At 48.8% G+C, this 140,944-nt stretch overlaps 4 protein-coding genes and 2 long non-coding RNA genes across 9 annotated transcripts; 1 reads left to right on the forward strand and 5 right to left on the reverse strand.

Moving 5' to 3' along the window:
• Positions 1 to 1,003: 1,003 nt before the first annotated feature.
• Positions 1,004 to 2,825, reverse strand: LOC107180664. Its single transcript, XR_001511421.2, has 3 exons — positions 2,744 to 2,825; positions 2,412 to 2,583; positions 1,004 to 1,729 (listed from the first exon to the last, which is right to left on the reverse strand). It is a non-coding gene; the product is annotated as an uncharacterized LOC107180664 (long non-coding RNA).
• Positions 2,826 to 3,736: 911 nt separating this feature from the next.
• On the reverse strand, positions 3,737 to 13,829 carry LOC107180663. 2 transcript variants are annotated; one of them, XR_006210037.1, is made up of 3 exons: positions 13,677 to 13,829; positions 8,162 to 8,292; positions 3,737 to 3,774 (listed from the first exon to the last, which is right to left on the reverse strand). It is a non-coding gene; the product is annotated as an uncharacterized LOC107180663 (long non-coding RNA). The 2 variants fall into 2 exon arrangements; XR_001511420.2 differs by lacking the exon at positions 13,677 to 13,829 and adding an exon at positions 11,914 to 12,136.
• Positions 6,376 to 26,223, forward strand: HNF1A (HNF1 homeobox A). 2 transcript variants are annotated; one of them, XM_042962588.1, is made up of 10 exons: positions 6,376 to 6,704; positions 13,637 to 13,836; positions 19,026 to 19,212; positions 19,663 to 19,904; positions 20,741 to 20,892; positions 21,033 to 21,234; positions 22,153 to 22,344; positions 23,465 to 23,586; positions 23,654 to 23,819; positions 26,041 to 26,223. In XM_042962588.1, the coding sequence occupies exons 1-10, from the start codon at positions 6,376 to 6,378 to the stop codon at positions 26,166 to 26,168; spliced, it is 1,920 nt and encodes a 639-aa protein (XP_042818522.1). In that variant the 3' UTR covers positions 26,169 to 26,223. The 2 variants fall into 2 exon arrangements, with proteins under 2 accessions (XP_042818522.1, XP_042818523.1); XM_042962589.1 differs by having other exon boundaries at positions 23,675 to 23,819.
• A 382-nt stretch (positions 26,224 to 26,605) lies between these two features.
• CD3H12orf43 (chromosome D3 C12orf43 homolog) lies at positions 26,606 to 37,208 on the reverse strand. 2 transcript variants are annotated; one of them, XM_007093559.3, is made up of 6 exons: positions 37,052 to 37,208; positions 32,183 to 32,225; positions 31,891 to 31,989; positions 29,881 to 29,954; positions 29,268 to 29,358; positions 26,606 to 28,797 (listed from the first exon to the last, which is right to left on the reverse strand). In XM_007093559.3, the coding sequence occupies exons 1-6, from the start codon at positions 37,200 to 37,202 to the stop codon at positions 28,443 to 28,445; spliced, it is 813 nt and encodes a 270-aa protein (XP_007093621.2). In that variant the 5' UTR covers positions 37,203 to 37,208; the 3' UTR covers positions 26,606 to 28,442. The 2 variants fall into 2 exon arrangements, with proteins under 2 accessions (XP_007093621.2, XP_007093620.2); XM_007093558.3 differs by having other exon boundaries at positions 26,606 to 28,800.
• Positions 37,209 to 38,564: 1,356 nt separating this feature from the next.
• OASL (2'-5'-oligoadenylate synthetase like) lies at positions 38,565 to 56,545 on the reverse strand. The gene is made up of 6 exons (XM_007093560.2): positions 56,348 to 56,545; positions 52,325 to 52,607; positions 50,985 to 51,160; positions 43,885 to 44,126; positions 40,626 to 40,773; positions 38,565 to 39,585 (listed from the first exon to the last, which is right to left on the reverse strand). Exons 1-6 carry the CDS (start codon positions 56,543 to 56,545, stop codon positions 39,085 to 39,087), a joined length of 1,548 nt encoding a protein of 515 aa, XP_007093622.2. The 3' UTR covers positions 38,565 to 39,084.
• Positions 56,546 to 59,771: 3,226 nt separating this feature from the next.
• LOC102957928 (2'-5'-oligoadenylate synthase-like protein 2) lies at positions 59,772 to 75,049 on the reverse strand. Its single transcript, XM_007093561.3, has 6 exons — positions 74,645 to 75,049; positions 68,612 to 68,900; positions 67,206 to 67,381; positions 62,898 to 63,139; positions 62,277 to 62,418; positions 59,772 to 60,784 (listed from the first exon to the last, which is right to left on the reverse strand). The coding sequence occupies exons 1-6, from the start codon at positions 74,840 to 74,842 to the stop codon at positions 60,269 to 60,271; spliced, it is 1,563 nt and encodes a 520-aa protein (XP_007093623.1). The 5' UTR covers positions 74,843 to 75,049; the 3' UTR covers positions 59,772 to 60,268.
• Positions 75,050 to 140,944: the final 65,895 nt, after the last annotated feature.

Here is a 140,944-nt window from a genome sequence, read left to right on the forward strand (position 1 = left end):
TTTGTTTAAGGGCTTACCTATTTGGGCCACACTCCGGATCTACTAAAAATCAAACCCTTTGAATGTGCAGTCAGGAACCTGTATTTCTAACCCTCAGTCCGGGGTATCCTGGCCCTGCTCCAGGGAGGTAGGGAAGGCTGGCTAGTGAAGGCTTCTGTTGCTAATGGCAATAGGAGGGGGTCAGAAGGAGGATCTTCAGGACAGGTTAACAGGTGGGGGTGTCCAGGTAGAGGAAACAGCTTGTGCAAGAGCGTAGATGTGAGAGTTGCAGATGTGCTCCGGAAGTGGCCGATAGTGTGGCTGGAGTTGAGGTAAGGACGGCCTTGAATGCCAGAATCAGGGCTTAGCAGTCAAAGGGGATGGGTGACAGGGCCTCTTATGGGAAGAACTGCAAAAGAAGAGAAAGCCTGGCCAAGGGGAGGGGGGCACTCGTGTTCAAAACCATGTGACAACACTCTTTCGGTGGGGGGTGTGCTTACAACGTGCCCGTCACAGTGCCTCCTGTGTATTATCTCATTAATCTTCCTGCTAACTCACAGGGCAGATGGTATTTTCACCTCCACGTCAGCGAAGAGGAAACCGAGGCACAGAGATGTTAAGCAAGTGGCCCAAGGTCACACAGCTGGTAAGTGGCAGAGCCAGGCTCAAACCCAGGCAGCCACGAGTGGAGTCCGTGCTCTTGACCACTGTTTTATTCCTTGGCACCTTAGTCTCTTCATCTGCAAAACCAGCTCGAAAGTGTCAAGGCCGAGAGGCAGAATCGCCCAGAACCACCACCAAAGTAACAGTAACAGGGGTTTGGTGAGAGCAAACTGCCTCAAAAAAAAAGAGGCAGCGGGGCACCTGGGTGGCTCGGTCGGTTGAGTGTCTGACTTCGGCTCAGGTCATGATCTCAGGGTTCGTGAGTTCGAGCCCCTCATTGGGCTCACTGCTGCCAGCATGGAGCCTGCTTTGGATCTTCTGTCCCCCTCTCTCTCTGCTCCTCCCCCGGCTCATGCTCTCGTGAGTGCACATGCTCTCTTTTTCTCTCTCTCTCTCAAAAGAAAAAAAAAGGTAGCATGGAATAGTGGTTAGAGCTTGGGCTCTGGCATCCGGGGGACTTGGATTCAAATCCTGGCTCTGCTATGCACCAGCTGGACAGGTTACATATCTTCCTAGAGCCCTGGTTTCCTCAGCTGTAAAATGGGATAGACGTCCCTACCTCCTGAGGCTGTTGAGGTGTTAAAGGAGAAAGTGGACGAACATTGCATACGCCAGCCACTGTTCAATAAGGGCTAAAGGGTAGAGGGGCTGGGAGGAAGAAGAGTCTGAGTCTGAATAGAGGGGGACCCTGAGATGGGGGTGGTAACTGATTTCCAAGAGAGCGCGGAGATTGGCTGAAAGGGCACCCCTCTTGTGCTGTCTCTGATGGCCAAGGGGGAAGCCTTATGCCTTCCCTGAACTTTGGCCTTGCAAATCGCTGCTCGCCGAGTGGGGCAGAATGGCGATAAAGCTCACAGCTACTGAGCTGAGTGTACTGAGTACCTACCGCGTCCACGTCGCTCGGTTATTAGGTGGGCAGGTCTCAGCCTGCGCGCAGGTGCCCCAGGGGACCGCAGACCCTTTCAGAGGCTTTTTGAGAGGTCCACAGCGACACCTGCCGGACACCTTGAAAACTGCTAGCTCTAGGTAGTTCGCATTTTCAATGTCGGAGCTTCATTCCTTCGGATCATGTTGCAACTCGGTAGAGCTGGGTTGATGGCAGTTTCGATAAAAAACAAGTATAATGCGAAAATTACTGTGGAGCAGGAAATTAGGATGGTAATGACCAATCTAATTCCAAGGGTTGAGTTGTTGAGAGTCCAACAAGCTCTCATTCCATTAGGGTGTACTTAGGATTATTCAGGAAGGAACTAAAATATTACTCTTTCTTTCAGCTTTTGTGTATTTTGCAAGTGGCTACTAAGTTGTTAGAACATGCAGATTTAAGAGTTGTTTTGACCTTAGGGGCGCCTGGGTGGCTCGGTCAGTCAGGCGTCCTACTTGGGCTCAGGTCATGATCTCATGGTTGGTGGGTTCGAGCCCCACATCAGGCTCTGTGCTGACAGCTCAGAGCCTGGAGCCGCTTCAGATTCGGTGTCTCCCTCTTTCTCTGCCCCTCCCCTGCTTGTGCTCTGCCTCTCTCTCTCCACAATAAATAAACATTAAACAAATTTTTTTAAATAGGGTCGCTTTGACCTAATACTTACTAAACGTAACGGCTAGGTTTGATTTTGGTTTTATTGTTTTGTTTTGTTTCGCACGGGTGGGAGTAGGAGGAGCCCTGAAAAAATTTCTGAGACCCCGGGGGTGCCTCAAACCAAGAAAGTTTGGGATCTCTGCATTGCGCGCTTTACGAAAAGTCATCTTAAGCAACCCTAGGAGACCCATACCTCGTCTAGAAAGGCTAAGGTGGCCCGAGGCCAGCCAGGGGTGGGAGTCGGAGTGCGGTCAGTGACAAAGTAGGTCCTGTGTCATTCTCTAGAAGGCGAACAGCTCCTCAATTTAGCTTTATCTCCCGATTGTGGGGAAGGGCAGCCCTTTCTGCTCGTTGTTCCTTCGTCCCTGTGGAAAAGCAGGGTCAGGTTCGTGCCGTTTCCCTTCTTTTTCACACCAGGGAGCCCTACTCAGGGGACCCAGGACAGCAGCCTCTGTGGGTACTGGGACCGGAAGCTCCCTGGAGGCTCTGCCACCCCATCCCCCCCCCCCCCCCCCCCCAACCCACCTTCAGTTCAGAGTCCCAGGCTCAGCCGCCAGGCTGCGCAGCACACAGCAGTTAGAATTCAAAAGTGGTTCGAAGAATCCAGGCCCCGCCCTCCCGGTCCCTCCTGGGTGAAAGGTCGCCACGGGGAGCTGCAGGTGGCCTCCCGGCAGGGGATAGCGGCCAGGAAAACCATGAGACCATGAAGGGGCAGCACACAGCATCCTGCCCTTCAGCTTGGACTTGAGAGTCCGGCCCCGCCCCCGCAGCGAGCTGCCCGCTCCCCAGAACAACCTGCATCTGAGGAGAAGCCTTGGAGGAAAGGCGGGGTCCCACTTTCCCAAGGGGCAACTGCCAGCCTCATCCTGCGCAGGCGGGCTGTTGGCTCTGGGGGACTCTGAACCAGTCACTTAACCCCTCTGAGCCCGTTCCCCCCCTGCAGACGGGAACAGCAGCACCTACTAGGCGGAGTTGTTCTAAGAATTGAATGCATTATTAAAGCCTCTGCTTAGCGCAGAGCTAAGTATGCATGGTCCTTGCGCAGTGAAATTTAGCTAGCGATTCACTCTCAACAAATATTTATTGAGCATCTACCGTGTGTATGTACATTCTAAGCACTGGGAATACAGCAGGGCACAAGCCAGGCAAAAAACGCTTTGCCCTCAGGGTGCGTACCTCCTAGCAGAGTGAGACGACCATTAATAACAAACAGAATGGGTAAGTCAATTATAGAGCAGCTCCGTCCAATAGAAATATAGCGTGAACCATGTATGAAATCAAAATTTTTCCAGAAGTACCATTACAAACGTAAAAAAAAAAAAAACAGGTGAAATTCATTTTTCTAATGTTTAATTAAAAAAATGTTTAGGGGCGCCTGGGTGGCTCAGTCGGGTAAGCGTCCGACTCCCGCTCAGATCACAATCTCATGGTTCATGGGTTCGAGCCCCTGCGTCGGGTTCTGTGCTGACAGCTCTGAGCCTGGAGCCTGCTCCGGATTCTGTCTCCCTCTCTCGCTGTCCCTCCCCTGCTCATGCTCTCTGTCTCTCAAAAATAAACTAAAAGAAAAATTAAGAAAAAGAAATAAAAAAAATATTTAAATTGTGTTTAAAAAAAATTGAAATCTCACCCAATATATCCAAAATAGTATCATTTCCACCAGAGGCATTAGCCACATTTCCAGGACTCAGTAGCCACGGTTACGAAGGGTGTTAAAAGATGACTGGAAAGATGAAGACATAGTTCAGGGCAAGGGGGACAGGAGCCCCAGGCAAGGGGGCAGATGACGGACAGAGAAGGTGAATTCCCGCGGACAGAGAGCTCTGTTTCAGCGGTCAACCAGCTCCCGTTCCTCTGTGCTGGCCTGGCCTGGCCCGCAGGAGGGTTTTCTGGCCAATGACTTGTCCTCCCCTCCTCTGCCCCCAAGCATGATCCTAGTTCTGCAGAGCCCTGAAAGATGCACCACCCTGCTCATTCCAGGAAATGGCGTGCACCCCTTTTTCTGGGAGCTTGGGGCCACCCCAGGGGGACAAACTGCAGGAATTTTGTCAAGGATCTTGACCTGAACTGGGAAGAGGCTGGGGGTGGTGTGATGTGTGAGGGACGAGTTCTTGCCCAGGGCTGGGATTAGGGGGAGGCCAGTGAGGACTGCAGCCCGTCTTTATTTAAGATTGTGATATTTTAGGGGAGGCCGAGTGGCTAAGTCAGTTAAGCCTCGGACTCCTGATTTCGGTCAGGTCACGAATCTTGCCTGTTTGCGAGTTCGAGCCCTGCGTTGGGCTCTGCGCTGACAGTGCGGAGCCTGCTTGGAATTCTCTCTCTCCCTCTCTCTGCCCCTCTCCTGCGCTCTCTCTTTCTCTCTCTCTCTCTGTCTCTCAAAATAAATAAATAAACTTAAAAAAACCAAACAAACCAGGGCTCAATTCAGGGGCACCTGGCTGGCTCACTTGGTAGAGCGAGTGACTCTTGATCTCCGAGTTGTGAGCTCGAGCCCCACGTTGGGTGTAGAGATTACTTAAATGAATAAATTTAAAACACTTAAAAAATAAAGTGCGGGGCGCCTGGGTGGCACAGTCGGTTGAGCGTCCGACTTCAGCCAGGTCACGATCTCACGGTCCGTGAGTTCGAGCCCCGCGTCAGGCTCTGGGCTGATGGCTCGGAGCCTGGAGCCTGTTTCCGATTCTGTGTCTCCCTCTCTCTCTGCCCCTCCCCCGTTCATGCTCTGTCTCTCTCTGTCTCAAAAATAAATAAAAAACGTGCTCCATTCCGTGGTTTTTAGTATTTTCACCGTTGTGTGACACTGCCTAATCAATTTTAGAACATTTTCATCATCCCCCAAGAAACCCCGGCACCCATTAAGCAGTCACTCTCCCCCCCCATCCCCCCCCTCCCCTACCCAGGCCCCCATCCCCAACCCCTGGCAACCACTAATCTACTTTCCGCGGGCATGGATTTGCCTGTGCTGGACGTTTCCGATCAGTGGAATCCTATGCGACCTCTTGTGACCGGCTTTTTTCATTTAGCGTAATACCTTCAAGTCTCAGCATGTCACTCACTCCTTTTTATGGCCGAATAATATACCATCGCATGGATACACCACATTTTACCTGTCCATTTGTCCATCAATCGATGTTTATGTTTCTTCCCCTTTTTGGTTATTGTGGACCATGAACTATGAACATTCACAGGCAAGTTTTTGTGTGGACACGTTTTGAATTCTTTGGGGCCTGCATTACTTTTGATTTTTAATACATTGCATATTTTTATGTACTTTAGTACACCGAATATTTTTACATATGATTACTGGAGTTTTTGAAGACCCCTTAAAATTTATACTTGAGTCAAGTGCCTGACTGGCCTCCCCTTGCTCCCACCTTGCAAGTCCTGTCCCTTGCTAGCTGTGTGACTTTGGGCAAGTTGTTTAACCTCTCGGTGCCTTGGTTTCCTCGTCTGTAAAATGGGGATGATCCCTGTACCTACTGACAACGATTAGGGGGATACAATGAGGCAATATACACAGGGGGCCTGGTGTTGGGCCTGCACAGGTGGGTCTCAAAACGGATGTGACCTAGCCTTGACCTTCAGGAGAGCCGGCCCGCCTGCCTAGAACCCCTTGCTGCTTCAGTTCCCAAGGGAAACCCGCTATTTTTCCCTCTCTTGTCTCGGCCTGAACCCCCTACAAAGTCCTCGGGGCGGGACCGAAGCTGTTCGCCAGAAGGCCTCGGTGGCCCCCAGCCCCTTCCGTCCCAGCTGCCCTGCCCCCTGCCACGGCCTCCCCCACCCTCCCCGCTGCCCATTCCCGTTGAAGGCCTCGGCTCCCCCGTCCCTCTGCGCTGCCGTGAGGCCTGCACTTTGCAGGGCTGAAGTCCAAAGTTCAGTCCCTTCGCTAAGCACACGGATAAATATGAACCTTGGAGAATTTCCCCAGCTCCAATGTAAACAGAGCGGGCAGGGGCCCTGATTCACTGGCCGCTGGGGCCAGAGTTGGGGGTTGGGGGTGCCCACAGGGCTTGGTTAGTGGGGTTTGGGGGGGCAGTAGGCGCAAAGAGCCTGGTTCGTGACTGCCTGCCGATCGGCCAGCCAGTAGACAGCCCACTCGGTGGGGGAGGCGGCCGGTGTGGTGGCCCCAGGCCGCGTGGCCCGGTGGTGGTGGTGGAGCCATGGTGTCTAAACTGAGCCAGCTGCAGACGGAGCTTCTGGCGGCCCTGCTCGAGTCAGGCCTGAGCAAAGAGGCGCTGATCCAGGCCTTGGGGGAGCCGGGGCCCTACCTGCTGGCCGGAGATGGCCCCCCGGACAAGGGGGAGTCCCGCGGCGGTGGCGGTCGGGCGGAGCTGGCCGAGCTGCCCAATGGGCTGGGGGAGGCAAGGGGCTCCGAGGACGAGACGGACGACGATGGGGAAGACTTCACGCCGCCCATCCTCAAAGAGCTGGAGAACCTCAGCCCCGAGGAGGCGGCCCACCAGAAGGCCGTGGTGGAGACCCTGCTGCAGTAAGGACCCCTTGCCCGTCCCCGGCGTTCAAAGAGCCCAGGGAGGCCCACCCTCGGCTCTCAACTAGCCCTTCGTCTGGGAGCTATGGCTCTTAGCCTGGCTGTGAGGAAGGGGGACAGGGCCCCCGAGAGCTCAGGGCGTCCTTGCTCAGAGGCTGGAGCCTCCCAGCCCCTGAGCTGGCCCTCGGCAAGGTCCCCAGTTCCCGTGAGCCAGGGCTTTCCACCCAGTGCTTGAGAAGGAAGGGCATGCTCCAGGGGAGCTCTGAGCCGGGGGGGGGGGGGGGGGGTGGAAAGCAGGAAAGCCCATAATTCAAGTGCCTGGAGAACCAGAGGGTGGTGGGAATTTTTAGCCACCAGGGCCATTTCTACTTCCCAAACCCTAACTTCCTGCTACGCACTCAGATCGCAGGCTCCAGGGTCAGGAAGCACAGTTAGCGAGAGGGGGTGCCGAGGTTAGAGGCTCCCTTAGCCACCCAGGGACTCAAGCATTAAGTCAGGAAAGCCCAGGTCTTACCTGAGCGAGATGGAACCTCGGAGCAGGACCTGGTTCCCCTTTCCTGCACAGTGTTAGTTAGGCCCCCACAACTCACCAGCAGGCACCATTAGAGGTCTCCCTGTGTACCCCCATCCACTGGCTGGCTCCCCATCTCCCAGAGAACTGGGTGGGTCTGAGCCCGATGCCTCCCCTCTCCTCAGCAGTGCTGACCTGGTTACTAATTACCCACGAGCTTTATTATTTCTCTTTTGTTTTATAAATTTATAAACGGTAAAAGGCTCTGATAAGGCCTGTGATCATTAACTTGTAAAGATGGCCTGGGGAGACCTGGGCCAACCAACCTCCCACCAAGCAGGGGTGGGGGGAGGGGGCCCAGGGGCTACAGGGACTGCCTCCCCAAAGGCTCCTACGCTCTAATCCTAACAGCCAGGCACTGTGCTGCAGTTTTACACGCAGATGTTCAGATAATGTTGAGATGAACCCTGGAAGGAAGCTAGGCATAACTCTGCTTCACAGATAAGGAAACCGAGGCCCAGAGAGGGAAGGTAGCTTGACTAAGGCCACCCAGCTGAGACTCCACAGCCACTCTGTTTGGTGCTTTCAATTGCCAGGACGAGGCAGCCAGAGGGAGAGTCCCAAAGACGCTCTCTAGGGGACCATCTCTTTTTCTGTCCAAGGTCCTGATCCCAGCTTGGGGTGGGGGAGCCCTCAGGGTCTGCCTGGCCTTGTGAGGGCCTGGGCAGGGGGCAGGGAGCAGCTTGGGCCCCCTGACTTGGCAGGAAGAAGAGGGCAAAGGGCCCTGCTGAGCTGCAGGGGAGGGGCAAAGAGTCAGGCATTGCCAGACCCAGGTCGAGGGCCACCGGGACAGGGTGGGGCTGGGCCAGACCTGCTCGGGGCCCCAGATGGGACTGGGGGCTTTGGGGTGGGAGTGGGGGCAGGAGGTGCCAAGGGCCTTTCTTACCTGGCTGGGTGGGGCCTGTTGATCAGCAGCCCCTTTAGTGGAATGGTGGGTGGGGGGGAGGCTCGATCCACAGCACTTGAGGGGGGAGCAGAGGTCAAAGTGCTCCCTGGGACCAGCAGAGATCCTGGAAGCTGTGAGAGAGAGAGAAGAGCCACTGAGGAAGAGAGAGGGCATGGGGGGGGGGGGGCGGGGGTGAGATGCAGAGGCCTGGAGAAGCACAGGATAGCAGAGGAGCCAGGAGGGCAGAGGGGCTCACACCCAGCTGGGAGAAGGGGCTGGGGAGAGAGCGAGATGCCCCAAGCTGAGAGGAGGCTGGAGTGCTTCCCCGCCTGCCCCGATTGGGTTTTCTTTAATGCTAACAGCATGCTATTTACTTTCCATTTAAATTTGAGATGTTGCTATAAATTATCAACCAGCTCCTTGTTCCTGCGGAGTTTATAACTAACTACCTGGGTTACTTATTGTTCAGGTAACAAAAGGGATCTGAAAACACCCCGAGGGGAAAAAGTGGGGCCTCTACCCTCAGGGCACAGGAGGGAGTGGGGTGGGCACCCGTGAGGAAGGCCTGGACAGTGGGGGTGGGGGAGGTTGAGGCTGGAAGGGATGGTGCACAGGCCAGGTTTCCAGGGGAAGCCATGTCTTTGGAGAAGACAGTGTGTGGAAAGAGGCAGGGTGGGTCCTAGGTGAGCAAGTGGTGATCGGGAACCTGAGCTCTTCCCTCAGACTTCCACCCTTAGTTCACCGTGTGACCTTGGGCAAGTCTCTTCTCCTGCCTCAGTTTCCCTAGCTGGCCAATGAATAAAATTCAAATTCTCTGTCCTGGTTCCCTGACCTCTTCTTGAGGGACCTTCTCTCCCTCCCTCCCTTTCCTCCAGTTATGTTGAATGTGCTGATTCCTACCTCAGGGCCTTTGCATGTACAGTTCCTTCTGCGGACACTTCTTTCTAGATCTTCCCATGACCGATTCCCTCTTCTCCTTTTGTTCAAATGTCACCTCCTCAGGGAGGCCCTCCTTGACTCCCTATCTAAAGGCAGGACCCACTACAATCATGCTGTCTTCCACCACCTTCTGTTACTAGCCTTTGTCCCTTAACTTCATTTATGATGATCTATTTTTGTGTGTTCTCTATCTCCTGTCATGAAAATAGAAACTTTTCAAAGCTTCTGTGTGGCCTGGTTTACCACCCTGATATCTAGCCCAGTGGCTAACACAGAGCAAGAATGAATGGGTGGCTAGGGTTCCCTGAAGCCCTGGGGACATCTGTTAAGGTCAAGGGAGGAACCTGTACCCAGGGCTCCTTCCCGGGTCTCCTCCTGGCTCCTCCCTGTTCCTGAGCAGCTCAAACCACAACCTGAGGGTCTCTGATCCTCTCCATCAGGCAGCACCAGGGCATTGAGACCCAGGAAGACAGTGGTTAGGGTGGGACAGTCTGACATCTCTGACTGAGGCCAACCTGCGTGGGTTCAAATCCCAAATCAACCCCACCCTAACCTGGGCAGGTGATTTCATGCCTCTGAGCCCTAGTTTCGTCCGCAAGGCAGAGATGACAATAACACTTACCCACGGGGCCGTAAACGGTTACTATGAGTAATAGTCCCATTTTACAGATGAGCAAACTTAAGGCTCAGAGTGGCAAAACGACTTGCCCAAGGTAATTTACAAAGTACTAAGGCTGGGACTGGGACCCCAGGTCCTCCTAATCCCTGTGCTCTGCACAGCACCCTTGAGGTTGTATGCCCTTCCTTGATAAGCTTATTTCCTTTTTATCCTCCCGAGTTCTTCTTGCTCTCAACCTCCCGTCCACTCACTTCCATGCAGGGCTCTAGAGGTCACGGTGGCTTACAAATCGTGGAACTCATTTTCTCCTCCTGGCAACCTATGAAATACTATTAACCCAGTATCACAGCTGGGGAAATTGAGGCACACTGAGGTTAAGCCATTTCCTAAGGCCACCTGGATAGCGAGTGGCAGAGCTGAGATTCAACCTGAGATGGGAACACTCCCCCCTCCACCAGCCACACGCACTGAGAACTCAGCTCTGCTTCCAGCTGGTCTCCAAGCTCCACAGCCTTGGACCCTCTGAAACCCCCGGGGCCAGCGAGCCAAAGGCCCAAAGTCTTGAACCTCTGATTGAGCCCATAATGTGTAGCAGGTGGGAGGAGGAGACGTGCGCGGATCTTCACCTCTCCTGGGTCCTCTGCCCTCTGCTCTGGGGCTGGGGGTCCCAGGGCCACATCATCATGATGACGATGATGATGATGATGATGGTGACAAATTGTACTTACTGAGCATCACGTGCCAGGCCCCGCTCTACGCGGTTCACTCCTGTTTGAAACTCACTCATTTGTCCCAAGGGCACTGGGAGGCAGACGTGGGCTTCCTGCCATGGTACAGATGAGGCGTGGGGCACGCGCACATCGTGCTAGGACGCCGCGGTGGGATGTGAGCCCGGGTTGGCTTGACCCTTAAACCCATTAGAATAAGAGCAGGAGATATCTGGAGATGTGGCCTCTTCGTGCTGGGTTGGGAGAACTGCCCTGAAAAGGGTCGGGTCCTCTGAGACTGATGTGAGCAAGAGACAGAGCAAACAACAGAGACACAGACAGGAGAGACAGAGAGAAAGAGAGAGAGGCAGGGAGAAGCTAAGACAGATACAGAGAGAGACACGGTGAATCAAATGGACAGTGACAGATAGTAAATCTTTAGTGTGAGCCAGGGAGGCCCCCCCTGAGAGAAAGACTTAGCTCATTCTCTCCTGAGAAGAGAGAAGGGAGGGAGGGAGGGTTGCTCAGGAGGGTGATGCCTACAGCGGGGGGGAGGAGGGAGGCCAACAGGCAGCCTGGCTCCAGAATCAGATAAACATGTTTGCCTCGAAGCACAACACCGGACTTTGTACCTCGTTTCCCTCCTGGCTCTGACTGGCATCCAGGGAGCCGGGGAAGGGTTGACAAGGAGGATCCTAAATGCAGGGAGGAGGAAAAGCTCCAGGAGAGCTCTGGTTGGGGTGGGGGGAGGTGTCTGGAAAAAAGAGAAATATTCTGGAGTCCCAGCTAGGTCGCTTTGCACAAGCACTCCCTTTCCGAGGTTCTGTTTTCCCACCTGTGAAATGGGCACATAAGTAGCACCTGGTTCCCAGGGTTACGTGGTAAAATGTAAATGACCGGCCTTTAGCGCAGTGCCTGGTTCACGGCAAGTACGAAACACGAATTCTCACGTCGGTCATTCTTGTACAACTGGGACTTTGCCGTACCGACTGCCGGCCAACTTAAATCGAATGGCCCCGGCCTCCCTTCCCTCCCTACGCGTACGGGGACTGCTGATAAAAAGGAGAAAGTCACGGGACCCAAGCTGCTGAAAGGCTCTGTGCCTATCACACCTGAGAAGGGCATCATCAAGGGGGCAAGGCCAGGCTGGTTCTTTGGGAAGGAGGGAAGGGGAGAGGGCAGTATGAGGTGGGCCTCAAAGTGCTGGGGGGTTTATTTGCTTTTTGTTCTTTTACAATTTAGTTTTAAGTGTTATACATGCATGTATAACATATTGTACAACGATATATTACATTATTTTTAAAGTGCGGAAAAGCAACAGAGGACACCGTCCTCTCCCCCTGTCCCCGGCACTCCATTTCTATCTCAAGACCACTGGTGTCAAAAGTGTCTTCTGTGTTCTTCCGGTATCTCATGCAAACACAAGCAAATATGTGGAAATCTGTCACGCCATTTCACATTTTACACAAATCGCACAGCAGACCTACCAGAGGGGCTCTGTTCCATCAGGGCGCAGGGAGAGCTTTCTCACTGGGTTTTTACGGCCGCATCTGCTGGAGGTAGTGGTTTCCCGTATTTTGCTGTGCCAGACATGGCGAGGAACTGCCCCCCACACCTGCTATTTGTCCCACGTGCGAATACCGGGAGGCTCAAATTCTAGAAGCCAACGGCTCAGCTGAGGAGGCGAGAGCCTCAGGCTCTGGAGCCACACAGAGCTGGGTTCAAACCCCGCCCCCCGCCCTTGCTCTCCTGTGTCAGCACTGTTGTGTGACAAGGCAAAGAGAGGAGGGTTGAGACAGAACAGGAGAGGGAGAGAGGGCATCTGTGTAGTACAGGCAGTCAGAGCTCCCCATTCTCCACAGTGAGCGGGGGATAAGAACATGAATCGTGGATGGCTGTCTCTCCAGTGAGAGAGTCTCAGCCCACAGAGTGGGATTCAGGTGCACACACACACACACACACACACACACACACACACACACTTTTGTATGGGGCCTCTGCACACCAGCTGGCAACCTTTTCACCTGGACCTGTCTGCCCCTGTGCTCTGGGAAACCGGCCAGGCCACAGCCTAGGGGTTAGTACAGATTTTCAGGGGGTGTTTCGACCCTATGTGATTTGTACCTGATAGGTTGACTTAGAACTGAACCCCTTCATATGGGATGGGACTCTGCTGGGCTGTCCCTGTGACCTTGGCCAAAAGATGTTATGCCAGCACTCTTAGCATCAGTGACCCTGACCGTAAAATGAGAGAATTGCTTTTCTCTCCTTGTTTTCAGAACCACCCCCCGCCAAGTAGGTCTCCCTCATCCATCCATCCATCCATCTGCTCACACCCCTATTCACTTACCCATCTCTCCTCCTATCCATTCATCAAACTACCCATCCATCCATCCATCCACCATTCACCATCCCATTTACCCAGCCATCTACCTGTCCACCCATCTACATATTCCCCTATCTACCTATCCATCTACCTTCCTATCCATTCATCCAACCATCCAGTCACTATCTATCATATATTTATCATCCATCCATCCATCCTCCACTCATCCATCCATCCATCCATCCATCCATCCACTCACCCATTTCTCCGTCCCTCTACCCACCTACCCTCCCATCCATTCATTCATCCACCCATCCACCATCCCATCCATCCACCCACTCACCCATCCATTCATTCATTCATGCATTCACCATGGGCATGCAGGCCTATTCTGGGTGCTGAGAACCAGAGAGTTCCTGCCCCTCCAAGTGTTTACGGTCTCTCACAGTGGATAAGACACAGCCACAAACAACATTTTGAGGCAGGATGAGGTGGGGGGGGGGGTCTTCAAAGGAGGCACAAAGGTGAGGATCTCCCCCAAGTGGCTTGTATAGCTTCTGGTGGGAGTCAGTTCATGTCTTCATGTCAGTCCATATGTCTGTGCATTCATGTTTCTAAACTTTTAACTGTGCCCACGTCTGTGTGGCACTGTTTGAGGCCCGTGTCCACACGTGTGTGTCTATAAGTCTCTGTTCCCATGTTCGTGTGTCTGCGTTCCTGTGTCCTGGCACGAGTGCCCCTCCCTTGCTGTCCCTGAGTCTAAGTGTAGGTCCCAGGCTCCACGCCTGCCTTCACCCCCAACCCCCATTCTCAGGGCTGACGGGACCCCCGACCCTGCCTGCACCCCCACGCCCAGCAGGCTCTGTCCTGGCCCCTCCTCCTAGGGAGGACCCGTGGCGCGTGGCCAAGATGGTCAAGTCCTACCTGCAGCAGCACAACATCCCACAGAGGGAGGTAGTCGACACCACCGGCCTCAACCAGTCGCACCTGTCCCAGCACCTCAACAAGGGCACCCCCATGAAGACACAGAAGCGAGCGGCCCTGTACACCTGGTACGTCCGCAAGCAGCGAGAGGTGGCCCAGCGTAAGTAAAGACCACAGCCCGTCCTCCCTGGCAGCTCTGGGGTGGGGGCCGGAAGCTCCTCCACCGCACGACGGGGATGGGCCGTCTGAGCGGAAGTCCATGCGAGTCAATGGGCGCTTAGTACCTGTTCCGCGCAAGGCACTCTGGGGGAGGGGAGTAGGTTGGTCCTGGGCATCCGCGGATGGGTGAATGGAGTCCTTGCCTTCTAAGTGTCCTGTGTAGATGGGAAGCAGAAAAGATCAGCATGATACAGCGAGACATGTATTATAATGTGATAAAAACGACAGTAACGGCTAGTGTTTATGGAGCATTCACCGCGTGCCAGGCCCAGGGCAGAGTAGGACTGCGTGAAGTATTTCAAAATGTTGAGCTGGCAGAGGACCAGAGAGTAATCTATTGTCAGCGGGGAGGCAGGGGCATCAGGAGGGACCACACCAGAGGCAGGACTTTTCAGACTAGGTCTTAAAGTCAGAACGGAATTTTGGCCCATGGAGGCGGCAGGGAATGGTGTTTGGGCCAAAGGAGCAGCCTGAGTAAAGGCTCAGAGGCAAGGTGTAGGCTCAGGGAATCCTCCACTGCAAACTCCAGGAGGTGTGGCCACGCTCCCTTCAGAGAATTGTGGGTTTCCTTACTCAGACCTCACACCCCACAAAATCCCAAGTGCACTTTCAGACTACTGAGCCTATGTGTAGACATTAAAAAAAAAACCGTTTCTTTTATGATTTATCCAAGTTTTTTTAAAAAGGCAATACATACTTAATTTAAAAAAAATAGGAGGGGGCACCCGGGTGGCTCAGTCGGTTAAGAGGCCGACTTCAGCACCGGTCATGGATCTCAGTCTGTGGGTTCGAGCCCCGCTTCGGGCTCTGTGCTGACAGCTCAGAGCTTGGAGCCTGCTTCTGACTCTGTGTCTCCCTCTCTCCGCCCCCCCCCCCCAACTCACGCTCTGTCTCTCTCTCAGAAATAAACATTAAAAATTTTTTTTAATTAAAAAAATAGGAGAAAATAGAGTTTACAATAAAAATTAGGTGTTTTTCTCCTAAAGGACACCCTCAGTTTGATGTATACTTCCAGAGATATTTAATGCATATACTAGCAATATATATGTATTTTCCTCTGCTTTTTTCTTTTTAATTTTAAGCGAGATTTTTTAATTTTAAGTGCACATGGGTGGGGGAGGGACAGAGACAGAGAGGGTGAGAGAAAGAATCCCAAGCAGACTCTGTGCTGTCAGCACAGTACCCAGTGAGGGGCTCGAACCCGCAAACCGTGAGATCATGACCTGAGCTGAAATCAAGAGTCAGATGCTTAGCTGACTGAGCCACCCAGATGCCCCTCCTCTGCTTTGCTGCCAGCTATTCTGTTATTTGGATGTACCGTTATTTGTTTAATTGGCTCCCTACCAAAGGACTTTTATTAGGGTTTTTCCAGTGTGCTGTTAGAACCAATTGCTTCAAAGAACATCCTTTTTTGTATCTATTTGTGCTTACACAAGAGTGTCTATAGAATAATTTCTAGAAATGAAATTCTAGGTCAGAGTGTAGGTACTTGAAAATTTTTGATAGATACTCCCGTAGTTCCTTATGAAGACATAGCGACAATCTGCATGTTTGGTAATTAAAAAAATAAACTTTCCTCGCCATGCTTCCTAAACGTTTATTAAAACGTTAAAGTCCTAAATTTCACATATCGATTTGCTGTTTATTTACTTATACAAGCTGGAAATTTTTTAGAATGTTTATTTATTTAAAAAATTTTTTAATGTTTATTTATTTTTGAAGGAGAGAGACAGAACATGAGCAGGGGAGGGGCAGAGAGAGAGGGAGACACAGAAGCAGAAGCAGGCTCCAGGCTCTGAGCTGTCAGCACAGAACCTGACATGGGGCTCGAACTCACAATTTGTGAGATCATGACCTGAGTGAAGTTGCTCGCCCAACCGACTGAGCCACCCAGGCGCCCCTGTTTACATATGAGAGAGAGAGAGAGAGAGAGAGGGAGAGAGAATGTGAGCGGGGGAGAGGCAGAGAGAAAGGGAGACAGAGAACCCCAAGCAGGCTCTGAACTGTCAGCACAGAGCCCGATGCGGGGCTTGATTCACAAACTGTGAGATCATGACCTGAGCTGAAATCGAGAGTTAGACGCTTCACCGACTGAGCCACCCAGGTGCCCTTAAAAAAACAACTTTTAAAAGCTGCGAAAAACTATGATATTGGCATTATCAACAGGCTGATTAAAACATTAAGTGAACTAACATTTACCGAGCAAGCACTATGGGAAAGCATTAATATTTTCTTACAAAGATGATCACTGATTGCTTATTCGTGCAGAAATAGCAACACCTCCTGATGCCCGAGGGGCCGGTGAGTGTCTCCACCACGTGTATCTGCCAGGAGCATACTCTTGGGTCTCAAGGGGCTGGGACTGTAGATGATGTACTTTGAAGGCACCAAGTGCTTTTAGAAAATTAGCATGGCTTTAATTTACGCCTCCTTAGCAGATAAAACTGAAATAACACATAATAGACTCTTAATTTTAGAATAAGTGTTGATTTTCAGAACTTCTGGGCAGATGGTAGAAAAACTTCCAATTTACCCCAGACCCAGCTTTCCCTATTATTAACACTAGTATGGGACTTTTTTTTAAAAGATTTATCTATCTATCTATCTATCTATCTATCTATCTATCTATCTATCTATTTATAGAGAACACAAGCTGGGGAGGGGCAGAGAGAGAGAGAGAGAGAGAGAGAGGAAGAGAGAATCTCAAGCAGGCTCAGCACTGTCAGCGCAGAGCCTGATGCGGGGGCTCCAAACCACGAACCATGAGATCATGACCTGAGCCTCAATCAAGAGTTGACGTTTAACTGCTCAACCGACCGAGCCACCCAGCCACCCCTAGTATGGGACATTTGTCGTGATTAACAAACCAACACTGACACAGGATTATTAAGTCCATACTTCATTATTCAGATTTCTTCGGTTTTTCCCTAACATTAATGTCCCTTTTCTGGTCCAGGATTGTATCCGGTTGTGGAGACGCTGTATATAGTTGCCATGTTGCCTTAGGTTTCTCTGGCTTGTGACGGTTTCTCAGATTTTCCTTGTTTTTGATGGACTTGCCAGGATAGTTTTTAATGTTTATTTATTTTGAGAGAGAGACACAGTGTGAGCAGGGGAGGGGCAGAGAGAGAGCAGACACAGAATCAGAAGCAGGCTCTAGGCTCTGAGCTGTCAACACAGAGCCCAACGTGGGGCTCGAACTCATGAACTGCTAGATCATGAGCTGAAATGAAATCAGATGTTTAACAGATTGAGCTACCCAGGCGCCCCGACAGAATAGGTTTTTTTAAAGCTGAAATATCTTAGTTTTCTGGGTCAAGTCATGTCTGGTACTCCAGATCTTGGTCCAGCCCGCTGCCAGGAGAGATGGCCAGCGAAGTCAGTTGGAATCTGAGTCAAGCGGGCTTCTGGTGGCTTCTAGGTGGGTCTGATCCCACCTGTCCCCAGAGCACTGGTGCTGGCTTCTGCCTCTTGAAACTCAGATGATGAAGGCACTCCTGCGCTATCCCCGACTCAATCTTCCTGCCTCCCCTCTCATAAAAATGGCTTGACATTTATCTGTTCTATTCTCTTGGAGGCTTGCTCAGGGATAATCCAACAGTTTCTATTAATGTAGAACCAGCTGACAAGGGCTGGCTGGGTCTCTCCTCTCTTGGCCAACACTTGCATTTTAAGTGTGCTTTACAGGTCTGAAAAGTTTGAAATAGCTCTGAACCTACTCAAGAAATGTGGTTCAAGTTTCTGTTCTACTGTGCATCCCTGGAAAGATATTTAGCCTCTCTGAGCCTCAGCTTCTTCATCTGTAAAATGAGATAGCAAATGTGTTAGTTAGATCTGAACAAATGCCAATGCTTACCTGGAGCCCTGTATTGGGAAAGATTGCGAGCTTATGTCTTGGCTCAGTAGAAAACTGTGCAGGTTTTTTTTAAAAATTTTTTTCTTAGGAAATTTAAGATTTATTTTTTATGGGTTTTTTAATGTGTTTTATTGTCAAGTTGGCTAACATACAGTGTATACAGTGTGCTCTTGGTTTCGGGGGTAGCCTCCCATGATTGTTTACATACGACACCCAGTGCTCATCCCAACAAGTGCCCCCTCAATGCCCATACCCATTTTCTCCTCTCTCCCTGCCCCATCAATCCTCAGTTTTTTCTCTGTATTTAAGAGTCCCTTATGAGGTTGCCTCCCTGCCTCTTGGTTTGAAACTATTTTTCCCCTTCCCTTCCCCCACGGTCTTCTGTTAAGTTTCTCAAGTTCCACATGTGAGTGAAAACATGGTATCTGTCTTTCTCCGACTGACTTATTTCACTTAGCATAACATGCTACAGTTCCATCCATGTTGTTGCAAATGGCAGGACTTCATTCTTTCTCATTGCCAAGTAGTATTCCATTGTATGTATAAACCACATGTTCTTCATCCATTCATCAGTGGATGGACATTTGGGTGCAGGGGTTGATTAGTAATGTCTGCCTTGGACACAGGTTAAGACAATGGTGGTATGTGTGCTGTGTGACTGTCATCACTGGATTAGATGATTTCTAAAAACATTTTTTTCTAATGTTTATTTATTTTTGAGAGAGAGAGAGAGAGAGAGAGAGAAAGAGAGAGCACGAGTGGGGGAGGGGCAGAGAAAGAGGGAGACACAGAATCCAAAGCAGGCTCCAGGCTCCGAGCTTGTCAGCACAGAGCCCGACGCGGGGCTCTAACCCACAAACCATGAGATCATGACCTAAGCTGAAGTTAGACATCTAAATGACTGAGCCACCCAGGCACCCCTAAAAAAATTTTTTTTAATGTTTATTTTTGAGAGACTGAAAGAGACAGAGCATGAGCAGGGGGGACAGAGAGAGAAGGAGACACAGAATCCAAAGCAGGCTCCAGGCTCTGAGCTGTCAGCACAGAGCCCGACGTGGGGCTCGAACCCATGAACCGCGAGATCGTGACCTGAGCTGAAGTGGGATGCTTAAGCGACTGAGCCACCTGGGCGTCCCCGGGTTAGATGATTTCTAAGTTCTAGCTGTAAACTCATTTGGCTCAGCACCCTGGGAATGAGAAAGAACCGGGAGCGTGGTCAGGAGCGGGAAGGCGGGAGTGGCCAGGGCCCTGCTGATGGCTCTCTGTGCCTACAGAGTTCACCCACGCAGGGCAGGGTGGGCTGATTGAAGAGCCCACAGGGGATGAGTTGCCGACCAAGAAGGGGCGGAGGAACCGTTTCAAGTGGGGCCCAGCCTCCCAGCAGATCCTGTTCCAGGCCTACGAGAGGCAGAAGAACCCCAGCAAGGAGGAGCGAGAGGCACTGGTGGAGGAGTGCAATAGGTAGAATGGCTGCTGGGTTAGCGGGGCTGGTTTGGTCTGGGCTGGGGCAAGGTTGGGAGAGGGTGGCTCTGGGTTCTGAGGGAGGCTCGCCAGTCCTTGAGAGCTCCTCCTGCTGGCCCTGGGGCACTCAACTTCCGCTCAGTGTCTGCACACTAGCTCCACTCCTAGCACCCACTCCCCACCCACCCGAGCAACCCTTGCGTGGCTGCTCATCTCATTCACCCTCATCTAGCCTCATGGCTATTTTGCTCACTTTATAAATGGAGAGACTAAGAGAGGCTAAGTCACTTGCTCAAGGCCACACAGCAGAACTGGGATTAGAACCCAGATCTGCCAGTTTTAAACACTAAGGTAGAACCCTACCGCTCAGAACTCTCTTCGCCACCTCCAGCCCCAGGAGAGGGTTCCTCTGAGCCTGGCCTGGAGGCTCATGAGTGGCCATTTCTGCAGGGCGGAGTGCATCCAGAGGGGGGTGTCACCATCGCAGGCACAGGGGCTGGGCTCCAACCTCGTCACGGAGGTGCGCGTCTACAATTGGTTTGCCAATCGGCGCAAGGAAGAAGCTTTTCGGCACAAGCTGGCCATGGACACATACAGCGGGCCGCCACCGGGGCCAGGCCCGGGCCCTGCGCTGCCAGCCCACGGCTCCCCGGGATTGCCCCCGCCCGCCCTCTCCCCCAGTAAAGTCCACGGTGAGTGATATGTGGGCAGGGGGGTTGAAATGTAGAGGGTAGAGGGGACACGAGTGTCGGCTGGGGAGCTGGGGAGCACCACCTCAGTGGCGGTAGCCACCCAAACCGCTCAGCACTTCAGCTTGGATCCTTATCACTCCACTCCACTCATTACAGTCTCTATCCAGTCCTCTCCTGTCCATCCCACTGACCACGCCCCTCCATTCTCCAGTCCAGCCTAACCTGACTTGGGTTACTTGCATTCAGTTCATTCATTCAAGATCAATTGAATTCAGTTCAATTCAATTCACTTCAATTCAATTCTGTTCAACTCCATATGGTCCAATTTACTTCCTTTAAATTACACTCCGTCTAATTAAATATAATTGGAGGAAATGAAATTAATTCTGTACAGCTCAGTTCAATTCAATCCAATTCTCTTTGATCCGATTCAGTTCAACTCCACGCGCTCAATCTAGCTCAGTTCATTTCAGGCTCAATTCAGCTGGATTCCATTTCATTGAGCTAATTCCAGTTCCTTCTATTCAACTCGGCTCACTGCAATTTCATCAGCATCAGCTCATGTTGATTCAAATGCCTTTCACTGCACACCTACTGCCTATCACATGTAGTGCGAGGCAGTGGGGGCCATGGGGCTAATAAAACTCAGGTCTTGCCTTCAAGGAGTTGGAGGCAGCCAGCCCAGGAGCTGGCGGGAGGATGTTCAGGTGAAGTTTGCCGCTGGCACACAGAAACACGGGGCAAGTGGCCTAAGCACGCCAGTGCGGTTTGGGGTGATGAGGGCCAAGGAGGGCAGGGAAGTGAGGTGCTGAGGCTGGACGCTGCTCCCACTCCAGGCGTGCGCTATGGACAGCCGACAACCAGCGAGGGGGCAGAAGTGCCCTCAAGCAGCGGTGGTCCCTTGGTGACGGTGTCTGCACCCCTACACCAAGTGTCCCCCACGGGCCTGGAGCCCAGTCACAGCCTGCTGAGCACCGAAGCCAAGCTGGTGAGTGTCCTCATACCCCCCGGGTGGAGGAGCGCCTTCCAACCCCATCTTCCATCCTCCCTTGGCCGGGAGATTCTAGAGTCATCCCCAGGGAGAGAGTGTGGGGCTCTACCCTCACTCAGCTTGGTTTCCCCTCCAAGGTCTCAGCAACCGGAGGCCCTCTCCCCCCTGTCAGCACCCTGACAGCTCTGCACAGCTTGGAGCAGACATCCCCAGGCCTCAACCAACAGCCCCAGAATCTCATCATGGCCTCACTTCCTGGGGTCATGGCCATTGGGCCCGGTGAGCCTGCCTCCCTGGGGCCCACCTTCACCAACACAGGTGCCTCCACCCTGGTCATTGGTAAGTAGGTGGGCATGGTGGGGGGGCACCCGGGTGGGAGGGTTCGTGGGGCTGCCACAGGATCCAGAACCTGGAAGAGCCACTGGGACTCATTCATTCATTCATTCATTCATTCACATACTTATTCAGAGCCTGCGCTGTGCCAGGTACTATGCTACATCAGTGATACACAGGTGAACCAAACAGACTGAAATCTCAATGACTCCGGTGGGGAGGCAGACAGCAAACATAATGCAGACGTCACACAGTGTCTTGGAAGGCAAAATGTCTATGGGAAAAGTAAGCGGGGAAAGGGGGATCAAAGTTTTGTAGGTTTTGGGTTGCGTGTGTTTTTTTTTAAGATGTCTTATTTATTTTTGAGAGAGAGAGAGAGAGAGAGAGAGAGAGAGCAAGGGAGGCGCAGAGAGAGGGAGGCAGAGGATCCAAAGCGGGCTCTGTGCTGATAGCACAGAGCCTGATGTAGGGCTCAAACTTAGGAACCGTGAGATCGTGACCTGAGCTGAAGTCGGACACTTAACCAACTGAGCCACCCGGCGCCCCTGTTTTTTTTTAAGCCCAGAAAGACTTTATTTGTAGGAACCAGGATGCAGAGGCTCAATATAGAAGACAGAGAGACAGCTGCCGGGAGAGGGGAACAGAGCTAAGCTGTAGGGCCTTTGCACTGCTGTGGAACCAACCTAGTTGGACAAAGCCCCTGCCCCTATAATGAATTAAAGGCTCAGAGAGGGGGAGCGCCTTGCCTAGATCAAGTAAGTTAGTGACAGCTCCTAGGGCAAAGGTGTTTCCTGGTCGCCTCTTCCCTTCCCCCACCCTTTGGCTCTGGGAGGGAGGGACAGTGCCCCCAGGGGTCGGTGCGGGGCCAGGGGAGGCAGTGAAGGGGGTAGGAAGCCTGGCTGACTCCCGTTCCTCCCGCTCCAGGCCTGGCCTCCACTCAGGCACAGAGCGTGCCGGTCATCAACAGCATGGGCAGCAGCCTGACCACCCTGCAGCCAGTCCAGTTCTCCCAGCCACTGCACCCTTCCTACCAGCAGCCACTCATGCCCCCCATGCAGAGCCACGTGGCCCAGAGTCCCTTCATGGCCACCATGGCCCAGCTGCAGAGCCCCCACGGTGAGTACCCCTAGCCCCACGCTGTCCACGAGCACGGGGGGCGCGGGTGGAGGTATAGGGTGGCTTAGCAGCTGTTGTGGTGTGTGTGTGTGAGCGCTTCTGTGATGAGGAGGTCTGCAGGCCAGAATATGATTCAGTGTGTAAATGTGCATGGTGTTTCTGTGCGTGGAAAGGCACGTGGGCGTTCACGGGTGTTTGCAGGGGCACACCCACGTGAGAGGACACCACACGTCCTTTCTCTGCAACCCACGGGGCCACGTGTATTTCAGAATTCGCTACTTCTCAGACTTCACATATGGTGGATCCGCCGTATGTTTTATCACACTCCCAGCAGGGCTCGGGCGGTATCTCGTCGTCAAAGCCCTGGGATGTCTGCAGCAGGAGGTGGAAGGCCACGAAGGAGGTTAATAGAGACGGGGCACAACCTCACATCGGGCTCGGGTGGGAGTTTGCCACCAAAAGCGCTCTAGTGCCGACCTTATGAAAATCCGTGGGTTTTTCAGACCTTTTTGGAGTTCGGAACCGGGCCTGAGGGACTGTGCACCTGTGTATCTGTGTGGATTTGGTTCAGTGCACGTATTTATGTGCGTGTATGGTTTCATCTGCGTCGATGTGAGAATGTGTGCTTGTGTGCTTTTCTGCTGGTGTCCGTGTGCGTTCTTGTGGGGCCGGGCTGTAGGTGAAACTTTGGGTGACATTTTGGAGAGGTGTCCTGGAGGCGGAGCTACACGGCCCTCTGTCCCGCTCAACCCCCTAACGGGAGCTGCCAGCCTTTCCCTCCGTGGCCCGTACTTAGCACAGTAGCACCTGTGCCTCCCACTGCCGGTCACACCTGTCGTCCTCAGGCGGTGGGTGTGGGCTCCTGTCCTCCCCCAGCCTTCCCCCCATGGAGCCAGCCCGAGCAGGGTCCTGTAGTTGGGGAGAGGGTCTAACCCCTCTATCTGGAGCTCCCAGCTTGGGATATCTGTCCTGAGTCCCCAACCACCGCTCCATCGGGCCACTTACCAGGCCCCGTGCCTCACCTCCCCCACAGCGCCCAGCTTTGAGGCCCTCTTGGGAGGGGCCCAGCCTGGCCCAGGGTGTCTGGTCTTGACCCCCCTCTCTCCTCCCTCCCGGCCAGCCCTCTACAGCCACAAGCCTGAGGTGGCCCAGTACACCCACACGGGCCTGCTTCCGCAGACCATGCTCATCACCGACACCACCAACCTGAGTGCTCTGGCCAGCCTCACGCCCACCAAGCAGGTAAGGCCCAGGCCTGCCTGGCCCCTCGCTCGGGCCCCACCCCACAGCACACCCATGGGGGGCTCAGGAGGCCGCTCTGTTCCCCCAGGTCTTCGCCTCAGACACGGAGGCCTCCAGTGAATCCGGGCTGCATACGCCGGCATCTCAGACCACCACCATCCACATCCCCAGCCAGGACCCCGCCGGCATCCAGCCCCTGCAGCCCACCCACCGGCTCAGCGCCAGCCCCACCGGTGAGCCGCCTTTCCCTGCTCCCTCAGGCGGGGAGGAAGGTGTGTGCGGCAAACGGGAGGGTGCCCTGTGCTCCCCCGACGGGAGCCAAGAGGGGCGTGAAACCACAGGGAAGTGGGCCTGTCTTACAGGAATATCTCACTGACTAGGACGAGGAAAAGATTAATTGCGAGAGACAGGGGAGGGTGACGGTGAGGAGCGATCTGATCTGGCCTTGCTTTGGGCCAGAGGTGGCTCGCAGGCGTGTTGGGTGGCTCAGGGTTTAGCATGGAGTTCGTTGTCCACGTTTAAAGATGAGCTTTCACAAAGAAATCGTGATTTCTGGCTTTTCCTGGAGAATCGGAGACCCGTGTTCCCACGCAGCAACAACAGCGTGCGGGCTCTCTAGGTCAGCTATATCGCACTTGACCCATTCATTTCCATCCCCCGGTGCCCCGAGCCCGCAATCTACGATGTCGATGAAGGGCGGGCACCGGGGAGTCAGGCTGCTGGGCTCTGGGGCCGGGGGTGGCCACTCCTAAGTGCGGGACTCGGGCAGCCACTTCATCCCGTGAGCCTCAGGTTTCTCCGTCCAGCCCTGGTGGCTGCAGCGACAGGAACTGAGGGCTCCCTGCTCTACCCACGGGGCATGCATCATCATTTTTTACATCCCGTTTTACAAATGGGAAAGCAGACGCCAAGGAGGCGAGGGACTTGGTCTTGCCTCCGACAGCTACTAGCAGGTGGCAGGGCCAGGACTTGAACCCAGGTCCAAACTCAAAGCCCATTCTCTTAGCTGTCGGAATCAGTCAGGGTTCTCGTAAGACACAGAACCAACACGAATACAGTAGATCCCTGAACAACATGGTGTTTGAACTGCACGGGTCCACTTACATGTGGATTTATTTCATTGTTTTTTTAAGTTACTTTTTTTTTAAGTTGATTTATTTTGAGAGAGAGAGAGAGAGAGAGGGAGAGAGAGAGAACGAGGGGATTGGGGCAGAGATTGGGGGACAGAGGATCCAAAGTAGGCTCCTCGCAGACAGCAGAAAGCCCGATGTGGGGCTTGAACTCACAAATTGTGAGATCGTGACCTGAGCAAAAGTTGGAAGCTTAACCGACTGAGCTACCCAGGCGCGCCCACGTGGATTTTTTCCAACACAGCACAGGACTCAGGACTGTAAATGTATTTTCTTTTCCTTAGGATGTTCTTCTTTTTTTAATATTTATTTATTTTTGAGAGAGGGACGGGGGAGAGAGAGAGAGAGAGAGAGAGAGAAAGGAGGGAGAGAGACAGGGAAAGAGAGAGAGAGAGAGAGAGAGACGGGTTACGAGAGAAGAAGAGGGAGAGAATCCCAAGCAGGTTCCCAGCTGTGTGCGCAGAGCCCGACACGTGGCTTGAACTCACGAACCACAAGATCGTGACCTGAGCTGAAATCAAGAGTCGGATACTTAACCGACTGAGCCACCCAGGCTCCCCTTCCTATGACATTCATGATACTTTTCTCCCTCTAGTTTACCTTTTGTAAGAATACAGTGCCTAATACCTCTAACATACAACATATGTGTCAATTGACTTGTTTATATTATTGGGCGACAGCAGCTATTAGTAGCTAAGTTTTGGGGGAGTCAAAAGTTACCTGCAGATTTGTGACTACGCAGGGGGTCAGCGCCCCTGACCCTCGCACTGTTTAAGGGTCAACGGTATAGATATATATTCAAGGAACTGGCTCACACGCCTGTGGGGCCGACCAGTCTGGCAGCAAAGGCAGGATGTGATCCTGAAATCTTGAGGTAGGATTCCTTCTTCTCTAGGAAGCCTCAGCTTTTGCTCTTAAGGCCTTTGACTGATTAGATGAGACCCACCCGTGTCAGCCAGAGAAATCTCCTTTACTTGAAGTCAACTCAACACCCCCACTGCAACACTTCAGTGTTTGGTTTCATGACTGGGCCGCAGCCTAGCAACGCCGAAGCCTGAAAGTAACCACACCGCCCCACCAGGGCTTCTCCGACGTTCCTACTAAAACGTCCTGAGGTGGCCACCCCCTGGGTGGCCCCGGAGCCTGGCTGGGGGTTAATAAGACACAAGGGTAGAGGCGTGGCTTTGGGGGGCTGGTGATCTGCTGTAATTCAGGAGGTGGCGAGGCCCCGTGTGACCTGTCCCAAGTGCCCCCAGGGATGGGTGGGCGAGGTGGGGTTGGGAAGGGCTTGGCAGACAGCCAGCTGTCTCACTTGCCCCTGCAGTGTCCTCCAGCAGCCTGGTGTTGTACCAGAGCTCCGACTCCAACGACGGCCACAGCCACCTGCTGCCATCCAACCACAGTGTCATCGAGACCTTCATTTCCACACAGATGGCTTCATCTTCCCAGTAACCACGGCAACCGCCCCCCAGGGGCCGGGCCCTGCCTGGAGCGCGCCTGGCGTACTTGGGGGGTGACTGGGACATGTGAGCCTGGGAAACTTCCACTGCCACAAGAGAGCGGCCTTCCCTGGAAAACTGCCACCCTGCTCTGTCAGCAACGGAAAGGAGGGTTTCAAGGCGCCCCGACCTCAGGAGGGCTGTTTCAGTGCACGAGAGGGGACTGTGGAGAGCTGGGAAGCAGAGCAAGACGCGGACGAGAGGGACTGTCCCTGCTGCTCAGGGTGAATCTTGCCACTTGGAACAGAAGGGGACAGCCTTTGGACTTTGTACCTCCAGCCTGTGCCTGTGGAGACCCCCGGGAACCCCCAAGGGAACCCTTGTAGCCGCACTCCTCGGGACACAAGCCTGCGTAGCTGTGACTCACGGAGCTCAGTGAGAGGCCCAAGATCAACATGGCCCCGTCCTGTCACCTGTGCCCTGACCAGGCCCCTCCGCCCTGCCCCAGTTCCAGCTATTGACCCCTGCGCCCCACTCACATTAGCATTCTCCGAGTGGCTACCCAGTGCCCGGGCTGGGGCTCAGATGCCCACGCCCCAGGAGGGCTCAGGCTAGCAGCCAAGGCATGCAGGGCTCTCCAGCTTCTCTCGTCCTCAGCCACCCCTCCCCTGGCTTCCAAGATGGCTGGTCCTCTCGGCCATTCATCCCCCCCACCCCACACAGAAGGTGTGGTAAGAAGGGCACCACACCTTCTCACGCCAGCCCGGCATCTCGCTTCAATGGGAAAGCCCCCCTCAGGACTAGGAAGTCCGTCTTGCCCCACGGGAGCCTCGTGACTCTGCGCCCGGTGCCGCTGTTGAGATTCTGATAACAGCTCCTCTGGCCCGTGGGGCCCTGCAGCCCCTCCCTGGTCTGGGGGACAAGCTGCTGGGGTCAGAAGGCAGCAAGGCCTGAGCAGATGACAGAGCTGAGGTGCCCAGAGGGTGAGGGGAGAGACGAGACCGGCGGAGAGGAGCTCCCCATGGGGACGGGGCTGATGCCTGGAAGCTTGGGAGCTCGGCCGGCTGAGGGATGTGGAGGCCAGGGGGTCACAGCCACACCCAGGAGCCTGAGGTCCTGAGTGCCACCAGGAGGAACACTGTCAGCCCGGGGCTCTATGACCTCCTCTCCAGGAAGGGGCTGCTGCAGATAACTTGGCCTTGAGGGCTGCTCCCACCCTGGACGGAGGAAAGGGCCGGGGCAGAACCAGCACCCCCGAGGCTTGCAGCCAGCCAACAGCCAACCTGTACATTTATTTAACTTGTAGTAAAGGAAATGAGGAACGGAGTAGTGGAAATGCATACTGGAAACTTCTTGCTTGTCCACACGTTGCCCAGATGGGGCTGGGCAGGCAGAGGGAGGTGGTGGTGGGTCACACTCTCACATCCCGCCTCTGTCTTTCTCGCTCTGCCAAACCTCAGAGTCAAGGCCACAAAGCCAGAATTCCACTTTAACCTTGAGCTTCTGCTCTTCCCCTGCAAAATGCTGCAGGTGTCTGAAAACCGGTCCACAAGTGCTGTGGTGCTTCTCGAAGTCTTGAGGCTGGGGTGCAGGAACACAGCTTGGGGTGTAGACAGGACTCCACCTACGTGAGGTTTATTTAGCATGTCTCATCAAGATTCGGCACGGACAGGGAAGGAGCACCCAGATCACTTTGTTATGTCTGGGGTCATTTATTTTCAACAATCTGGTTGGCTCAGAGACACGATCATGTGTGGCACATTCACAAATGTGGAGAAAGAAAATTCTGGCAGCCTAGGGGGGAAAAAAATCTCTCTCCTTCTTTTTATCAAGTCTGTGCAACCTGGAGGGAGAAGTACAAAACTCTTTCTTGGCCTTGTCATCTCAGGGCCCCTTCCCTCGTTAAGGTGGTCTCCCACACCAGGTTGGGAAGGTGGAGGGGAAGGAAAAACTCTCCTGTCACTTACTCTCCTCAGACAGTGCTGGGAAGATGGAAGCTTTACCATATGGCCTTCGGTCTTGAGTAACTGGAAGGCTCCTTTTTCCTGAGGCCATGGAATGTTCTGGCATCACAGGTCTGCCCCAGTTCCCAACGGCAGCACAGATGGGCAGGCCTTGATTAGGCTTCTCACCCTACAACCGTGTCTCTGTCCCAACCCTTGGGCGAGCCCCAATCATGGGCAGAGTCTGGACCTCTGTCCAGCCAAGTCCTTGAACTTGGAGGGAGGTGGGGCTTGGAAATGCCTCGTCCTCGGGCTAGTTGGGCCCCGTGCCTGTGGGGCTCCGATCAGTTGGCAGGCACGGCCACTGCCCTCTTTATCGGCGGGGATGGGGAAGCCTCGCCGGCCTTTGCTTTTTTCCTCCTTCTCTTCTTTTTGGTCCCAAGTGATGTCTGGTCTCCATTGAGCCTGGGTGAATGCTTTTCCTGCTTCCCTACGGTGGCCCCGCTTGTGGTGGTGGTGGCGGCCGGGGCGACCGAGTCGGCACCGGCCTCCTTCTTGGCTTTCTTTTTCAACTTCTTTTTCTTCTTCTTTGCCTCTTTCTCCACTTTGACAGGGCCGTGGATGGCAGATTCCTGGAGGATGTCGGAGGCTGACACGGCCGCCTCCCGGCACCGCTGCCACTCCTCGTCGCTGTCCTCGCTGCTACAAGGGGAGGGCACAGAGTGGAGACAGGGCCCCAGAGCCAGCAGGAAGAGGTCACGGCGGGGGCGGGGGGAGGGCGGTGCTAGAAAGCTCCAGCTTGGGAATGAGGCCGGCCTGGGTTCCAACATTGGCTTCTCCGCTTCCCAGCTGTGTGATCTCATTAAGTGACTTAACCTCTCTGACCCTCAGTGTCTCCATCTATGAAATGGGTGCGTGGGTCTCACAGGGATGCCCCAGGAGTGAGGTGTCTGGCACAAGATGATGCTCAAAAAGCAGTAAAGATCCAAAGCCAACTCCCAACAGAACCCTCTTCCCTCTCCCACTGAGGGTACTACTTCTCGAGCTCCCTGACACGGCTCCTTCTTGGCCTAGATCTGACCAGATTCTGCATGGCTATTCTGGGGGGCTGGCAAACGCAGACGACGGGCAAAAAGGAGGGAACGTGAGGAGGGGGTGTGATACCTCACCTGGAGCCGGAAGGGAAGCGCTTTCGGCTGGGCCGGGGAGCAGCTTTCTTGCCGGAGTCTCCGGGGATGGATGTGAAGAAAAGGCGGAAGCCTAAAATCCAAAGGGGTCGATCGAGTCAGCACTGCCAGGGGCCAGCCCCTCCTCCCAGGTGCCAAGGCTGCCCCGCCTCTGCCCTCGAGGAGATCCCACAGATGTATGTTGAGAGGCACCGCGTGCCTCCTGGAGCCAGGGCCCGAGGTGCCAGAGGGGACGCGAGCTGCGCATTCAGAGCAGCAAGCCCTCAGAGGCTTCTGGAAGCCAGCGGTTGAGCCTTCTGCCTAAGGCAGCTTCCAAAGTGGCAGGTGGGTTGGGCGCGGGACAGACACTCAGCAGGGAGAGGCTGTGAAGTGCCGTGGTTAAGATGCCCCTGCTTGGGGTTAGACAGACAAAGGTGCTTCCGACAAGTGACTTCGCTTCTCAGAGCCCCAGCTCCCATGACACCCTGCCCTGCAAATAGGGGTATCAGCATCATACCCGCCTCAGAGATCCCAGAACGTACCAAAATGTATTTCCCGGCTCCAGATACACATGAGGTGGGAGACAAGAGCTGGCCTTAAGAGTATAACCACTCACCATCATCCTCCGGGGGGACTTTCTGTATTTCAGTCTTTTTCGGCTCCTTCACTACTTCTGAGATGGTAATTGAGCTTCGGAAGGAGGAAATGGTTGATTAAGGATGAGATTTTGGGTAACAAAAAAATTTTTTTAAGTGGAGGGGACGGGGGGCATGCGATGTTAAATGCAATGGCAGCAAGCACGCCGGCCTGATGAGAACGGTTAACGCCTACATGCTGACCAGCCCCCGACAGCTGAAACTGCAGCGCCTCATTTGTTTGAACCCCACTTTATTCCAGGAAGTACTGAAGAAGTTTTAAAGATACTCACAGTACCACAGAATGAATGCAATTTTGAATAGAGCAAAGAAAATAGGCCAGGAGGGACAGAAAGTGCTGGAGAGCAGGCACATGTTTTGCTTTGAGCATCCCGGCAGCAAGCATGAAAAGGGAAATAGGACCGACCGATCTAGAGAACTGGTTCAAGGTCAGCTGTCACCTGGGACACAGTGTTTTTTTTGTTTTGTTTTGTTTTTTTTTAAGACAGATTTATTTTTTAATTTTTTTCACGTTTATTTATTTTTGAGAGAGAGACAAAGCACGAACAGGAGAGGGGCAGAGAGAGAGGGAGACACAGAATCTGAAGCAGGCTCCAGGCTCCTAGCTGTCAGCACAGAGCCCGACACGGGGCTTGAACCCATGAACCATGAGATCATGACCTGAGCCGAAGTCAGACACTCAACCGACTGAGCCACCCAGGCGCCCCTCTAACACAGTGGTTTAATGTAGGTCTGCAGGGCATATTAAGCAATGTCTGGACACATTTTTGGTCGTCACAACTGGTGGTGGTGGCGGGGGGTGGGGGTGGGGAATGCTATTAGGATCTGGTAGGTAGAGGCCAGGGATGCTGCTCCCCGTTCTATAGTGAAACAGGAAGAACCAGTCTAAAAGGTTAGTGGTGCCAAGGCCAAGAAGCCCTGATCTAACACAAGAGACCAACTAGAGCACCATTTAAGTCTCCTTGCAGAGAAACACAAAAACGCCGCAGGGAATGTGCTGACTGCGGTTGACACGCATCCGGCTGGATTTCCACCTGCGGAAAAGTCTGATGTGGATCATCGCAGTGCTGGGTGGGCCTTGTTCACCCTGAAGCCGAAGAGTCATGAAGAAAAACTGCACCCGTGTGTTGAAATGCCAACAGACCCTCCTACATGTTTACCACATTCTCGAGCTGGGGCACTGGTACTGAGACCGCGGTGGTTCAGGCTGCTAAGGTCTGGCCCACCACTCTATCTCAGAGCAGCTGGTTTACACTGTGATGGGACACGTTTGTCTTTCTCATGTTTCGGGACTGAGGCCTGAACATCCTCATTTCCCTTGCAAAATCTGGTAGGGCTCAGTCAATCAGGGATGGATCTAGGCCAGTGTCTCTTGAAATGTGTTCCATGCCTACGCCGATCGGCCTTCCATGGAGCAAAGCCACTGTGGCCAGATGAGTTTGGAAACTGCTGGGCCAAGCAAAGTCACGCATGTCCCTTTACCGCAGATTCTCAGAGCCTTGACTACACTATTAGGAATCTAAATCTCCGGGGGGCACCTGGGTGGCTCAGCTGGTTAAGTGTCTGACACTTGATCTCGGCTCAGGTCATGATCTCACGGTTTGTGAGTTCGAGCCCTGCGGAGGGCTCTGTGCTAACAGAGTGGAGCCTGCCTGGGATTCTCTCTCTCCCCTTCTTTCTGCCCCTCCCCAACTTGTGCTCTCTCTCAAAATAAATAAATAAAGGTAAAAAAATATCAGCTCTGCTCCCTCCTCCCTATGGCTTCGAGCAAACGCTCCTTCTTCCAGAGAGCCTGTTTCCTCACCGGCAGACGAGGACAACGACAGGACCTACGTGGCAGATCGTGCGTGAGGTGACACAGCACGTGCTCCCCACAGCGCCTGCTTGCACACCCCAAGCTCCCCACCGACGTGGGCCGCTACTGATCGTATTAATGGAAGCAGGGGAAGAGAAGGAACATTTTTGGTTACCTGTCCAACAGGGCTCCCAGTTTCTTGGCTACGTGGGCTCGGAATTCAGGGGTGGTCTGAAGCTCATTGCCATCTTGTTCATGTTCGTCCGCTTTCCGCCTGCAACGCACACGAAAGGACCTCACTTCCCGCCAGCTCAGAGGCTGCTCCCCACCCCCCACCCACGAGGGCAGGGACGACATGTGTCTCATTCACCCCGATAGGCCAGGGTCTATCCTTGCATCTGGCACACAGTAGGGGATAAATATTTGTTTAGAGAATGGATTAAACTTGGACCCAAAGCACACAGTACCTGAGGCTTGGCTGGCTGGCTGGCAACTGATTATTTGCGGCATCTGTGGAAATAACGAAAATTGAGGCATTTATAGAGGAAATGACAGGAACAGTATCTGCTGTGCGTCAGAGGTGATTTTAAGTGATTTACACGTATAACTCATTGAATGTTGCCAACAACCCTGTTAAGGGAGTTATTATTCCCATTTTGCAGAAGAGGAAACTGAGACGAGGAGATAAGATAACTCGGCCAGAGTCACACGGCTAATAACAGAGAGGGTTGGGGCCAGACCCAAGTCATCTGGCTCCAGAGCCCCCTCTTAACCACCATGCTGAACAAGAAAGTGTATTTGATTCCGGTATTTATTGAGCATCTACTATGTGCCTGGCTCTGTGCTAAGTGCTGTGGGGGACAGAGAATCCATTATGTAGATCACATTTTTTCAAGCCGAGACTGGAAATGGCTGGCCTGGTGATCATTCACTCAACTGAATACTGAAGCTCTAACATTACCCAGGTGGTGTTCTAGGTGCTGAACAATTTAGACATAGACGCCAGTCCTCACGGAGCTTACATGCTGGTTGGTGGATACGGAGGACTAAAACACACAATTAAAATATAAAATTAGATCATGATAAATACAGAGGGGAAATAAACACAGCAGGAGAGAGAAGTGGTGAGGGTAGGCGGGGGATCATTTTATAAAGGCAGGTAGGGAGGACTTCACGTATAGGTGACAGGTGAATGGATTTCAGAGAGGCAAGGGAGTGAGTCAAGCGGGGAAGTCATCTGGGGAAGAGTCTTCCAGGAAGAGGGAAGAGCACCTACAGAGGCCCCAAGGCAGAAGCCTGCCTGGTGCATCTGAGAACCAGCAAGGAAGCCGGGGTGGCTGCGGCCCAGTGAGTTAGGGGAGCAGCAGAAATGGGGACCTTATGGGGGGCCAGATCATGAAGGGACTGGTGGGCCAGTGTGACGACCTGGGCCCTGAGGGAGGTGAGGAGCCACCGGAGTCTGCACAGAAGAGGGACACGAATGGACTTGGGATTTTACAGCACATCTCTGGCTGCAGTGTGGACGTAGACCCTGGTGGGGCAAGGGCAGAAGGAGGGGGACCATGGCAATCGTGGAGGCGATGAGAAGGGGCAGGACTCTGGATGTATTCTGAAGGAATCAACAGGGTTTTGCTGGCAGATTCGATGGATGGTGCGAGAGACGTATGAAAGACGGTTCTGAGGTTCTTGACTTGAGTAATGGGACAAAATGTTCTCGTGAGTTTAAGGAGCCAACTGGTCAAAATGATCGCTTGGCAACTCTGGGCCCACAACAGGGCCATGTGGTGTTAAAACAAGTGCGGGGCACACAGTCCACATTGTGGTCTATGTCAAAAGCGCTGTGGAGCATAACACGGAATGCAAAGTGCCCGATGCCCCTGGAGTCGGAGAATGCAGGTGGCCGGGATAGACCCAGAGTCCCTCCTTCTGAGCATGCCATCACAAGGAGGAGAAGCATTTCCTCCGTCGTGACTACGGAGCGAGGGCTGTGATACAATGTCACGGAACAGAAACAGGCCTCAGAAGACAGGTTTCAGTTCAGTTCTGGTTCTTCCACTGTGACTCCGGACCAGTCCCTTTACCTCCCCGAGCCTTTGTTTTGGGATCTAGAAAGTGGGGATAAGACCTGCAACTTCCCAGAGTCACTGTGAGGATACAGCGAAATTTTACATGGGTGTGGACACTTTGTTTGCACGTCTGTCTCCCCCTGGATTTGAAAGCTGCTGGAGCACATGGTCTGCGTCTTGCTTTCTGTACGGCTCCAGCTCTTGGCATAGTGCCTTGGTGTGAAAGAAACATTGCATAAAGTAATCACAGTGTACGTTGCCTTAAAATGTAAGTGGTTTGAGGTGTGGGTGACCAGCGCTTCATTACTGGATTAAAGGCTGTATCAGGGGTTACAGTAATAATATAGTAACCTACAGGGGCGCCTCGGTGGCTCAGTCAGCTAAGAGTCTGACTCTTGATTTCGGCTCACGGCATGATCCCAGGGTCGCTGGAATTGAGCCTCAAGTGGGGCTCTGTGCTGGGCATGGAGCCTGCTTAGGATTCTCTCTCTGCCCCACCTCCACGCTTGCGTTCTCATGCTCTCTCTCTCAAAAAAAAAAAAAAAATATATATATATATATATAGTGACCTACATTTCCACATGGTTATGGACCAAAGGGTCAGAGTTTTGCCCACAATGGGCAACTGTCCGTGGCAGGGAGGGGCAGAGGGCAGTTAATAGCATGGGCTTGGAGGCATAAAGACCTAGATGGATGCCTGGCTCTACTACTTACAAGCTGGAGGACCTTTCTGAGCATCAGCTCTCGCATCTGTATAATGGGGCTAATAGTTGCTGGATTGGTATTGTTGGAAAAATTAAACCAGACACCAAATGCGAAGTGTTTAGAGCAGGGCACACAGTAACAGCTCCACCCGTGGCGGCAATTTTTATTATCCCACGGCCCAAGAATGCGTGTCACGTGTTCAGGATCTTGCCTGGCACACAGTAGGTGCTCAATAGGTAACAAGACTTATCATCGGCAGTCACATCTACTTTGATCGGCAGAAGCTTCATGAATGCACCAAAGGGTAGGCTGTAAAAGTGGTATCTTGGATGCCACTCCTCACATGTGCATTGCTTCACATGTTGGCCAAAGCTGTTCACGTATGAGACTCACCACAACCCTAAGACCCAGGCGTTTTACGGATGAGAAAACTGTGGCTTTCAGAAATGATTTTCCTTGTCTAGGACCAGCTTCAGAGCTGGCACTTCCTATCAAGTGCTCCCTCCGCTGCCACAGAGAAATCCATCCTGCCAAGGCGGAAGTGACTGGCCCGGAAATCTAGTTGGAGTCTTGGCCTGCCCCCCCGCCTCATCAGAGAAGTGCCTTTCTGGCCAGGTCATTCATTCAAGAACTATTTTCCTGAACGTTGATCATGACCTGTGCCAGGCCCCGGGGGAGGGGATACCACGGTGAAGGGACAGGCCAGATCCCAGCCTTCATTAAGTTCCCGTCACATAACCTCTCCCTTGCCATAGTTGTGGAGCAAGTCAGGCCAGGTGCGGCTCAGGTCATGATTTCGCGGTTCTTGAGTTCGAGCCCCAAGTCGGTCTCTGTGCTGACAGCTCGGAGCCTGGAGCCTGGAGCCTGCTTCGGATTCTGCGTCTCCCTCTCTCTCTCTGCGCCTCTCCTGCTCGTGCTCTGTTTCTGTCTCTCAGAAGTAAATAAACCTTAAAAATTTTTTAATATGTGCCAAGCATTGCAGATGTATCATCTGGGTTACTTCTCAACCTTGGGGGCAGGGGTACCCACCATTATCCCTACTTGACGGATACCTTGCCCCAATTCTCATTGCTAGTGAGCGATGGAGATGGAGAGGCAGATCTGTAGACAGAGCTTGAATGAGAAAACTCCCGAGTTTTGGTGTCCAGAGATGGGAGGATATAATACTGTTTGGCGTCTACCTATGGGACATACAATGTGGCAGGACAGCAAGAAGGGAGAGGCAGGGGGGGAATGAATTACCAAAAGACTTGTAAGTCCTTTTATTTATTTTCTTTTTGTTTATTATTATTTTTTAACATTTATTTATTTTTGAGAGACAGAGAGAGACAGAGCATGAACAGGGGAGGGGCAGAGAGAGAGGGAGACACAGAATCCAAAGCAGTCCAGGCTATCAGCACAGAGCCTGATGTGGGGCTCGAACCCACAAACCTTGAGATCATGACCTGAGCCTAAGTAGGACACTTAACCGACTGAGCCACCCAGGCGCCCCGACTTGTAAGTCCTTTTAAACAAAAGCAGGGGTTCTTAACCTTGCTTTGCTATGGCCTGTTCCGGCAACGTGGGAAAGCTTGGATCCTTTTTCAGAATAATGTTTTAAATGCATAAAACACAACACATTACAAAGAAAGCCAATGATACAGAAATTCAGTTATCATTAATAGTTAAAAACAAACAAACAAACCCAAATTTGGCACATTAATAATATATGTGCTTCTTTATTAATGCATTAAATCTTTATGAATGCATTACGATCTACTAGTGGGCCCAAAAATGCCTGTAATTTTTTAAATGGATTAATTAATTGATTTTTGAGAGAGAGAGAGGGAGAGAGGGCACAAGCAGGGGAGGGACAGAGAGAGAGGGGGACAGAGGATCCGAAGCGGGCTCTGCGCTGACAGCAGCAAGCCCGATGTGGGGCTCGAACTCAGGAACTCGAGATCATGACCTGGGTGGAAGTCCCATACTCAACGGACCGAGCCACCCGAGCGCCCCCCAAAACGACTGTACTTTTAGAGCAGGGATGAGTGTCAATTATTTTTTCCCAACATTTTACCGTGACTAAAATGATATTTTGATACACATGCAGACGGTAACGGGATATGGAAATCTGTGATTTTGTTAGGACCAAGTGACAGGTACTGCCCAAACTGCTGTAGCACTAGATTGTCACCGTCAGACACGTGGAGGACCCAGCTCGCTGACAGCCCCAGGGTCTGAGAAGGTGCTGGAGGCGGGGAAAGGCTGGATGCCAGCATCCGGGAAGGGGGGCTGTCCCAGCTATCTCGGAGAGGTGGCGGGCTGCCAGCGTATGGCAGTGAGGAAGGACCGAAGGAAGCAGAGTCAAGAGGCATTCAGGTGCCTCAGTTTCCCCGACCGGGGTAATGGAAGTACCCTCCCTGTTGCACCGGCCCGCTCTCTTGAATCTGAGTCCCACGCAGTCCCCGGAGCTTTCTCAGGGCAAGAAGTCGCGTGCCGGTCACCCCCTCCTCACCACCCATCCTCTCAGACCCCAGGGGAAGACCCCACGCCTTTCGGCCAGACTCCCTGCACATGGCCTCCTACCGGCTCTTGGCTTCTCCGGCCCCCTCGAGGGATGCTCCAAGCCCCAGGCCGGCATCGCTGCCTCGCGGCACCGTGCCAGCTCCTCCTCATCGCTGCTACTGCTGCTGCTGCTGCTCTCCAAAGCGCTCAGGGGGCCACTGGGCGCGGCCATCTTGGGCCACCGCGAAGGATTGTGGGGAGCGTTCCACTAGCAACCCTTCTCCACCACGGCACTGAGGGCGGAGACGCGCAGGGCGTTGTGGGGATTGTAGTTCTCAGGCTCAGTCCGCTCTCGGTTCCCCCGGACTGCCCTGAGGGTTTCCTCAAATATGAGAGCTGGAAGGGCCTAAGAGGTGAACTCCATCCTTTTCTTGATGAGGAAAATGAGACCTACAGAGGAAAAGGAATTGCCTAGGTCATACCAGAACCTTGACTCCAGCCCAGACCTACTGAATCGGAACTTGCATTTAACTGTGATTGCCTGGTGATTGGTGTGCACATTAAAATTCAAGAGGCACAGTCCCGGGTGATTCTGATGCACAGTTTGGTTTTGAAAACATTCTCCAATTTTTTACCTCAGGACTTCTCCACTCAGCCTGCACATTGGAAACACTTGGGGAGCTTTTACATCCTGACTCCTAGGACCCACCCAGGACCGACACATTAGAATCTCTGCAGTTAAGATACTCTGCTATGTAGGATGAACAAAGTGACTTTTGTCTTTGGGATGCTTCTCTTCATGTTTTACCTTTGAGGCTGCGTGTCAGAAATTGTATTAAAATAAACTCTCGGGGTGGTGGGGGGGCCTGGCTGGTTCAGTCGGTAGAGCCATGTGACTTGATCTCAGGATTCTAAGTTCAAGCCCCACCCTGGGGCAGAAATTACTTAAAGGAAAAATAAAATCTTAAAAACAAAAACAAAACCTCTTTGGCCTTGGGCTTTTCTATTATGAAAGAGAGGAAGGTGACTTATTCATTCCTTTTTTCTTTTTTAAACAAGAATTTTCCCGTTACAACGTGGGTACTGGGGGCACTATCAAGAGTAAAAGCCGGGGGTGGACTAGCCTGTCTACCCTATGGAAAGGAGGCAGTTGTTCTGTCCCTTAAGGCAAAAGAAGGCAGGGAATAGGTTACTATTGGTAAATTGCCCAGAGGCTGCTGAGAACCAATTATAAAGTACATTTTATATTCTATAGTAAGGGAGTAGTTCATCAGAAACCAGGGCAAAGGGGAGGAGTAAAAAGGAAACTTTTTACTGGTTGATGGGAGTAAACCTGATCACATGATCTCCTCTGATGATAAAGATACTGTTCTTTTCCTCAAGTCCTTGGACCATCATGTACTGTTTGTGTGTGTGCATCAGGAGTTGAAGGGATCGTTTTACACTTCATCGTCCTCGCTGTCCTGGGCTTTGTCTCTGTCTGTCTCAGTTTCCCTGCAGTCCTCGCCTCCCAGAGTTAGGAGGCTCAAATGAGTAAGCAAGAACCACCAGGACGGCATCAGCACCCGTAGAAAGAGATGACGACCACCCAAAGGAGAATAAACAAAGGTGATTTATTTCCAACTTGCTATTGCAAGGGAGTCAGCCACCATCCCTCGTAAACTGGCAGAGATTCCAAGACAGGGAAAACTTTATAGTGGAAAAAAAGGGAAGGCTTCAGGTATACTCTGATTGAAGCTGTTGGCATGGGGAAGCAGTAGGCAGCTAATTAGAAGCAGGGCCTCCTCTGTGATTGGTTAGGGAGCCTATCTGGATTTTTCTGGTTGGTTCTAAGTTGGAAGTGAGGTCGAATTAGGGAAGCTGGCAGTGATCAAGTCCTGATGATTTGGGGGTGCTTGCTGCAGAGGTGATAGTTTGGCTTCCTGGGCTAGGGGACTGCAGAGGCTGTGGGTCAGAATTCTATTGTCATGTGTGGTCTGGCCATTGTCCATCATATAGCAAGTGTCCCACATCCCTCCTGGCGGGGCTACGCTCACTATTTACAAAGCTGGTGAAGACATGGGACCTCCCCCAGGCGAGAGCTGGAGGAAGTGGTTGATATGCTGAGTCCCAGATTAGTTGGGCAGAAAAGGAAACTTTCCAGCTTTCTTCTTGGAGAGGATGAGGGTATCACTATCCCGGATACCATAGCTCCACAAAGACACCCAATCCTGCAGGACTTGGCCTTGGAACTCCAGCTGCTGCTGACTTGTGGGCAGCCCCTGCTTGTCTTCAATCTGCTGCTTCAGGCCCAGGATGAAGCTTTTGGGGTCAATGGCGTAGGCGTGGCTCCCACCATTGGGATGATTCACAAAGACCTGGATCTCGGGGGAGATGGTCTCCACCAGACAGATGCGGATGTTGGAGAAGACTCCGTAATAGGCCAAGGAGCACTGGCTATTGAGGGGCTGTCGCTTGCCACCAGGCTCCTGGAAGGACAGATGCTGTAGGCCCACACAGCCCCGGCTCTGCCAGATCTTCTCTTTAACCTTCTTTATGGGTTCATAAGGGTTCACCCTGAGGATCAGATCTGAGTAACCCCACTGTTCCACGGTCACTTGGATGTCTCGTGCCCGCTGGAAGGGAGAGAAGAGGGAGGGAGAGGGGTTAATTCCACCCTCCTCTGACATGCAAAATTTCCCTTTACCCATCCTCGTGTTTCCAACAGCAGTAAACATTTGGGTTGTGCCAACCACCTTCCAGGCCCTGGGCTGGGCACCTGTCACACTCTTCTGAATGCATTTTATTGTCACAGCAGCCCTACGACCTTGGTTCCTATTATCCCATTGTACAGATGAGGAAATTGTGGTCGAACGTGGTTAAATAACTTACTGACCATCACAAAGGTGGTGAGGAGCACCGTGGGTATTTGACCTAAGGTCGGTCAGATTTCAAAGTCTGTTCTGAACCACCATCAGCGGCCACGCTCGAGGGCCTGGGAGTCCCTGGTGGCTGAAGAACACCACCTGGAAGGTGCCGGGGGGGGGTTGGACACCAGCGGATTTTTCAAGAAGGAACATAAGCTCGGAATCCCCAAGTCTTCTGATTTTACAAGATAAAAGTCTTTGCACAATGGTTTTTAGATTCAGGAAAAACCCAGAGGCACATACTTTTCAGTCTATCTGTGGGCCTCAGTTGGCTGGTAGGCCTCACAAAGACCTGGGTGCAAATTCTGGCTCTGCTGCCCCTTTGCAGTGTGATCTTGGTTAATTAACTGAACCTGCCTGAGCCTCAGTTTCTTCATCCCTTGAGGGTAGGGGTTAAGTCTTATTTCTGCACTACTGTTGTTCCATTGCCCCTCCCCACAGCAACCCCAAATGCTGGCACAAGAGAGCTGTTGAATTGACTCGCCTGCGCTCAGCTCATGCAAAGAATGCTCGCGAGCATGACTGATTCTCCAGGGGGTTGTGGGAAAGAGAAAGACAAGGAGAACACGAGTTTGTAAGAAAGGCTGAGGCTCAGAGGGTTGAAAAAATGTCCCCGAGTTCGCAGAGCTGCTGGGTGCCCCAGCCAGGCTTCCAACTTCCTGACTCCATTGACACAGAAGTAAGTATATGCTATGCAGTTACCCGCTTCCGAGCTTCAAGCCCTTGACAACCCCGAGAGGAGCCTTTACCTTCACGGTCCAGCTGGGGACTGGATTCTCCTTGTCGTCATAGCAACAGTTCTGTTTCAGGCACTGGGAGGCCCTCTGAGCCACAATGTCCCATCTGTACCCTTCTGCCACATTGTGGGTGGGGTCAGCTGGATCCAGGATGACAGGCCTGCAACACAGGGAGAGGGTTCCCAGACTCTCTCCCGTCTGGAGGCCAGCAAGCCAGAAAGAATCCTGCTCAAGCGATCATCTGTTCCAACCACTGAGCACGTGCTGTGTCTGGAGCCCTGGGCGGGCTGTCAGGCCGAGAGGACCCAAGAACATTGGTGGAGAAGAAGCGAGAGGGGATGATTATATTTCCAAGAATTCCTTTTGGGGAAAGGTGCGTGCAAGGTGTTTGGGGGGGGTGTGGAGTGTTGAGATGCCCCAAGGGCATGGGTAGCGATAACAGGTACCCGCTTAGGCAGGTGGGCAGAGCTTTTGTTTTGCTGAGGCTCCATAAGTAAGTTGAAGGCTAGGGCTGCTGAAGTGCTTTGGATGATAGAAACACCACCACCACCACCAACGACTGATATTTATTGAGGCGCTGGGCCACACCCTGTGTGAATTCACCTATTTTAATCCTTCTAACAATTCTGAAAGGCAGCGACTATTGTTGCTGTTGTTGCTGTTGTCCCCATTTCACAGATGAGGGAACTGAGGCACAGACTTCTTTCTATGAGTTCTCACAGCCAGCAAATGGGTGTTCTCACCCATGGGCTCTGCCTCAGTAGAGCAGGGGTTAGGCTGCCACCAAATGTCTCTCTTCTGTATAAATGGTGAATGAATTTTTAAAGAATATTGGCTTGAAGGAGGTCTAATCGCTTCCTTAAGTGGTATGGCGTGGCCATATGTGTTGGATGCCAAGCCCATGATTAAGACCTGGCCCTTATACTCCAGGAGCTTTGGGCATAGGAGGGAGCTGTGACTTTATCCGTGACAGAATGCAACATCCCTGCATCCCTGAAATAATCCTGCCTGAAAAAGGGGGAGGTGCCAGGCTGTCCTAGAGGGTGAGATCACCTGACCCAAAGTGACCCACCAGGTGACATGACACATAGCGCCTGTGCCCAATGGGTAGACTAGTTCCCTCTGGGGATTGGACCAGGGATGATGCAGGTTCTTCATCAAACGGAAGTAAGAGAGGAACAGGGCAGGTGTAGGGAGAGCAGCAGAGGTCATGGGAAGAAAGAGGGCGTGGGGACCACGAGAGAGACAGAGAAAGAGGGTGTCTGCAGGTTTGCCTCGGGTCCCAGTGGTTTTCTAACCTCACATTCCTGGGCATCCTTATAATAAAAATCCCCTTCTCATCAGGAGACTGGGGTTTTCTTCCTTGGAAAGAAATAAAAAGACCCAATACTCATATAAGGGAACAATAAATATTGCTTGCAGCTACCCAGAGCTAATGTAAAGACTTGTTTCAGCTGGATGTCCCCAGAAGTAGGTGCCAAGAGCAGGATCTGAGTGCTAGGGGTTTATTTGGAAGGATATGTGGGGAAGCACCACATGTGGGGAAGCATATGTGGGCCACTGGCGGTCAGTTCCACTGCAGGGCCTCTGGGAAACAGTGTAGCACACGTGATCCAGATCCATCTGAGACAGGAGGGAGCTGGGGTATTTATCCCCCAGCTTCCACCTGTCATTAGGGGAGGCTGAAAACCCTCAGGCAAAGGGACCCAAGTGCTGACGGTTCAGGTTGAGCCAGCCTTCTCTGAAATGGTTGATGGCCCAGGGCTTGGGGGCGGGCGCTGGTGCTTTTCCTAGAGCTACATGTGCTCCAACGGCGTGAGCTACAATAATGAACATTTCCCCGGCATCTACCATAGACTGCACCCCGTAGGCCCTTCACGTAGTTGTGCTCTGACCCTTACAACAGCCTGCACAGTGGGTGCCAGTTTCTCCTGTTTTCCAGATGAGGAGCTGAGGCTCACAGAGGTGAGACAAAAAGGCAGGACTGGGATGACACCTGGCTCTCCGTGATTCTTTCCATTTTTCCATGCTGTCGCTAAAACGCACCGAAATGGGCTTTTGGAAGCCAGAGAGGAAAGCAGGGCGAGGTTCCTTGAGGCACAGGGAAACGCCCCTCAACCCCTCCGGGCCCCTGCGAGTTTGAAAGGTGGCCAAATTTTTTTTTTTTTTTTTTAGTTTGGATACCATTAATTTATTATAAAAGAGAGACATGAAAATTATTTACATGATGAAAGATTTCGCAACTTCACTGGAACAGGCCGCTTCACTTCACGCCATTTCAATAATGATTTGTTTCAGTCTACATACTTTCCGTCTCTAAATAAGAGATAATCCATCTCTAAATAAGAGATAATCCTTGACGAGGCACCTGGGTGGCTCAGTGGGTTGAGCATCCCACTTTGGCTCAGGTCATGATCTCATGGTTCATGAGTTCAAGCCCCACATCCGGCTCTGTGCAGACAGCTCAGAGCCTGGAGCCAGCTTCGGATTCTGTGTCTCCCTCCCTCTCTGCCCCTCTCTCGCTCATGCTCTGTCTCTCTCTCGCTCTCTCCAAAATAAATGAACATTAAAAAATTTTTTTAGGGGCACCTGGGTGGCTCAGTTGGTTAAGCATCCGACTTCGCTCAGGTCATGATCTCACAGTTTGTGAGTTCGAGCCCCATGTCGGGCTCTGTGCTGACAGCTTGGAGCCTGGAGCCTGCTTCAGATTCTGTGTCTCCCTCTCTCTGCCCCTCACCCGCTCACACTCTGTCTCTCTCTGTCTCTCAAACATAAATAAACATTAAAAATTTTTTTTAATGTTTTTTTTTTTTTTTAAAAAGAAAGAATCCTTGTCATCTAAAACTACTTTGGTGCCTCCATATTCTGGAAGAAGAACTTTATCTCCAACTTTCACATTGACTGGTTGAATCTCTCCATCCTTTCCTTTAGATCCCCATCCACAGTTCACCACTGTTGCTTGCAATCCTTCTCCTTGAGATTTTTCTGGAAGCACAATGCCTCCGTGGATTACAATTTCGGCGGGACCCCTTTCAACTAAAACTCGGTCAAAGAGGGGAAGAAACTTTCTAAATGCCTGTTCTGCCATCACTCCAGCCGCCCCAGTTGGTAGTCCGAAAGACGGCCACCTGGAGGTGTGCCCCGAGTCACTGTGAAATTCTGGTTCAGTTTTACTACTTGATAAAGCCCAGCCATTCAGTGCGACACCGCTTTTGCCTCCCTTCTCTCTCCGGTCTCCGTGGGATGTGGCGAGCAAGCAGGGGCCCAGTACCTGTCTCTTTTGAACTGTTTTCTGACAAAGCCCTTGATGAGTGGGTTCTGGAATGTGTAGTACTTGGTCCAGTAGATGCAGAGGAACTTATACTCCTGGAGCAGCTCCATCACAGTGGCAAAGCCCTCGTCCAGCCTGAAGCTCTCGTCCTCCTGGGCACCTACTTCCCAGGCGTAGATAGTCAGCAGCTCAAGGGCATAGACAGGGGGCAGCGCCGCCCTTGGGCACTTGGCTTTCACGTACTGTAGAAAGAGACCCGGGAGAGAGAGACCCCAAGATTGTGTGTCAGGATCCGCTCTGGACGGACCACAAACTGGAAAACCCAACTTCCTGTGTCAGCTCTGCCACCTACTGGCTATGTGATCCTGGCCAGTCACTTTCCCTTTCAGGCCCTACATGATTTTCCTGGTTTTAGACTTAAGGGGCTCGCTCAGTTGGCCCAGTGGGTTTCAAAGTATGCTTTTTTTTTAAGGTTTTATTTAAAGAATTTTTAAAATATTTATTTTCAAAGACAGAGACAGAGAGAGCAGGGGGAGGGGCAGAGAGAGAGAGAAAGAGAAAGACACACACACACACACACACACACACACACACAGAATCCCAAGCAGGCTTTGTGCTGTCAGCCCTGAGCCTGATGTGGGGCTCGCGAACCCTGAGATCATGACCTGAGACTAAATCAAGTCACTTTAACGAACTGAGCCACCCAGGCACCCCTTAAAAGATTTTATTTTTAAGCAATCTCTACACCCTACACGTGGGGCTTGAACCCATAACCCCGAGATCAAGAGTTGCATCCCTCAAACTAGGCTTGACATAACCCCTGGTGTGGACTTACAGAGAGATGTCCCATGGAGTGAGGGGTGGGACTCTGCTACTAGATCCCAGCCTAAGCAGCTCCATTTCTATCTCTCTTAGTGTACTGGGCTTCTGAAAGTTTTCCTTCAAAGAAAAGTCTTCTTAGCTGATAGAAAAAAAAAAGGGAGGGGTGGGAGGTATCTATAGAATTTGTCAATAGCTGAGATTTTGCGGGGAACGCAGAATGCTCTAGCAGGCATCTCTTTCTTCTCCATTGTATAGTGGCAATGCTGGTTGGAGGATGGGATTAGCATCCCCCTCAACTCCAGGGTGGATCCTGACTGGACAGGGTCATCAGCATAAACCTATTCCCCTTGCTGAGTGATTGGTTCAAGAGAAGCTTGTGATGTGAGCTGGCAATGTGAGTGAAGCCCAGGGGGGCTGAAAGGACAGAAATCTTCTCCCATGTGTGGATATGAGGGCAGAAATAGCTGTGGCCATTTTGCCATCCTGAGGTTAAATCAGCCTGAAATCTGAGTTGGGAGAGAGAGACAGAGACAGAGACAGAAAGAGAGAACTTGAGGCAATTCTAGAGAAAACAGACCTGGAGATCCCCCCCCCCTCCTCAAAACAGTGCCTGAAACCCCATCCCCACTGTTACAGGTTTTCACACATGAGCTGATAATTCTCCTTGGTGTTTAAGTCAGTCTGAGTTGGTTTTTCTCTTACTTGCAAAAGAAAGCATCTTAACTTAAGCATCTTAAAGAAAAGCATCTTTTCTTAAAAAGAAAGCATACCAGTCACTTCTTGTCTAAACAATTTTTCTAGTATTCAGTTAGAAAATGAAAATTTCTGTCAAACATCCAGCTATTTGGTTCGTGGATGTGACATTGACATCTTGCCCTGTGGCCACTAACACCCCATAGTCAAAGGGGGAAAAAAAACCCTACTTCGACTTTGAAACAAACAAAAACAGGTCATCTAAAGAATAACAACTTTATTCTCAACTTTTAGAAGCATTTTTCATTGAATTAAAATTTATTTACAAATTAATGAATTTGTTTTCATAACATTTTTTGAATTGACACTTAAAACTCAAGACTAATGTAATTTTGTTAAGAATTCAAACTCATAGCAGTACAATTTATTTTCTCCAGTATTAGGGAGATTTTACTAGTGGGATTCTTTTTTTAAAAGTTTATTTATTTATTTATTTTGAGAGAGAGAGAGCTGGGGAGGGGCAGAGAAAGAGGGAGAGGGAGAATCCCAAGCAGGCTCCACATTGACAGAGCAGAGCCGGACGTGGGGCTCAAGCCCATGGACCGAGAGATCATGACCTGAGCTGAAGTCTGACGCTTAATCACCTGATCCATCCAGGTGCCCCTACTAGTGGGATTCTTAAAATTTAGATGATAAATATAATGCAGAATGCCTGTAATCGTAAGATGTAAGCCTTAGGGAACATGAGCCCTTTCATTCTCTTAGGAGCTTCAACAGACTATTTAATGGTACAAAGAAAAACAAAAAAACAAAACAAAACAAAACAAAAAAACCCAGAAGAAAACATCTGTGTTCCCTTCCAGGGCTGATCTTCAGAGATACTTTGCTTTCTCCATGTTCAGAATGTTTCTGACTCTTGCAATGGCGCCGTCTGAGATATGTCATGACCTTTCTAGATATGATAAATGTGAGAAAATTGCCATTTTTCCATGACCAGACAAACTCTAAACCTAGTCTTGATAATTGTTGTTTCTTTAAACACCTATTATATTTTCCACTGGCTTAAGCCTTTTCTTCTGCAGTCTGATTCCCTGGCAAACTAGCCTGCAGGTTCTTATTTAATAAGTGACTTTTGTCTGTTAGTTTCTTTTTGCAGCAGGAGGTCTGTCTCACTGAGATTGTCCAGGAGGATTTATTTCCCAAACGACCTGAACTGTGTTGCCTGAGAAATGTACCCCATGGGCTTTGACATTTGGACACGCCCCTTTTCCAGCTCCCAGGGCGGACCTTGTGTGGCAACAGCTTTACCCTTGCTGATGTTTCTTTCCACCTTCCCCAACCTGACTGTTTGTACGTCTGATCCTAATTAAGTCTGATTCTTGGCCAAATCCGATTCTGGTTCGTGTTCTTACTTATTTGTACAGGGCCGTTTATGTCCCTTTTGGTGACAATGACCTGTGCATCTGGTTTTATGGTTTGACCATTTGGTCTCTATGGGGAGACAGATGATAGGACTTTATTCTCTGCTGGGTGGCAGTTGATGGGACTTTGCTTGTATTTTGCATCTTTCTCTGTTTCTCTTTTGGTCTGTTTTTTTTTTTTCTTGAGGATTCTGGTATCTCCCAGGAGGCTCACTGTTGTTGTCTTACGAGTTTTTACATTACTCAAAAAGTTGTCTGCATGTGTGAATATGTGTGCATGTGTGTGCACATGTATATGTGACTCGTGGAAAACAGCCCTAGGAGATGAGGAGCTGACTGATGGCTGGATTTATTTTTGACCATAATTAAAGTAGTAAAACCAAAAGTTGTAGTTCTTTTTATTTTTGTATATAAAAGAAGAAAACATTTTACAAAAGAATGATCTGATTACAATATAATCTATTGGTAGGTAGATTTCTTTCTTCCCACTCAGAGATTGGAAATTTATGGAGCATAATTGGGAATAAATTCATATTCCCAAAAGGGGACTGAGACAGAAGTTCACCAGATTCTTTTATTCCAGAAGCAGATGACTTCATAAAAGCAGATTGCTTAACCAAAGATCAACAAAATGAGAATTAATTACCCAGATTAATGTTCTATTTTTGATGGATATGTGACAAAAAAAAAAAGACCCATTCTTTCTTCTTAATCTAATTTCTGTCCTCAATCTATGGCTATACTTGGGCAAAGTTTAAACGTTCTTTAAATGACATATTATTCCAACACCTCAGGATAAAAAATGCCTATAAAAATTCCTACCATCGATTATAATCTAACAAACCCTCAGAAAAACAAAGATAATGATGCTGTAAAAGCATAGCATATATAAATTGGCCCTGTTTACAAAACTATTCAGAACGATGGTTAAACATTTACAGAGTGATTTTATTAACTTCTTTTTCATGAATACGTAGCATTTACATAAGTTCAATACAAATTTATCCTTCTTCCTACGGGGATAGGTTTAGATAAGGCAATGTGTCAATTAACCGATAACCAATAATAAATCAAGTTTATAAATAAAATTGTTTTCATGCGAGAAATCTCATTTCATTAGGTGTGAAAATTCCACTATTAAGAATCAAAGACAGGGGTGCCTGGGTGGCTCAGGTAGTTGAGCGCCCAACTCTTGATTTTGGCTCAGGTCATGATCCCAGGGTCATGGGATCGAGCCCCACATCAGGCTCTGTGCTGGGCATGGAGCCTGCTTAAGATTCTCTCCTCTCTCTTTCTCTCTCTCTCTCTCAGCCCCCTCCCCAGCTCTCTCTCTCTCACACAAATAAATAAAATTAAATTAAAATTAAGAAAAAGAATCAAGGACAGGGGCACCTGGGTGGCTTGGTCAGTTAAGTGTTTGACTCTTGATTTTCAGCTCAGGTCATGATCTCATGGTGGTGAGATCCAGCCCACGTTGGGCTGTGTGCTGGGCATGCAGCCTGCTTAAGATGCTCTCTCTCTCCCCTGTCTCTCTCTGCCCCCTCTCCCTCAAAAGAATCAAGGACAAAATAAAACAGACCAGAAAGACAGATGATGTATAATTCCATTTAAATGAGGGACCCAGAGAAGAGGCCAATTCACAGAGACAGAAAGTCAAATGATGGTTGCCAATGCCTGGGGAGGGGGAGGATGGGGAGTTACTGTTTACTGGGTGCAGAGTTTCTGCCTGTGAGGATGAAAATGATCTGGGAACAGACAGTGGTGAGGTTTACACAGCACTGTCAATGTAATTAATGCTGCTGAACTGTATACTTAAAATGGCAAAAAAAACAAAAACAAAAAAACCCAAAAAAACCCCAAATGAACAAAAAACCTTGTGTGAAAAGCACAACTAAAACACTGGGAAAAGTCCCATCTTGTTCCCAGAACTGTACTGAATTAAATACTTCCAAATATAAGAAACAAACATCATTTTGTCCGTAAAAGAAAAACAAACAAACAAAAAACAACAACAACAACAAAAAAAAGCAAGAATAACCCCCTCCTCTTCACACATGGAAATGATGCTTATAAAATCCCTGCCAGAAACTGATCTGATACTGTTGCAAGGCTGATAGAAGCCCAGCATTATATAGATGGCAAAAATAACACTTTGGGGACAGGCTACGAGCATGAACACACTTAGACGTCTCTAAGATCGGTGATAACCTTACAGTCAATTTGAAAGATGAAACCCCCGAGGAGGTGCTCCCTGGTCTCCGACCCCCTAGTTGATGGACTGAAAAGAAGAATGAAATACTTCTGAGCCATGAAAGCACATGACAACTCCTGGGACTTTACAAAGCCTCCAAACAAACAAACAAACAAACAAACTTCAATCTTTTAACCACAATGAGACTCTAGTTGTGTTTACCAAATAGCATGAGCTCTTTATGTCCTTCTATATTGACCAACACATCTTGCAACACTCAGCTAAACAAAACTAGTTGAACCAAAGATATCATCAAATCAGTAACACTGAACCAAAAAACTGTTTTAAGAAACCACACGTGATCAAATCCCTGTTTTAAGGGAGAAGGCTTGAATAAAAACAGAAGGGAGGATTGTAGAAGTAAAGCTGATATGTTGTCCCGTGGATATTACAAAAAAAAATGTGTATATCATATGCAGGAAGAAAACATTCAGCACTCAAGCAAACAGACAAAGCAAGCAAATGAATCATTCTTTTGGGTTCAAATTCTTCAAGTCCACAAAACCTTGCATCATTTCCTGTAAGTAATTGACTCACCAACAAAACCAATTTTATTCTTGGCTTTGGCGATGCTGGTGTGTGAAGATACATCACAACCTTGGTTGACGTGATAATCATGTAAGAAAATGGCTATTTTTCCACCAAGTAACTGCAAACTTACTAACCTTGGAAAGTTTTTTTTTTTTTTTTTTAATTTTTTTTTTCAACGTTTTTTATTTATTTTTGGGACAGAGAGAGACAGAGCATGAACGGGGGAGGGGCAGAGAGAGAGGGAGACACAGAATCGGAAACAGGCTCCAGGCTCCGAGCCATCAGCCCAGAGCCTGACGCGGGGCTCGAACTCACGGACCGGACCGCGAGATCGTGACCTGGCTGAAGTCGGACGCTTAACCGACTGCGCCACCCAGGCGCCCCTCTTGGAAAGTTTTTAAGTTCTTAATGTTTATTTATTTTTGAGAGAGACAGACAGACACACACACACACACACACACACACACACACACACAGTGTGAGCGGGCGAGAGACAGAGAGAGAGAGGGAGATACAGAATTTGAAACAGGCTCCAGACTCTGAGCTGTCAGTACAGAGCCCAACCCGGGCCTCGAACCCACAAACTGTGAGATCGTGTCCTGAGCCAAACTCGGATGCTCAACCAACTGAGCCACCCAGGAGCCCCTTGATTTTTTTTAAAAAAATACTTTTTTCTTAAAAAAAAAAAAAACTTCCTTTTTAAAAATGAACAAATCTTTCTAAAATATGACTTTCTGAACATTTATTTATTAAAATTTTTTTCCTTACCATTTTTTTTAAATAAGAAAGCAGCTCCCCCCCACCCTGCCCTTTTTCATTTTTGAGTTTGTTTCTGAATTTTCCTTTTGTAATTTTAGAAGACTTGTTCATGTGGATATTTTGGAATATCCTTGGTACCTTGCAAACTATCACGTGTGAAATCTAAAAAGTAGCTATTAGTGGATATATTTAGTCAATAGTGGTTGTGATAGGAACCCAACCATTTGTGGGGGGAAATTGTGTGGGTGCAATTAAACAAAACTTTCCTCTGGTTAGTCCTTAACCAGCTGAGATTAATTAATGTCTAGAGAACTCAGTGAAGTTGACATTAGCCAACATAGACCATAACTGGGGTGTTACAAACATTTGTTTACTGAAATACTGTGTGTTCCTTATTTTCCTCCTTCCTTCTCTGTTCCTCTTTCTCCTCCTCCTTTCCCACCTTTCTCCACTGTTTCACTTTACAGTTTAAAAGATTAGCAGTTTCTTCCCCCTCCCCCAGTTTCCTGGAATGACAAATCAGTCCCCCCCCCCCCGCCCTCTCCCCTCCCCCTCCCCCCCCCCCCCCCCCCCGCTGCTTCTGCCAGCGACCCCTTCTGCCCCCATCCTGGCAGCCCCCTCACCTGCAGGTACCAGTGTTTTACCAGCCGCAGGAGGCTTTTCAGCTTGGTTGGCCGATGTTTCACAAAGTTCCTCTGCAGCTCGCTGAAGGATGGGGAGAAATTTCCAGGGTAACCGTGGGCCTCAATCAGACTCACATAGACCTCAGGATGTGGCTGAGAGTTGGAAACAGAAGGCCCTGAGTGGGAGGAGGCAGAGGTAGAGAGTGGGGATTTAGGAAGCCCCAGGTTGATAAGAGGTCTATGGAGCTAGCCTGCTCATGCATTGGAGTGTCTCTCCAGGGAAACCTGAGACCTCACAGTCTAAGGGAATCAAGGTTTGCCTTGCTTGATTGTACTTCTGGAGAACCAAAAGTGGGCTTTCCATTCCTCGGGTCTCAGAAGACTGTGGTCTTCTCTCCACGTCCCAATACCCCAGGTTTCCTTAATGTCTGCTTTGAATTTCTTTCTCGGGGATTTATTCCAAACTCCTGACCCCAGAAGCAGAGAACCAGTTCCAGATAAGAAATCTGGGCTCCTCAAGCAGTGTGCTGCTGAACGCTGTGCTTTCGTGGCATGCATCACTAATGCATCTGGGCACTCTCTTTCTTGCTCATGTAGGATCCCACTTCTGACACCTTCTCTACAAAGCAACTCCTGGCAACCACTCTAGTTAACAGGAGCTGGCACAAGAGGAAACATGATCATCTGAGGTTGTAGCTGATACTGTTTACTTCAAACATCGAGGACTCTTTGCCTGAGGACAAACCAGAAGTGCTGGGGAGTTAATGGTCCTGGGAAGCAGCCGTCAGCCAAGGGTGACTGCGAAGTTGGGGCATAAACTCCAACATCCCACTTGGGATTCAGTTGAGGGGTACTGTACACAGTGACTTAGAGTTCTCCAGGAGCACAAAGCCCTGTGGTTCATAATGGTGACCTTACGATGCTTCTTTCCTCCCCTGTCCCTCTCCCGTACTTCCCTATCAGCATCTCCTGGGACTGCTTGTCCTCAAACCCTTGTCTCAGGGTCTGCTTCTGGAAAAGCACAAACACTACACCTGTGATAAATGCTACAGAAGCACCCCAGATTATGCTTCTAACACATTCCCCTCTGTGGGTCTCGTCTCCTCTTGCAATCATATATTTATCCACATGATTATTTGGTAAACGTTTCCCGAGTTGGGTGACACAGTGGCCCAAGTTGGGCCAGTCCTGGGCCCTGTGGTCGCTGAGCCCCCAGCTCAGAACATGGGTTGAATGGATGAATGCAGGTGTCTGCATGTGGTCATGAACGGGAGGTGAGGGAATTCGGGTCTCCCGGGGAGGGCAAGTGTGTGAATCAGATCGGCTTCCCCTCCCCTTACCCAGGGCCCTGTAGGCAGGCACGACGGTGACAGTGACGAGCTCTGCGGTCTTCCTGGTCTGGATGGTGAAGACGAGGGCATCGGGGACTCCTTGGACTATTTCCACGTTCTCGAGCCCAAGGGCCAGTAGGTCCCGGCAACACCACAGCTTTTTCCACATCAGACTCAGAACGGCTTGGTGGTACCTGGCCTCCTCCCGGAAGCTGTGGAAACAGCTCAGGAACACCACCAGTTCCACCTCCGAGGTTCTCCTGAGCACCGTGCCGTTCCCAAAGGAGCCTACCTGCGGAACACGGAGCCCCGTCACCCTGGGCCACTGCCCCTGCCAGGCAGTCCCTGAGGCTCTTTATAGGAATTATCCCACGTAATGTCCACCGCAGCCCAGAGGTACGGGTGGGGGTACCGCCATCCCTCTCTTTCCGGGTGGGAAAACTGGACTTTCAAGAGACTAAGTCACTCACCCAGGGTCACACAGTGCACAGAAGGGTCTGGGTCTGAACCCAGGCAGCCGGACCCCAGAGCCCACACTTCTTATTAATGACAACGCATTGCTTCTGAGACAGGGTATTCTCAACCTGTGGAGTGACGCCTCCTCCAAGAAACCTAGTGGCGCCTTCTGTACAGCGCATTCTGAGCTTTCTGGGTGTCTGAGTAATTTCATGACAGTAAAAAGCGGGGCGCAGGATTGCCTGGTGGATAAGAACCATAGGGCAGCCTGCGGGATGGGGCAGCCTGACTTCGACCCCGATTCTTGCCCTTGTTTCTCAGCTGTGTGATCATCGTGAACCCTCATTTCTCATCTGTGAAATGAGAAGAGTAATGGCACTTGAGTCACTGGGAGGAGTGGATGACACATAAGGCATGGCAGGGGCTTACCGCGTGCCCGGAATGCAGGAGGTCAGCAATATATTTCTCATGCTCTTCTTTGTCTAGTGGACTGAGATCATCCCTTCTCTGCCTGGGATTCTGTTTCCCCATCTGGATGGAAGGGGCCTGAGCTGGACAAGTTGGAAGTGGTCTATTTGATGTTCTGAGAGTCTAGACCTGCTCTCCCGCCCCTCCTGCCTCTGTTCTACAAAGCCCCACAACTCTCCAGCCTCAGGTTGGGCGGTAGAATTGCTAGTGATGCCCCAGACCTCAAGTTGGCTACCGCTTCTGGGGGGTGGAGTCACCAAGGGTTGATTATAATCCAGCTGTCACGGGGGGTGGAGTCACCAAGGGTTGATTATAATCCAGCTGTCACGGGGTGAACACTCACTATATCACTGAAGGCCCTTTGCACATACAGTATCTTTTAATCCTAACACCCGCCGATTGAGGTGGGTACAGGTATGATTGTCCCCAGTGCACAGATAAGAAAACTGAGGCCTTGAGGATTAATCAACTTGCCTTGGACTCAGAGCCAGGAGTCATAGTCAGTCAGATAAAGGGGCAGAAGACAAGGGTGGTTCTTCTCCCTTTCTTTCCTGTGACCCAAGTCTCTGAGGCAGGCCCTGGTTCTGAGGAGAAGACTGCCATCTTTTCTTCCCCCGCCCTTTTGCATTCTCTTCCTTCACTGAGACCCAGCATTTCTGCCCCATTTGGCAGGGCTGGGGATGGAACCCTTTGTGTGAATGAAGGGCTCATCCCCCTGAAAGCTATAGGCTTCCTGCCGTTTTCAGTGGTAAGACCCAGGCAGAGAAGAAAGAACATTCTAGAATAATCTTCATGACTTGCTTCAGCCTGAATCTGTTTAAACCCAACTCGTTCAAGGACAAGCCCAGTAAATCAGGTTTTTGGGGGCGGGTGAGGGGGGGGGGAGAGGGTTTAGGGTCTGAATAAAGCAATATTTCTCATTGACCATTGCTTTTGGGCTATCTCTTTTATTTTGTGGTTTCAGGGAGGAGGCAAGGGCTATAGTCTTCAGGCAGAGTTTGAGGGCTGGGTAAATACCACTTCCTGCCATCAAAACTCGTCCTCTTTGTAGCATCCTATAGTCTCTGGACCTGCCCCATTTCATCTACCCCATTCTCTGGATTGTTAGGGGTGGGGTAGGCTGGGAGGCTCTGCCTGATTCAGAGCAAGAATTTATAACAACGCTTTTGTTTTTGAGCATGTACCAGGTGCTAATTTTTTTTTAATGTTTGTTTATTTTTGAGAGACAGGGCATGAGTGGGGGAGGGGCAGAGAGAGGGGGAGACACAGAATCCGAAGCAGGCTCCAGGCTCTGAGCTGTCAGCACGGAACCCAACGCGGGGCTCGAACCCACGAACCGTAAGATCATGGCCTGAGCTGAAGTCGGATGCTTAACCGACTGAGCCACCCAGGTGCCCCCAGGTGCTAATCTTTTAGCTTTTAGCTTTTGCTGGACAAGGAGGAAATGGTGATGAGGAGACAGAAGCTTGAGAGAGAAGAGGAGTTAAGATCACGCAGCTGGTAAAGAAAACATGCCAAGAGTCAAACCCTTGTCTGTGGAAATCATACGGCCTCAGGCTCTAGGCGCTAGGGGTGGGTGTAAGGAAGGGCTAGGGACCTGAGATTTCCAAATCCTTCCCTGGGGTGGCTGCCCCTGGAGACAGGACTAGAGCACTGGGCTGGAAGTCAGGTGCCCTAATTCTAGTCTTGCTTTTGCCACTAGCTCTCTGTGTGAACTTGGGACACCTATCACCCTCTCTGTGCTTCAGTTTCCTTCATTTTTAAACAAAGGTGTGGCTGAGACTGTCTGATTCTCCAGGGCCTTTCTCGCTTTGACCTTCTTGAATTTTGACTCTAGCCAGGTCAAGAAGCAGCTGAAGGAAGGGCTTGGGGGGACATCTCAGTGAGGGCAGCCTGGAGCCCCGGCTGTGGAATCAGATAGATCCTGGTTCAAATCCCGGCCCCACCCACTAGCTGTGTGACCTTGGGTAAGTCACCTCGCCTCTCTGAGCTTCCGTTAAAGAAAACTTCTTTTTTTTTTTTTAAGGTTATTTTCTTTCTTTTGAAGGCTTCATTTAAATTTTTTTTTAATTTACATCCAAATTAGTTAGCATATAGTGCAACAATGATTTTAGGAGTAGATTCCTTAGTGCCCTTTACCCATTTAGCCCATCCCCCCCTCCCACAACCCCCCCGTAACCCTCAGTTTGTTCTCCATATTTATGAGTCTTTTCTGTTTTGTCCCCCTCACTGGTTTTACATTATTTTTGTTTCCCTTCCCTTATGTTCATCTAAGAAAACTTTTTTCATCTAAAACTTAAAACGTAGAAAAATAGAAAGAGAACACAACGAGCACTCATAGATCCAGCCAGTGAGATTCAACAGGTTTACACTTCTCGCCACATTTGCATCATCAAAAACACTTTAAAGCAGAGAGCCAAAGCATAAGAGACTCTTAAAAACTGAGAACAAACTGAGGGCACCTTTTGGGATGAGCACTGGGTGTTGTATGGAAACCAATTTGACAATAAATTTCATATATTGAAAAAAAATGAAAACAAAACAAAACAACAACAACAACAAAAAAACACTTTAAAGCAGATTACAGATACTTTTTCCCTGAATACTTTAGGGAGCACATTTCCCCCCATAACCGCCAAACTGTTACACCTAATAAAGTCAACGATGGCTGTCTTAGATGACCTAATCTCCAGGCTGTATTAAAATGTCCTTAATTGTCCCCACACTGTTATTTTCCAGATGGTCTATTTCACACCTGGATCCAATCGGAGACCTCGCATTGCATTTGGTCACTAGGAACCTTAAGCCTCCGTTGTGCTCATCTGTAAAATGGGCAAAGGACAGTGCATACCTCACAGGGTGCGTGGATTAGAGACAGGGTATGTTAAGGGTTTGGGCTATCACTAGTTTCCTTATCAGGCTTGTTCGGCTCAAGGCAGACAGTACGTACGTACTACAGGGTGCACGCGGCTAGCTGGGGTGTCCTGACGTGTCAGCAGCGCGGGCTGAGGATAACGAGGCGAGACGTCCCCAAGCATCCTCTGACGCGAGGACCCCCATGCTGCCTTTGCCGGGCCCTGGCCTGTGGATGGGAGGGACTAATCTCACCTTGACCACCTTCAGCACCCGCGCTTCCTGGTCCAGACCATGCTCCCCCTCAAAGTGCTCTTCCCTCAGGAATTTTTGCACCGTCCGCACGGCCTCCAGGACCTCTTCTTTCCAGTCCCGGCTGGGCTGCAGCCACTGAGTCACGAAGGAGTCCAGCCGGGAGGCAGGGGTGTCATAGAGCTCTGGGGTCAGCGCCATCTCTGAATGAGGAGAGTACCACTGGGGCACAGATTTATAGCCAGGCACCTACCCAGCTCCCTGCACACACCCACTTCTTTAAGGGGGCTCCCCCTCGGCTGACTGCCAGCGTCCTGTGGGATAAAGGGACCAGAGAGGAGACGGAACCAGGGGTGTCTGGGCTGACCTGGGTTCCTCTTCTTGGAGACCCCTTGCCGCGGCGAGGACACTGAGGGACAGCGAGCCAAGCTGGGAGATCTGGGGCCACCTTAAAATGCTTGGCTTCCAGTCCACCTTTTTGCTGTTGGTTTCGATTCTCAGCTTTTAGAGTTTCTAGAGTTTCCCTTTCATGACGTTTGGAAACTGAAATTGGCTTGGGTTTGGCCCCAGAGGAGGCAACTCTCCCAGTAGGTCAGAGGGATGGCATCCATCGGCCCGGCCACCCCCTCTTGTCACACAAAAATGAGGCTCAGAAAGACAAGGGACTTGCTCACGGTCGGTTGGTGGTCGGTCAGGGTGAGCCAGGGGAACCCCAGAGTCCGGCAGAATAGACTGCCCGCCACACTCTTAACTTCTGTGACCCTCGCATAATTCATCTGTAAAAAATAATGCTAACCCACCCCCTAGGAGGTTGTGCAGATGAAGCACTGAGCATTGAGCACAGAAAGCGCCCGGTAAATGCAAATATTATGATTCAGTCACTAAACACCTATTGAATGCCTGCTAGGTGCCAGATGCTGTGTTAAAAAGACAATGAGATGTAGTTCCTGTCCCAGGGGCTCCCAGAGCAGTAGGGGAGCCGGACAAGAGACTCTGAGAGTCCAGTGTGAGCCTTCAAAGACCGGGGATGCGGCCAGAAGGGAGAGGGCGTTCCAAGAACAAAGTAAAAGTCCGGACGATCCCGGTGTGTGCCAGGGACTCAGCTGTCAACTATGTGTTGGCACAGAAGGTAAAGTGGGGGGAGAGGAGAGGGATGGGCCTGGACAGTTGGGCAGGAGTCGAATCTTGGCCATTCATTCATTTATTCAACAAATATTGATTAGCTACTACGTGCCAGGCAGGTGCTGGGGATACAGCAGCGAAGAGACAAAAATCCCTGCCTGCAGAGGGCTTGCATTCTGATGGTGGAGACAGACAATAAACAGGATAACTATGTCAAATTTTATAGTAAATAAGATGGTGAGAAATGCTAAGGAGAAAAACAGAGCAAAGCAAGAGGTTAAGAGGTACCCGGTATGTGTGTGTGTATGACTGTTTAGATGTTTGGTCTTAAATGACGTGGTTGGAAAGGCCTGAAAAGGAGATATTTGAGCAAAGACATGAAGGAGGCGAAGAGTGAGCCACATATATGCTAGAGGGAAGAGGCTCATTCGTGGCAGGAGCAGCAGGTGCAAAGGTCCTGTGGTATCAGTGTGCCTGGTGGGTTTGAGGAATAACAGCATGACTGGAAGGGAATGACCAAAGGGGAGGAGTGGGAGGGGATGAGGTTTAAGTGGCAAAGGGTGGGGAGTAAATGCTATGGGATCTTCAAGACCAGTGAGCCTGACTTTTACTCTGAATGAAATGGGGAGCCACTGGAGAGTTTCAAGCAGAGGAGTGACATGGTCTGACTTTTTTTTTTTTTTTTTAAGTTTATTTATTCTGAGAGAGGCAGAGACAGCGCGAATGGGGTTGGGACACAGAGAGAGGGAGAGAGAGAGAATCCCATGCAGGCTCCACGCTGTGGTCACAGAGTCGGATGCGGGGCTCCAACTCACGAAACCGCGAGATTCTGACCTGAGCCAAAGTCGGACGCTTAACTGTCTGAGCTGCCCAGGTGCCCCTCTCCTGTGTTATTTAAATGTGAATCCTAGACATGACATCATTTCCCTGCGTATATTTTGAATATAAACAAGTCTTGCTAATGGATAGAATATGATGTGAGACAAAGACTAGACTCAAGGACCACTTGGAAGCTTTGGGTTTAACAACTGGAAGGATGGAATTGTCCTTAACTGAGTCGGGAAAGGCTGGGAAGGGCGTGTTGTGGAATGCCTCTAACCCTCAGGATTCTCACCTGTAAAACAGGAGAGAAGGTGTTAATCCTACTCCTCCATCTAACTTCCGGGGTTGGAGGGGGGGAGGGATAGGGATCCAATGACATCATGGTGGTAGAGAATCTTGATGTCAATGCCATGTCGACGCATGGAACTATGAATTTAGTGAAGAACAGAGAAAAAGAATTTTACTGAGCTGCAGAAGCAGACCTTAGTCAAGGTTTTGGGGCACACCTGATCCGCTGTGATCTGTTCAATTTAGACTGATGAAAGGTTGGGGGGGGGATTCGATTTTTTTTTGTAATGTTTATTTATTTTTGAGACAGAGAGAGACAGAGTGCAAGTGGGGGAGGGGCAGAGAGAGAGGGAGACACAGAATCTGAAACAGGCTCCAGGCTCTGAGCTGTCAGCACAGAGCCCGACGCGGGGCTCGAACCCACGAACTGTGAGATCATGACCTGAGCCGAAGTCAGACGCTCAACCGACTGAGCCACCCAGGCGCCCGATTTTTTTAAAAGGGCAGGTCTAACAGCCCCCCCGCAGTGTCTCTCCCTGGGCCTGTGTAAGGGCTTTGGATTCTCTCTTGCTATGCGTGGCTCCAGTGCTCCATTGTCTGCGTGGAGGGGTGTCTTTTTACTCACCTGTAGACTTGAGCTGAGGCTGATCTGTTCTGACTGCATTTCTGCTTAGATGTTCACCCTTATTTAACTATACTGGGAACTGGTCCCACCCACCAGGACTCAAAATCTGATAGGCGAAGTAGAGCCAATAGATGGATTCTATGCTGGGTCAGCTGATTCCTTTGGGTGGTTGGGTTTGGACAGATGAGTGAAGCTATTGGGTAGGAGCATGGAATGGTCTACGACTCCAGCACCGGGCTTGTATGGGGGAGAATGGGCAATCTCAAAGAATGAGACGTAGCTGGGGGACGGGTGGGGGAGCATTCCAAACCACGTGGTCTCCAAAACAGAACTGGCTTGAGACCGTCAGGAAGATAATAGGGAAGAATTCAAAGTCATTCTTTGGTTCGTTTGTTTGTTCAGCAAGTACGTGCTGAACACGTACATCAGGCCAGCAGCATTCTAGACCACGGGGACACAGGAATAAAGCTCTTGTCAAGTCTCTTTAAATCAGGGAGACTTATGATCCCCACATGGGAACACAATGAGGGTCCCAAGTGCTTTCACGGAAGGTCTGACCTGGGTGTAGGGGCAGAAAATGACTTGGAAGGCTTGTTAAGACACAGGTGGCTGAGTCCCACCACCAAGAACTGGCTCGGGTGAATCCGACATAGTTGTTGAGAAATCTCATTTCTAAGATGTTCCCAGGGGATATGCCAATTCTGCTGGTCTGGGGTCCACACTTGGAGATTGACTTAGAGATGTGCGTGTTGAAAGACGAAAGCATGGGGAAAGGAATAGTTGATTCACAGTCATGGAGGTATGATCCGGCATTCAGTGCTCTGGAGATGCAAGGGTTTGGGCACATCTGGTGTGTTTTGAGAGTGGTGAGGCGAGATTAAGAGGTGAGCAAGGGCTAAATTGTCAAGGACCTTGAATGCCAAGCAAAAGAACTTGAACTTTATTACATAGGTAATAGGGCCATTGGAGGACTTCATGCAGGGGAAGGGTCTATTCATATTTATGCTTCAGAAAATCACAGTGGCCTGGGTAGAAGGGGGTGGGTGGGGGAAGAGGGCCATAGAAGTCTAAATCATGTACAACCCGACCGTGGGCACTCCTAGGGGCCTGTGGCTTCTCCTAATGAGCATGATGGTGTCACAGTCTTTGATCTGCAGGTCTGAGAGGCTGCAGTGATTCCTCAGTTTCCGATTCTGGAACTTTAGTATCTGATCCTCCACGTAAGGTCCTTCAGCCTCCTCAATCTTCTCTTTCAAGGCATAGATAGAGTCGTCAGGGTGGATGGCATAAGGCTTGCTCTGGCCGCTAGAGTTCTTCACGAAGACCTGGATCTCGGGAGGGAAGGTCTCCAGCACCCGGATGCTAACCTTAGAGAAGATCCCGTAATGGGCTAACGTCCGCTGGCTACTGAGCAGCTGCCGTTCCCCTCCCGGCTCCTGGAAGGAGAGACGCTGTTGCCCTCTGAGGCCAAACGTCCTCTTGATCTCCGTTTTCATCTTCCAGATGGGACTGTAGGGGTCCACCGACAATATCCAGGCCTCCTCTCCTGTCTTTTTCACCATCACCTGGACCTCTCTTGCTGGCTGGAAGGGAAGGAGGAGCAGACAAGGATATGTGATGGTCGTGGCTGTTGCCTCCAAATCCTCCTCTTCTTGTCTACCGATGATATGATGTATCGCCTACCAAGACACTTGGAGTAGAAAAAGGGGCTATCGATGATTATCGCAGCCAACGGGTATACACCAGGACTGTCCCAGGCAAAACAGAACATTCGGTCGCCCTCTGTCCTGTGACTCACCCTGATCAGAGTAACAAGTGGCAACCGTTCTCCAAAGAGCCACTCTTCCTGTGTGGCATCATTGAGAGTCCCCACCTGTCACACGGGGATAACATTTGCGCCTACCCCACAGGTGCATCATAGGGTTGTTCTAGGTTAAATAACCTAACAGATGTCAGGCACTGGGCCATATGTTCAAGGATATTCACTGTTATGGCAAAAGTCTGGGAGCGGCCTAAAGAATCTTTCAGTAGGGTGGGTAGTGGTCATAAAAACTACGATACTTTCATTCACTGCATCATGCATGACACAGCTGTTAATCCAGGGTGACCCGATGTTCCTGTTGGTCTAGGGCAGTCCAGGTGTATGCGCCTTGTCCTGGCATAATTAGCCTCACCCCATCTCATGCTCAAAAATATCCTGGTTTGGAGTTTATGTTAGATGGTTACGCAGATCTGCCTTTGAGGCCAGCCTCAGAATTTTCCCGCGAGATGTGACATGTGGGAGGGGCAACAAGATTTCTCTGGGAGTGGCAGGTTGGGGAGATTAGCTCTCAGATGAGCTAATAGTCCGGGTCTTTGAAGCCTGGATTCCTATGTAGTGTTCAGACCCAAGACTGCTATGATGGTGCAGGAAAAGCTGTGCCCAGGGGCCTTCACCACTGGTATCGTCGTCTGTGGTCAAATCCTATGTTCCTCACTGACTGTTTTGGTTGCATCTATTAAGTCTCTTTCTCTTTCTTTTTTTTTTTTTTTACATTTTTTTCTTTTTTATTAATGTTAAAAAAAGTTTTAAACGTATTAACTTATTTGGAGAGAGCTAGAGACAGTGAGTGGGGGAGGGACAGAGAGAGGGAGAGAGAGAATCCTTAGCAGGCTCTGCACTGTCAGCACGGAGCCCGATGTGGGGCTTGAACTCATGAACGGTGACATCGTGACTTGAGCTGAAACCAAGAGTTGGACGCTTAACCGACTAAGCCACCCAGGTGCCCTGATCCCTCTCTCTCTCTCTCTCTCTCTCTCTTTTAAATGCTTATTTGTTTTTGAGAGAGAGAGAGAGAGAGAGAGAGAGAGAGAGACAGAGACAGAGTGCAAGCAGGGGAGGGGCAGACGGAGAAGGAGACACAGAATCAGAAGCAGGCTCCAGGCTCTGTGCTGACAGCTCAGAGGGGCTCAAACTCATGAACCGCAAGATCATGCATGACCTGAGCCACCCAGGTGCCCCTTGAGGGGATTCTTGGGGAGTTGACATGCGGTCATCATTGAATCATGACTGGGGGTTGGGGACAGGGACTGTACCTGTACATGCCAGCCCTGGCTGGGGTCTTCATTCCTACAGCAGGCCTGCCTCAGGCAGTGAGCAGCCTCTCTGGCCACCAGGTCCCATCTCTTTTCCTTTCCCAGGTTGTTGGTAGGGTCAGCTGGGTCCAGGATCACTGGCCTGGGAGAGAGAAAGGGAGTGGATCTCCATCACACTTAGGATCCTGGCCTCTGTCACTCAAGTCTATGGGATCGTACATGCTTGTGTGAAGGGAAGCCTTCCTGCAAGCTCAAGTTCTCGGTTCCTGATTGGATTAGGTTACAAACTGTAACCCAATCAGAGTGAGCCTCGGGGGTTTTGCTTAGAATCCTAGGACAAAGGCGTACTCCCTCTTGCAGTGGAAGGAAGGAGTTCAGATGAGAAGACTAGAAAAGATGGAAGTCATGAAGAGATGAGCCTGAATTCCAAGGTAAACCTCCCCGGGAAGGGCAGATTTCACAGGATGGGACCCTGAGGACATAGTGAACATCTGGATCACATCACACCTGAAGCTCCATTCATCTCTGGACTTCTCAGTTACAAAAGCCAGTAAGTTCCCCTTATTTTGAAACTCGCGTGAGTTGGGCTTTCTATTCCTTGCAGCCGAAAGTAATACTCACCTGCATTCCTTCAACTGTTGTTTGATGTAGATTCTGACAGTCTCATTTTGGAAATCATAGTACTTGGTCCAATAGACGCAGATGTCTTCATAATCTATGAGGAGTTCCATCACGGCTCTAAACCCTTCATCCAGGTTGAAGTTCTCACTTTCATCTGTACCTATTTCCCAGGCGTAGATGGTCAGTAGCTCCAGCGCGTACTTTGCGGGCAATGCTTTGTTTCGATATTTAGGTTTCAAGTACTGCAGGGTTGAGGGGTGGGGAGAGGGAAAGAGAGAGGGAAGGAGGGAGAGAGACAGAGAGAATGGATATGAGATTGCGACCCTGGCAACTGGGAGTTTCCAGTTCTGCTTCCAGGTCCCAGTAACATTCTGTCAACTTCAGGGGTGCCTGGCTGGGTCAGCCAGTGGAGCACTGACTCTTGATCTTAGGGTTGTGAGTTCAAGCCCCATGTTGGGTATAGAGCTTGCATAAAAATAAAGAAATGAAATAACTATTTTGTCAACTCCATTTTACCTCTGGATTATGTAGCACATCCATGAAACCTGAAATGAGCCCAGCAGCTTGGGCTCTAGATGGATTATGTCCTGGGGCCATCAAAATTTCAACGAAAGAGGAAACCGAGGCCTCTCATGGACCTTCTGGGCCAGTGAGTCGGAATGGGGGAGGCCATATAATATAGTGTATATGGGAGCCAAATAAAAACAAAAACACATCGACACACTGAAAACATACAACAAAATCGGAACAAACTGAAAGATAGAGAAGGTGTAATCATGGGAAATTTTCAGTTCCTCAAAAATTAATTTAGAAATTTATTGTAATTACAATTAGCATCCCACTGGTGTTTTTTAGTGGGAGAAAAATGATCTTAAGATTCAAACACAGGAATAAATGCTTAGGAGACCCAAGAAAATTATGAAAAAGAAAAACAGAGAGGTTGGTATTTGTTTTCTCAGATATGACTTAGAAAGCAGTTGTCCCCCAAATGGTGTGTTTTTGGTGTCAGTATAAACCGTAGCCAAGTGTAACAGAACAGAGTGCCCAGTGGATACAGAAATTTAACAACCGGTAAGGGTGATGAACAATGGGAAAAAAACGCATAATCCAACAAATGATGCTGGCGTAACTTGTCAGCCAATTTGGAGGAAAATAAAGATGGTCCCACTGTCACACCAAATACCAAAATAGATTGCAAATGGAGTAAAAAATATATATGAGACATATGAGAAGAAAATTAAAAGACCACCTACACACTGCCAGCAAGATAGAAAAACGACAACCCAGAAAAGTCAGCCCTGTTTGTGTAGTGTAAAAATTAGAAATAATTGTATTGCCAAAGATACGATAACTAAGGTCCACAGAGGAGCGGTCGATTGGTAAAAATATTTGCAACACATGAGAAATAATGGTAAATATTTACAAAAAGGTCTTTCAATTGATAAGAAAATGTCCCAGTGGGAGAAGATGCAAAATACATGAACAGGTTAAGTCCCCAAAGTTCAACTCCAAAGGTCCGTAAGCAAATGCGTTTTTGTAAAGAGTGTACCATAGAAAGAGTACACGTGATAGGATTCCACTTAAGTAAGCTCCAGGCATGAGCTGTGTGAACACAGATACAAAGAGGGGCGTAAGGCATAGTCTCCAAAAATGTTATTAGTATCATCTCACACATCTCATGTAAATTTAACAGATTTTTTTTTAATGTTTATATATTTTTGAGAGAGAGACAGAGCATGAGTGGGGGAGGGGCAAAGAGAAACACACAGAATCTGAAGCAGGCTCAAGGCTTTGAGCTGACAGCACAGAGCCCGATGTGGGGCTCGAACCCAGGAACTGTGAGACCATGACCTGAGCCGAGGTCGGACACTCAACCATCTGAGCCACCCAAGCACCCCGCGTTTCATGTAAATTTTGCCTTCTCTCTTATGCTTTTTTTTTCATCACTTGAATTTTTCATGAGCCCAATGTAACATACAAATAATCAGAAAAAATAATTGTTATTATGAAAATTATGATTATGAAAAAAATTATTATTATTATTTTAAATGTTTTTAATTTATTTTGAAAGAGAGAGAGAGTGAGAGAGCGGGGGAAGAGCAGAGAGAGAGGGAGAGAGAATCCTAAGCACCCCCTACACTGCCAGTGCAGAGCCTGATGCGAGGCTCAAACCCATGAACCATGAGATCATGACCTGAGCAGAGATCAAGAGTTGGACACTTAACCGACTGAGCCACCCAGGAGCCCCATGAAATAAATTATTATTGTAAAAAGCCAGGTGGCATTGTTGATTAAGAGCACACAGGCAGGCACCTTTGTGTTCAAATCTCAGCCCAACTTTAGCCCTTGAGCCTTGGCTTTTTCATCCCCGAAATGGGGCTAATGAAAAATATATACATCACAGTGCTGTTGGAAAGACTGAGAAAAAAATATGCAGAGCACTCAGCATAGACCACGGCAGACAATTAATGGTTGATACATAGCGGGGCGCCTGGGTGGCTCAGTCGGTGAAGCGTCTGACTTTGGCTCAGGTCATGATCTCACGGTTTGTGGGTTTGAGCCCCGCGTCGGACTCTGTGCTGACAGCTCAGAGCCTGGAGCCTGCTTCGGATTCTGTGTCTCCCTCTCTCTCCGCCCCTCCCCTGCGCACACTCTGTCTCTCTCTCTCAAAAAATGAATAAACGTTAAAAAAATTAAAAAAAAAAAAAGGTTGATACATGGTAGCTTTCTTCTTACTGTTGTATGAAATGCCTGAGGTCTGAAGCCTGTGGAAAATCACATGTGTGCATGTCAGGAACCATTTAATTGTCCTTTAGAAACCAAGAGGCTGTGACCAAGGCACGGTGCGTTAGAAGTTAAGAGAATATCTGCACAGAGAAGGCAACAATCAGCAAAACTAAAAGGCAACTGACGGAATGGGAGAAGATAATTGCAAACGACATATCAGATAAAGGGTTAGTATCCAAAATCTATAAAGAACTTATCAAACTCAAAACCCAAAAAACAAATAACCCAGGGAAGAAATGGGCAAAAGACATGAATAGACACTTCTCCAAAGAAGACATCCAGATGGCCAACAGACACATGAAAAGATGCTCAACGTCACTCATCATCAGGCAAATACAAATCAAAACCACAATGAGACACCACCTCACACCTGTCAGAACGGCTAACATTACCAACTCTGGCAACAACAGATGTTGGCGGGGATGCAGAGAAAGAGGATCTCTTTTGCATTGTTGGTGGGAATGCAAACTGGTGCAGCCACTCTGGAAAACAGTATGGAGGTTCTTCAAAAAATGAAAAATAGAACTACTCTACGACCCAGCAATTGCACTACTAGGTACCTATCCAAGGGATATAGGTGTGCTGTTTCGAAGGGACACATGCACCCCAATGTTTATAGCAGCACTATCAACAATAGCCAAAGTATGGAAAGAGCCCAAATGTCCATCGATGGATGAATGGATAAAGAAGATGTGGTATATATGTACAATGGGGTATTAGTCGGCAAAAAGAATGAAATCTTGCCATTTGCAACTACGTGGATGGAACTGGAGGGTATTATGCTAAGTGAAATTGGTCAGAGAAAGACTAAAATCATATGACTTCACTCATAGGAGGACTTCAAGAGACAAAACGGATGAACATAAGGGAAGGGAAACAAAAATAATATAAAAACAGTGAAGGGGACAAAACAGAAGAGACTCTTAAATATGGAGAACAAACAGAGAGTTATGGGAGGGATTGTGGGAGGGGGGATGGGCTAAATGGGTAAGGGGCATTAAGGAATCTACTCCTGGACTCATTGTTGCACTATATGCTAACTAACTCGGATGTAAAAAAAAAAAAAAAAAAAAGTTAACAGAATAGAGCAACACCAAAGAACAGCCACAATAATGCAAAATGCTGTCCAACTCCCTACAATTCAGTTTCCAATTACATCACCTGCCTACACTATTTAGCTCTATTCTTTTTTTTTAATTTTTTAAAAGTATTTATTTGTTTTTTGCGAGACAGAGGCAGGGAGGGGCAGAGAGAGAGGGAGACGCAGAATTCAAAGCAGGCTCCAGGCTCTGAGCTGCGGGCACAGAGCCCAATGTGGGGCTCGAACTCACGAACTACAAGATGGTGACCTGAGCCGAAGTCGGACGCTTAATCGACTGAGTCACCCAGGTGTCCCTATTTAGCTCTATTCTGAGATGGCTTGTTTCCATCTTTTTCTCTTAAAAAAAAAAAAAAATGTTAGCATGTACCTGCCCTCCTTGTTGTCCCTGCACCTCCCAGCCCGGCAGCCCAGCCCCACACCTGCAGGTACCAATGTTTCATCAGTCGCAGAAGGTTCTTCAGCTTGACAGGGCGACTTTTCACAAAGTGCCTCTGCAACTCTGTGAAGCTTGGCGAGAACTCCCCAGGGTGGCCGCCACTGGTTATCAAATCTTCATAGATTTCCGGAGGTGGTTTCGAGTCCGGGCAAAAATTTCCTGGGAGACAAAAGAACCTGTGTGAGAAAATCCACTCTTTGAGGAGAGGAAGATGGGAAATAAAACCACGAGGTAGCCAGTGGACACGAATTGTCTCCTGCACGAACAGCATTATGTTTCCCATTTTCCAACGGAAGCTTAGAGGGTTTGGTGGCCCCCTCAAAAGTCACATAGATTTTAAAGAGCTCCCATTGACCAAAGACTTAGCATGAGTCAGACACTGGGTGAAGCTCACGGAATCCTTAGAACAGCTCCATGCAGCAGGTAAAATTAAGTGGAACCATAGGGAGTGCCCTTTTTGAGGCTCAAGCGTGGTCAAATGTTGTCAATTTCCTATGGTTCAACCTGACATTATGCCATTTGGCAGGTTGGTATATTGAGTCTTGGAGGTGTTAGATAGCTTGCTCAAGGTCGTATAGTTAGTAAGTCTTAGTGCCAAAATTTGAAGACATTAAGAGCCCTGGTTTGTTTGTTTTTTTAAGTTTATTTATTTATTTCGAGAGAGGGAGAGCACACACTTGCGAGTGTGTGGGCAGAGAGAGAGGTAGAGAGAGAATCCCAAGCAGGCTCCACACTGTCAGCACACAGTCTGCCTTGGGGGTTGATCTCACAAACCGTGAGATCATGACCTGAGCCAAAATCAAGAGTTGGCCGCTTAACCCACTGAGCCACCCAGATGCCCCAAGAGCCCTGTCTTTAAGAATGATTCCGACCTAGGGGCGCCTGGGTGGCTCGGTTGGTTGAGAGACCGGCTTTGGCTCAGGTCATGATCTCATGGTTGGTGAGTTCGAACCCCGTGTCGGGCTTGCTACTATCATTGCAGAGCCCTCTTGGGATCTTCTGTCCCCCCCTCTCTCTCTGCCCCTCCCCTGCTCATGTTCTCTCTGTCAAAAATAAAGAAACATGAAAAAAAAGATTCCAATCTAACTCCAAAGACCCTGAAGTGCCTACTTGCCCTGGTGTTTCCCGGAAGGTCAGAGAAGAGTCTCCTCTCTGGGTTGGGTGGGAATCCAGAAGTTCCCTAGCTCCCCGGCAGCGGGACGTGGAAACACATGAGTTTATGGAAGGAATTAATCTTCAAGGTATAGCTCCAGTCCCAGCCCTTCAGGGAAAAAAAGGCAAACTCCACTCTCCCCGCTCTGGCTTCCACTTTCCCAAACCTCCCCCAAGGCCAGGTTGGTGGAGGGCCCCTGCCTAGTTTCTCTGGCCCCGCCCCATTGTTGTCTTTACTTAGAGCGTCATAGGCTGGGAGCACATCCACTCCAATGGCTTCACTGTTCTTCCTGGCCTGGACGTGGAAGGACAGGGAGCGGGGGACCCTGTTCGTCTCTCTCTGCGGGACCATGGTGATGCTGTAGGCCAGGCTCCTGCCATACTGAGTCAGTCTCTTCTCGATGAAACTGATGACAGATGCACGGTGTTCTGCCTGGTCTTGGAAGCTGGGGAAGCAGCTCAGGAACAAGACCAGGTCCACATCGGAGCTGTAGTTCAGCGTCGTTCCCTTCCCGGAGGATCCACCCTGGGGAGGACAGTAATGTTGGAGCTTCACCTCCCCTGGGGACTGAAGCTTTGAGGCTGGGGTGAAGCCAGGGGCCTCATGTTAGGCTGTCTACACAGGTACCAAAAGGAGCTCCTGGTTTCCTCCGTACATGGTGGCCTTTGCCGACCACGTCTTTTCATGCATTTAGAAAAATTAAGTACATGATAAACAGTTCAAAGAATATAAACGAAACGTAAAACCCTCCTGTACCTCAGGCCCTAAGCTCCTTCTGCAGAGGCCCCCACAGTTACCAGCTTCTTCTAGCTCATTCCAGAGATGTTCGATGCCTAACTGCGTGCCGTCCAACATGGTAGCCAAGAGCCACATGTGGCTGCTTAAATTTAATGTATGTTTATTTTTGAGAGACAGAGTATGAGTGGGGGAGGGGCAGAGAGAGAGAGAGAGAGGGAGACACAGAATCCGAAGCAGGCTCCAGGCTCTGAGCTGTCAGCACAGAGCCCGATGATGTGGGGCTCAAACCCACCAACTGTGAGATCATGACCTGAGCCGAAGTCAGACGCTCAACCAACTGAGCCACCCGGGTGCCCCTGTGGCTACTTAAATTTAAATGAAATGAAATTTATAAATTCAGTTTCATAGTCACACCAGCCTCACTTCAAGTGCTCAACAGCCGCCCACAGAGAGTGATGATTACATTGGGGGGCACATGTGTAGAACATTTCCATCACCGGGAAAGTTCTATTGGACAGCTCTGGCCTAGACAACCATACTCTTACGTATGTATTTTGTACATATGTTTTGTGTGCGTATGCACAAATACATTTTTTGGACTTTGTGTGTGCGGATGTGTGGGTATGCAGGGATGCTGGAAATTCCAGTGTGTAGGTAACATATGTGTTCATAGAACAAGGCACAGCGGTAGCCTTGAAAGATGCATCACAAATCTCTCCTTCTGGGGGAGCCTCATGATGTCGCCGTTTGTTAGTTCGAGCCCCACGTCAGACTCTGTACTGACAGCTCAGAGCCTGAAGCCCGCTTCAGATTCTGCGTCTCCCCCCACCTCTCTCTCTGCCTCTCCCCCACTCACGCTCTGTTTGTCAGTCTGTCTCTCTCAAAATTAAATAAACATTAAAAAAATTTTTTTTAAATAAATCTTTCCTGGAAAAGAAAGAAGCAGGGAAAAGGAATTCGGATGTCATGGACAAGCATCAAAATCCTGGTACAAAGTGAGGATGGGGTCCCCCTACTGGAGGGGGACTGAGGACGGAAAGTCCTGCCTGCCCTTAGCTCACCTGCAAATGATCTTCCTCTGGCCTTGTCCTTTCCCCCTACTTAGTGCCGATGCAGTTGCAGGGAATGAACTAGAAAACTACATGTTCTTAATATTTGGTCAAAAGAAACCTCAACAAGAGAAGGAGAAAATGTGTTCTCTTCCGCCAAAGTGTGGAAAGGCAGCCACTGTCCTATGGAATGTTATATATATTGTTAAGTTTATATATATATATATATATATATATATATATATATACACACACATATATATGTATACACTTATGTATAAATATGTATATATATACTTATGTATGTATATATATATACACACACACACACTTATGTATAAATATATATATATTTAAATAAAGTTTATTTATTTGTTCCCCTGTCCTGGGGAATGTTATTTTTAAAGACTCAGTTTTCGGGGAGCTTGGGTGGCTCAGTTGGTTTAGCATCTGACTCTTGGTTTCGGCTCAGGTCATGATCTCACGGTTTGTGGGTTTGAGCCACACGTCGAGCTCTGTCCTGACCGCGTGGAGCCTGCTTGGGATTCTGTGGCCTCTCTGCTCCTCCTCTACTCACTCTCTATCGCTCTCTCAAAAATAAATACATAAACGTTAAAAGAAAAATAAAGACTCCCAAATTCCAGGGGTTGTTGCTACGTCTGAGGGGCTGTCTCTGCTCCTTGGCTGAGTAATCAGCGCTGAAATGAACATGTGCTCTGAGGAAGGGGGATCTGGGGGTCTCCTTCAGTAGGCAGGGAAGGGGGCTGGCCCTTCTCCCCCGCACAATAAATTGATTTTTATTTTGAAATAACTACAGGTATGCAGGAAAATAGTTTAGACAGGTCTGCAGTTTCCTCCCAACGATCACACCTTATCTAAATATAGCCAGGAAATCAACATCGATGCAAGGCACATAGTTCTAAGACATTTTACGCATGTGTAGATTCCTACAATCACCACTGAAATCAGGATACAGAACTATCTCATTGTATTTCCTCCTTCTGCTCTTTTAGAGACCTAACCACCTGCCCCCCCCCCATCTCTAAACCCTAGAAACCACTAATTTGTTTTCCATTTCCATAATGCTGTCATTTCAAGAAGGACACAAAGGCAATTGTACTGTATGGGACTTTTTAGAAGCCGGCTTTTTTTGTTTTCACTGAGCACAGTGCTTTTGACATCCATCCCTGTTGTTCCATGTACTGCTAGTTTGCTCCACTATAACCACCTTTGTTACAGGTTGTTATTTGAGTTTTGACTTCGGTCCCAAATCGGCCTAATGTTGTTTACTTTTCAGAGTTCTTAAACACTTGTTTTTTGATGTCTGTCCAGAGTTTTAGCTATAATTTGTGTGAGAGTTTGTAAGAGCCTTACTTCATCTAGGTTGGTGCCAGAAATTACTTGTATAATTTTTAAAAATCATGGGGCGCCTGGGTGGCTCAGTCGGTTAAGCGTCCGACCTCAGCTCAGGTCATGATCTCGCGGTTCGTGGGTTCGAGCCCCACATCAGGCTCTGTGCTGACAGCTTGGAGCCTGCTTCAGATTCTGTGTCTCCCTCTCTCACTCTCTGCCCTTCTGCTCGCGCTCTGTCTCTCTCTCCTTCTCTCAAAAATAAACGTTAAAAAAAATCATGAGGGGCGCCTGGGTGGCTCAGTCGGTTAAGCATCTGACTTAGGCTCAGGTCATGATCTCGTGGTTTGTGAGTTTGAGCCCGTGAGTTCAAGCCCCTTGTCAGGCTCTGTGTTGACAGCTCCGGGCCTGGAGGCTGCTTCTGATTCCATGCCTCCTTCTCTCTCTGCCCCTCCCCCACTTGTGCTCTGTCTCTCTCTACCAAAAATAAATAAATCTACAAAAAAAAAATTTTTTTTTTTAAATCACATGAGGCTGGGGCGCCTGGGTGGCTCAGCTGGTTAAGTGGCCGACTTCAGCTCAGGTCATGATCTTGAGGTTCACAGGTTCGAGCCCCGCATTGGGCTCTGTGCTGACAGTTCAGAGCCTGGAGCCTGCTTCAGATTCTGTGTCTCCCTTTCTCTGCCCCTCCCCTGTTCAAGCTCTGTCTGTTCAATAATAAATAAATGTGAAAAAAAATTTAAAAAAGTTACGAGGTAATTTTGATCTCAGGTTCCCATGTAGCCTTGATTTTGGCATCGGGTTCCTTGACCTGAGGAAACAGAAGAGTACAAGGAAGAATATAGATGTCAAAGGATGGCCGTGATCAAGCACTGCAGGGGATATCTTTGCAAAAGTTACTGCTGGTCCCAGAAGACTCTCTAGGTCACTCATGGTAGGAAATCCAATGGTATCGGTACATGTAACTCAAGAAAGTCACATTACTCTCACCACCATATAGATAGACGGAATCAGGAAAACTAGATGCAACTTAGAAAATCTAGTGCTTACCAAGGTCCAGAAAGGCAGAAAGAAGGAAGTGTTGAATTAGTGCAATGTAACCTCTTCCTTCCTCCTCACATAGAAACAGAAACATTCATTACCAACGTGTGTCCTTTTTGCAGTTGCTGGTTTACCAGTGTTTATCCAAACAGGGCGTTTAACTCCATAAACATTCCTTCTAGGCATTTCTGATACAGCTCAAAATACTTGGGACATAGTTATTCCAGGAGTATTGAAACTTCTGGAAATAAAGATCATTGAGAGAACAAGAGGGAAAGGGAAAGTGATTGTTTCCTTCTTCTTCTTCAAATAGTCTCCACTTGACACATACCCCTAAAAGTGAGAATGGGAACTTCAGGGCAGGGGTATTCGAAGTAACATAAATGACATGTAGAAAATGCAACGTGCATCTCCAATGGAAACACAGCACTTTCAAATTCATGAAAGAGCTCTTTTTGCGACATGTGTTAAAATACTTGAACACTTTCAAACCCACCCTTCAGAGAATATTGTCCCATTTCTGGTTTTCTTTTTTTTTTTTTTTTTTTTGGTTTTCGGTCCTGAAAGCATACATTACAGTCCCTCCAGGAAGTTCAGCTATGTGGAACAGGCAGAGCCCCGCGGTGCAAAGTTTGTATCTTTTTAAGTAGAGAGTTTGTAATTCTTGATTTCCATTTTGGAAGCTCCTGCTATGCTGGTGACACCCCTGACTCTTTGGTTTCCACCCTTTATTTAAAGATTCTTAAAAAAAAAAAAAAATTCCTTAAAGCCGCGGGTCCTTCCTTTGGCAGCCATACCACCCCCAAGGCAAAGCCTGATTTACTTAAGTAAATTTTAGATATATGAAAATTAAGGGAAACCTCACAAAATGGGGTCTGAGGCCAGAGGGGGAGGCCAGCAGGAGGAGCGGTACCACTCAATATCAATTGCAGGAATTGTCAATTACAGACCCCAACAGAATTGTAAACAGACACATCAATTGCAGTGCCCCGCCCCCCCAAAAGATGCACGTTTGCATTTTCTGCAAGGAACCGACTACCCCTGCAACTCAGCCAATGCGAAAGTCTCATTACTCTGACCAGCTTTTCCTTCAGAACAATCCCTCCCACCTTCCTCTTCCTTCCGGTAAGTTCCTCCTCTACTTTGCGGTGGGACTTGCTTATTATGGTTTTGCCAAAGCTGGCCTGTGTTGAGTTGCCATTCTTTGTTTTTCCTGAATAAACTTATTTTGCTGGTAAGGTAATTGGCTACTTTATTATTTTTTTTTAGGTTCATAGATATCTTCCATCTAGCGAAATTAGCAAAACCTAGCCTGATTGATGGTCAAGGCACTTTTGACTTAGGGTGGTATGTTAAAAGTTGTATTACAATTTAGTACTTTCCAGGAAAAACCATGATATAAGTGAGTGTTGAATTACATGGTCAGTCCGTTTAATCCATTAAGTACTCCTAATTGCTAGGTAGATTTTTTTTTTTTAATATTTATTTATTTTGAGAGAGACAGCAAGCTTAGCCATATTTTTCCTGCCACCCTGGCAACCAGCTTGATCTCAAATAATCATCATCATCCCTTACCATCCCTCAGATTTATAGGATGATTTACTGTTTAAAAGCACTTGTCCACGCGGTAGGGTCCCCTCCCTAAGGGGGAAAAAACACCTCAAGGTAACCTGGCTATAGGCATATATGACAACATCCCTCACAACCTTGTAACATGAAACCACTCAACCAGACTACATATTTGTGTGTTACCATATATGGGAGACAAAAAAGTAAAAAATATATGAAAAACTACGTCACGTGGCATTGGGGGCTCACTTCTTCCCGTAGGAACCCAAGTGATCAGTGCCAGCACGAATAAAGTTGCTTCCTGTAAAGAAAAGCCTGGGTGTCGCGACTCTCTCTGCGAGAATCCTGCTACACCCACGCTTTAACTCATTTATTCCTTGTAACAAATCTAGGTTAAAGACGGGGTGGGGGGTGGGGGTAATGAGGCTTCCAGAGATGAAATGACCTCTCCCGCAAGGTCACATGGTTTCCAAGCGCAGGGCTTGGGATTCAAGTCCCCCACTCAAGTTTCCCCTGGCTCACCTTCACCACCTTTAACACCCTGACTTCCTGGTCTAGAACCAGCTCATCATGGAAGCATCGATCCCTGAAGAAACGTTCGATCCTCTGCCAGGCATCCTTCACTTCCTCCTTCCAGTCCCCCTCGGGCTGAAGGCTCCGCTCCACAAAGGCGGACAGCATGTCTGCGGGGGTCTCATACAGGTTCTGGAAGAGCTCCATCTCTACAGGACCAGGCTGCCCCTTGGGGTGAATTCTCTGGGCTTCTGCCTTGCCCTGTAAGGGGTCTAGCCTTTCTCCGGAAGGCTAAAGGACGGGGGGAACACATTCCATTCCTCCTCGGGCGGCCTCAGGCCCAGAGGCGGTTCTTTCCCGGGCCTCGCTCACTGGGTTTGGAAACCGAAAGTGAATTTGCTCAGCTGTAATTTTCTTTCTGTTTTTACGTGATCAGGAAAAAAAGGGCTGAGTGTGGGGCCGAGCGCCCTCTGGAGATCACTCACTGACTCTCAGTTTGAGCGTTTCCCAGGGTGCTGGCCTTCCCTGCCCCCCCCAGGAGCTGGGGCCTTCTTGAGGGTCCTTTTTCTCTGCCTGCCTCTGTTAACCCTTTCCCTACTCAGGGCCAGGCCCAGGATGAACTGAGCTCTTTCTTTTCTAAGAGCCAAGGTAAACACACCCTTCATTTGCCGTTTTGTTCCTCACATCCAGGCCAACGTCTCCCTTATCCCCAGGGTGTGCAAAAACTTGCCGGGGTCGGTGTTATGAAGTCAAAGCCGCCCTCATCCAAACTCCTTCCACAAAATGCCAACAAAATGCCAGGAGGATTTTTCTTCTCTTTTTTTTGTTAACGGCAAGGATAAGATTTGGCCATTCATTGAGATCGTAGGTATGGGGCACGTCTGGGGAAGCCATGGCTAGGAGGAGGAGACTGGGTTTTGGAAATACGGATGCTAAGGTGTGGTGAGGGACCAGGAGAAGCTGACTTCTGGCTGCACGGGCCACTCCAGGTTTTGTGGGAGGGAGAAAAGCATGCAAAGTGCCAAGCCCAGAGTCAGCAACACGGGGTCTGATGTGTCCACGGTACTGTGGATCTTTTTTCTTTTCTTTCTTTCTTTCTTTCTTTCTTTCTTTCTTTCCTTCTTTCTTTCCTTCTTTCTTTCTTTCTTCCTTTCCTTCTTTCCTTCTTTCTTTCCTTCTTTCTCTCTTTCTTTCTTTCTTTCTTTCTTTCTTTCTTTCTTTCTTCCTTTCGAGACAGAGCATGAGTGGGAGAGGGGCAGAGAGAGAAGGAAACACAGAATCCGAAGCAGGCTCCAGGCTCTGAGCTGCCAGCACAGAACCCGATGCGGGGCTCGAACTCACAAACCGCGGGATCATGACCTGACCTGAAGTCACAGGCTTAACCAACTGGGCCACCCCTCTTTAATCCTTTTCAACGAAGCTAGTGACACTCTTTGTGGAAAGGGTTCAGGGTTCCTGCCAAGGAACAGCCTTCCTCTCGCAACACCTGCATCCCTCCTCGAGACCAGAGGGAGCGCGGGAGGAGCGGGTCAGCATCCCTCCGGGAGGCGGGCGGCTCCGGTTGGACGCCCTGCTGAAGGTGAGCACGTTTTGGATATGCATTTTCATTTCTCTTGAGTGTATACTGGGTCACACCGTAACACTGTTTCACTATTTGAACGCCCACCTGCCAGACTGTTTTCCAAAGCGGCTGCACCATTTCCTGGACGATCGATCGCTGTGGGCTGTGATTGCTCGCCTTCCTCTCCAACACTTGACGCTCATCTGTTCTTTCGATGACAAGTCACCCTCTGGTGGTTGTGAGGTGATACCTCACTGTGGTTCTGATTTGTCTTTTTCTGATGGCTAACGATGTTGGACATCTTTTCATATGCTTGATGTCTATTTCTGTATCTTCTTTGAGGAGATTGTTCAGTTCATTTGTCTTTTTTTTTTCTTTTACAAAGATGCCTTTTCTAGTATAGGGTTCCTGCCACTTCCTTCTTTCTCCTCCTAAATCCACTTATTCATTCCTTTATATTCCATGTTGTATCATCCTGGGTCTGAACGTGAAATTCCTTTTTTCTTTACAGGTCACTTTGTTACCATAATCCTTTACTAGCTTGGATTGCGATTTAAAAAAAATTGAAGTCTTTTTATAATTGAATCATAGTTGTTCTTTATTCTAGATACAGGTTTCTTATCAGATTCATGATTTTCAAATTTTTCTCTATATTGTGGCTTTTTTCACTTTTTAAATCATGTCCTTTAAATCGCAAGAGTATTAAATTTTGCTAATGTCCAATTTATGCATAATGGAGTCTTACTAGTTAGAAATTATATAGACCTTAAGTCACATCCTCATCAATATTTTGGTTCTGTAAATTAAAAGCCAACTGTGAAAGGATCAGGGAAAGATTTAGATTAATTCTAGATCAGAAAAAGTTCATTGGGGGTGCCTGGCTGGCTCAGTCAGTAGAGCACAGGACTCTTGATCTCAGGGTTGTGAGTTTGAGACCCATGTTGGGTGTAGAGCTTAGTTGGAAATGAAGTCTTAAAAAAAAAAAAAAAAAAGTTCATCAGGAACATGTCGTTCCCCTGCGGAAATCCTCCGGTGGCTTCCTACCTCCTCGTCTGTGGTTAAAGTTCAGGCTTCTTCGTGGGGTTGTGGCTCAAGGTGTCTCCGATTTCAGCCTGCCTCGTCTCTCATTACTCTCCTACCTGTGTTTTCATCGTTGCTGCCACTTCCCCAAACATCCCGGCCTTCGGATCTTCTCGTGATGAGCTCATTACTGCGCACCCCGCATTCCTTCCATCTGCTGAGTCCCGGTTGTCCTTTGGGAGCCTCCTTCCTCATCCCTGCAGGCAGACGTCGTCCTTGTCTTCGTGCCTCCTCCATCCATCACTACTGTCTGCTGCTACAAGGAGCTGGGCCTGAACTCGAGCTTCCTGTCTGGGAGGCGCCTTCCATAGAAGGCAGGATGTGAGAGAGAAGTTCGCTTGCAAGGCGGACCGGGTTCCCTTGCTCACCGCTTGGTCTCGAGCGCCTGTTGGGTTGTTTGCTGAATGAAGGGTGATTGAAGTTAATCGGAAAGATCTTGAGGTCAGTGCACGTCTCGGATTATTATACACGTCTTTGTGGCCTGGGCTGAAGTAACGCCGAGTGATTCCCCTCTGCCTTTCTGGCACCCAAGTCCAGCCGTTGCCAAAAAATCGCTCAGACGTAAAACCAAGCGTTTGAAGCATTTGTCCAAGGGCGGAACATCCTCGCGGGTTCTCTCCCCTTGATGACCAGCGGCGACCGGTGCACAGCCTTCTCAGTAGGACAGATGGCCAGGGAACATTTTTAGTTTGGTAGGATTTACCACGCCAAATGGAGGCCAGCCCTGCTGGTGTGGAGTCGGTCAGTACTGGAACCACCTCTGTGTATACCTGATAACGGGTGTAAACTGGGTTTTCAGGGCACACGCTTTCTTGCTTTTCATTCTTTTTTCCCCTGCTTTCTTGCTTCCCCTAAGCACCTGAGTATTCCTTATTTTTTTCCTATGTTCATTTTTTTTCTTGTTTTCATGGTATATCTTTTTCTCATCCTTGCATTTTTTAAATTAATAGACTTAAAAACATTTTTTAAATGTTTATTTATTTTTGAGAGAGAGATAGACAGGGTCGAGGGGCAGAGGGGCAGAGAGAGAGGGAGACACAGAACCCAAAGCAGGCTCCAGGCTCCGAGCCCGATGTGGGGCTCGAACCCACAGACCCCAAGATCATGACCTGAGCTGAAGTCGGACACTTAACTGACTGAGCCACCCAGGTGCCCCCATAGACTGTTTTTAAGAGCAGTATAAGCCTATGGAAAAATTGTTAAATAAACAGAGTTCCCATTTACCTTCTCTTTCTCAACCCCTCCCCCCCTGCCCCAGTTACACCTCTAATTAATATCTTCCATTCGTGTGGTGCATTTGTTATAATTGATGAATCAGTATTGATACATTATTATTACCTAAAGTATGTAGTTTACATTAGGGTTTATCTATGGGTTTTGAGGAATGCAGCTTGACACATATCCACCATTAACGCTATTATACAGGAAAGTGTCTCTGCCTTAAAAATCTCTGGGGCCCCTCGTGGCTCAGTCAGTGAAGCGTCTGAGTCTTGGCTTTGGCTCAGGTTATGATCTCACGGTTTGTGAGTTCAAGCCCCGTGTTGGGCTCTGTGCTGACGGTGTGGAGCCTGCTTGGGATTCTCTCTTACCCTCTCTCTCCACCCCTCCCATGTGTGATTCTCTCTCAAAATAAATAAATAAACTTACACTTTAAAAAAAAAAAGCCAACAAAGTGTACAATTTTTAGTTCCCACCAGGATACGATGTTGAGCCTCTTTTCATAAGCTTATTTGCCATCTGTATATTTTCTTTGGGATTGTCTTTAGGTCTTTCTTCTCCTCCTTTTCCTTCCTCTTCTTCCTCTCCTTTGCCTCCTCCTCCTTCTTCTCCTCCTTCTCTTCTCCCTCCTACTCCTCCCCCTCCTTCTCCTTCTCCTCTTCCTTCTTTCTCTTCTTCTTCTCCTCCTTCTCCTCCTTCTGGCTTTATTAAAGTATGACTGACATATAACAGTGCCTAAGTTTAAGGTGTATGAAGCAATGATTTGATATACCTATTTATTTTGAAATGATTACCATAGTAAGGTTAGTTAATGCATCCATAGTAGGGTTAGTTAACATATCTATCATCTCATGGTTATATTTTCTCGAGTATGGTGAGAGCTTGTAAGATCCACTCTTTCAGCAACTTTCAAGTATACAATACAGTAGACCTTGAACAATGCAGAGGTTGGGGCGCTGACCTACCCACACAGTTGAAAATCTGGATATACCTTTTTTCTTTAAAAAAAGTTATTTATTTTGAGAGGGAGGGAGGAAGAGAGAGAGAGAGAGAGAGAGAGAGAGACAGCGAGCATGTGCATGAGGGGGGCGGGTGGGCAGAGAAAGAGGGAGAGAGAGAATCCTAAGCAGGCTCTGTGCTACCCGTGTGGGGCTGGACATGGAGTTCGAACTCATGAACCATGAGATCATGACCTGAGCCGAAACCAAAAGTCAGATGCTTAACTGACTGAGCCACCCAGGCGCTCCTGTGTATAACTTTTGACCGTCTGAAAACCACCAATAACCTCCTTTGACCGGAAGCCTTACCGATAACAAACTGCCAACCACATACATATCTTGTATGTTATATGCATTACATATTGTATTCTTACAATAAAGCTATCTAGAGAAAAGAAAATGTTATTAAGAAAATCATAAGAGAAAATACACTTTATGGTAATGTACTTTATTTGTCAAAAAAAAAAAAAAAAATCTGCATGTAAGTGGACCCTCGCAGGCCAGGCCCATGTTGTTCGAGGGTCAGCTGAATTGTTAACTGTAGTCACCATGCTGTAGATGAGATTCCCAGGATTCATTCCTCTTACAACGATGAAGTTTGTACTCTTTGACTACCTTCGCGCATTCCCCCTCACCCCACTCCCACTGCCCCAATCGACTCTCTGTTTCTGTGAGTTCTTTTGTTTGTTTGTTTCATTTATTTATGATTCCACATATAAATGAAATCATACAGAATTTATCTTTCTCGGACTTATTTCATGTAGGATAATGCCTTTGAACTTTATCTGTGTTGTCGCAAATGGATTTCCTTTTTTAATGTGGCTGAATAATATTCCATTTTAGTTTATTATGTTTTTTTTTTAAGTTTATTTTTGAGACAGAGAGAGACAGAGCATGAACGGGGGAGGGGAAGAGGGAGAGGGAGACACAGAATCGGAAGCAGGCTCCAGGCTCTGAGCCATCAGCCCAGAGCCTGAGGCGGGGCTCGAACTCACGGACTGCGAGATCGTGACCTGAGCTGAAGTCGGACGCTTAACCGACTGAGCCGCCCAGGCGCCCCTAGTTTATTATGTTTTAATGTTTATTTATTTTGAAAGAGAGAGAGAGGCAGAAAGAGAGAGAGAGAGAATCCCAAACAAGTTCCGCACTGTCAGCGCAGAGCCTGACGTGGGGCTCGATCTCACGACCGCAAGATCATAACCTGAACCGAAATCAAGAGTCGGACGCTTAACAGACTGAGCCACCCAGGCACCCCAATATTTCATTTAACATATCACATTTTCTTTATCTGTTCCCGGATCCCCACTCATTGTAGATTCCAGATTGAGGGACCACATCTGTCTCACGGCTGGGTCCCCAGTCCCAACACCGTCATGGCCATAAACAGATGCTCTCAAGAAAGATTCTTTACTTTTATTTTTTTTCAAATGAACTGTTTTGAAATAGTTTTAAAATTGCAGGGAAGTTGCAGAGGCAGTACAGATAGCTCCTGTATCCCCCCTACCTGGGTTCTTCCATTGTTATCACCTCCCGTTACCATGGTACATTTGTCACAATGAAGACAATGCTGTTGTTTATTTCCATTAGATAAACTCCATACTTGATTTTGCCAATTTCTGCCTTAATGTCCGTTCCCTGTGCAGGATCCAACCCAGGGCACCACGCTGCATTTAGTTGTCATGCTTACCCAGTGTCCTCTGGTCTGGGATAGTTTCTCCGTCTTGTTTTTCACGACCTTGACAGTTTTGAAGGGTACTGGTCAGCTCTTTTGGAGTATGAGCCTTCATTTGGGTTTGTCTGATCTTCTTGTCATGAGTTGGCTGGGGGTATGGGTTTTTGGAAAGAATACCACAGAGGTGAAGTGCCTCTGTGCCTTCTCGTCCCTTAACAGCAGGGTGTGGGGGGGGGGGTGCCTGAGATTCACAGGACACTGCTGCTGACTTCTGTCATTCAGTTAAGGTTGTGTGTGCCAGGCTGCTCCGCTAAATCACTGTTTCCCTGTCTATACTCTGTTATTTGGAAGCATGTTCTAAATCCAGCCCTCCTTTGCTCGAGGTGGGAGATGGGGAGGATTCGACTTCATCTCCTGAAGTGAGGAGTCTATTATTTGGAATTCTTTTAAAGGAAAATTTGCCTCTTCTCCCCCATTTGTTTGTTTGTTCATTTGTTTATATCAATATGAACTCATGCGCATTTATTTCATGCTTTGGATATAATCCAATGCTGTGTTACTAAGAAGTATTTTTGAATGACAAAAAAAAAAAAGAATGAATTTAAGCATCTCAGCAACTCTCTGAGATTGGTACCATTATTATGCCCACTTTATGGATGAGGAAACCGAGTCCTAATGTCAAAATGGCAGAGGCAAGATTTGAATCCATCTGGGTCAAGCAAAAATTGTCCCACCTCCTTGGGGGAATGGCTCTCTGTTGGATGACAGACAAACACTTTCCTCTCTCCAGAGTTCAGAAGATTCCAGAGCATCCAGGCCTCCCTTTCTCAATTATCTTCTTTCCTATCCCTTACCCCAATTATGTTCTGTTAATTCATTTGGTCTTTTATAAAGCCTCTCTCACCAGAATGTAGAACAAAAATCACATCTACCAGTCCCCCACAGCAGTTACTTCTATCTTATAAGTTCCCTCCCTGTCTTAACCCCTTGACACTCATTGTTTTATACTCTGTTAGCTCATGTGGGTACAAGATTTTACAGTTTATAAAGCGTTTTCACACGTCATCTGAGCCTCATGATGACCTTGTGAGGTAAGTGTTACAACCAATGTGTTTCCCATTCTATACATGAGATAGTTGAGGTCAATGAGCCCGAGAAACTTGCACAGGACCTACTGCTGGGAAGTGGCAGACCCTATAAGGCAGAAGGAACAACACGTGAAATGACTCAAAGGCGACAACCAGTATGGGACATTTGGGCCAGTGTCTGCTGTTCATTGTAGAGTATTGATGTGTAGCACGTTGTGGCTATTCATATTTTCTACTCCTTTTGATTCATTCTCGGTTGGTTGTATGCTTCTAGAAATGTATCCATTTCCTGTAGGTTATCCCATCTGTTGGCATATAGTTGTTTATCGCTGTCTCTTCCAACCCCGTGCATTTCTATAGTGTCAGTTGTGATGTCTCATCTTTCGTTTCTTTTTAAGAACTATTTGATGCCTCCAGTGCTTTGATTCATGACTGAAGGAGCTCCATGAGGAAGGTTTGCTGTGCCCATTCTATCTGTGGTCACTCAGAAGGAAAAGATCAAGACAAATGGTCAGCTGGGAAAGCTGGCATCCAAGATCGAGAACCTGGAGCCACCGTTGAGAACTACTCAACAGCTTAACTCAAGGATGCTGAAGGTCCAAGGTGAGGCACCTGTTCTGTCTCGGGTCCTGTGACTCACATCCGGGGACAGGAGGTAGGAATTGGCCCCGGCTAAGTAAGATGTTGAAACACAAGGTCCAATCAAATGTAGGTGACCCTTATAGACCAGACACTTTCTGGTGGGCAAGGAACGCTTTACCACTGTCCCAGGGGAAGGCAGGTGAGCTCCTCTCTATGCAAAGCTCCAGTTGGGGAACCTAATGTAAGGAATTACAGGAGGAAAAGGCCAAGGCCCACCTGTGAGGAGGAGGTGTGCTAATGACACAATGTGAGAGTGGTGACCCTGCCCACCACCCCAATAGGCAATACAGCCCGTCATGACACCTGTACAGTCACAATGTACAGAGACCTGAAACTCCCCCCTCCTTTCCCTCACTTATAATCCTTCTTAACACCCCGCCAAACTTTGCATACGGCTTTCAATGAAAAACAATCATTACGCTTCATATTAAAATCATTAATTGTATGGCTTTAGTGTATTCTGGCAAGGTAAGGTCACAGAAGACACTGCTTTTTAAAATATAATGCAAGTAATATTTATTTACAAAATTGGAAAGAGGAATGTAAGTAACTTGTAACCCTAACTCCTTAACCTATCCCAAGTTTCCCCTGCATTGAGATTCCTTCAAATTTTTCTGTTCTGTTTGGTTTTTACATATATGTGCAAAATCTATAGAATCCCAGCCTCAGAAATGGTGCCATGAGGTGACCAGGTCGTCCACAGGGCTCCTCAGAGGCTGAGGGGCCCCCAGGGCTTGGGTAACTCCCAGCCCGGACTGGAGGCTGTGGTGTCCCCTCCTTGATGCTGGGCTGCTATGTGCCCACGGGGTTGCAGAGCTGGGCCAGGGGAGCCTCCCTCCACCATGGCAGGGAGCTCCGGGGACTCTGTCCTCCTCACCCCTTCCCCAGGAGCCTGAACTGGGAGACTTTGAGCCCACCTCTGCACTATCTCACCATATTGATTGGCTGAAGTGCTCCCTGTTTACCTTGAGAGGGTTGGGCGGGATAGGGTCCTGCAGAACTGGGTTCTTGAACCCTCCAGGGACACTTTTCACAAAGAACACGATGTGACCTGCTCCTCCTGCAGTCCGGCACATGGTGGCCCAGCAGGTGCCTCCAGCCCTGTCTCCCAAATTCAGCAGCCAGTGGAGGCCTCGGTCCAGCAAATGTAGGGTGTCCACTCCCTGGGAAATGTTGTCAGTACATTCACTTGTGGCAGTGGCCATGACCTTCATGTCCTCCCGAGAGGTCATGCGCATTTACAGCCACCCCAGCGTGCTCCTGGAGGTTGAGTTTCCCTGAAGGGCACTTGCTTGCCTTCTGCCCTTCCTCCTGCCTCTCTGCACTCCATTTCCTCCTCCTGTTCCACTCCATGCCCCTTCTTTCTTGATTCATTTTCTTGAGTCCAGGACAGGAGGATTTCTGGAACCAGATTCCTGATGGAATAATTTTTTTTTAAAATTGTGTGACCTTGGTAGCTGTAAGGCAGAAGACAGTCATGTGATTCCAGAGGCCCCCACCCCCTCTCTGGGGCAGGAGAGCACCAAGAGGGGGTCTGCCAGGGCAGACCCAGGCTTCCAGGGGGGCCCTCCAGCGGTGTGGGCTCAGCCCTCCTCATTCCAGCCCTGCTCTTGGCCCACCACTCAAGGCTGCTCAGCAGGATTCAGTCATGCAGAGCTCAGGTCTGGAGCCAGGGTGCTGCTGGGAAAGTGGGTGAGGGGGTGGCGGGGAGATTGTATAGACACTGGAGATGCGAGGACCTCCCGTGCCTGGATGGGACCAGGTCCTTCAGGATGAGAATCGTCCAAAGAGAGAGCAGGGAAGAGTCACACAGGAGATTTATGGGCAGGAAATAAATAGAAAAGAGCCGGAAGTGGGAAGTAAATTATATGCAGATGGCTGGTGTCTGCATCCTAGTCCTCAGGATCTGTAAAGCAGACTTCTGCGCACACAAGGGCAGCGACAGTGATGGGGTGGCCTTGGGGAAGGGAGGGTGAGGTCAGGGTGAGGTGAGAACTCAGGCCGCTGCCCCCGGGATTTGCCCCAACCCCAGATGGCAATTCTGTCCTCAGGGCTGCAGTCCCCCTGGAGCCCTGATCCGATCCTTTCTCCAATGTGATGAGGAGCAGGTCCAGGGTCTCTAGGTCCTTCCCAGCCCTCAGATTCCATACCTGGGACCAGGAAGCAGCGCCTGAGCCACCCCATCCCTCCGAGTGGCAGTCACTGTCCCCAGGACTTTGTGTGCAAGACACTGCCCGCCTCCCAATTTCCCTCCCCCGGTGACCACCTGGCCTCCTTCCTGCCTCCTGATTCCTGTCCATTTCCCGTCTCCTGGTCAGCCTCCACCTTAGTAGTTTTCTCCAATATGGGGACAGTGGAACCACAACCATGGGTATACTGCGACCTTCCCTAACCAGTCAATCCATCAACTAATCGATCCAGCCAAATCCAGGGGCACCTTCATGGTTGTGCTGGGCCCGTGGAGAGTGACCACCAATTCCCCATATCATGTGACCTGTGCCTGCTCCGACCTTAGGTACTTGGGAGACACTGGACGTTCACACAACCTTGTCCTCCACATGGGTCCCTGAGCCCCTTAGGGAGGGTGACCATGACACTAGAGGTAATGTAATTCATCCAAAGTGGCCCAGTCTATAGGCGAAGCAAGGGGAAAACACCCACGGGTGCAGCCACAGAAACACCTGTGCCTGCCAGCCTTTGCCCTGAGCACTGGGAGGAGTAGGAGCACTGGGAGGGCCCGGGCAGGCACAAGAAAGATCACAGTGTGGGCTATAAGCGTGGTGTGGGGAGCAGGCCCATTGCCTGCTGGCAATCCCATTGGAGCAGTGGGATGTGACAGGGGCAGGAACCCCAGCCCCACTGCCAAGAGCCTCTGTCCTGGGCCTGTTCAGTCCTAGGAGACAGCTCAGCGGGGCTGTGAGAGCCAGTGTGTGCGGCCGGCCCGGAAGCCTTCACACAGGCCTCTAGAACTCCTGCCAACGAGGGAGGGCCTCGGGACAGCCGCACAGAGGTCTCTCTCACAGGGAGGCAAGTACGGGATTTATTCTGGCCCAGGGACCCAGGATTTGGATGAGGAGAGGAGGAGAGAAATGTGCTCCAGGGAGCACCTCTCACCTCGCTTCTGCAGAAGGTCCCGGGAGCACGCGCAGGAAGGAGGCCGAGAGGGAACATTCTCTGTGATGCCCACCCCGGGAGCGCCCTTTCACCCACGGGCAAAGCTGCGGGTGGCCCATGGAGGTGCTGCTCCGTGACCTGAAGGTGCAGAGGGAGAGGGTCCCCGGGTCCCCAGCGCCCGGCTCACACGGAAGCGCTTTGTCTCCAGTTCAAGTGTGCGTGACAGAGTGCCTCATCGGACCGCCTCTGTCACAGGTCGCACCAAACCCGACCCAGTAACTGCCCCTGCTCGATTCCCAAGACGTGCGAGCCTAACATCGCCGAGGCTTTGATGCTTGGCAGAGGCAGAGCAGAAAAGAGCCGGTCTTGGGGGAAAGAGAAACTTTAAATAACAAAGCAAGAAAAGATGATTCAAAACAGTACACCCTAAGCCAACAGACACGACAGCTCTTATTCCTACATCATTAAAATACGAGAAGGACACACATTTCCTTTTCTCTCTGATTTCACACCCCCCCTTCCTCAGTCTCCAAAGCTGCAGGTATAACCTGACTGCTCCCGGGAACCGTTTCCTGATGCACCTGAGGGCTGTTCCCTCCCTGCGGGTTCTTCGTCCTCGCTGCTCGAATCATGTCTTCTGTGGACGATCCAATCGGTAGTGACACAAGCATGAGCAAGCAGGTTATTAGAGAGAGGGGCTCCCCCGTTCCTGCTGCTCCCACTGAGGCCACGCTGGCTCACCCGGCCTCACCTGCCCTTTCTCCGGGTCCTCAGACCTTCCCTGGGCTCGGGGGAGTCAGAGCCCTTCAACAAGACATTGGCCGCAGTTGTAAACCTTTAATGAGAGAGCATCCCCCTTCACCTGGCACTTCCCCAGCCGCACGGGATCATGGCTGTCACCTGCGACGGACCAGATTGACCTTCCTGTGATGGACACACGTTGGGTTAGGTGGGTTCCACGAGCAGACCCTGGGCCAGGCTCAGAGCAGCTGCCCAGGAGAGACGTCTGTGAGGATGGAAATGTTCTCTGTTGTAAACATGCACCTGCTGGGCACCTGAACTGTGGCTAGTGTGATGAGGGATGGAATGTTTAACTTCCTTTAAGTAATTTAAACGTGAGCCGGCACGTCTGGCTAGTAGCTGCCCCCCCCCCCCGTCACCCCCGGCCCAATAGCGCAGCTCTAGCTTCTAAACATGAGGAAGACGGGACCTTCCTGCCCTCAGGGTTCCTGCAGAGGAATTTGCTGGCCTGATCTGATCTTTCATTCGTAGGTTCTTCCAGGGCTCACGCACACGTGCCAGGCACTACGTGAGGCCCTGGGGACACTCAGGATGGTCACCACCAAGTCCTAGAGGAATCCCAGCAGGGGCCCACTTGTCAGAGTGAAGAGTATACCCGCCCCCCCCCCCCCCGCTTGTAAGGGATGTGATCAGAGCAGTGGGGAGGGGTGGGGGGGACACCTCACCGTCCTCAGGAACCTACCCTTCTCTCTCTGATCCAGACTAGAGCCGGGACAGACACCTGGCTTAGTGTGAGGCCCAACAGGCCTCACTGTAGAGGGAGCACTGTGGGGGGCAGGAATGAGGGAGAGGCTGTCGGTGTCCTTGTAGTGACCACCCAGGGCTAGGGCTCCTGTGCCCATGAGTGGAAGGAAGGACACAGATAGGGTTTGGAGCTGAGAATTCCAATACCTTTCAGACAAACTCTCCAACTGATGTCCTCGGGGCCAGGAAAAGGTACAGCAAGGACCACCTTAACCCTGGGATCACCCCCACCACTTTGCTGAGCTCCCTGTGCACCGGAGCCTGAGCCCCTCTCACCTCCTCTGCAACTAGAATGTTCTACAGCTGCCCCGGTCACGTGGGGTGAGATCCCTTTCGTATGGATGTGTTTCCAGCCAAACAACCCTTGGCCAACGGTGTGTAGACAAGGACTGGTTGTCAGGTGACCCCCAGAAGCAGGTGAAAAGTACAAACTGGTCCCTCCTGGCCCAGGTGGATCAGGCCTGGGAACCTCCTTGTGTCTGGCCTGGCTCTGGTTCCATCTTTGCTGATGTGTCCCGGGTGGGAGAAAGGAGACCTGACTCCATTGTCTGCCCCTCCCCAGTGTCGATGAAGGAAAGAGTCGGATAGACGGAGAAGAGGCTGGGACGGGAAGGACGCCCCTCTCCCCAGGCTTTTAGGAAGATGTCGATGCCACCAGATGTGAGATGTGCTCTCACCAGCCATGCAGGCTCGTCCTGCCCCATCCCTGCTCATAAGTGGTTCCCAGGCAGTGGAGGCGTGAGAGACAGTACGTGGGGCTTAGGGCCAAGGGCCTCGTCTCAGTGCCTGGCTCCCCATCCACACAGGCTGTGCTATTCCCCTGTAATCCATCACCCTCTCTGGTCTCCCTTTTCCCAGGGACCAATTAGATACCATTAGGGCTTCTTCTCTTTAATCAGAACTGATCCACCTGCCCTGGGGATAAGGGAACAGCGTGCTCAGAGGCGAGGTCTATCATTAAATGAAGTGGTTCTTGACCCATTAAGGGTGATTCTCAAACAGCTTTGTCTGCTTAGAATGCTGTGAACCCTTCCTAGCTGGCCACGGGATTTCCCCCCAAGTGCTAATAAGCATACACTCAAAGTGCAGAATTTGATCAAGTTTGAAATACATATAATTGCATGAAATAATGGTGATGGGAATTTTCACTTAGAAGCTGATGTTGTCAACTGTGTTTTTGGAGGGGACACCAGTCGAGGGAGACACACACACACACACACACACACACACACACACACACACTCAGAGCCACACCACCTAGATTCACACAGGGAAGAGCCCACCGCCATGCACGCAAACCCTCACCACCCAAAGGGAACAAAAGCGCTTGTGAAGAAATGGCCACGGTTCTTTCCCTGTAGGGTCAGCCTCGTTCCCCACATCCCCAGCCCCCGTTCCCAGCAGGCACCCAGAATCGGGGTGGCGTTCCCGATGAAAGCCAGCAGGAAAGCCCCGCGTCTCTTACCACCTCGATCTTTCCCCAGCAAGTGCGGGACTCCGCAGAACTTACTATTTTCACTTTCTCCCGAGACCACCTGCAATGACAGAAAAGCATGAGGATCAGATCGCTCCCATGTGTCCTCTGGGGGACTTTAGAGACCTAGCTGAGAGACCTTCCCGTCGAAGCCCCCAAGGCCAGCATAGAGGACGCTGCTGAAAATTCCTGGATCACGTCCTCTCAAGTTCATGTCGGTTGCCAATCGTGAAATTCTTGATCTGATGGGGGGGGGGGGGTTCTGCTAAGGAAAGTCCTGCCCCCACACAGTCTACATGTCGGTTGCCAATCGTGAAATTCTTGATCCGATGGGGGTGGTTTCTGCTAAGGAAAGTCCTGCCCCCACACAGTCTACGAGCTGCTGTGGCCCTTTGCAAACAGCCACGTGAACCAGGTGTCACTGGCGGGACTCGACACCCATCCCCAACAAGGAACTGATAAATATCGTCTCTGATGAGCATGCCCACATTTTCACACATGAATTCAACCGAAAGAAAGAAACCTAGAAAGCAGGGTTTGTGTCTCAAAGGCAGGTCAGCTCACCTTGGCACTGGATGAGGCCTTTCCCTCGGCCTTGTCCCCAGGATGCTCCTCCACCAGGCCCTTGGGGGGCAGCTAGGAGGACACAGGGTAACCATCAGTCACTGGCGGTGCTGCTGGGCTCACGCCGGGGGGTTCTGCTTGACGTGACACGGGCCCAGCCTGCCTGGCAGCAACGGGTTAACAAGCAAGAACTGAGCTGTTCCGGGCCACCCGTCTTGGCGAAGGAAGGAGGCAAAGGAGAGGGGCGGGAAGGGAGAGAGAGGCAGAGTCCGGGCTGATAACGAAGCACATATTGAGTTCCTGTTTGTCACTGTCCCCGGCCACTAGGCTCACACAACCCAACGCTTCCAGGGCTTGTGGTGATCCTATTATTAAATGCCCTAAAGTATCTCCCCGAGTCTTACCTGCTTTGGGCCAGAGGCTGAGGAGTGACCCCAGCACTGACAGGTGTTGACCTACATTGTCCGAGGTGGCCTCACACTTCTCAGAAACTGTGGGCCGACCGGGAGCACAGGGCTTCCTCCGTGCATTTCGCGCTAATGACCGTGCCGAAGTCGGCTGAAGGCACTTGTGGCTGCGGGGGGGCTGCGTGACCGATGAGGCCACCTTGTAAGGCTGGCAGGATCGGGGACCTGGGTAGACTCTGGCGCTCCAGGCATGTTCCCAGATGCCGTAACGCCCTCGCCCCACGTCGAGTGCGAGTGAGGAGTGCAGGTCAGAGTTCAGAGCTGCGGCCACGGGCCTGGGCGCCGCATGGTAGCTCCTGAGCTTGGGCCCTTCATCTCTGCACCTCAGCTCCTCTCTCCGAGGGGCGGGGAGAGAAAGCCAACGCCAGCACAGCTGTGGCGAGGGGTGAACAAGACAATGTATGCAAAGCGTGCGGGGTGATGGGGTTCTCTCTGAGAAAAGGGACCCGGCGCTGTGACGTGTACGTGGGGCCTGTCTCCTAGGGAAACACGTGCTCCTACCCACAGGCACTGCCCACACCACACGTTCACGCCACACAGACGCACACAGAGACCCCCGCCCCTAAAGCCCATACACACAGACCCACACCGCATAAGGGAGCGTGGCTGTTCCCAGGGACTGTAGGACTGGCCATGGTTCTTTATCTGGAAAATCGGTCCTTACAGAGACGTCCCCTTTCCTCATTCCCAACAGGAAGCTGGAAATGGGATAACCTTCCAGACTAAAACCAGCCAGAAAGCCCCACCTTTCCTTTCTTAAGGATTTTTCCTCCATAGGTAAATGATTCTAAAACACATACCATTTTCACGGGCCCTTGAGTCCCCCTGCGATCATAGAAATGAAAACACAGTGAGAGTCAGGTCATACTGTATTCTGCTTGCACGAGGGTTTTGTTCTCTTGGTGACTCTAGAAAACCAGATGGGAAAAAGCAGTTGACTCAAGGGAACCCAAAGGCAAGAGTACGGCAAATGTACTTATGCCGAAAGGCACCGACTTTTCCTGGAGAATAGGTCTCAGGTCCATTTTGATTGGCAATTATAAAATTCTTTTCCAAGGAAGAGAAATTCCAAGATGCTCACTACTGTCCAGTTTGGAATGGATGCTGTCATTTTTGAGTGCCTTCTTGACTCAGGTATCTGTGGTTGAGAGACTCCCAACTGACACTCTCCCCACCATGGAAGTTGCATATGCCATCTATAATATACGTTGTCAGATCGTCCCGTGTGAAATCAATCAAACGTGAAATAAACCGCCAAAGCAACATATCAATCTCAGACATAGACAGGAGACCTTACCTTGGCATTAGATGGAGCCTCTTCGTCTGCCGTGTCCTGAGGAATTTCCTCGATAGGCCCTCCGGGGGATCTAGAAAGATACACCAGTCATGAGTGGTGCTAGTCGAGACTTAGGCAGGTTTGGTTGACTGGGCAAGGAAGGGGGGGCTTACAGAGCCGGTTAGTTAATAATCATGACCAGGGTTTTCCTTGGTGGAAAAGGAAGGCAATGGGGAGAAGCAGAAGAGAAATGAGAAACAGAGCCTTTTGGCTTTCCAGTAAGGCCCATCTAAGTCACCGTGAAGTGTTCATGATTGCAACTGTATGACATTTTGGAAAGGGCAGATCTGGAGGGACACTAAAAAGACCAGGGGTTTCAAGGAAAGAGGGAGGGGTGAACAGGTGAAACCAGGGGATTATTAGAGCAGTGAGACTATTCTGGTTGGTTGATAGCAGGTATTATATATTTAAAAAAAAAACATAGAAATGGGGGCATCTGTGTGGCTTCGTTGATTAATAAGCATCCGACTCTTGATTTCGGCTCAGGTCATGATCTCACAGTTCGTGGGTTCGAGCCCCGTGTCAGGCTCTGTGCCGACAGCTCAGAGCCTGGAGCCTGCTTCAGATTCTGTGTCTCTCTCTCTTTCTCTGCCCTCCCTGCTTGCACTCTGTCTCTTTCTGTCTCTCTCTCTCTCTCAAAAATAAGTAAACATAAAAAAAAAAAAAAAAAACAAAACCCATGCAGCAGACAGGCTGTGAGAAATACCTTTCCTTAAATGAGGCACTATAGAAAGTCAGCAGCGCATCGTGACTGGGAGCATGGGGTCGGTGCCCGATGGCATCTAGTGGTTCAAGTCCCACTAGAGACCACATGAAGCCGGGAAGGTTGGGCCATCCCTGTGTGCCTCAGTTTCTCTGCACTGTCCTATGAAGACTTCAGTGTAACCTACTGTTTCATATTACGGTACGAAGCTAAAAAAAAAAAAAAAAAAAGATTAAATACAGGTAAAGCCTTCAGACGATGACTGTTACTTCCCTACACGCTCTGTAAGTGTTCAAGGGGTGGCTGCCTCCAGAGAGGGGAGTTGCATGGCTCCAGAGCCGGGGGGTGGAGGTTTCCTTTCCATCCTTTGCATGGGAAGGATCTTTACAGCTCCTAAAGGATATCTGTAGTCATCTCCTGCGATCTCCACGTCAGCCCTGTGGGGTGGGCCGAGCAGGGCCTGGGGACCCCTATCTTATAGTTCCCGGCATGGAACTTTAGAGACCTTCAGAGATTCACAACACCGATGAGTGATGGATCTGGGACAGGAATGCAACGGGTTCCCGGGGACAGAGATCCCTGAACCCCCAAGCAAGTCCTTTGGGTCATGCCCTCGACTCCTGAACCAAGGGCTTCCCTCCCTTCAATCCTCAACTCCTCCTGCCCCAACGTTCCTCCTGGAGGAGGCGTCTGAGCCAAAAGAGCGGCCTGAATCACAGCTCGGCCTCTTCTCTGTGTCTACCAATCCCTGACCCAAGCCCCACTGAAGGAGCAGGGGAAGCCCAGCCGTGCACATCCTGCCCCCACACCTTCACACCATCAGCCGCCTCGTGTGGAGCCTTCCCCAGTGGCCGGCTGAGCACCGTCAGTGGCCGGGCGTCTGCTCGGCTCCCAAGCTGACTCAGAAGCCAGGACGTCCCAAACCAACCGTCACACGGCGGCTCTACCAAGAATTAGGTTCCCTTCAACTGGCCAACCCTGGCTGAGCAGCTAATGTGAACCAACTGGGAACGTGTCCCGTTGAGCTGGTGCTTTGGTGGTTTATTGAATGAAGTCTGGGACTCTCAGTGTTTCACTGACTGTTGGTCTGGGTAACCGTCCAAGCAGTCTGGGCTAAGGCCCGCCTGACAGCAGGGAGGGGTTGTACTGGCTCTGAGGGCACCTTCCCTGCACCTTCCTTCCTCCCCCAAATCTAGGACTCCTCATCCATTCCTAGACCCTGCAGTGGCAGGGGACAGAGTCCCATCTCCTCTTAGATGGTCCACTCACTCCTTACCCGCAGTGTGACCGGCCCCAAGATTTTCCTGAGGATCCCCAGACCCTCACGACCTCTGCTACCAAATGTTTATTTCGCCACCCTGATAGCACTGTCCCTTCTCACCACTCTCCCAGGCAAAACACAGGGGAGAACACTGGTTTGTTCTGGATGCTTTTGGCAGAAGGAGGAGGGGGGAGGGCTGTGGGCAGGGGTGCAAGGGGGGCAGGGGGGTGGGGGAAGGGGAAAGGACAGCATGGTGACCATCCCTGCAGAGACCAGCAGAGACAGAAACCCAAGGAAAGACCTGGTGTCAGGGGGACGCAGGCCCAGCTGCTGACCAGGGGCCCAAGCCGTGGAGATGACTCAGCTGCGCCCTGCACAGACCCCTCTCCTGCCCGGGCATCCTGAGCCCTGGGGACTTGGGGGCAGCGGAGGCAGCACCCTTAGCTGGACACAGTACAGATGGAGCAGAACAGGGAAGATGGGCCTCTGAGCCCACAGACCTGGAGACCGGCACCTGGGGGGGCCAGGAGGGAGGGAGGCAGGGAGAAGGCTGCTCCCGCACTGGCCCTGAGTCCTGGGTCCTGTTAAGGGGACCTTGTCTGACCTCCTGTGCTGAGGCTGCCAGCTTATGCGGGTCACATTCCTGGCTTCTGCGCCAACCTCTGTCCCAGCCTCTGAAACTTTCTCTTCCAAATGTCCTTCCTTTCCACTAGATGCTGCTCTACTGTCCCTTACAACACCCCCATTTCTGATTTCTAGGTCCTTGTGTGGACGAGGCACGGAGGTGATCTGGGGAGTCCTCCCCATTCCCCAGAAGGCGAGTGGAGATCCGAGCGTTTACCTGGGCTCTTGACATTATGGTGACAATATTCACTCTGAGAGCTAGAGCTGGACAGGCACTCAGCATGTTTTTTTTTTTTCTTTAATGTTTATTTATTTTTGACACAGAGAGAGAGAGACAGACAGAGCACGAGTGGGGGAGGGCCAGAGAGAGGGAGACACAGAATCCGAGGCAGGCTCCAGGCTCTGAGCTGTCGGCACAGAGCCCGACACGGGGCTTGAACCCACAAACCACGAGATCATGACCTGAGTCGAAGTCAGATGCTTAACCGACTGAGCCACGCAGGCGGCCCCCAAATGGCTACTTTAAAAGGAAGAACATCTTCTCATCTATAGACACCATAAAATGATAAACCACAGAGTGGAAATGCTTTCTGCATACATATGTCCAATAAAGAACTTGTGTCTACAGAGGGAGAGAGACAGAGAAAATAGACAAAGATGTGAATACACATTTCACAAAAGAGAATATCCATTGATAAAACTCAAATGAAAATATGCTCAATCTCATCAGTTTCCAGTGAAATGCAATTTGACCCCTCCATGTGAGGCTGGCACACAGGCACCAGGAAGTCTAAGTGAAAATTGTCAATATCTAGGGCTGCTGGGGATTTGCAGGATCTGGAACTCCCTTCGGTGCCGACGGCTGCGTAAGTTGATTCGACATTCTGAAAGACTATGTGTCAGTATATCCTAAAACTACATTCATGCCCTGCGTGCCACGATTGCCCTCTGTATAGTCCCAACACAGACGTGTACTTATGCTCACAAATGCAGACAAACTGGAAGGTTCTGTGAGCACCACTATTCGTAAGTGCCCCGGACATGCACCTATCCAAATGCCCACCTACACCGCAGGATAAAGCACGGTAGTCACACAGCGGGGATGCCATACGGCATGGAGAATGAAAAAAGGCCCAGTGCAGGCAACAATGTGGATGAGTCTCACAACCACAGAGCCGAGGAAATCAGACCCCAGAGTATCTACTGTTTGCCAGGTAACGGGGTAGGCAAGTGACGCACATTGTCTCATTCAGCCCTAATCACGAGACTTTGACCTGCTGCAATTATCCCATTGTGCAAACAAGGAGACCGCGGATCTGAGCGTTTAGGTGTCTTGTCTGCATTCAGAGCTCGTATGTAACAGACCTTACAGTGCCCATCACACCAAGAGCTGGAAACAGTGCCCGGCCCCTTCCCACGGATGTCCTAGGACAAGGCGGGTACAGGCTGGTCAGACCCTCGCAAATGGGAGAGCGCTTACCCGCCAGCTCCCCTGACACTGCACGCTAAGAACTGATTCTTTTCCGTTCCGGGTGATGTTCCTGTTGTTCAGGACCCTGAATAATTCGACTCTTGGTTCAAATGGTTCCAGTCCATGTGACTGGTGGCCACCATCCAGTGGGCTCCTCATCTGTCTCCCCCCACCCACCGCAGCCCCTCTGGCCTCTTACCCGCACTACAGCCACAGGGGGACCTTTAAAATGCAAATATGGGGGCGCCTGGGTGGCTTGGTCGGTTGAGCATCCGACTTAGGCTCAGGTCATGATCTCACGGTCCGTGAGTTCGAGCCCCGCGTCGGGCTCTGGGCTGATGACTCAGAGCCTGGAGCCTGCTTCCGATTCTGTGTCTCCCTCTCTCTCTGCCCCTCCCCCGTTCATGCTCTGTCTCTCTCTGTCTCAAAAATAAATAAACGTTAAAAAAAAATTTTTTTTTTAAATAAAATGCAAATATGACGTCAAGACCCTCTCCTCCAGTGCCAGGGGCTGAAGAAAATCCTTCACCGATTCCCCTGGGTTCCATTTATGGGCCCACTGGGAAGGGCTATGATTAGTATTATTTTTTTCACGTTATGTCCTTCTGTTCTTCATGTGTTAAGATGGTCTTCCTTTTTTGAAATGATACAGATACGTACCTGTTGTTGCTTTTCTAGTCCCAAATAACCAAAATAGAATATATATATATATATATATATATATATATATATATATATATATATATATATATAATTTGCTGTCGGGGGGACACAGTTGGTCTTTTCTGCCATTGGTTTATGGCTTGGAGTCTTGTCTCCATTACCTCTTGGCTGTGTGACCTTGGGTAAGCAATCCGGCTTCTCTGCGCCTCGCTGCCTCCTCCCCGGGGCCTTTGGGAGGGTTAAGCGATCGAACCTGTGGAAAGCCCTCCTCCTTCAGCCCGCTGCTTGAGCCACAACGGGTGGCGGGGATCATCGTCCTTATTCCCAGGGCAACGGTGCCACCTAGTGGCTCTTTATCCCTGCCGCACCCGGTGCCGCTTCTGCCTGGCAATAATGAGCGGGATCCTTGTACATCCGCCAAGGCTGAGGGAGAAGCAGGGAGAAAAGCCATAAATATTCATGGCCTCGTATAAAGCACAGGCCTGTCCATCTCCCTGAGAATAAAGTTTGTGCTCTGTCCAAGCTGTCAGCTCTAGAAGAGGAAAGAAAATGAAATCTCTCTCCCTGGCCCCGGGGGTGGGGGTGGGGGGCGTGGGTTGCTCTCTGGGGAGGGGGGAAAGCTGTGTCTTCACCCTGGCTGACAGGGCAGTGGGGCCTCGGTCTTGTCACCCACTGGGGCCCGGGCTGGGTGTCAGGTCGCGGCCAGCCACAGGCTCTCCTTGCCTCTTGCTTTCCTGCGAGGTCTGAAGAATGCAAAAGAACAGTCAGCTGAAGCGGGAGCCCTTTTTGGGACAGTCACCAAAGAGGGACAAATGTAAGCTCCGTGCTCCCTCCGGGAAGGGTCTTGTGGCCGACAGAGCCACTAGCCATTGGAAACAGCCCTCGGTCCTCAGAAAAGTTGCTGCAGGAGAGTCTGTGAGACCCAGAAGCCACAAGAGCACCCTCTCGTTTTACATTCCTGCCTGCGTGTGAGAGACTGACATTGACTTTCCTGTCTGTGCTCAGAGGCTTTGGTTTAGCCTGTGAGCCTGGGAAGGAGGCTCAGCAGGGGGCCAAGAAGGGTGGCCTCTGGGAAGAAGCAGGCTTGCAATCAAATCCCCGTTCTGACACTTGCTGACTGTGTGGCCTTGGGCAAGTCGCTGTCTCCTTGACCTTGTTTCTGCATCGGTAAACTGGGGGTGACCATAGTATACCCCTCAGGGATTCGATGTGGGATTTGAGTGTGCTAATCTATCTCGCCACCTCAGGTGTCTGCAGAGGCCAGGTAGGCCTTGGAAATGAGGCAGATGAGCCAGGAGCAGGGCAGCAGGGACTGGGGACAGACAACTCAAAATCCCAAGATTTGGGTGTCGTATGTTTGGTTTTGCACAAGAGTCCGTGGGTCGCCTTTGGCACCGTGGGGCTTCGCTGACCTGATGGGATAGATTTGGTTAGCAGGGGAGTGTGGTAGAAAGAAATATGGCCCCAGTGCTGCCAGTTTTTCTCAAACGTTCGAGAGAAACAGGAAATCAGCTGCATTTTTCAATGCTGGCCATTAAACGACATTTTGTAAACAAGGCACCGGGACGCAGACAAAATCCTGCGTCGGCTGTGTGACCTCGAGAAAGTCTCTTAACGACTCTGAGCTTCTGTGTCTTCCGTGAATAATGATGGTAAGAATACACCCAGTTCCTGATCTTAGCCATTTACAGAGATTACTCTGTTCAAACGTTCCCTCCGTGTGATGAGCCACGGATTGCTTTTAACCCTCAGTTTACGGGTGAGGAAACGGGGGCACAGGGAAGCCAAGGAGCTCGCCCAGAATCCCACAACCAGACAGGACTATTGTGAGGCTTCAGAATGAAATAGTGCATGTAAACAGTTAGTGGCTATTAGCTGCGGTTATTTGCATTGTCAGTATCACTACTGTTATTGAGAACAGAAATGGCTCACGGTCAGGTCTCACGTTTAATTGGATGACCGAAGCAAGCCGCTAGACTTCAACCTGCCAGGCAAAGACAGAGGCCAGCTCTAAATGATGCTTTATATATATTTGCAGGTTGCTCTTGACCATCTTAACGTGTTTTTTTTTGTTTTGTTTTTTGTTTTTTTGGGTTTTTTGTTTGTTTTTTTACACACAGGCACCAGGCTACCCTGCCAATGGGTTTCCTGGGACGATAATTAGATTTAGACCCCTGGTGCAGTGGATAGATTTTCATCTCAGGGTGACCAAGCCAATCCTGACCTGTAATTTACAGCTTGAGTTGTTCTGAAATCAATATGGATTTGCTCTTCACCGAGTGGGCTGTAAAACATGGGTGATGGGCGGCCCCGAAAAGCAGTTGACAAGGGAGCAGAGAGCTTGCTGGGGCCTGGAGAGAGAGGCCAGGCTACTTGAAAGGCAAGGCGGAGGGGGCGAGACACTGACCTCGGTCCCAACGGGCTGGGGTCAGAGCCGCCCAGCCTTCCCGCTGGGGTCCGCACGGGACCCGGTCTTGCTGAGAGAGTAGATCGGATTGGCAGCGAGGTGTGGTAGGAGGAGAACCAGTTTTGGAGTTGGGTAGAACCGGGTTTGTGAGCCAACCGTGCAGTTTTTCTGCCTGTGGTACGCCGGGGGGATTGGGCTCCATTCCCCAATGCTCAGCTTTCTCATCTGTAAAATGGGCAACTACGTGAGCCTATTGCAGAGATAAAGACGAGATGAGCCAGAGTTAGCAAGGCCCGTGCTTTACTGCCCCGTGAGTCTATCAAGCTCAAGAGTCTGTGGAGTCAGGAGGACCTGGGGGTGGAATCCTGCCCTTTTCCCCTTTACGCCCAGCAGCCTCAGGTAAGTCCCTCCACCACCCTGAGCCTCATTTTCCCTATTCGGGGCTAATCATCAAAGCCCCTACCTACGGTGGCTGTGATCGTTACATGAGCTAACGCACACGAGATGAATTAGCCCCGTGCACAGAACACAGCGAGGGCTTAGCGAGAGGAAGGCGCTATCTTCTGCCAGGCTGGTTCTTTGCTACCTCACGCCGGGCACAGACGAGGCTCTCCGTGAACACTGGCTCCGTGGCAGGGTGGATTCGTGTCTTCTCCAGGAAATAGAGAGCATCCTCCAACTGGTCACGTGAGGAGAGTTTAACGTAAAAAATCAATGACACCGAAAACATTCAAAGAACAAAAGAGTCATTAGAACGACACACACATGCACTCTTTGCAAACGTGTGGATGAGGCATCAGACAGGCATCGTGGCGAGAGCCGGGCGGCACGGCTATGCCAGTAGAATACCACCCTCTCCACCCGTTTAGCAAGCGTTTAATAATTATCCATTAAAAAAATTTTTTTGACGTGTACTTATTTTTGAGAGACAGAAATAGAGTATGAGTAGGGGAGGGGCAGAGAGAGAGAGGGAGACACAGATCTGAAGCAGGCTCCAGGCTCTGAGCCATCAGCACAGAGCCCGACGCGGGGCTCGAACCCACGAACCACGAGATCATGACCTGAGCCGAAGTAGGACGCTTCACTGACTGAGCCACCCAGGCGTCCCCAGAATTACCCATTATATGCCAGGGCTTGTGATGGGGGCCTGGGACACATGTGACTAAGACATGGTTCCTCTTCCTACGAATGTCTAGATGCGGGGCGCCTGGGTGGCTCGGTCGGTTAAGCGTCCGACTTCGGCTCAGGTCATGATCTCGCGGTCTGTGAGTTCGAGCCCCGCATCGGGCTCTGTGCTGTCAGTTCAGAGCCTGGAGCCTGTTTCAGATTCTGTGTCTCCCTCTCTCTCTGCCCCTCCCCTGTTCACGCTCTGTCTCCCTCTGTCTCAAAAATAAATAAACGTTAAAAAAAAAAAAAAAAGAATGTCTAGATCCAGTGGGCAAGATATAGACTCTTAAATTTAAAAAGATACAATAAACCTCAACCCGTTTTTTTTTAGAGATAACCAATTTATTTATTTTTTTTTCAACGTTTTTTTTTTTTTTTTTTTTTTTTTTTTTGGGACAGAGAGAGACAGAGCATGAACGGGGGAGGGGCACAGAGAGAGGGAGACACAGAATCGGAAACAGGCTCCAGGCTCCGAGCCATCAGCCCAGAGCCTGACGCGGGGCTCGAACTCACGGTCCGCGAGATCGTGACCTGGCTGAAGTCGGACGCTTAACCGACTGCGCCACCCAGGCGCCCCAATTTATTTATTTTTTAAGTTTATTTATTTATTTTGAGAGAGAGAGAGAGAGCGTGCACAAGTTGCAGGGGTGGGGGGGGCAGAAAGAAGGGGAGACAGAATCCCAAGCAGGCCCCAAGCCATCAACACAGATCCCGATGCGGGGCTCGAACTCGTGAACTGTGAGATCATGGCCTGAAGCAAGATCAAGAGGTGGACGCCTTGGGGCGCCTGGGTGGCTCAGTCGGTTGAGCGTTCGACTTCGGCTCAGGTCATGATCTCACAATCCGTGAGTTCGAGCCCTGCGTCGGGCTCTGTGCTGACAGCTCAGAGCCTGGAGCCTGTTTCAGATTCTGTGTCTCCCTCTTGCTCTCTGACCCTCCCCCGTTCATGCTCTGTCTCTCTCTGTCTCAAAAATAAATAAACGTTAAAAAAAATTAAAAAAAAAAAGAGGTGGACGCCTAACGGACGGTTCCATCGGACGCCCCAAAACTCAACCAGTTTTTAATAAGATATGACAAACAGGAGGTAACATCTTGTGCTGGTTATGCACGTGGGCTTTGAAGCCATCTCAACGTGACCTTGATGGGGGCCCTTGCCCGTGCTAGGCGAAGGTCCCTGTGCCAATCACAGCACCATGCCAAACCTCAGTTTCCACATCTGCTAAGTGGGAATGATGGTTGCATGTATTTCAGGGGATCACGGTGAACACTCAACACGGTAATGTAAGTAAGTCAACGTGCTGTGAGGGGGCCGCGTGGCAAGGAACTCGGATGCCCTCCAGGAACTGAGAGTGGCCCCAGCTGACAACCAGCAAGACAACGGGAACAAAGAACTGATCCCGCCGACGGCCGACCGTGTGGACTTGCAAGGGGACCCTGAACGTCAGCAAGGGGCTCACTGACACCTTAGATGCAGCGGCTGGGGCTCTGAAGCTGTGCCTGGACCGGCGACTCATGGAAACCACAAGATGTTAATCGTGTGTTATTTTAAGCTGCTAAATTTGAAGTCGTTCGTTTTGATCACGAAGACATCGCGTAACACCAAGACGCTAAGACGTGATGGTCGCTAAGACATTAGGTAACTTGCCCAGGTCTACACAGCTCCTCAGGGATAAGAGCCGAGATTCAGAACAAGAGGGAACCACCACACCGATTGAAACCCCACCAGCCAGAGGGGTTAAAATGCAAAAGATTTTCTGATTAGCACTCGGCTGACTGGAAAATTCAATTCATCAGAATCTCTAATTCCTGGGCCTTGTGATGAGTCAGGGATTTTCTGGATTAGAAATCGAGTTTTCTGGGACGCCTGCGTGGCTCATTCGGTTGAGCGGCAGTCTCTTGATTCCTGGTCAGGTCATGATCTCAGGGTGGTGAGATCGAGCCCCGCACTGGGCTCTGTGCTCAGCACAGAGCTTGCTTGGGAGTCTCTCTCCCTCTCTCTCTGCCCCTTCCCCACTCACGCTCTCTCTCTCAAAATAAATAAATAAACTTAAAAAAAAAAAGAAATCAAATTTTCCATGGCGATCGGGACCAATACCGCGGATGCCCAGCGGAAGGGCAGCGACCCCAGAGCCGGGAGAAGGAGGTTCCACGTCACGCGTTACACAGAGGTCTCATTCAGAATAGCCACCTGTTTCCATTTTGAAAATGCAGTGGGGTTGCTAACCTAGCCGCAGTCACCTGACCCTGTGCCTCTTCTGTGCCCCTCCCCACTGGGCCCCAGGGGCTGAAAAAGTGATGTCTTGGGACGTAGGACTTATTCCTTTTGCAGACAGAGCGCGACTCCAACGAGAGGAGATGAACGTCCGCCAACCAAACAGCCACCCCCACTCCCACTGTGACACTAGCGGCTCCCAGTCATCCAGCCCAGAGCCCGACGCGGGGCTGGAACCCACGGACCGCGAGATCATGACCTGAGCCGAAGTCGGACGCCTAACCGACCGAGCCCCCCCGCCAGGTGCCCCACGAGACAAACAGATTGACCTAGGCTCAGCCAGCCATTCAATGGCAGAGCTCGGACATAAATGTGATGCAGACCGTCCCCGAAGCCTGTGCTTTGGCTCATTCTGTTGGACGCTCTGAAGTAGGATCCGGCACACCGTGGGTGCACATGTGCTGTTGTTGAGGGCTGACTGTACCCAGGCTGAGCCCCCGCCGCAGGTGACAGACTCGCCGTGAGTCTGAGGAACCTCGGCTTCAGCACCCCTCCGGTGTGGTCCAGACTCCATCCATTCCTTAGTTGAGATTCACTGAGAACCCACAGTGACAAACACCCAGTGGGGAAGCAGGCAAAGTCCCTGCTCTCGGGGAACTTGAATTCTAACATAAAGGTAATCCTGATAAACAAGAAAAGCCGGAAATCAAGTAGTTTTTAAAGATACGTGTCAGGGTGCCTGGGTGGCTCAGTCGGTTAAGCGTCCGACTTCAGCGCAGGTCATGATCTCACGGTCCGTGAGTTCGAGCCCCGCGTCGGGCTCTGTGCTGACGGCTCGGAGCCTGGAGCCTGCTTCAGATTCTGTGTCTCCCTCTCTCTGTTCTTCCCCCGCTTGCACTCTGTCTCTCTCTCTCTCTCTCTCTCAAAAATAAATAAAGATTAAAAAAAAATTAAAGAAAAGAAAAGATACGGAGATATGAAGGAGCCACAGGGGGATCTTCATAGGGAAACCAGAGAAGACCTATCTCAGGAGCAGAACTGGGACGAGAATGGAGACAGGGAGGGAGCCAGGCTGGGACTTGGAGGAAGAGTGCTCCAGGCCCATGGAAGAGCAGGTGCAAAGGCCCTGGGGTGGGAATGAGCGAGGCCCACACAAGGAAGAGAACGGATGCAGTTAGGAGGCTGACACACAGTACACACGGTGAAACACAGGGGGCGCTGGTGTGGCATGAGGTCAGAGAAGGTCATCAGGGGTTTTAGGATAAAAGGAACTTGGACTTCGTCCTGCGGCCACAGACGGCCAGGAAGAGGAGAAGCAGGATCCAAGTTGCACAGACATTCCAATGTCCCTGACTGCCATGGGGAGATTGGAAGAGACAGCTCTAAGAATGGGGGCAGGGAGAACAGGTTGGAGGCCCAGCAGTGGTCCTAGCCCGGCCACCCTGAGGGACTTCTTGCTTTATCCCACTCCAGAGGCCCTGGGATCCTGACCTTCAATTCACTAAGCTCTTTCTTGCCTCCAGGTTTCTCACAAGGCGTTCCTTCATCTCACTCAACGATGAAAGAGACAATCCCCGAAAGCTCCTTTCTCTAACCACCTCTCCAGCTCCTTCTTTACACCGGCTTCCCTCCCTTCACGTCTGTTCACCTGGGAAGCGTTCTCTGACCCCACGTCCAAGTAAACGCCCGTGGCATCTAGCTCTTTCCGTTGGAGCTACAGCTTGCTCAGAGCTAGTGAAGGCTACTCACCCCTTCCCCTCCAAGGAGCCTATGAAGGCAGGAAATACATCATTGTGCCCCCCACAGGAAGCACATAGAAGGCCTTCAGCAAAGTTGGGGCGCCCGGGTGGCTCAGCAGGTTGAGCGACCGACTCTTGGTTTCGCCTCAGGTCATGATCTCACAGTTTTGTGAGTTCAAGCTCCGTGTTGGGCTCTATGCTGACAGGGCGGAGCCTGCTTGGGATTCTCTCTCTCCCTCTCTCTCTCTGCCCCTCCCCCACTTGCGCGCGCTCTCTCTCTCTCTCTCTCTCTCTCAAAATAAATAAGCTTAAAAAAATCTCAGCAAAAATTTAGTTGATGGAGTCATATTTTGTTGAAGCTAGTGGCAATTTGAGATTTATGCTGCTGACCCCAAATGCTTTTTAAACAATGAAGTAGGGTCAGTCTTTCAAACGAATGTGTTTGTCGAGCAATAACCGTGATTGGTAGCATGCCTCGTGTGTGCTGGGGACAGCGCTAAGCGCGTGAACTCCACTCACTCACCTAATTATCTCCATAACCATAGGAAGTGGGAGCACTCACCCCCACTTCTCAGATGGGAAACTGAGGATGGAAATGGTTAAGAAACTAGCCCAAGAACACCTCGTGACTGGGTAATGGAGTCCAGTGGCTATGCGATTTGAGTCCACGTCCGTTTGGGTACAGAGCTCATCATCTTTTGACCGCTGATTCCTGAAAATAGGTACACTCATTCCTTCAGCAAGTATTTACCAAGTAGCAGCTTTGCAGGTGGAGGAGGGTGTGCTGTGTATTAGCCAGGGCTCCTGCCTTCTAGGAGAGCAGCATCTAGTAGGAGAGATGAGACCCGGAGGGACGGGTCAGGGCAGCGCTGATAACCTGGGATCCACATGAACCAGTTCCGAGAAGCACTGAGATCAAAAGAACAATTTAACAACCCCAGGAATACCAGCAAAATCACTCACATTCACTTATTATAATTCTCCAACGCTGTGAACTCATAGTGCACCGCAAAATGCCTTAAAACTCCTTTTCCAGCCCAGCATCACCCCAAACTACCTTCTACACTCTTGACTGATACACTTTTTTCCCTTCTGCCTTAAGATTCCTTATCACCAAAGCTACAAACAGCAGACAAAACCTGAACCAGCGCCTTTGACAGGCTGCGAAGGCCGTGTTCTCCCAGAGACACGTTTCAGTGCAGACACACGCACCCACACGCACACACACACTGATTTCACTGGTTTGCCTATCATTTCACAGGGTCCGCAGACCTCCGGAATCTTACCCGCTGTTTCCGAATGAGGATCCCCACCGCCGGTCACCTGAAAAGGCTTCAGTGCCTTAGCATTCACCAAAGGAAAAGAGCCTCTGCTCCTTCCGAGTGCATGAGAAAACTTCAGAAATGTGTGTAAAAACAGGTGCACTCCCAACCAAATAACCCGCCCCTTGCTGCTTCAGAAGCTTGTCTTTCTCCACAGTCTCCAGCCTGAAGTGGCTTTTGTTCCCGGGGAGCAGGAAACTCTGTGATTAGGAGAGGAGATGACAATGGCCTTAGCTGCCCTCCAGAGCTGGAGCTAACTCTCTCCTTTTTGGTCTGAGTTTGGGTTCTCCATACCCAGGGTGGTTTTAATGCAACTGCATCTTATGGTTCCGGAGACCAGCAATTCTCAGCCGCTGCACCTCCTCGCCGCTGGATGGCCATCATCGCCAGGGATGTTGGAAAACAACCTGAACTCTTGGTGAAATATCACAGTTGGGAAATGATTGGCTTCGAAAATAAATTGGAGAACACTCAAGTTTCTCTCTAGCATGATGTTGCTTTCAATGCCCTCTTTTCGGATGTGCTTTCCTGAAAACACATGGTGGGGGATGGGTGGGAATGGGCAGTGGGTACCGTCTGGGGGAATTCTGAATAACCCTAGGATACCCGCACAACCCTTCATGATTCCTGATTTTTTTTTTTTATGTTCAGAAAGGCCTTCGTTAACCCCAAGGGGGTTTTTTTGGTCACTATTTTCACTCCTTCCAGAATAATGCTTCCAAACCCCAGTTATTTGAATGTCACTTTCAAGATTTTTGTCCTATCCCTTATTATTTTTTATCTAATATTTATTCCAATAGGCACCCTTCTGTAGTCTTACAATAATAATCATGAAATCATGGGGTTAATGTGTTTGTTATTTCCCCTCAAGACGCATTAAAATGAGGGCTCAACTTTAAAAATAAAAATCACTTGGGGAGCCTGAGTGTCTCAGTCAGTTAAGCGGCTGACTTCAGCTCAGGTCACGATATCACCGTTGGGGAGTTTGAGGCCCGCATGGGGCTTTGTGCTGACAGCTCAGAGCCGGGAGCCTGCTTCGGATTCTGTGTCTCCCTCTCTCTCTGCTTCTCCCCTTCTCGTTCTCTGTCTTTCCCTCTCTCTCAAAATAAATAAACATTAAAAAAATTTTTTAAATAAAAATAAAAATCACTATCCAGGTACAATGAAAAATCATTCCCTATATTCCCCTCACCCAGTGGTACGGTTACCACATTTTTTAATGTTTATTTTACTTTTGAGAGAGAGAGAGAGAGAGATACCATGCGCGGGGGAGGGGCAGGGAGCGAGGGAGACAGAGGATCTGAAGCAGGCTGTGCACGGACAGCACAGAGCCCGATGTGGGGCTCGAACCCACGAACCATGAGATCAGGACCTGAGCTGCAGTCGGATGCTTAGCCAGCTGAGCCCTCCAGGTGCCCCTGTTTGCCACATTTTGAGGACACACTGTTGTAATAAGTAAGTGCCTTCAGGAGTTGAAAGAAATTACCTTTGATCCATTTATTCGTTTGTGAATTGCATTTCATCTTTTAAAATCATCTGTTACAAAAAAATCTGTCAGTTTCTCACTACGTAGCAGGCACTGACCTGAGCACGTGCACACTCACGATGGTTGCCATTGCTGTTCCCATTTCACAGATGGAGAAAAAGAGGCTCAGAGAGGTCTGAGGGTCTTGCCCAAAGTCACACAGCCTATGCCTTCCAGGGTGGACAGAACCAGGTTCCTGTCTTCCTGTCTAACAGTCCCCCTCTAAACAGCCAAACCACAGCACGGACATTTGTTTGTGAAATATGTCGCTGTGTTCCGGCAGTCTAGAATATTTCCAAGAGTTTCTCAAAATCCAGCAGAATAAATATCAGATTTTTTATTGCCTACCACATAATAGGAATAGGACTTATTACTGTCGGAGCGCCAGACTTTCGGAAGCCTCCATAAATCTGGCGCTCCAATTGACTCCATATGCATTTCAGCAAAACCCGGCCCGCGCAGGGGAGCAGTGGATGTAATTATAATATGGAGTGGGGCTTTTGGATTAATCACATTCTGAATATTAACTGTGCATTATGCTGATTTCCTTGTAAATATATTCAGAAGCCCCAGCGTGTGTACCTGACTCAGGCTTACACAATCAGAATAGCAAATGTCCTGAATGTGGGGCTGGAAACAGTCCCATCTGCAGTGCGTGAAGCTGAGTTTCATTTCCCCCGAGAGAAAGAATATTTCCGCCCTCTCCAGGAGGCCTCAAAACACAATGTATGGTTTTCCGACACCAGGGAAGGAGCCGTGTTTGTTTTCAACTGCCTGGTTCAGAATGGATTTTGTCAAAAACGAGAACACATTTTTTTTCCCCCCAGCGAATTCTTGGAGGATATTTCTGGCCCTAGAACTTCTTTACGAATAAGCCCTTCCGTATGAGTGTCTTTACTAGGTGGGTGGTGGGGGCAGAAGGTGGCGGAGGAGAGAACAGGATGGGGAACAGTGTGACGAAGGACTGAGGTTTAGAAGGAAAGTCCTGGGGGCACCTGGGTGGCTCAGTCGGTTAAGCCTCTGACCTCGGATCAGGTCAGGTTCTCATGGTTTGTGAGTTCGAGTACCGCATGGGGCTCTGTGCTGACGGTGCGGAGCCTGGAGCCTGCTTTGGATTCTGTGTCTCCGGCTCTTTCTGCCCCTGCCCCACTCACATTCTATCTGTCTCTCTCTCAAAAGTAAAAAAAAAAGTATTAAAAAAAATTAAAAAGAAAAAAGGAAAATCCTGGATCACAGTTCTGCTAAGGACACCGCTGGGGTAAACTTGAGGCATGAGAACAGACAACACCCCCTGGAAGTCACACAATTCATCATTCACAAAGAAAGGCGTGTACTTGTACAATTTCATCCCGCACTCACGGCAATTGTGAGAGGTAGGTGTTATGATTCCCACTTTGCAGATGTAAAAACTGAGATCTGAACAGTCTTGCTTTGAGGAAATGTGAGTAAACCAGGTGTGGGCGAGGGGCCTGGAGATGGGCACAAAGCTAAAGGGGCACCGAAAAAGTCAGCAATCAAGAACAATAATATTTTAATGCCGTAACTTATAATTACTGCAAAAAAGCTGTGATGAGCAAAATAGCAACATTTTAAATAAAGACAGGATTAGTAACAGTGCTTTGCTGAGCCTTCTGGAGCCTGAGACAAAAGGATATATCAGTAATACTGACTCACCTTTAGCTCGATTAACTGAGTTGGGTTTTTTTTTTTGTGTGTTTTTTTTTGGTGTGTGTGTGTGTTTTCTTTTTGTTTGTTTGTTTGTTTGTTTGTTTGTTTGTTTTTGGCCTCTCCTTGAATTTTGTGGCTCACTGGCCTCAACCTAGTTCCAGCCCATCATGGGAGCCAGAATTATCTCCCTAAATCACACATGTGCCCATGTCAGGCCTCTGATCCCATCCTTAGGAGGAGGAGGGTTCCATATTACCTACTGAAAAGAATCCAGATGGCCAAGCCTGCCTTGGAGAAGCTTCTGGAAGAGAGGGAGCACTGTGGCTCTGGGATTTACATGCATCAAATGATTAATAAACTTTGGGATAACAACACAGTCTCTGGACTTCGGTGGCCTGTGTTGGGAACCTCTTCTATCATTTACTGGCAATGTGACCTTAGATGATGAAGTAAAAGTCCCAGGATCGTGGTTTTCTCTCCTAAAAATAGGGAGGGCGGCCATGCCTGTCTCACAGAGTTGTTAAGAAAATTCAAAAGTAAGAAACAACGAGAATCATTAAAAAATAGCATCATTTATCGAGTACCAATTTCCCCAGCATCTGGCAAATATGGTTAGTGCTCCATCAATTCATTCAACTAATATTTAGTAAGCATCTACTACGTGCCAGGTACATAGTGCTAGATCTTTCGAGCCTCAGTAAGGGCTAGTTATTGCTCTTGCTGTTCTAGCAACAGCCCACGAGGCAGGTACCACTGTTTTCATGCTCCTTCTATAGGCAAGGAAACTGAGGCTCAGAGAGATGAAATTATACCCCCGAGATGAGCCACCGGTTAAATTGAAGAGCCAGGATTGGACCCCATTTAGGTCTGGCTCCAAAGCCCGCTGAGTTCTCAGTGAAGTCCGTCAGACGCGTTCCTGAGTGTGTTTGTTTCTGCCTTGGGACTGGGAGCTTCCAGAAGGTCTGCCCTGTGGGCAAAGGCCCAGCCTCTTGTGTCTGCAAAGGCCCAGCAAAGGGCTTTGTTTACAGCCAGTGCTCAACGGAATGGCCCACAAAGTAAACTGAGTCTTGTCTTGCAGCCTTCTCGAGTATGCTTTGAGGTTTGTGCCCTAGGATTTACCCCCATGATGGAGACTGTATGTGCTTCTTCTCTGAACTCCTGGTTCTTTGCAAGAAAAGAGAAGCCGGCTGGGATGGTGGCGGTGGTGGTGTCCACAGTGAAACTTGTCTTTTGCCCCCACGTGCCTGCTCCTTCTCGAGGCTCCTGTCTCAGTGGACGTAGCACAGTCCTTGGTTCACACGAGACAGCGGGCATCGCTCTTTCCTTCCTCCTCCTCTCTTGTCCCCTGGCGGTCACTCAGCTGCCACGTGCTGGGGATCCCACCCCTTATGTCTTTTCCCATCGGCCGCTTCTCTCCTTTCCTCCACCACCTCAGGCCAAGCTGCCTCCAGGTTTTGCTTGGATGCCTGAAACCACCTCATCCCTGCTCTGTACCTGCTTCCAGCCTGGCCCCCCTTCCATTCCACTCTCCACTGGGCAATCAGAACCGCTTTTTCAATCACAGATCTGACCCAGTCTCTCCTCCGCCTCAAACCCTGCAAAGGCTCAGTTTCCCATAAGCTGGTCTCTGAAGCGAGGCATCTGCAAACTGGGGGCGATGGATGCTGACCCTCCCGGCCAAGGGAAGAAGGTATAAGAACCACTTTTGTTTTGCATAAGAAGGTATAAGGACTCCTACTGTTTATTTTCTACTGTATCTGTTTGGAAGCTCTATTTTGAGTCACATTTCATGATGTAACAATTTCTTAGTTCAATTTCCCTGGAAGCAGAGCTTGAGGCAAGGATTTGGATGCATGGGACTTCTTCAGGGAGTGCACTTAGGAGGAACCTATGAGAGAGTAAGGGAAGCAAGATGGAGTCGAAGGAAAACGCTACCCAAAGGTGTGGTCTCAGCTCTGGAGTCGAGTTTCAGCTTGATCCAACTGGGAGCTCTAGAAGGTGAATTGCACCACAGGGTGTTGACCTTCTGTATACCTCTATCAGCCGCCTGACCCTACGGTGATGGGCAATGTCCACTTCCAAACGAGGCAGCTGCTGTTGGCCAAGGACAATCTTTTAGAGGGGAGAGCAGCTCTTCTGTGATGGGCATTCCACATGGAAAAGGGAGGGGATCAGGCACCGAGAGTGTTGACTGTATGCACAGGGTGTGGTAAGAAGGTATTAGACTCTCTGTTAGTATCTACCTTCCACCTCTTTCTTTTACATTTTCTCCATATTTTATAATAGACACCTCACCACCGTATATGTAACGTATTATTAGTACAAGACCATGGATGCAGTTTAACAACAACTAGGTCAGTGATTAGGATAAAAGCTCATCTGGTTTTTTTGACTCCCTAGGGTTTATAGATGAACTTGAATCTATGTCTGATTCCCGAGCCACATGGGTAGAATCAAGTCATACAGAGAAGCCAGGGCTCAGATAGGCAAGAATGCACCTCAAGCAGGGGGAATGTGGACATTAGAGGGCTCCAGGCTTGTTTATTTTGGAATCCAGCATTTGAACGCTTTGGCCCAGTCTCTTCTGGTCATTTCATCACTCACTGGGAACGTGGGAAGGGAATGATTGCACCGAGGGGAGCCCTTGCAGTGGTTTTCAGAGGCTCTAATAATTCTGACATCTTTTTACCTTTTCTTGTGCCTCAACTCTTAATGGACCCTTCAGATGCTGTGAAATCCACAATCTATCTCATCCTTGGCCAAGAACAGCAGCCAGAGTGGAAAGTCTCATGGGAACCAACCGTGTGAAGGCAATCCGCTTTGAAACCACAGGGATTCCTGCCTTATGCCCACCTGGGCCCTGCATGCAAATTACTCTGATCTGAGCTTCTGGTGCTGGGCTGGGAGGTCTAAATTCAGCTCCCACCTGGAATAGAGTCCAGTGAAGAAGGAAGGACTCGGAAGTCAGATACAGTGGGGACCCAACCTCACCTTGGCCAACTACCAAACCTTACAGCTCTGTGCCCCTGGGCAGCTTACATAATTTGTCTGAAGTCAAGGTGTTTTTTTTTTTTTTTAAGTTTATTTGTTTATTTTTAGAGAGACAGAGACAGCATGAGTGGGGGAGGGGGTGGACAGAGAGAGTGGGAGAGCGAAAAGTGGGAGAGCAAAGCTTGGGCTTTGTGCTTCTGGCACAGAACCTGATGCAGGGCTTGAACTCAAGAAACCGTGAGATCAGGACCTGAGCTGAAACCAAGAGTCAGACACTTAACCGACTGAGCCACCCAGGCATCCCTGAAGTCAAGGTCTTTACAACATCTAGGTCAGTTTCCCAGAGCCAAACCCAGGACAGACAAACCACAGGACTGTGCTCAATAAGACGTGTATATCTATATGTATATGTGCATATATAAAATGTGGGTGTACACATACATGTATATCTGCTAATTTAATAATCTCAAAAACCCTGTTAGCTGGGCACATTGTCTTAATTTTATAGATGAGGGACCCGAAGCTCAGAGAGGTTGAGTCACTTACTATAGCCACTACGCGATGGAGCTGGGATTCGAACCAGGCAACTTACCTCTCGCCCTTCATTGCCTCCCAGATCCTCCCTTACTTAAGTTATTAGCACCCAGCTGCAGACTCCGAACACTTCCGAGACGGTGATGGCTTCGTTCGCAGGCGCTTGGAACTCATAATCAGAAAGCAGACGTCATCTTTATTAAATCCCACGTGGTAGCCAGTTGGGTGTAGAAACAGCACGAATCTCATGGTTTGAATGTCTTCTTTATCCCGGTTGGTGCCTACCCTAAATTAAAATCCCCCGAAGGTACCGCTGTCTTAATTAACAGTTTGCCTGGTTAACACGGTAAACATTTTCCTTGTTGTGGAGCGGATCGTGCCAATTAAAGGCACAGATGATGCTGAGCAGGAGGGCAGGGTGTGTGCGCCTGCTGAGAAGCCCAGCCTTTTCTGGCCAGCTGCGGTCCCCACATCCCTGCTGGGGGTTCACTGAGACCCAGGGCTCTGGAACGACAGCCATTTCTGCCCAGGATGCAGCTGCCATGCGCCATCGGCTACCCGTGCCGGTCGGGGGCGTGGGTTTGGAGCCATTGAGACATGCCTGTGTGTCTGGCCCCCTCCCTGTGTCCGTTTCCTCAGCAGTACTTGCCTCCTGGGGTGCTACAGAACTTGCTTCATGAGCAGAGGTGAAGCCTGAATGAAGAGACGCGTACACAGGTACTCAGCACGGGGCTTGGCGCTCAGGAGTGGAAGCCCTTCTCCCCTCCCCCTCCATCTGCGCTAGTGGATATTTTTTGACACCCTTTTGGCCAGTGAGCATCATTACAATGTTCTTCCTCAGTGGGGGCATTTTCCCTTAAGAGTCCTGCTTACTCAAAGAAAGACTGAAAAATTCACTTGCGAGCCTGAGACTCAACCCCAGGACTCAGTCTTGGAAGACTGGGATTGTTTTTGTCCTTGTAAATTTCCTATGCAAGAATCACATGGAGGGGGGGCACCTGGGTGGCTCAGTCAGTTGAGTGTCAAACTCTTGGTTTCAGCTCAGATCATGATCTCACAGTGGAGTTCATGACCTCAAGCCCCGCCTCCAGCTGCAGGCTGAGAGCACAGAGCCCGCTTGGGATTCTCTCTCTCCCCTCTCTCTGCCCCTTCCCTGCTGATGCTCTCTCTCTCTCTCTCTTTCTCTCTTTCAAAATAAATAAACTTTAAAAAAAGAACAACATACGTATAGAAAATCACACACAGCTTAATTATGCCCTTTATTAAATATTTACAAACCAACTATTTTCCTGTATCCAGGCATAAAACACAAAATAGAATGTTGCCAGCTCCCCTGGAGACCCTGCTGAGCCCCCTTCCCCTTATTATTCCCCAGGGGTATCTGCTGTCCACACCTCTAAAAGCACAGGCTAGTTTTGCTCATGTTTGAACTTCGGATAAATGGAATCAGGCAAAGTTGTATCTAGAGAGACATTCATGGAGTTTCTATGAAAGGGATTAATGGAAATATAAGTGGGGGTGGAATATAGATAGAATCGAATGAAATTATATAAAGAATACATAAACTGTGTCTGTCTTCTTTCATTCAACACTTTGTGGGCTTCATCCGTGTTGTCGCATGTAGCTGTAAGTCATTCAATATTATTTCAGTGTAGTGCTTCACTGTGTGACAATTCATTCACTCAACTGTTTAGGGACATTTGGATTGTTTCTGGTTTTCAGCTACTACAAGTAGGGCTTCTATGAACATGCTTACACATCTTTGTTGGTGACCAGACGTGTGCATTTCCTTTGAGTAGAATTGCTGAGTCGTGGCGTATGTGTGCGATTGGCCTTGCTAGATACGGTGAAATCAACTTACGAAGGTTTATATCAAGTTACACTGCCACCAATAATATATGAGAGTTTTCGATTGCTCAGATGCTTGGTGTTGTCTGTCTTTTTAATTTAATTATTCTTATTTTTTGTTTTTAATTTTATTTTTTATTTTTTAAAATTTGCATCCAAATTAGTTAGCATATAGTGCCACAATGATTTCAGGAGTAGATTCCTTAGTGCCCCTTACCCATTTAGCCCATTCCCCCTCCTACAACCCCTCCAGCAACCCTCAGTTTGTTTTCCATATTTCTGAGTCTTTTCTGTTTTGTCCCCCTCCCCGTTTTTATATTATTTTTGTTTCCCTTCCCTTATGTTCCTCTGTTTTGTCTCTTAAAGTCCTCAAATGAGTAAAGTCATATGATCTTTGTCTTTCTCTGACTAATTTCGCTTAGCATAATACCCTCCAGTTCCATCCACGTAGTTGCAAATGGCAAGATTTCATTCTTTTTGACTGCCAAGTAATACTCCATTGTACATATATACCACATCTTCTTTATCCATTCATCCACCGATGGACATTTGGGCTCTTTCTATACTTTGGCTATTGTCAATAGAGCTGCTATAAACATGGGGGTGCATGTGTCCCTTTGAAACAGCACACCTGTATCCTGTGGATAAATACCTAGTAGTGCAATTGCTGGGTCGTAGGGTAGTTCTATTTTTCGTTTTTTGAGGAACCTCCATACTGTTTTCCAGAGTGGCTGCACCAGTTTGCATTCCCACCAGTTCGCAGTGCAAAAGAGATCCTCTTTCTCTGCATCCCCACCAACATCTGTTGTTGCCTGAGTTGGTAATGTTAGCCATTCTGAGAGGTGTGAGGTGGTATCTCATTGTGGTTTTGATTTGTATTTCCCTGATGATGAGTGACGTTGAGCATTTTTTCATGTGTCAGTTGGGCCATCTGGATGTCTTCTTTGGAGAAGTGTCTATTTACGTCTTTGGCCCATTTCTTCACTGCATTATTTGTTTTTTGGGTGTTGAGTTTGATAAGTTCTTTACAGATTTTGGATACTAACCCTTTATCTGATATGTCGTTTGCAAATATCTTCTCCCATTCTGTCGGTTGCCTTTTAGTTTTGCTGATTGCTTCCTTCAATGTGCAGAAGCTTTTTGTTTTGATGAGGTCCCAGTAGTTCATTTTTGCTTTTGTTTCCCTTGCCTCCGGAGATGTGTTGAGTAAGAAGTTGCCATGGCCAAGGTCAAAGAGGTTTTTGCCTGCTTTCTCCTTGAGGATTTTTTTAAAAAAAATTTTTTTTTCAACGTTTTTAATTTATTTTTGGGACAGAGAGAGACAGAGCATGAACGGGGGAGGGGCAGAGAGAGAGGGAGACACAGAATCGGAAACAGGCTCCAGGCTCCGAGCCATCAGCCCAGAGCCTGACGCGGGGCTCGAACTCACGGACCGCGAGATCGTGACCTGGCTGAAGTCGGACGCTTAACCGACTGCGCCACCCAGGCGCCCCTCTCCTTGAGGATTTTGATGGCTTCCTGTCTTACATTGAGGTCTTTCACCCATTTTGAGTTTGTTTTTGTGTATGGTGTAAGAAAGTGGTCCATGTTCATTCTTCTGCATGTCGCTGTCCAGTTTTCCCAGCACCACTTGCTGAAGTGACTGTCTTGATTCCATTGGATATTCTTTCCTGCTTTGTCAAAGATTAGCTGGCCATACGTTTGTGGGTCCATTTCTGGATTCTCTATTCTGTTCCATTGATCGGAGTGTCTGTTCTTGTGCCAGTACCATACTGTCTTGATGATTACAGCTTTGTAGTATAGTTTGAAGTCTGGGATTGTGATGCCTCCTGTTTTGGTTTTCTTTTTCAAGATTGCTTTGGCTATTTGGGGTCTTTTCTGGTTCTGTACAAGTTTTAGGATTATTTGTTCTAGCTCTGTGAAGAATGCTGGTGTTATTTTGATAGGGATTGCATTGAATATGTAGATTGCTTTGTGTTGTATTGACATTTTAACAATATTTGTTCTTCCTATCCAGGAGCATGAAATCTTTTTCCATTTTTTTGTGTCTTCTTCAATTTCTTTCATAAGCTTACTATAGTTTTCAGTGTATAGATTTTTCACCTCTTTGGTTAGATTTATTCCTAGGCATTTTATGGGTTTTGGTGGAACTGTAAATGGGATCGATTCCTTGATTTCTCTTTCTGTTGCTTCATTGTTGGTGTATAGGAATGCAACCGATTTCTGTGCATTGATTTTATATCCTGCAACTTGGCTGAATTCGTGAATCAATTCTAGCAGTTTTTTGGTGGACTCTTTTGGGTTTTCCATATAGAGTATCATGTCATCTGTGAAGAGTGAAAGTTTGACCTCCTACCGGCCAATTTGGATGCCTTTTATTTCTTTGTGTTGTCTGATTGAAGAGGCTAAGGTTTCCAATACTGTGTTGAATAACAGTGGTGAGAGTGGACATCCCTGTCTTGTTCCTGACCTTAGGGGGAAAGCTCTCAGTTTTTCCCCATTGAGGATGATACTAACATTGGGTCATTCATATATGGCTTTTATGATCTCGCGGTATGCTCCTTCTATCCCTACTTTCTTGAGAGTTTTTATCAAGAAAGGATTCTGTATCTTGTCAAATGCTTTCTCTGCATGTATTGAGAAGATCATATGGTTCTTGTCCTTTCTTTTATTGATGTGATGAATCATGTTAATTGTTTTGTGGATATTGAACCAGCCCTGCATCTCAGGTATAAATCCCACTTGGTTATGGTGAATAATTTTTTTTAATGTATTGTTGGATCCGATTGGCTAGTATCTTGTTGAGGATTTTTGCATCTATGTTCATCGGGGAAATTGGTCTATGGCTCTCCTTTTCAGTGGGGTGTCTGGTTTTGGAATCAAGGTAATGCTTCATAGGCTTCATAGAAAGAGTTTGGAAGTTTTCCTTCCATGCTTCAAGAGAATAGGTGTTAACTCTTCCTTAAATGTTTGGTAGAATTCCCCTGGAAAGCCATCTGGCCCTGGACTCTTGTTTTTTGGCAGGTTTTTGATTACTAATTCGATTTCCTTACTGGTTATGGGTCTGTTCAAATTTTCTATTTCTTCCTGTTTCAGTTTTGGTAGTGTATATATTTCTAGGAATTTGTCCATTTCTTCCAGATTGCCCATTTTATTGGCATATAATTGCTCATAATATTCTCTTATTATTGTTTTTATTTCTGCGGTGTTGGTTGTGATCTCTCCTCTGTCATTCTTGATTTTATTTATTTGGGTCCTTTCCTTTTTCTTTTTGACCAAACTGTCTAGGGGTTTATCAATTTTGTTAATTCTTTCAAAGAACCAGCTCCTAGTTTCATTGATGTGTTCTACTGTTTTTTTAATTCAATAGAATTAATTTCTGCTCTAATCTTTATTATTTCCTGTCTTCTGCTGGTTTTGGGTTTTATTTGCTGTTCGTTTTCCAGCTCCGTAAGGTGTAAGGTTAGGTTGTGTATCTGAGATCTTTCTTCCTTTAGGAAGGCCTGGATTGCTATATACTTTCCTCTTATGACCGCCTTTGCTGTGTCCCAGAGATTTTGGGTTGTGGTGTTATCATTTTCATTGGCTTCCATATACTTTTTAATTTCCTCTTTAACTTCTTGGTTAGCCCATTCATTCTTTAGTCTCCAAGTATTTGTTACCTTTCCAAATTTTTTCTTGTGGTTGATTTCGAGTTTCATAGCATTGTGGTCTGAAAATATGCACGGTGTGATCTCGATCTTTTTGTACTTACTTAGGGATGATTTGTGTCCCAGTATATGGTCTATTCTGGAGAACGTTCCATGTGCACTTGAGAAGAATGTATATTCTGCTGCTTTAGGATGAAATGTTCTGAATATATCTGTTAAGTCCATCTGGTCCAGTGTGTCAATCAGAGCCATTGATTCCTTGTTGATTTTTTGATTAGATGTCTATTGTTGTGAGTGGGGTCTTGAAGTCTCCTACTATTATGGTATTACTATTGATGAGTTTCTTTATGTTTGTGATTAATTGACTTATATATTTGGGTGCTCTCACATTTGGTGCATAAATGTTTACAATTGTTAGGTCTTCTTGGTGGATAGAGCCCTTGATTATGATATAATGCCCTTCTGCATCTCTTGATACAGTCTTTATTTTAAAGTCTAGATTGTCTGATATAAGTATGGCTACTCCGGCTTTCATTTGTTGACCATTAGCATGATAGATGGTTCTCCATCCCCTTATTTTCAATCGGTCTCTTGTAAACAGCATATAGATGGATCTTGTTTTCTTATCCATTCTGTTACCCTATGTCTTTTGATTGGAGCATTGAATCCATTGATGTTTAGAGTGAGTACTGAAAGATGTGAGTTTATTGCCATTATGATGCTTGTAGAGTTGGAGTTTCTGGTGGGGTTCTCTGGTCCTTTCTAATCTTTGTTGCTTTTGGTATTTCTTTATTTGTATATATAGAAATAAATAATTTTTTTCCATCTTTTCTCCCCTCAGAAAGTCCCCCTTAAAATTTCTTGCAGGGCTGGTTTAGTGGTCACAAACTCCTTTAATTTTTGTTTGTCTGGGAAGCTTTTTGTCTCTCCTTCTATTTTGAATGAAAGCCTTGCTGGATAAAGAATTCTTGGCTGCATATTTTTATGATTCAGCACACTGAATATATCCCATCACTCCTTTCTGGCCTGCCAAGTTTCTGTGGATAGGTCTGCTGCAAACCTGATCTGTCTTCCCTTGTAGGTTAGGGACTTTTTTTCCCTTGCTGCTTTCATGATTCTCTCCCTGCCTGAGTATTGTGTGAATTTGACTATGATATGCCTTGTTGATGGTCGGTTTTTGTTGAATCTAATGGGGGTCCTCTGTGCTTCCTGGATTTTGATGTCTGTGTCTTTCCCAGGTTAGGAAAGTTTTCTGCTATGATTTGCTCACATAACCCTTCTACCCCTATTTCTCTCTCTTCCTCTTCTGGGACCCCTATGATTCTGATGTTGTTCCTTTTTAATGAGTCACTGATTTCTCTAATTCTCAAATCGTGCTCTTTTGCCTTAATCTCCCTCTTTTTTTTCTGCTTCATTATTCTGTATAAGTTTGTCCTCCATATCGCTGATTCTCTGTTCTGCCTCATCCATCCTTGCCGCTGCAGCATCCATACGTGATTGCAGCTCAGTTATAGCATTTAAAATTTCATTCTGACTAGTTTTTACTTCTTTTATCTCTGCAGAAAGGGATTCTAATCTATTTTCGACTCCAGCTAGTATTCTTATTATCGTGATTCTAAATTCTGGTTCAGACATCTTGCTTGTATCTGTGTTGGTTAAGTCCCTGGCTGTCGTTTCTTCGTGTTCTTTCTTTTGGGATGAATTCCTTCCTTTTGTCATTTTGTTCTTTTTTAAGTTTTTTTTTTTTAACGTTTATTTATTTTTGAGACAGAGAGAGACAGAGCATGAACAGGGGAGGAGCAGAGACAGAGGGAGACACAGAATCAGAAGCAGGCTCCAGGCTCTGAGCCATCAGCCCAGAGCCCGACGCGGGGCTCGAACTCACAGATCGCGAGATCGTGACCTGAGCTGAAGTAGGATGCTCAACCGACTGAGCCACCCAGGCGCCCCAACCTTTTGTCATTTTGAAGGGAGAAAAGGAATTAATGAGGTAGAAAAATTAAAATTAAAAAAATATTAAAATTTAAAAAGTATTAAAATTAAAAAATTAAACACACACACACACACACACAAATAGAATAAATGATTCTAGATCCTAGGTGTGTTTTGGTCTGGGTGTTGAAAGTGGTTTGACAGATTAGAGAAAAAAAGGGGGGAAAGAAGAAAAGGAAATCGTTTGAGAATTTGAAAAAAATGAATACACTGAAGTAGACTAAAATGAGATGATGGGAGTAAAATAGAATTTGAAAAAATTTACACAGAGGTAAAGAATATATTAGAAAAAAATTAAAGAAAAATATTTTTAATAAAAATTAAAAATAAAAATGAATTTTTTCTCTTTCTATATTCAAGAAAAAGAAAAGAAACAAAAAAGAGAAAAAAGAGAAAAAAAGAAGTTGTTTGAAAATTTGAAAAAGTGCATACACTGTAGTAGACGAAAATAAAATGATGGAAGTAAAATAGAATTTGAAAAAATTTACGTAGAAGCAAAAATATACTAAAAAAATTAAATAAAAATATTTTTAATAGAAATTGAAAGTAAAAATGAAGTTTTTCTTTCTGCATTCAAGAAACAGAAAAGAACCAAAAAAGAGAAAAAAAAGAGAAAGAAAAAGGAGATCGTTTGAAAATTTGAAAATTTTCTACTGAAGTAGACTACAGTAAAATAGAATTTGAAAAAATTTACACAAAAGTAAAAAATATAGTAAAAAAATTAAAGAAAAATATTTTTAATAAAAATTGAAAATAAAAATGAATTTTTTCTCTTTCTGTATTCAAGAAAAAGAAGTGAAAGGGAAAAAAAAATTGAATAGATGGACCTGTTAACAGATTGAAATAGGACTGAAGTTACTTCCTTTTCCCATAGAAGTCAGACTATGAAGTGCTTTATAGTCCATAAACTAAGTAGGTGGTGAAACTTGTGTTCTTAAAAGAGTGAGGTTGGCTCACTTGGGCGGGGCTCAGTGTAACGGCTCCGTTCTCCACTAGATGGCGCTGCTAGCCTACTGGGGTGGCGTGTTTGGCGTTCGTAGGTGCGTATGCGCATGCGCGGGAGCGGTGAAAATGGCGTCACCCAGCTACCCGGTCTCTAGTATCGGAACTCTGTTCTCCCCCATCAGCAATCGGGCACCCGTCCTCTGTCTTCAGGTTTTGTCCACTCCCCGCTTTTTCACTGTCCGTGACCAGGCCCCAGGGAGTACCTCTCTCCTGAGTTTTGTCTCAGATGCTGCTGTTTTCCCCGGCCCCTTACTTCTGAAGGAGTGCGGCTTTGACCTGTTTCACCCCTCTGTGGGAGGGTCTCACGGAAAAGTGGCCGAATGAGCAATGGCTGAATGTCGGCTGCACCCAGGAACGCCTGCTGGAGCCTGCTGCTGCCGGTGCCTCGAGACTGCGGCCAGGTGCCAGCCTGTCCCAGAAAAAGTTCGCGAGATAGCGTAGCAGCCGTTTTTCGGGATTATGGAGAATCACAGCACACATCTGGCACCAGACTTCACCCTTAACGACCTTGTTCCAGCACCAGCGAATGTGGCCGTTCTCTGGGATCTGCTGGAACCAGGTGGCTTCAACAGTCTCTACCAAATGTCCTTCCAGCAGTGGAACCGCTTTTCACCGAGTGGCCCGAGAACCTCCCGGACCCCACTCTGTTCCTGGGGATTCGCCCTTCCCACCAGAGCACTACCAGGTATCGAGCTGCGGAGTTGCAGCCTTTGCATTCCCCTCGTTTATAGTCTTAATGGAATTTTAACCCTCTCCTTTCTCCTTTCTCCCTTTTTAGTTTAGTCTCTGCGGATGTTTCCAATTTTCCACTTTCTCTCCAGCTGCTTTTGGGGAGGGGTGCTTTTCCCGTATTCCGCCCCTGCCTCCCCCATCTCTGTCCTCTCTCCACCGGCCCGCAAAAGCACCTCCCTTTCCACGGCTTCTCGCTCCCCAAGTTCACCTCTCTGTGCCATGTACCTGCTGAATTCTATGGTTCAGGTTGTGCAGATTGTTGTGTTAATCCTCCAATCAGTTTTCTAGGTGTGCAGGATGGTTTAGTGTTGGTCTGGCTGTATTTCATGGACGTGAGATCACAAAAAACTTCCATGCTATTCTGCCATCTTGACTCCTCCCTGTCTTTTTAATTTTAGCCTGTTATGGTAAGAGGGAGAGATATTACATTATAGTTTTGATTTGTATTTCCTTGGTGTCTAAGAACCTTTTCATGCATCTTTTGGCCAGTTGGATATCACCATTTGTGAACTTCCTGTTCATGACTTTTGCCCATTTTTCTTTGGGGTCATCTGTCTTTTCTCTAACTAAGTTGTAGAAATTACCCTCGAACAGTGCAGAGGTTAGGGGCACTGACTCCCTGCCCAATTGAAAATCTATGTATAACTTTTGACTTCCCCAAAGCTTAACTACTAACAGCTACTGTTGAGTGGAAGCCTTACCAATGACGTAAAGAGTCGACTAACACATATTTTGTATGTTATGCGTATCATAGGCTGTATTCTTACAATAAAGCAAGCTAGAGAAAAATAAAGTGTTATTAAGAAAATCATAAGAAAGAGAAAATACATTTATAATCCTATTTATTGAAAAATCCACATAGAAGTGGACCCCCATGCTGTTCAAACACGTCTTGTTCAAGGGTCAACTGTCTTTTTATATTTTGGATAGAAGTTTATTTTGAATTTGCAAATATCCATTCCCATTCTACTGGGCATCTTTTATTCCCTTCATGGAATGTTTTGATTACTATCAAAAGATGTAGTTGTAGTCCAATTTATTGGTATTTGCCTCAGTTAACTCTTAATGTGAACTGTTTAAGAAATCTTCGCCTACCCCAAGGTCATGAGGACATTCTCTTGTTTTTCCCTAAAGGTTTCATTCTTTTACCTTACACATTTAGCTGTATAATCCATCTGGAATTAATTTTTGTGTATGGTGTGAGGTAGGGTTCAAGAAGAAATTTTCTTTTCCATACGGATATCCATATCCAATTGAACCATTACCAGCATTTAAAAACATCCCTTCTCCCTCTGCTTCCAGTGAACCTTTGTTATAAATTGTGTGGTTATACAACTATAAGTCTATTTCTGGACTCTATTTTGTTTCATTGGTCTATATAGCTAATGTTTTGGAAACGTTCTTATAGAAGAGAGATTTGTGGAGAAGGAGACATCCCAAGGAATTCATTATTGGTAATGGTTGTGGGAGAGGCGGAAGAAATCCAGCCAGTTTCTGGAGGCAGCTATAGCAGGGGCCTGAAGTCTTGATAGTATGAATTACAGTGTCTGGGGCCTCAGTGGCACTGGTCGTAGACTCTCCCCTGGAGCAGTCCAGGGGCATAAAATGGGCATTGCCCTTGGCCATGTAGACCTGAAGCTTAGTCTTCTGTTTCTTCCGTAATGTTGGATGCAAAGATTTTGAATCCTCTGCTTGCCTTCCCGTGAAACCAATTTGCCCCTGTGTGCTCCTTCCCCAGTAAGCTGTGAAATACAAGGTCTCCTTGTAATACTTTTATACACTGCTTGCTGCAGTTTAATATATGAGACACTGCATCATAGTCTGGAGGTTCAAAATTACCTCGAAGTAATCATTTCCTAGAGGGCTGGTAGTAAACATTCTGTCACACAGCTATAGATTGTCGCCTGTCGCCATCAATCAGCCCCCAGGGAGATATTAGGGGAAATGATACGGGAACGAATTGAGAACTGGTGCACGTGGCTGCCAGGTCTCTGCAGAAGGAAACAGGCTTGGTGGCCCATGGCAGGCTGGCTCTGTGGGGGGTAGGCTGTGTCTGCGCTGCAATCCGAGGTTGTGGTTTGAGCCCTGGGTGGGCTGGTGGCATAACTCAGCTCCAGGGTCATGGGGTTCTTCAGTGTAATCCTGACCGTGGCATTCTGGTATCTTCCCTACCTACTTCAGAACAGAGCCAGCATCTGTGTTTGCAAAAATAATAACAATGCCCATTTACAAACGCCCAACTCTGCAAGAAGGAGTTGGCCAATCCTTTTGATTAATCTTCAGAGTGATCGACTCCATGATGGACTTACTCTATCAGTCCCATTTCACAGCCAAGGAGCCTGCGGCTTGGAAATGTTGGGAAACCTGCAAAGTCATGCAGCAGGTCAGTGGCACAGGCAGGATTTGAATCTGGGAGTTCTGCCTCCAGGGGCCAAGTGCTGAATCACTGCACACTGCCTCTGTTAAACGTCCAGCTCTACACGGAGCCGTTGGCTTGAATCCTCACTAGCCTTGTATGCACGCTGTTCTTGTGTCCGTCGTACAGATGAGGAAATCAAGGCTTTCAGAAGTGCAGCCTCATCTGAGGCCAGCAGGTAGATGCCTGGCCCCACTCCAGGGTTCTTTGGCCACACGTCTATAACTTCCTCCTTGGGAAGGCAGGTAGAATGTGGGGGAAACAGTCTGCCTGCAGACTTTGCAGGACACACGCAGGTTCATCTGGTGACCCTAAAGTCTTGGTGAACTTTGGCCGAAGGCCCCAAGAGGGTCAGATCACGACTTGGGGACTGAAGCTTATGTATTTTGGGTGACTTTTTTTTTAACCCACAAAATTATTAATAAATATGAGGTATAAAAGTACATATTTATCTGGCAGGTCCATTCAGGTGAGGGGTCCTGAAACTTAAATCTCACGAAAGGCACGGCCAACCCGCTTTGGTCTCTGTGGGATTCCACCTTGGATGCTAAATCTCTAACAATCAGAGCTGTAATGATTTCTTGCCCCTGTTGGTCCTAGTTGATCACCTCAGATCAACTGAGTCAGAATCTCTAGGACAGGCCTAGGCATCAATATTGTTTAAAAGTTTCCCAAGTGCTTGCTCCTGAGGCACGCTTGATCTCTTGGTCAGCCACGCTGCAGAAATGTTGTGAAACAAGTAACTCCCACTTCTCAATGACTTACAATAACAAACACGTGTTTTTTTCACTTCTGTGTCTGCAGATGGGCTAAAGTTCGGTCAATTTCAGTTGGGTGTAACTCTAGGCTGTGTGTCTGCTCTGTGTGTCTCTTTCTGGGACCAGCAGCTTTCTGGGGGTGATTATAATGGTGATGTCAGGAGGGCACCCTTATTATAATGGTGATGTCAGGAGGGCAAGAGGTCGTGACACCTCCCGAAGCTAAGTTTAGAAGGATCACTACCTCTAGCGGGGACGCTATCACCCTCTCCCGCATCTCATTGGCCAACACAAGTCACATGACCAAACAACAGTGGAAGGAGGAAGTAGACGCCACCTACAAGTCACAGGGGCAAAGAGCATGGATGTATAATTCTGTCAAGGAGGCATGTGGAGGTGGAAACAGTAATCCAATTTACCAGAGCTGAGAGCCATGCCTGGTTAGAGTAGGTGCTCAGTAAACATTGTGTATTCTTCTAGAAAGCACATTCCCACAGCTTCCTCTGAGGCTGTTGCATGGGAGCCATTCTCCCTCCACGATGGGTTCCAGGGATGAGTTAACTTCCCACCCTGGCATACAGTTAGTCTCCAGGGAGAGAGGGCTGTGCCGTAATGCACCAAATGCTTTGAGTTCCTAGGAAGAAAGATCCCAATTGGAGGCTGTGAGAACTATTATCGACTGCTTAAATATCCATTTTCCCATCCACCACTCACAAAGTGCTCTATTTATTTGCACACTCTCTGTAATATAGCAGCGGAGGGAGAATTCATTAAGGCAAATTGGGAGGGTAGCTTTCAAAAAAAAAATTCATCTCTCTGTTTTATGCACTGCATAGTTCCCTGCTTAATGAGGACTCTGCAAGTCCATTTTCCTTAAGGGTTTAATAAAAGTATAATTTAAAAAATTAAGACAGATGGGGAAAGTGCCGAGGGAAGCTATTTCTCCCATTAACACGCAGAGTAGACCTTCTCGATACTGCGAGATGGGTGGGGAGAGGAAAAGACCCTAGAAGCTCTCAGGAGTTCTTTAGGCTCACATAAAATTCTGGCCTGGGTTTATGTGGCTTAAGGATTCCTGCCGACCAGATAGGAATTAGATTTATTGGTTGACAAATGGGACTGTTACTAGCTGGCAGTTTAATTAATGCTGATATAGGAGCTTTGCCTTCTCTTAGAATTTGAACTGCGGCACTCCGGAAAGGAGACATTTACATTGTTACAACTTTCTCAGCAGTCTTGGTTGCTTTTGGAGGGGAGAAGAGCACCGGGCATTTGAGGGACGCAGAATCTCTGGGTGTGGGTGGCCAACATGGGATTCTCAGCTCCCTGCGTGTGGCATCCTAGGGACAAATTTTTGGTTTTCTTCCATCCCTGCTGCTGCTCCTGGCTTCTCGAAGCAAGGTAGAGCCTGCGATATAATCATTTAATGATATACCAATAACAACAACAACAACATAACCATGTTTATATAATTAAAGAAGCTAAGAATTAGTATTGCACACATTCTGAGTGCTTTTTTTTTTTTGTTCATCTTCACTGGGAAGCTGGTGCTGTTATCATCATCCCCATTTTACAGATCAGGAAACCAAGGCTCAGTCAGATGTGCCAAACAGACAGAAAATTCAGAGCCGGGACTTGAACCCCGGGTTGGTGTCTTATACCCTGTGCTACCATTTTTTTATGTGACCTTTGAGGCGCTGAGTCTCAGAGAAGCTTAAAACCCCCACGGCTGAACAGCAAGTAAATACAGAGTGAGAACTCAGTTTCTCAGCCAGCAGCTTTCCCCACTACATCTCTCACATTTAATACAGGGATTCTGACTCACTTTAGTATTAATCTTCACAGCACACTCATTAAGAAGTAGAAATATGGTCTCCTTCTTCATCTCGATAACAGTAAGTGCACTCACAGGGATGCGGGAGGCGCTCACCATGTTGCGGGCACAGTGCTGAGTGCTGCGTATTTCATTTAATCCTTACCATACATGCCAGGGGGAGGGTACGTAACTATCTCCACTGTCAAGGTAAGGAATCTGAGGCTCGGAGAGGGGAAAGGACTTGCCCAAGGTCACGCAGCAGGAAGTGATCCAAACAAGTTTCAGACTCAAGTCTGCCGGAAATTCCCAAGCCTTTGCACTGAACCCCAAGACTAAATAAATAGGAAGGATTGCTGGGTTTCGCCTTCTTCACTTTGCCCGTGTTCCAGGATGCCTCCGCCGGTGGTAACTGAGAGGTGGCTGGTGCAATGCAGCCTGTCACCCCTGGAGTTATTTTTCTTTTTCTTATTTATTTATTTAATATGAAATTTATTGTCAAATTGGTTTCCATACAACACCCAGTGCTCATCCCAACAGGCGCCCTCGTCAATGCCCATCACCCACTTTCCCCTCCCTCCCACCTCCCATCAACCCTCAGTTTATTCTCAGTTTTTAAGTGTCTCTTATGGTTTGCCTCCTCCCTCTCTAACTTTTTTTTCCCCTTTCCCCTCCCCTATGGTCTTCTGTTAAGTTTTTCAGGATCCACATAAGAGTGAAAACATACGGCATCTGTCTTTCTCTCTGTATGACTTATTTCACTTAGCATCACACTCTCCAGTTCCATCCACGTTGCTACAAAAGGCCATGTTTCGTTCTTTCTCATTGCCACATAGTATTCCATTGTGTATATAAACCACAATTTCTTTATCCATTCATCAGTTGATGGATATTTAGGCTCTTTCCATAATTTGGCTATTGGTGAAAGTGCTGCTGTAAACATTGGGGTACAAGTGCCCCTATGCATCAACACCCTGGAGTTATTTTTAGCAAGTTCCTGTATAAATCCTTCTTCTCTGACGGTAGAAGGGAGTCGGCTTTCCTTGGTGCATTCCCTGGTTAGTGTGCTTTTCTTGTGGTCTCCTTGGCATGTGGTGTTGTAAATCAGGAAACCCTCGCAGAGATGGACAGGTCCCTGAGTCAGCAGTTTGGGGAACGCTCTCTCTTCTCTGCCTTTCTCGGACTGCCATTCATTAAGTGATCCTCGAGAGAACCAGATTCCTTTTCGACCAAGAAAATGCCTTTGGCTTCCTTCTACGTTCAATTCAAAAGTACCGGAAAACGTTATCTGTTTCTTTACCATGTTGTCAGAGACGTTGGACTCAATGGAGAAAGGTCAAGAACAAGACAGAGAATGAAAAGGGTGATTCAAGTACACCTTGTAGGAAATTCATGTTCATCCTGTGAAAGTTGGTAGTTGGGGGTGCCTGGGTGGCTCAGCCGGTGAAGCGTCCGACTTCGGCTCAGTCATGATCTCGCGGTTCGTGAGATCGAGCCCCACGTTGGGCCCTGCAGTGACAACTCGGAGCCTGCCTAGAATCCTCCCTCTTCCTTTCTCTCTGCCCCTCGTCCACTTAGGCTCTCTCTCTCTCTCAAAATAAACTAAAAAAAGTCGTATGCCCAAAATAACTTGTTATGTGAACAGACAACTCTGTGAAGTGGGTCCACTATTCCCATTTTACAGATCATGAAACAGAGACTTAGAGAAATAAGAAGGCTTTCTCAGCATCATGCAGAAAGGAAATAGAAAAACCAGATATGGCAGAGAACAAGGCCTCACTTCCATAGAGTCGCATCGGACATCCCTATGTCAATGCCACACATCATCACCGTCCTTGTAAAATCCCAACCTCTCCCTGTATGTCTGGGTCCATTCTTCTCTCCAAAGCACTTTTTGTCTTCAACACACCAGCTTGCTATATAATTTACTTATTTATTATGCATGTATTTTATTGCCTGCTTCACTCCTCCTTGTCTCTAAGCGAGGGAATTGTATTTATTTTGTTAGCTGCTGTATTCACTGGTCTGAGCACAGTGCCTGACACACAGAAAGTGCTCAGCAAATATTTGCTGAATAAATGCATGAGGTCCGCCTGGCTCAAGAGCATCCTGTACATATCACACTGCTAATCCTAAACAATTTATGATCCGAGCTATCATTTATGAATGCCTCCCACCTTCTAGGCATCTTTTTTTTTTAATTTTAATGTATTTATTTTTAAGAGAGACAGCACAAAGAGGTGAAGGGCAGTGAGAGTGGGGGACAGAGGATCTGAAACGGGCTCTTCACTGGGGCAAGTCTGATGCGGGGCTCGAACTCACAAACCATGAGATCACGACCTGAGCCAAAGTCAGATGTTCAACTGCCTGAGCCACCCGGGCGCCCCTACGTTCTAGCCATCTTGAAGGCAACATAAATATATTGCTAATGATTTTTATTGTAACCTTTCACGGGAGGGATGAATATCCGGGCTTTGCAATCGAGGAGACTGACAGCAGGGGCAGATGGGGAGACAGATGTAGGTCAGCTGGACGCCAAGACCTGCTCTCCTTCCCCAGCCAGTGCACTGCAGGAGGGGTGCTTCATTCACAGAGAAAAGGAATATGGCTCAATGCGCGCAAATGTAGTTAAGCAAGTAAAAGTGAATGGATGTACCACTATCACTGACGTCATCTGGACTGTATTCATTTTCTGGGCCTGCCATCACAGAGTGTCACAAAGGGGTGGCTTAAACAACAGAAATTTATTGCTGTACATTTCTGGAGGCCAGAAGTCTGGGATCGAGGTATCGGAAAGATGGTTCCTTCTGAGGAAAATCTGTTCCGGGCCTCTCTCCGTGGCTCAGATGGCCATCTTCCCCCCATATCTCTTCACACCGCCTTCTCTCTGCGTGTGTTTGTCTTCAGTTTTCCCCTTTCTGTAAAGACGCCAGTTACAATGGGTGCGGGACCCACCCTACTCCAGTCTGACATCATCTGGACTAATTACATCTGCAATGACCCTATTTCCAAATAAGATCATGTTCTGAGATCTCGGGGACTAGGACTTCAACGTATGAATTTGGGGGGGAGGGCACAATGTAACCCATAATATGAAGATTATGAAACGTACATAAACACGTGTATGAATTTGAGGTTTTAAAGGTATAAGATAAATAGAAATATGTATTCTAATGTTTTCTTCCTAAACCTGCAGTAGGTTGTTTTTTGAAAAACAGCTTTATTGAGATACAAGCCATATACCATACAATTCCCCCATGTAAGATGTACAATTCAGGGGTGCGTGGATGGCTCAGTCAGTTGAATGTCCGACTCTTCATTTCAGCTCAGGTCTTGATCTCAGAGTCGTGAGTTCGAGCTCCACGTTGGGCTTCGCACTGGGCATGGAGCCTACTTAAAAATAAATAGATAAAAATAAAATGTACAACTCAATGGTTTTTAGGACATTCACAGGGTGGTACAACTATCACCACGATTTTAGAATGTTGCCATTGCCCCCAAAGGAAACCCCATACCATTAGCCGTGGTTCCTCATTTTCCCTCAACCCCCCTAGGCAATCACTAATGTACCTTCTGTCACCTGTAGATTTATCCATCCTGGGTATTTTATATAAATGGGATCGTATAGTCTGTGGGCTCTTGTGACTGGCTTCTTCCCACTTCACATCATGTGAAACAACACGTTTCACACTGTGGCATCTACCCACACTGTGCTCCTTCTTATTGCCAAATAAAATATCACTGCATGAATAGACCACTTTCGTTTATCTGTTTATCCGTCGGTGGGCGTTTGGGTTGTTTCCACTTAAGGTTATTGAAGATAGTGCTGCCATGAACATTTGTTCCCAAGGATTTGTGTGAGCGTATGTTTTAAATTCCTCTTGGCCAAGTAACAAAGAGTGGAAGTGACGAGTCCAATGATAAGTCTGCGTTTGGCCTTTTGGGGGAACTGGCCAACTATTTTCCAAAGTGGCTGCCCCAATGACGTACAAGGTTTCTGACACACTCCCAGCTTCTCCAGCTCTTGTTATTATCTTGTGTTTTTAAATTCTAGCCATTCTAAGGTGTGAAGTGGCATCACTATGGTTTTGATTTGCATTTCCTTAATGACTAACGCTGTTGAGCGTCTTTCTGTGTGCTTGTTGCCCGTTTGCCTATCTTCTTGGGAAGAATGTCTGTCTGGATCCCTTGCCCACTTTTAATTGGCTCATTTGTCTGTTCACTATGGGATCGTAAGAGTTCTTCACATGTTCAGGACACTAGTCTCTTATCAGACATATGATGGCAGATCTTTTTCTCCCTTTCTGTGAGCTCTCTTCTCAGCTTCTTGACGGCATCCTTCAAAGGAAAGAATTTCCCATTTTGATAAAGTCAAATTTATCTGCCTTTTCCTTTTGTCGCTTCTTCTTTTGGCGTAAGATTGAAGAAGGCTTTGCCTAATCCAGTGTCTTAAAGATTTACTCCTATGGTTTCTTCTCAAAATGTCATAGTTTTAGCCCTTCGATCTAGTCTGTTATACTTTTGGAGTAAATCTCTGTGTGTGGCATAAGGAAGGGACCCAACTTCATTCTCCTGTTTGTGAAAATCCAGGTATGTGAGCAGTATACTAAATAGCCAATGGTATTTGTTGAGAAGGCTGGTCTTTTCCCATCAAACGATCTTGGCACCCTTGTCAAAAATCAGTTGACCAAAAACGTAAGGGCTTATTTCTGGGTTCAGTTTTGTTCCATTGGCTTCTACGTCTAGCCTCTGCTACCATCACACTGCCTCGATTACTGTAGCTTTGTAGTAAGTTTTGAAATAAGAAAGTGAAGGTCCTCCAGCTTTGTTCTTTTTAAAGAACGTTTTGGCTATTCTGGGTTCCTCGCGTTTCCGTATGAAATTTAGTATCGGCTTGCCAATTTCTGTAAGGAAAAAAGAAATCCAGCTGGGATTTTGATAGGTATCGCATTGAATTTGTAACTCACTTTGAGAAGAATTGCCACTTGAAAACCTTAAATCAACACGAAACATCTTCCTATTTATTGAGGTCCTCTTTAATTTCTTTCTACGACGTGTTGTGGTGAATGCATTGTCTTTTGCATCCTGGGGTGGAGACGCCCCACTCTGGTGATCTCTGGTGCAGGAACTTGGGCACATTTATGAGGCCAATCTGGTTATTCGCCGTAGGATATTTTCCTTGGCCTCCTCCTACCAGACAGCAGCTGAGATCACTGTGACTCTTGTCAGTAGGAGGGTGAGCGGGGCCCTCTGCTAAGTGTGCTATATTATTTATCTGTCACTAGTGACAATAATGAGGAGGAAGAGGAGTGCTGTGCTAAGGGTCTTCTATCCACTACCTTATTTTATCTTCAAAACATCCCTCTAAGGTAAGAATTATCACCCTTGTTTTGTAGACAGAAATGTTGAGGCTCAGAGAGGCTCACTAGAACAAGAGACAAAGCGCATGTTTAAACCCAAGTATCTCTGACACCAAACGTTGGCCACTTCCCGGCCCACTCCACCCACATCATCTCTCAGGTGGGCTCAGAATTTTGCCAGTAGGTTGTTCTCACGTTGCCATTCACGTTGGCTACCGATCTTGGCAGTTCACGAGTACAGTAGTTACTTATACGTGGACCCTGATCTGCTAGAGTCCCCTCATCAGATTATGGGAACTGGCTTCATTCTCAGCAGCTGTTTATGATTATCATCCTTGGGCCAAAATTTGTATTTGAGAAGCAGACCTTTGCTCAGCTCAAACAAACAAACAAACAAACACCCTCATCAGACCTGATGAGAGGGCTCTATTGTATATTCATTGCACGGTTGGAGCCCATTGAAACATACTGAAATAGAATTCCCAGGGTTAGAGGGGTTGTGGAGTTCAGGAATCGGAGTTTTAATAAGAACCTAGGTGATTTGTGTGATTAGGCTTATCTGGGGAATAGAGCAATAGAATCCATCCATCCATCCATCCATCCTCCATCCATCCTCCATCCATTTCCTCAATCTGTAAAATGAGGATAATGCCAGCACCCACTTTATACGATTGTAGTAAGGCTCAAATGAGCATATAAGTAGGAAGTTCTTAAAACAGTACCTGCCACATCACAAGAGCTGATTAAGACTTATACCCGGGCACCCCCTATGGACCTGGCTCTTTTCTGGTTGTCAGGAATAAACTGATAACCTGGTGCGGACCATCTAGTTGGAACGAACACAGATTTTGGCATCAGACAAAACTGGATTCAACTTCTGCCCTTGCCACGCACACTCATTTGTGGGCATGAACAAACTACTGAACTTGTCTGGGTCTGTTTGCTCAAATCGGAAGTGGGGATAATAGATTATTATTTTTTTTTTTTATTTTTGAGACAGAGAGAGACAGAGCATGAGCAGGGGAGGGGCAGAGAGAGGGGAGACACAGAATCCGAAGCGGCCTCCAGGGCTCTGAGCTGTCAGCACAGAGCCCGATGCGGGGCTCGAACTCACGGAGAGTGAGATCATGACCTGAGCCGAAGTCGGATGCTCAACCAGCGCCACCCAGGCGCCCCAATAAATTATTATTAAATAACAAAAAAGTGGGGTGCCTGGGTGCTTCAGTTGGTTGAGTGTCCGACTCTTGATTTCTGCTCAGGTCATGATCTCACAGTTCATGGGATCAAGCCCCGTGTTGGGCTTTACACTGACAGCATGGAGCCTGCTTGGGATTCTCTCTCTCTCTCTCTCTCTCTCTCTCTGCCCTTCCCCTGCATTCTCCCTCTCAAAATAAATACATAAACTAAAAAAATAAATAAATAACAGAAAAGTTACAGCTTTTTGTTATTTTTATCAAATAGAGGAGATTCAGCATCAGGCAGGCAAAGCAACTTGCCTAAGGTCACAGAGCTAGAACATAGAGCTGGGACTTGATCCCATGTCTGTTGGACGTAATGTCTATCTGCCGCGTTCCGCAGAGAGAGGTGGCTATAAAACTTACAGGGAACTGGTAGGAAGGATGATGAACCCAGGGAAGGCTTCACCCAACTGATGCACACGTACACACAGAAGTACGTTACGCTGAGGCCGTGTGGAAACTCCCCTGTGACAAAAAGATGGCCTGACGTCCCTGGTTCCCACTCCATGCAGAGTCAGCCTTCTCAAGTCTCCGGGCAACATGGGAATTTGGAGAGCCCTTGGAGAGATTCAATTTCTCTAATCTCGCCAGGCACAAGGAGAATTTGGGAGACATGAAAGGTAGCGGTTATTTATTTCATGAATAGATAACAGCAAGCCATTTAAAGGGAGCAGTGGCAGGAAGATGAAAATGCTATTAATACAGTTGGAAGCTCATTTCTTTCGGAGCGGCCAGCAGCGGCCAGGGAGGACAAAAACGAGAAAATATTGCAGTGGGCGCTCCTGACAACACAAATTATTCGGGAGACATTAAAGTGCATTGTTCACGATCATAAACATTTTTTTTTTTTTTACGTTTATGAGATCTGTTCAAAGGCATCTCGACGGATGAAACCCAATAGCATTTTACATGTGTGCGTGCACACGCACACGCTCACATTTCTTTTGTTCTCGTATCCTTTGTAAATCATTTCTTTGAGCTGATGTACTCAACAGCGGCTAGGCCGGGCCTACGTAATGCAAAGTGAAGCCCATGCCCTCGTTCCCCGGGGAACTGTGCTGTTCTCGATGTCGGCTGTGCTGCAGATGGGGCTCTGGGAAGCTGGGAGCTGACGTGAGGCAGAATGATGGGGGCCAGGGAAGCGCTTCGGTTCTGGGAGGAGAGCAACCAAGAGGGGCACGGGGGGAAGGAGAAAGTTGTAGCAGGGTTTCCCAGTGTGCAACGGGAACTCTCTGTTCCCACCCAGAGAGGGGCCCAAGGGAAGAGGATTCGGACAATCCTTGCACTTCTGACTGCCATGGGGCATTCACGGTGTATGGGATCCTGTTCAAGACTGTGTTGGTTCTTTTTATTTTTTATTTTTTTTTTAAGTTATTTATTTATTTTTGAGAGAGAGAGAGAGAGAGAGAGAGAGAGAGAGAGAGAGAGAGAGACAGTGGGAGACACAGAATCTGAAGCAGGCTTCAGGCTCTGGGCCGTCAGCACAGAGCCTGACCCAGGGCTCAAACCCATGAATCATGAGATCACGACCTTCGAACCCATGAATGGTGAGATCATGACCTGAGCTGAAGTTGGACGTTCAACTGAGCCACTCAGGCGCCCCATGGCTGTGTTGATTCTTGAGGTAAGGCGACCTTCTCAACATGGCTTACTTCTGCTCACTTCCTGGTTTCTGACCATAGTGGGGCACCTGCAAAACTCCAGTGCCTCAGAGAATCCTTTCAGAAATACAACTTGTAAGTGATAAAAATGAGCAAAGCTGTTAATCACTGTCACTAAGCCACGATATCACCTATATGCGTGATTGTTAGCTCAATTATTTTAAATGAAATGACTTGTCCGTTGAGTTAATAACTAACCAAATTAGACAACCTACTAGTCTGAGAAAATATTTTCCCACTTGAATTGGTTTATTATTTGGTTTAAGACTTGTGGACACAACCGATTTAACTCTCAGGGACAAATTCAGTTTTGAATACACGACCCCTTTTGTAGACTGCTGAAGAACACCAGCTCGGGAGTCAAACGCACCAGAGTTCAATCCTGGCACCCTCACTTTCTAGAAGTGTGACTTTAAGAAAGTTATCAAACCTCTCTAAGTTTCCATTTCCGCCTGTGTAGTATAGAAGGGGAACAATATTGGACCAATATTGGAGCAATACTTGGACCTATTGTATTGGCTCGTGCAGATTAGTTGATGCGATGCAGAAAAAAGGGTAGCACAGGGCTGGCGTGTAGGGAGTTCTTAATAAGTGTCGTTTATCGTTGTCATCATCGCCTCACCATCATCAGGAGGAAGAGGAGGAGTTAACAGGCGAGCTGTAAATCTCCCAGCCTCAGGGATGCCTGAAGGAAGCTGGACTCTTAGATGCGACATCAACAGAAGGAGGGTATCCACTAGAGATAAATGATCGTCTTGCTGGGGTGGCTACCTGCTGATCGCTGACCCAACAATGTACCCAAGCACACTGTACTTGGTTGTTGGGTTTATCGCATGACCTGTGGTTTATGGAGTGCAGCAGCTGGAGGGTGACAGTGTGGCGTGCTCCCTCCCAGGCCCCATGTCACTAACAAGGCATTCAAACCGAGGGATCCAAGTCCCTGAAGCTTCCCTATGCTGATGTGACCCACAGTGCTCATCCTTGAGACCAAAATGGTGATTGGGACGTTGGACCTTGGCTCTGGGCGTCCAAGGCCTTGATGGTGCTGTTAGCCTAACATGTTGCTCTGCTTCTCATTCTGTATCCCTTCTTAAGGCAAAGTAAACCTTGTGCCTGGTGAGCCTACCATGCGTCTTGTGAATTTCAGTGACAACCTGAATCCGGAAGCCACCCCAGTGGTTAAAAATATTTAGACTTGGTTTGGCATCACGCCATCTATTCACTGGGTAGCTTCAGGCAAGTTACTGAACCTCATTGAGCCTTGGGGTCCTCTTCTGCAGAACGGGGACGCAATCAAACACTTCACAGAGTTGCGACTCATTAAATGAGGTGATATATGCCAAATGCCTACAACAGTGCCTGGCCCCAAACTGAATGATGATTGTGTGAGACGACCAGTATAATGCCCTATACGGGGTTTAGTCAAGGGGATTTTCCACAGACTTCTCTTCTGTCATCAGGACATATCCCCACTGGAGTGTACCTGGGTCAGGAACTAAACCCCCAGTTAGTTATAAAGTTGTCCCATATTTAGCTCTCTCTAGACTCTCATTAGGGTGTCTTAATCTGCAGATAGAGCATGTCATGAGTCCAGAGACTGTCTAGTTCATGTCTAATTCCCTTCCCTGTCACAGGGGCATGTGTGAGAGAGTTGAGGTGATTAAACCTGGACAATACGATGTTGTCGTGTGGCGATGGCCAGGCTGAGTGTGGATTCTCTCTTGTGTTCAGCAAGGAGCCAGGGAAGGCTTTTGAGCAGGGAGACAGTAACAGGGGAATTTGAGCTCTTCCTTTGTACCCCCAAACTGCTAAATCCTCACAATGACCCTCTGAGGTTTAGAATCCTTGTGCCAGTCAGATTGAAGGGCAGAATGACTGGAGTATATTGAGACTTGATACAGGTCAATTCAAGGAGCACAACGAAAATGGAATTGACAAGCTCCCAGCACGTAGCACATTATCTGTCAATTTTACCAGCCAGCCAAACACCTCCTTAGTCCAGTAAAATGTTCAACCACATCAGTCCATCCCTTATGTCCCAACAGCCAAAGTGGTCATGGCTTGTAGACGAAGAGCCTTATCAGGTTTAAAGGGGACGGCATGACTCATTCGCAGCTGGGTGGTAATGTCCCCTGAGAGGACATTCTAAGACGCGTCTGTGGCGAGGGCTCCGCACAGCGTAATGCATGAAGTAGCCGACTTGGGGCACTTTACTCCTAGCTAGAAGCTGTGCTCTCCTAACTTTTTCAGATGGCCCTTTCTCTTCAGTGAAAACCTCTTCTGGGACTATTCTGAGTCTTCTAGTTGGCCATTGACTATGTTCTTTCTTTTTTTTTTTTTAATTTTTAAAAATTTATTGGAGAGAGAGAGACAGAGACAGAGAAGGAGCAGGGAAGGGGCAGAGAGAGAGGGAGAGAGAGGATTCCAAGCAAGCTCTGCACTGTCAGCACAGGCCCAATGCAGGGCTCGAACTCACAAACCGTGAGATCGTGACCCGAGCCAAAATCAAGAGTCGGACACTCAACCGACTGAGCCCCCCAGGTGCCCCTAGACTATGTTATTTCTTGACCATGATTCCAGCTGAACATGCTGCCACTCTTCTCCCACTTCAATCAGAAACCAATGTTGCCCTAGCAGCTCTCCTGGTCCCATCCTATCAGTCCCCAAGCTTGCTGGAACGAATTCGCCAAGAGATCGTACATCCCTGCTGTCTCAGGGATGTACCACCACCACCCAGAGTGCCATGGTGTTCACACAAGGTCTGTGCAATGGCATCCTGACCGGTGTCCCTGCCCCTAGATTTGCCTCTTCATCCTGCATCCTGTTCTCCGCAGCGGAGCCAGAAAGCCGCTCAGAAGATTCAAATCTGATACGCCATTCTCTTGCTTGCACACCCGAACCCCATGTCCTGGCATTCCGTGCTTGTCAAAGCCGGCCCCTCCCGGACAACCCATCCTTGGGCTGCTATTGTCGCTTGCCCCACCCACACCGCACCTTCGTGCAAAGTGCCAGGCTCTTGCAGGCTCTTCCAGAGAATGGAGTCCTCAGCCTGGCCCTGCAAAGCCCCGGGAGGTGACCCCACTCCTCCTGCCTCCCCTCCTCTTGCACATGCCCCGTAAGCACGTGGGGCTGGTGCACGTGGACCGTATTTCCCTGGGAGGTACCTCTAGGGCCGTATCTGCGGTTCCTGTGGAGATTGATGAACTTTGCAATGATGAGGTTTCCGGGGGCATTTATTGACGTATAAATCAAAATCCAATTTATGTGAAGGAAAATCCCAGCTGGTTTACATGGCAGGATTATGAAACAGTTTTTGCCTTGTGCGCAGCCTCTCAGATGATGTACAGTGATTTTACCCTCCACAAAGGAAACTTGGCTTTTAAACTTCTTCCGGCATTTTCCCGGGGTGAGCCCCAACGCTGTGTTCAGTTTGAACACTTCCAATATGTATGGCATTCTGAGGTTGCTGACTTATAACACTGGTCTAGCTGAGGAGCAAAAGGGGAGTGCAATTTATTGAGCGCCTACTGTGTGCCAGGCACATCCCTACAATATTCTATTTTAAGCCTCATGACAGTGGGCAGGGAACTTGAGCTCATATCGATGGCCTTGATCTCCACCACGTGACTGTCGTTCCATTCCCTAATGAGGGTATATTCGTTATGTGTTACTGCATAATAAATTATCACACACTTAGCTTACAGCAACTCACACTTATTACCTCACCATTTCTGTGGGTCAAGAGTTTAGATGCAGCTTAATGGAGTCCTTTGCTCAGGGCTGCTCGGGGCTTACAAGGCTGCAATTAAAGTGCTGGCCAGGGGTGTGGTCTCATCCGGGGCTCAACCAGGGAAGGATCTGCTTCTGAGCTCGTTTGGTGGTTGGCGTCTCCCCTTTACTCGTGGACGGGAGGACCGAGGACCTGAGTTTCTGGTCGCCTATTGTCCAGATATCGCCTTCAGTTCCTTGGTACACGGGCCTTCCAAACACTGCTACTTATTTCTTCCAAGCCCGGGAGAGACGGAGAGTCTTTGAGCAAGACAGATGGTACAATCTAATGTAGCATTAAGCACAGAAGTGACACCATCCCACTATCTTTGTGGTAGTTATTGGTTAGAAGCCAGTCCCTTCTGATCCTGCCCGTACCCAAGCGGAAGACGTCACACAGAGTGTGAGTTATCGGGAGGTGGGGTTCATGGGGGCCCTGCAGGGTTAAGACCCTCAAGGTCACTCAGCTAATTGTTGATGAAGTTGGGATCTTACTGGAGAGGCCACACTCTTCATATCACGCTGTCCGGTCAGCTGATTCCACAGTCTGCCAAATCCAAAGCAAAGCTTTTCCTGGGAGATTTATCCTGACTGCTAAATCTGGGTCGTTTGTTTGTATCTGGAGCTGCTGTGGGTCATTAGTACCCAAATCATCAAAACTGGACTAGAAGGAGGCAGTTCTTCAAAGGACAACTTTGAAGATGTTGGTACCCGAAATGAGGAGGGCATGCTTGTCTGCTTCTGCTGGACACAGGCCTCCACAGGCTGTTCTCTGATGGAGAACACGTTTTCTCGGGTGGAGTCCAGGTGATCCACTGTGGCCTTTGGGGAACCCACGTGGCTGCTCAGGGATAAATGCCACCACAGGTCTCTCTCTGTGTGGTCACCCTTCATAAAAGAGAACTTCGCCATCTGGCTTATTTAACAGAATATTGCTGCTGTGTTTTAATTTTTCTACCAACACTCACAGCCTCCAATTTGCTGTTTGGAGATCTACCAATTCCTCAATTCTGAACAAGACTTTTGTGTTAACTCCTACATGCCTGTCATATGCAGTTGTATGGGTTGTGCACTACATAAGGGATACCTGGCCAAGAGGGTGAGTGGATCGTACACGAAGTCAACATCCTGAGCTCTCTTTTCCAGTGGCAGTGAACACACTCACTGTGTTGCCTTCCCCTTTTAGGAACAACAGCCCTGTTTTGTTTTGTTTTGTGTTAGGAGCCTTCACCCTTCGGCCTTCATACCACTCATTAAACGAGGGAAAGCTGTTTCTGCCCGAGGGAAGAGACACCTTGTTCCACTTTACGTACAGAGACCCATCTAGGCTTGCAGCAGCCTTGGTGACTATTTTCAGGAGAGAGAACCTTCTGCCCGGCTGGGGTCGTGACATACTCTGCCCAAGCTGACTTTGACAACAAGCAGCTCAGAGTTTTAAAAGCCAGCTGGGACAGCCGCCCAATCCCAGTGGAAATTCCACTTTCAGCCCGCTGCCCCTGAACTCCAAAGTCCGAATGTGGCGACATTTGCTAAGGAATGAACGGCTTCGGCTGCCACGCGCCTTTAAATAAACCTTAAAATCGACAGCCAGGGTTCGGCTCAATGCTGATTTTCAGTCATAAAGACTCCGCTAGGGGAGTGAGTACTGAAAAGCCACGTTCAAAACTATGCAATCAACACCAGCTGTGGTGCAATTAAACCCAACTGATCACAGGTGTTCATACGGGGTACATGCACACACGCTTCTTTTAAAATGCGGAGTTTGGAAAACACAGCGAGAGGACGTCCACAGACCGTTCACCCCAGAACCCCCTGAAATCCTTGATAAAAATGTAGCCTCTCTATCCCCACCCTAGACCTACGAATCCAGGTATTTGGGGAGCAGGAGCCCAAGCATCGGACTCTAGCAAGCACCCGAGGCTGTTGTAATGCACGATGCCCTTGAAGACCACTGCCAAAGCGTCCGTATTTTTTTTTCAGCAAAGTCCGGCTGATTCTAATGTGCAATCGCACGCGATCCGTGATGAATGCGGAGGCGGGCTTCAACCTGTTACGGTCACAAGCCCATCTACCAAAGGAGCTTCTCCAGGGCAGATACCCTGTCTGATTCGGGTTATTTCTCCCATGTTCACTAAATGTTGAATGAAAGGAGGAATGAGTGATTTCAGTAACGACGTGGCAGCCAGCGTCTTTTTTGTTCAAGGAGACCGGGGGGGCATTAAAGACGTCTACAAACTCTCCATCATGCCTCCCTGGACAGGTGGGCTGTAATCCTCCTTCCCTTGAGTCTGGACCGGTCGCCTTACTTGCTCGGCTCATAGAATATGGGGGAAGGGATGCTGTGTGGCTTCTCATCTCCTGAGAAGTTCCTGTCCGGGTCTCTTGCAATGCTTGCTCTTAGACCTGCTGTGCTCCCAGCTGGCTTCCAGCACTAACCCCCGCTACCTTGGACAGTCCAGCGTACATGAGGCTGCACGTGACTGCAGCCCCCCAGTGACAGGCTGACACCAGGTGAAGCAGGTAACCTACAGGACAGTGAGAGATAATACAGGGTTTTAAGCCACTGCACTCGGGGGTGATTATTACACATCACTGGATCACAAGCCGACCACTGGGGTATTAGTCCTCTGAGATCTTTAGATGATGGGGGAGTTTCTTGCCGTCACTGGTGGAGAGCTGCCCTTGGAGGGAGGCGAGGAGGTGTTTATTCCCTGGCGCTTCCTGTCCTACAGGGAGGCAGAGCAGGCTCCACGGGCGGAGGGAGACTTTACACGAGGAACCCGATCAGCGGGTGGTTGGAAATCAGTCCTCTGGATGCACAGAAGCGGTGCGCAGTGACGGCATCCAGTGGGTATCTCCTGTCTCGATGTCTCCTGTCTCGGGAAGCAGCTACTCAGTTCTGGATAACTCTTGTTGCCTCCCAAGAAAAATCAGAAGGTGGATCTTCATGTAGAGTTCCATGATTCTTTTATTTATTTATTTTTTTAATTTTTTTTTAACGTTTTATTTATTTTTGAGACAG

This window comes from Panthera tigris, chromosome D3 (genome assembly GCF_018350195.1).
Source record: "Panthera tigris isolate Pti1 chromosome D3, P.tigris_Pti1_mat1.1, whole genome shotgun sequence".
In the NCBI taxonomy this organism is placed as follows: domain Eukaryota; kingdom Metazoa; phylum Chordata; class Mammalia; order Carnivora; family Felidae; genus Panthera; species Panthera tigris.

Excerpts from the sequence above, each read along its gene's own strand:
- HNF1A (XM_042962588.1), top strand. The coding sequence starts at position 6,376 with ATGGTGTCTAAACTGAGCCAGCTGCAGACGGAGCTTCTGGCGGCCCTG. Across the intron at positions 13,837-19,025 it reads GCAGCGAGAGGTGGCCCAGC|AGTTCACCCACGCAGGGCAG; the intron begins GTAAGTAAAGAC and ends CTGTGCCTACAG. Across the intron at positions 19,905-20,740 it reads CTCCCCCAGTAAAGTCCACG|GCGTGCGCTATGGACAGCCG; the intron begins GTGAGTGATATG and ends CTCCCACTCCAG.
- OASL (XM_007093560.2), bottom strand. The coding sequence starts at position 56,545 with ATGGCGCTGACCCCAGAGCTCTATGACACCCCTGCCTCCCGGCTGGAC. Across the intron at positions 44,127-50,984 it reads TAAAACACTGGTACCTGCAG|TACGTGAAAGCCAAGTGCCC; the intron begins GTGAGGGGGCTG and ends CTCTTTCTACAG. Across the intron at positions 40,774-43,884 it reads AAACAGTTCAAAAGAGACAG|GCCTGTCATCCTGGATCCAG; the intron begins GTACTGGGCCCC and ends CCTGTGTTGCAG.
- CD3H12orf43 (XM_007093558.3), bottom strand. The coding sequence starts at position 37,202 with ATGGCCGCGCCCAGTGGCCCCCTGAGCGCTTTGGAGAGCAGCAGCAGC. Across the intron at positions 29,359-29,880 it reads AGTCCCCCCGGAGGATGATG|GCTTCCGCCTTTTCTTCACA; the intron begins GTGAGTGGTTAT and ends TTTGGATTTTAG. Across the intron at positions 28,801-29,267 it reads CGCTTCCCTTCCGGCTCCAG|CAGCGAGGACAGCGACGAGG; the intron begins GTGAGGTATCAC and ends CTCCCCTTGTAG.
- LOC102957928 (XM_007093561.3), bottom strand. The coding sequence starts at position 74,842 with ATGGAGCTCTTCCAGAACCTGTATGAGACCCCCGCAGACATGCTGTCC. Across the intron at positions 68,901-74,644 it reads GGGTGTTAAAGGTGGTGAAG|GGTGGATCCTCCGGGAAGGG; the intron begins GTGAGCCAGGGG and ends TGTCCTCCCCAG. Across the intron at positions 60,785-62,276 it reads GCCAGGGCTGGCATGTACAG|CCAGCAAGAGAGGTCCAGGT; the intron begins GTACAGTCCCTG and ends CTTCCCTTCCAG.